We start from the raw sequence: 144,179 nt of genomic DNA, 5'->3' as shown, positions 1-144,179 counted from the left end.
CACTTCTTTCATTTTGATATCATCATAATCCTAAAGCTATCTCCATCACCAACTTTATCGCTATTTCCATCACCATCACTATGTTTAGCTCTCCTCTATCTTTAATTCTATCTCTATCCCTGTCAAAATCTATATCCTTATTTCTATCTTTACTTTGTCTCTATGTTCATCCACTATCTCCATTCCTCTCTCTGTTCATCCCTATTAAATACCTACAGTTACAGTTATACAGTATGAATCTCTAACTCTGATCTATCGCAATCACTATCCCTATCTCTATCTCTACCTCCACCTCTTAATCTATCTCTATTCCAAACCCCAACTCTATCTCTCTAACTCTACCTCTATCCTATCTCTATCTCTGTCTCTATCTGTACCTTTATGCGCATCTATATCTATATCACTGTGCCTCATTATCTCTACCTCTATCTTGAACTATACCTCTATTACTATCTCCATCTGTAATCTATCTCTGTCTCTATCTCTTTGTCTATCTGTAGCTCTATATTTCTATCACTAACTTCAAATCCCTCTCCCTCTTGTATTTTATGCTTGCACCCATTTACAGGTATGCTCACTATCTCTGTCTCTGTGTGTTTCTGCTGCTACATCTCTGCTTCATTTCACTTCTCTCATATTGATCGTCATAGTTATTCAGCTATTTCAATCTTTATCTTTTTTGCCATCGCTATGTTCTTCTCTATATATCTCTCTCAATCTATGTGAAAATCTATATCCTTATTTATATCATTACTTTATCTCTATATGTCTACCAGCACCTCTAGCCCTATGCCTAGCCCTATTAATAATCTACCATTACAGTTATACAGTACGTAGCTGTATAACTGTAAGGCTGTGTCTCACTCTTAATTTATCCTTATTTCTATCTCTATCTTTATCTCTGTGTCTATCTCTATCTCTCTGTGTCTATCTGTACCTGCATCTGTATCTCTATACCTATCTCTATCTGTATCTCAGTTCCTATCTTTTTCTCTATCTCCATCTCTGGCTATCTGTAGCTCTATATTTCTATGGCTAACTTCAAATCTCTCTGCTTCATGTTTCTATGACTAACTTCAAATCTCTCTGCCTCATGTATTGTATGCTTGCCCCAGTTTGTATGAATCCCTGCTGTCCCAATTTGTCTCTGAGGGTTTCTACTGCGGCATCTCTATTCCTTTTCACTTGTTTCACAACGATGGTCATAGTTCTACTGCTATCTCAATCTCTATCCTTATCGCTATCTCTCTCAGCATTGCTATGTTCCTTTCCTTTCTATCTCTATTCTAACACTGCCAAAATCTATATCTTATACAGTATGTATCTCTGTAACTGTAAGGCTATGTCTAACTCTAATCTATCTCTATCTCCATCTTCATCTCCATCACCATCTCCATCTTCATCACCATCACTATCTCTTTCTCCATCTCTATCTATAGCTCTACATCTATCTCTGTTTATCTCTCTCTATGTCAATCTCTTATTCTATCCCTATCTGTATCTCTATCTTCATCTCTATCTCTATGCTTATTGCTAAGTCTATATCAGTATTGATCTCTAACTCTATATCTATATCTATAGGTATGTCTTTGACAATCTGTATCTCTGTTAAATTCTATATTCTTATCTTGATACTGATGTTTGTTCCCATATCTCCATCTCTGCCTTGATTCCCCACTATACCTATCCCGATACAATAGCCATGTCTATTTATTTGTGTAACTCTGTCTATTTCTATCTCTATCTCTTTATCCATCTCTCTCGATGTCTATCTCTACTTCTATCTCTATCACTATCTGTATCTCTATTTCTAAGCTTATCGCTATCTCTGTCACTATCATTATCTCTCCCTATATCTATCTCTCACCCTACTTCTATCTGTCTCTCTATGTCTATCTCCATATCAATCTCTATCTCTATGTCTACCTCTACCTCTATATCTATCTCAATCTCTACCTCTACCCCTATCTCTGTCTGTATCTCTATGTTCATCACTAGCTCTATTTCGGTCTCAATCCGTATCTCTATCTCCAACCCCATCTCTATACCTCTGACTATCTCTATCTCTATCCCTTTCTCTGTACCTATACCTATCTCTATCTCTATCCCTTTCTCTGTACCTATACCTATCTCTATCTCCATCTCCACTTCTATTTGCATGTCCCTCTCTATCTCTAACTCTGTATCTATATCTGTATCTTTGACAATCTGTATCTCTGTCAAAATCTACGTTCTTATCTCGATACTGACATTTATCCCTATATCTCCATCTCTACTGCGATTCCCCTTTATACCTACCCTGATACAATAACCATGTCAACTTATCTGTATAACTCTATCTCTCTCTAGCTCTTATCTTTCTCTATCTATGTCTATCTCTACTTCTATCTCTATAACAATCTGTATCTCTATTTCTATGCTTATCACAATCTCTATCACTATCTCTCCCTAACTCTAACTCTCACTCTAGTTCTATCTGTCTCTCTCTGTCTATCTCTATATCTATCTCAATCTCTATCTCTCCCCTACCTCTGTGTTTACCTTTTTCTCTATCTCTGTCTCTATGCTTATTGTTATCTCTGTTTTGGTCTCAATCCCTGTCTCTATCTCTAACCCTATCTCTATACCTACCTCTATCTCTATCTAAATATCAATATTTATATGTCACAGCCATTGTCTCTATCAAAACCCATATCCTGTCTCGATATTTACTTTCATCTCTACATCTGTATGTCTACCCTTATTCCTTTCTATGCCTTTCCCTACACGGTACCTATGTCTATTTGCTGTGTCACTGTGTCTATCCCTATCTCTCCCTCTTTTTCTATCTCTATCTCTATTTCTATCCATAACTCTATATATCACTATCTCTATCTATATCACTACCCTTGTCTCTGTCTCTGTCTCTCTCTCTATCACAATGTATAACCTTATTTGTATCTTTAGTGCTAATTCTATATCACTACCACTATCTCCATTCCTCTCTATGGCCATTCCTATATTGTATCTATGTTTTTTTTTGTCTGTTTAACAGTAAGTCTATCTCAATTTATTTATCTATCTCTATCTCTATCTCCATGTCTATTTCTATATCTATATTTATCTATCTTTACCTCTATCACTATCTCTAGCTTTTTTACCTATCTGTACGCTATCCTTATCTCCATCTCCATCACTATCTCTATATCTATTTCTATATCCGTCTCTGTCTCTACCTCTATGTCTATTTGTAAATATATATTTCTATCACTGACTACATCTCTCTCAAGTGTTGTATGCTTGTACAAATTTATACCTATGCTCTCTGTTTGTCTCTGTGTGTTTCTCCTGCTACATTTCTATTTCATTTCCCTTCTTTCGTAACTGTAATTGTCATATTTCTACAGCTATCTCTGTCTTTATCATTATCTCTATATCTATCTCTATCTTTATATATATCTCTATCTATATTTCTATATCTGCATCTACCTTTATTTTAATATCTGCATCTATCTCGATCATTATATCTGCATCTATCACTACCTCTATCCCTTAAAAGTCCATATCCTTATTTCTATCCTTACTTTTATCTCTTTATCTCTCCCAGTAATGCACTATTCCTCTGTATGCCTATCCCTATTAAGTACCTACAGTTCCAGTTATACAATATGTATCCGTGTAACTGTAAGGCTATCTCTAACTTAATCTATCCTTATCTCCATCTCTGTCTCTATCTGTATTTCTATCTCATTACCATCTCTATGTTTAAACCTACAGTATCTCTATTTCTATCCGAATCTCTGTCTCTACCACTATCTCAATTCCTCTTTATGCCTATGCCTATACAGTACTGATGTCAATTTAGCTATTTAACTGTAAGTCTATCTCTATCTCTGTCCTCATCTCCGTCTCACTTTCTATCATCTCTATCTTAACCTCAATCTTGGTCTCTAAGTCTCTGTATACCTCTATGTCTATTTCTCTCTCTCTCTCTCTCTCTCTCTCTAGCTCTTTGTCTATGCATATCTCTATATTGATCTCTACTTTTATGTCTATCTGCAATTCTCCATTGCTAAGTACAACTCACTCTCTCTCTCATATTGGACTCTTCCACCAATTTGTAGGTGCATTCGCTATCCCAATTCATCTCTGTTTATTTCCTCTGCTATATCTCTATTTTATTCCACTTCTTTCATATCTATATCGTCATATTTCTACAGGTTTCTCTGCCTCTATCTTTATCACTATCTCTATTGCCATCACTATGTCTAGCCCTTCCCTATCTCTACCTCTACCTCTATCCCTATCTGTAGATCTGTATCTATATCCCTATCCCTGCTAAGATCTATATCATTTTTATCCATACATTTGTCTCTATATCTCCATCAGTATCTCTATTCCTCTCTATACCTATCCTTATTAAGTACCTATAAATACAGTATGTACCTGTATATCTCTAAGACTCTCTCTAAATCTTAATCTATGTACATCTCTACTTCTATCTCTGTCTCTTAATCTATCTCTATCCCAATCCCCTTCCTTATCTCTATTTCTATTTCTATCTCTATTACAATGTATATCCTTATTTATATTTTTACTTTTTTTCCAGCATCTCTACAACTATTTCCATTCCTGTACCTATACAGTACCTATGTCTTTATCTGTTTAACTGTAAGGCTATCTCTATCTCTATCTCTGCCTCTATATATCCGCATCTATCACCAGATCTACTATTACCTATCTGCTTCACTCCCTATATTTCTGTCTATTCATCTCTATCTCTACCTGTATCTCTATTCCTCTTTAAGCCTATCCTTATTAAGTATCTACAGTTACTTAAATCTGTATAACCACAAGGCTATCTCTAATTCTTAATCTATCCCTGTCTCTGTCTCTATTTTTACGTCAATCGCGCTCTATCTCTATTGCTATCTGTATCTATATCACAATGTAAGGTTCATGCTTAGCTCTTAATTAATGCCTATCTCTATTTCTATCTTTATCTCTATCTCTATCTCTAAGTCCATTTCCATTTCCATCTTTGCTGGTATATCTGTCTTTATCTCTATCTCTATCTCTATCTCTATCTCCAATGCTTTCCCTATCTGTATATCTATCTCTATCTTTATCTCCATCTCTGTCTCTGACTTGGTTTCTATCTGTATTTCTATATTTATCTCTATCTCTATCTCAATCTCGGTCTCTATCTTCAACTCTATCTCTCTGTAACATTATATTTCTACAGCTCACAACAACTGCCTCTCTCTCATGTACTGTATGCTTACTATCCCTACCTGTCTCTGATTCTCCTATTTCATTTCACTTCTTTCATATCTATATTATTATATATCTACGGTGTCTGAATCGCTATGTTTATTGTTATCCCTGTTACCAATATGATTAGCTCTTCTCTATAACTGTCTCTATCTCTTTCTCTAAATCTGCATCTGTCTATCTCCAGCAGTATCTCTATTCCTCTCTATACCTGTCCTTAATAAGAACCTACCATTACAGTTATACAGAATAAATCCGTATCATCACAAGGCTATCTCTATCTCTTAATCTATCCCTGTCTCTATCTTTATGTCAATCACTCTTTATCCCTATTGTACCTGTATCTATATCACAATGTTAGTGCTTAATTATACCTTTACTATTATGTCTATATCTCTGCACTACCTATAAGCCTCTCGATGACTATACTTATACCTACCTCTTTATCTGTGAAGCTATCTCCATCTCCGTCTCTTCCTCTGCCTCTAGCTCTATCTCTATTTCTATCTCTACCTCCATCTCTATATCAATCCCTATCTCTATCTCCATCTTTATCTCTAGTCCATATGGCCATTTTTAGCTTTAACTCTACCTGTATCTCCATTGCAATCACCATTACTATTAACTCTTTATTTCTACCAATATATCTGTGCCTTTCTGTGCTTCTCCCTGTACAAATCTTTATTTTTGTGTACCTGCATGTCTATATGTATCTCTATTTAAGAGAATTCTCTTAGAATTCTAAGAGAAATATCATCTCTTTTTCAATCTCAATCACATTGTTTGCCCTTATTAATATATTTCCTAATCTATATCAATCCCACTGTCTATATTCCTCTCTATGCCTATATCTCCCTCTATTTGGAATTATATCTGTAAGTCTATTTTTATCGCTATCTTCATCCTTGTCTATATCCCTGTGTCTATCTCAGTATCTCTCCATATCTCTATTTCTATTTCATTATCTATTGCTTTCTCAGTCTCTATCTCTATCTGTACTGTATCTCTATCTCTATTTCTATTTCTATATACATCTGTATCTATATCTGTATCTCCATCTATATCTCTATCTCGATCTCTGCAATGTTTATCCTTACTAATACCTTTACTATTATTTGTATATCTCTATCACCATCTATATTCCTCTCTAAGCCTGTCCCAATTTTGAAGCATATCTGTAAGTCTATCTCCATCTCTATTTCCGTGTCTATGTCTAACTCTAACTCTACCTATATCTCCATCAAGATATCTCTCTCCTTGGTGTAATGCCTCTCCTTATTGCCATCGCTATTGCCACATCTGTTTATCACCTCTATTCTCTCTCAACCTTTGTATCTAATTCATTCTCTCTGGTTATTTCTATACCTAAATATCTATGTCTGTAACTCATCTTGTCTCTGCCTCTTTGTCTGTAATTCCCAATTTATGACTGTAGTTTTCAAATTATCTTACTACTTTCTGCTGCACTCCCTACTGCTACCAATACTCTATGTCTATACCTACCTCTACATCTACCTCTACCTATCTCTATCTCTATTTCTCTGTCTCTTACTCTATCTCTATCTTTATCTCTTAACCTATCTCTATGTCTATTTCAATCTCTATCTCAATATCTATCTCTATCTTTATACCTATATCTAGCATAATCTCTATCTCTCGCTCTATTTCTATTTCAACCTCTATGTCTATCTCTATCTCTATATCGATCACTACGTACCTCTCTAACGCTATCGCTGTCTGTCTTTGTACTGCATCTGTCTCGAACTCCATCTTTATTATAATCCATATCAAACTTTATCTAAATCTAACACCTTCTTTTCTATCTTCCCCATCTCCATGACCATTCCTATAGCTCTCTTTCAATCTCCATCTCCATGTGTCAATCTCTATCTCTACTTTTTGTCTCTGTTTTCTTTATTATAATCAATCTATCTCTGAGTTAGTGACCATTCCTAACCCTGACGTTGTTTATGCCTGTCTCTCTATTTCTCTAATCTAACCCTCCTGCATGTCTCTTCTTTTTTCTTTCTCTCTGATCTATTTATAGTTATCACTCACTATCCCTGTCTGCTACTGCTTCTCCTGCTGCATCTCTATTTGATTTCTCTTCTTTTATATTTGTATCATCATATATCTTCAGCCATTTCAATCTCTATCTTTTCACTATGTCAATCACCACCTTTCTATTTAGCTCTTCCCTGTCTCAATCTGTATCTCTACCTCTATGTCTATCTCTATACAATATCTGTACCTCTATTGCTGTACCTGTCAAAATCTATATCCTTATTTCTATGTTCACTTTTACCTCTATGTCTCTACCAGTATCTCTATTCCTCTCCATGCCTAACCCCATTAAGTATCTGCAGTTACAGTTATACACTATGGTTTCGTGTAACTGAAAGGATATCTCTAATTCTTAATCTATCTTTATCTGTATCTGTACTATCTCTATCTCTGTATTCACTGCTATCTCTATCTGTATCTGCATCTGTATCGATACCTCAAACTCTACCACTATCTATTTCATAATGTTTATCCTTATATATATCTTTACTATCTACAACTATCTGTATTAATCTCTCTGCCTAGCCCTGTACGTAACTTTTTTTTGGATGCATATCTGTAATTCTATCCCTATCTCTAACCCTATTATGATCTCTATGTCTATCTCCATTGCTATCTGTGTCCTATCTCTGTCCCTATTTTCATGATTTCTTTCATTACTCTATCATCATAACTTTACAGTTATCTCAATTTTCATCCTTATCTTTGGCTATTGCCATCATTATGTTCATCTCTTGTCTCTATCTCTGTTGTGATCTCTAACTCTATCCATATCACCATTGCAATCTATATCTTTATTTTGATCTTTGCTGTTACATCTCTATCTATAGCAATACCCATATCCTGCCCTATGCATACTGTATACCTATTTCTATTTGTATCTATACCTGAAAAACCATATGTCTATCTCTATCTCTTTTATTATTTCTATCCTGATTGCTATCTCTAGCTCTATCTCTACCTATATCCCCAATGCAATCCCCATCATTACTATGAACTCCAAATCTCTACCAATAAATTTGCTCCTCTCTGTGCTTCTCCCTTTACCTATCTCTATTTTTATGTGTACCTGCATGAATATATGTACCTCTATCTCTTTCACAACCTCTATGTCACCCTGTCTCCATCTTCATCTCTATCACTTTCTCTGTATCAGTTTCTATTTGTATCTATCTCCACCTCTATCCCTACCTATATCTCAGTCTCTAATCTATTTCTGTAACTCTATATTTTGATTGCTAACTATAGCTCTGTGTCTCTCCTCTATTGTATACTTGCAATAATTTATAGATAAGCTCACTATCCCTATCTCTATTTGTTTCTTCTGCTACATCTCTATTTCCTGTAACTTCTTTCATATCTATATCGTCATATTTCGACAGCTATTTGAACCTTTATCATTATCTTTCTCGCCATTGCTGTGTTTATCTCTTCTCTATGTCTATCTCTAAACCTGTATTATCTCTATCTCAGTGTCTATCCCTCTGTCTCTATCTCTGTCTCAGTATCTATCTCCACCTTTATACAGTACCTATCTCTATGTCTGTCTCTGTCTCTATCTTTATCATTATCTCTATCACAGTCTCTATCATTTATATCTTTACTATTTCTATATATCTACCACTATTTCTATTCCTCTCTATGTCTATCCCTATACAGTATCTATGCCTATTTAACTGTTTAACTGTAAGTCTTTCTATCTCTTTATCTCTCTCTGTATCTATCTCAATCTCTTTCTTTATGTCTGTCAATGTCAATCTATATCTCTATCTCTATCTATATCTCTAACTCCATCCCTATGTCTATCTGTAACAATATATTTTTATTGCATATGACAACTACTTTTCTGTTATGTTATGCATGCTTGCACCAATTTATAGGTATGCTCACTATCCCTAACTGTCTCTGTTTGTTTCTCCTGCTACATAGCTATTTCATTTCACTTCTTTCATATCTATATTGTCATATATCTGCAGCTATCTCAATCTCTATCTTTAACACTACCTCTATCTCCATCACTATGCTTATGTCTTCTCTTTCTCTATCTCTATATCATTACGTCTGACTGCCACTCTCCTTCTTTCCCATGTACAGCTGCATTAATTTATTGTTATTTATCACTATCCCTGTCTTTATTTGTTTCTCCCGCTACATCTATGTTTAATTTACCATCAAATATTTCATTACTCTGCAGTCATATGTTTGCAACCATCTTAATCTTCATTTTTATCACTGTCTTTGTTGCCATCTCTGTGTTTATCTGCTCTCCCTATCCCTATTTCTATCTCCATTGCAATTTAAATCTTTATTTCTAACCTTCCTATTATCTCTATATCTCTACCAATACTTATATCCCTTTCCATGCATACAGTATACCTACCTTTATTCGTATGTATATCTGTATCTTTATGTCTATCTCAATCTCCATCTGTATCTTTATCTCTATCCTTATCTCTCTAACTCTAACTCTACCTATATCTCCATTGCATTCGCTATTGTAACAACTGACACTATATCTCTACCAATATATCTGCATGTCTCTATGTTTCTGCCTATACCTATCTCTATTTTTCTGTGTACTTGCATGTCTATATGTAACCCTATCTCTATCACGATCTTTATGTGTCTCTATCTCCACCTCCATCTCTATATCTCTGTATTGGTTTCTAACTGTATCTCTCCTCTCTACCTCTGTCTCTACCACTACCTCTATCTCAGTCTCCAAATTTTACTGTAACTCTACACTGTATCTCTATTGCTAAGTAGAGCTCCATGTCTCTCATGTATTGTATGCTAGCATTAATTTATAGTTATGGTCACTATCCCAACCTGTATTTATTTCTCCTGCTACATAGCTATTTCTTGTTACTTCATTCATATCTATATTGTTGTATTTCTACAGGTATTTCAAACTTTATCACTATCTCTGAGACCATCACCATGTTTAGCCCTTCAGTATGTCTGTCTCTAAATTGGAATTATCTATATCTCTCTCTCTGTCAAAATCAGTATCCCTATTTCTATACCTACTTTTATCCCTATTTTTCTACTATCTCTAATTCTTTCTCTGCCTATCTCTATAGAAATAGTATCTATTTCTGTGTATCTTTATAAATGTAAGACTATCTCTGTCTCATTCTCGGTCATGATCTGTACCTGTATCTCTATTTCTATCTTTGTCTTTGTCTCTGTCTCTATGTCTATCTTGGTCTCTGTCCCTATGTCTTTCTTTAACTCTGTCTCCATCTCTATCTCTATCTGTATCTGTATGTGTATCTCTCTCTCTAGCTCCATATCTATCTGTATCTACTCTATATCTGTATGTATATTTCACCTTGATCTATATCTCCAGTGCATTGTTTACCCCAATTAATATTGTTGCTATTATTTCTATATCTCTATCACTGTTTATATTCCTTTCTACGCCTATCCCTATACCTGCCTATATTTTGATGCATATCTGTCAGTCTACCTCTGTCACTATCTCTATCTCTATCTCTCTGTCCAACTCTACCTAGATCTCCATTGTAATCTCAATGGTTACTGTTAACTCCATATCTCTGCCACTATATCTGCTCGTCTCTATGCTTCTCCCTATACTTGCTTCTATTTATCTGCGTACCCGCATGCCTATATGTATCGGTATCTCTATCGCAATATTAATGACTCTTCATCTCCATCCATATCTCTATCTCTATCATGATCTCTATCTCTATCTCTCTGTCTTTCTCTATCTTTATCTCCATTTTCAACTCCATTTCCATCCATCTCTATCATGGCCTCTATGTGTATCCCTATTTCTACCTCTATTTCTGTCAAAATGTACATCCCTGTAATGTATATCTTTTCTTTTATTACATATCTCTGGCACTATCTCTTTTCCTCTCTATGTATATTCCTGTTCCTATGTTTAGTTACCTGTAAGTCTATCTCTGTCACTATCACTTTATCTGTCTAAATCTCTAACACTAAATGTATCTCAAACTCCATTGCAATCTCTATCCTTATTTCTACACTTACTATTATCTTTATATCTCTATCACCATGTGTATCCCTCCCTTTGCTTTTCCATATACCTCTTTCTATTTGTATGTATGCCTATAGATTTATTTCTATCTATATCTATTGCGATCTATCTATCTGTAACTATATCAGTATTTGTATATCTGTATCTCTATTTGAATCTCTATATCTATATCTTTCTCATTTTCTATTTCTGTCAAGACCTATATGTTTATTCATGTCCTCACCTTTATGTCCACATCTCCAGCACTATCTCTAAACCTCTCTATGGCTAGCCCTATATCCCTGTCTATTTACCTGTATACCTGAAGGTCTATCGCTATCATCATCTCCATATCTGTCTCTATCTCTAGCTCTGTATTTAGCACTAACACTATCTCTATTGATAGCCCTCCCTCTGTCTGTCTCCCTCTTTATCATGACCTCTATATCTGTCACCACCTCCCTCTACCACCATTTGTCAATCTGTACCTCTACTGTTTGTTTTTGTCTTTGACCTCATAATCAATATTTCTGTCTCTATCTCTGACTATATAACTATTCTTAACCTGACTTTGTTTATGCTTATTTCTATCTCTGTGACTCCAACTCTCCAACATGTCTCCTCCTTTTTGTCTCCCTGATCTATCCTTGCAGCAGTGTATAGGTATCGATCACTATCCATACCTATTGTCATTTCTCTCACTACATCTCTATTTCATATTTAATCACTTCATCTATATTTAATTTCAGTCTCGGTCTTATCACTGTCTGTATTCATATCTCGACATCAATCTCTATCACAATTTTTATCTATGGATCCATCTGTATCTCTATCACCATTTCTGTGCATATTCCTACACATTTCTCTCTCTATATCTCTATATAGTTGTCAGTTTCCTTCTGTGCCCAACTTTTAATTCCATATCTACTTCGGTGTACCTTTAATTATATGTATATATACCATTATTTCTATATCTCTACCACTGTCTACACTTACATTCCTTCCTGTGCTTACCCTTATAGCTATCTCTGTTTGTATATATACCTGTAAATCGGCTTTATGCGTATGTGTATCTGTATCTGTACCTCTATGTCTGTGTTTATCTCTATCTCTATCCCTATCTCACCTATATCACTCCATCTCTGTCTCTGACTCTATCCTTATTTATTGCTCTATTCCTATCCCTGTTTATATCTGTATCTGTAACTGTATCTGTACCTCTATCTCTATCTGTATCCATACTTCTGTGTCCTTCTGTATCTCTATCTCTGCCCCGTCTCTGTTTCTTTTTCTTTCTTCATCTTTGACTCCTTGTCTGTTTCTGTCTTTATTTCTATCTGTCGCTATCCCTATCTGTAGGTTTCTCTACTGACACCTCTATTGTAAACTCGATCTTCTACCAACATGTCTATCTCTGTCTCCGTCTAGATCACTGTCTCTATCTGTTTTTGAAAACAGACATTGGAGTGCATGACTCTCTTTATATGTTTTTATCTCTTTTTACTGCTTCATCTTTCTCTGTGTCAGTTTTTATATCCATAGATATCTGTAGTTGTTGCTATATATATCAATCTTTCCCTTCTTCTTCTGTACTGGTCATCTCTATCAATAATACTTTCTATCTCTGTCCCCATTTCTCAGTCTCTCTATGTTGCTTCTACTTACTTACTATCTTGGTGTACTTTGCTTTCTGCATCACCACCTTTATGATTTTATCACTACATTTATCTATATCCCTCTCTCTCCCTGACATGCCTCTGCTGCCAGACCTATCTAGGATATTGGTTAAATCTATCTCTAAGTGTATCCTCAACTGCACCTCTATTTCTGTATCCATCTCTGTTTCTTTCTCTATCTCTATCTCTGGTCTCTGCCTTACTATGTTTGAGTATGCCTCCATCCCTATTACTATCTCCTCCTGCATTGCTATCTTTATCTCTATATCTATCTTAATATATTGTCCTTTATGCTTATCACCATCTTTGTTTTTATGACCATCTCAATGTCGCTGCCTGCTTTATCATAATTGATACGTTTATCCCTACTTCTGCGATGTTGCTGTGTTGTTCCTGGCTGTCGACCTGTGTCCCTCTCACCCCTTTTCTTCATTTATCCACTTCTAGCTTTGTCTCTATCTCTTTCTCTCTCTATCTTGATCATTATCTTTATTCTTACCCCATCCCTATTGCTTTTATTATCTCTTTCTCTGCCAATCACTATATGTAACTCTACCAGTGCATATATATCTGTGCCTGTTTATCTATCTCTAGGTCGATCTCTTCTTTGGTCTCTATCTGTATCTTGATCTTTAGTATCTCTTTCTCTCTATGTCTATCTATTTCCATCACTATCTTTATTCTTATCTCAATCCCTATCACGTTCTCTATCTCTATATCCAACTCTACCTGTGTACTTATATTTTTATTGTGTCTGTATCTCTATCTCTAGGCTGATCTCATCCTCTTCTTTGGTCTCCATCCCTATCTAGATCTCTATCTCTACTTCTTTTTTCACTTCAGTCTATATCTTTCTCTATATGGCCTTTTCTGCACTATCATTCTTTCTCTCTCTCTCTCTCTCTCTCTCTCTATCTCAATAGGTTCAATAGGTGCATCTAATGTCAGAGAAATGTATACAATATACCTCCAGAAATTCTTTTTCTTTGCAGACATCTGTACCCTATCTTACCTATCTCTGACTCGTTCTTGTAATGTGTGAATATCTCTCTCACTCTCATGCCATTTTTATTATATTGATCTCCAGCTCCAGCTCTATATTTTTCTTTATCTCTGATTTGGACCTTGTTCCTTCCCTTATCTCTACCACTATTGTAATCCCTATCACTATCATTACTTCTGTCTGTCTTGAATCCTGTCTCTGCCTATCTCTATCTCAAACTCTCTCCACTATTATCTCTATTGTGTCCACATGTCAACATTTCTATTGATATTTCTATCTCTTTATTAATCCCTATTTCCACATTTCATTCCATACCTATCCTCATTTCCCTTTGGCTCTATCCCTGTCACTACCCTTCCTACATTTGTCTCTGTACACTCTGTTCTTCTATTTTAATCTTTATCTCTCCTTTTAATCCTATCTCTAAGCCTACGGCTTTCTCTAAAACGTTCTTTGTATCTCTCTCTCTTTCTGTGTCGTTCAACTTTTCCCAGTGTGCACTTTTAGTACCGTTCCTATCTTTGTTTGTGTGTGTGCTTATCCCTATATCTGTCTGTCTGCTTCATTCCCTATTTATATCTGTATTTCCATCTATCTCTATATCCATGTATCTGTTACCCTAGCTCCAAATGATTTGCTATTTCTGTCTCAATGTCCATCAACATCTCTATCTCTACCTTCTTTTCTATCATTTTCTCTTTCACTGTATCTCAATTTTAATATCTATATTCTCTCTCTTATTAGCCATGTCTCCCTCTCAGTCTTATACTTTATAACGATCTTCATTTCACATGCTAAACATGGTTATATATATCTAGCTATATCTCTGTCTCATCTCTACTTTTATCCCTGTATCAATTTTTATCTCTACCTCTACCTTTGCTCTGCCTCTGCCATTACTTCCATCTTTATCTGCATCCATATCATTACCATTATACCCCATTTCTATCTCTAACCATCATATCTATCTCCATCTAAATTCTCTACGTCTATCCTCAGTGTTCATCTCTATCTAATTCTATCTCTATTTCTTTCTCTCTATCTCTGCTTTAAATTCTATTCCTGTCTTATCTCAATCGCTATCTGTAATTTCTATCTCTATTTCCATCTGTCACTGCGTGCATGCTTATCATGATCATTATCACCACCTCAATCTTAATATCTTAATCCATGTTGCTATCGTTCTATGTTTCATTCTATTATTTCCTTTCTTAAGGTCCATTTCCCTCTTCCTGTCTACGCCTATAGAACTATCCTTATCCCTGACATTCTGATGATCCATCTGTATTGCTCTCGCTGTCTTCCTCACTGACTCTTGCATTCATTTTCTCTCTAATTCTGCACTTGCCTCTGTTGCTAACTTTCTATATATCTTTATAACTGTATCCCTGACTTTATCGCTGTCTCTATATCTATTTAAATTCTCTATGACTACCTCTACCTCTACTTCTGCCTCTAACCCTATCTCTATCAGGATCTTCATATCGATCTCCATCTCCTTCTCTATCTCCACCTCTGTCTCTGTCTCTGACTCTGTCTATATCTCTATCTCTATTTATACCTCTATTTCTACCTCCATCATCATCTCCCAACCTTTATCTTTATTGATCTCTTCCTCCCAATCAATCTATTTCCCTATTGTCATCTATAAAAGTCTTTGTAACCCTGAGGAGTATTCTTAACTCCTCTTTTGCTTTCTGGCTCTCCACCTCTCTATCCATTCCCACTATGTCAACCACTTTCTCTGTATCCATCTCTATCTATCTTTAGCTATCTATATCAAATCTATCCTGTCTTCATTCGTCTTTAACCTAACACCATCTCAACCACTATCGCTATTTTTGTCTTCTCTATTGTTTTCTTTAGTACAATGACATTCTCCCCTGTTCTCTGTGAATTTTCTCTCTCATCTGACTCACTCTCTGTTCCATCTCTCGGCCAATCTACTCTGTGATAAATCTATATCCGTATCTATCTACAAACAAGAGAAAATCTGCAGATGCTGGAAATCTGAGAAACACAGACAAAAATGCTGGAGGAACTCAGCAGGCCAGGCAGCATTTATGGAAAAAAGTACAGTAGACGTTTCAGCCCGAAACATTGATCATAATTTTTTCCATAGATGCTGCCTGGCCCGCTGAGTTCCTCCAGCATTTTGTGTCCCTATCTATCTATATCCCTATTTCTATTGCTATGACTATTGCTGTCCTTATCTCTATCAGTATTCCTACATTTATCCAACTCGATTAACTTTATGGCAAATTCTGTCTCTCACTCGCAGTATCTCACTCTCCCTGTAAATATGTATTAGTGATTCCATGGCTTTATGTACATCTCTGTATCTCTATCCCTATCTGCAGCACCATCTATTTCTGTTTGTCTGTATCTTTATCTATCACAAACTCTATCAATCTCTAAATTCCTAATGCCCCCTCTATTTATATCTCCAAAGCTATCTCTACCACTATCCATATATAACTATATATCCAAATCTTTAACTAAATCTGTATCCTCATCTTTGGTTGCACATTGGTATCTTTCTCTCCATTCCATTCTCTGACTGAACTTAGTCACAATCTCTTGACATAAGCAACTCCGTGGTTTCTAGCTATTTTTTCTTTTTTCTAGCAGCTTTATCTTTTTCTAAATTTGTCCCTATGTCTATCTCCATCTCTAACTCTGTCTATGTATATCTACATCTCTACCTCTATTGCTATCACTATCTCTCATCTCTATCTCTTATCTCTATCTCTCTCTATCTTTGCCTGTCTCTACCTCTATATCTCCATCAGTTATAAATATGTCCATGGTATCCAGCTATCTCATTAGATCTTTAGATACGGTACAGCTTTAACTTCCTCTATATCTGTCCCTACGTCTAACTCCATTCTTCAGCCTCTCTATCTCAGCATCCATCTGTCTCTCTTCATCGCCATCACCAATTATCTCTATGTCCAACTATCTCCCTACCTGTATCTATATCTCTATAACTTTCTATATCTCAATATCTGTCTTTGTCTCTACCTGTCTGTATTTCTATCTATATCTGTATCTGTATCTCTCTCAATCTAAATAGATATCTCTCTCTACCTCTATCTATACCTCTATCTTGACCTCTGTCTTTCTATTTCTATCTCTAAATCTGTCTCTGTCTATATAGCTATCACTATCTCTGTTTCTATCTCTACCTCTATCACTCTCTCTCTCTAATCCTATATCTCTGTGTAATTCTGCCTTTTCCTCTAATTCAATCCCAATCTCTACCTCTACCACTACATCTATTTATATTCTATCTCTACCTCTATGTCCCATCTCTATCCCTATCTCTTGTGTTTATCTGTATCTCTACCTGTATCTTTTTCTGTATTTCTAGCTCTGTCTATATATCACTCACCATCTCTATCTTGTCTAATTCTCTCTGTCTCTGTTTCCATCTCTATCTCTCTAATTCTATATATTTGTAATTCTCTCTCTATCTCTACGAGTATCTCTGTCTCAATCACAATCTCCAGCTCTATCTCTATCTCTATATCTCTAATTTATTATTTCTTTGTAATTCTATCACAATCTCTCTCTACCTCTAGCTTTATCTTCATATGTATCACTTTCTCCATCTTTATCCCTGTCTCTATCTCTTTCAGTATCTCTTTCCCAATCACAGTCTCTATCACAATCTCTACTTCTATGTCTATCTCTATCACTATCCACATCCCTGTAACTCTATTTTTTCATAATTCTATCTTTAACTATCTCTTTCTCTATCTCATCTATCTTCTTTCTCTTTACCTATCTCTGATTATCCTGACATCTATCTCTTTAATTTAATGTCCTTGTCTTTTTCTATTGGCATCTCTATCTCTCTTTTAATCTATTTCTTTCGCTGCCTCCCTCTCTAGTTCTATCTCTATCTCTATCTCTGTCTCTATCTCTCTCACTATCTTTACCCATACATCTATCTATATTGCTATTTTTAACTCAACCTCCATCTCTCACTGAATCTATCTTAATCTATATTGCTTTATCTATCTCTATGTCTATCTCTATCTCTCATGTTCGCTATCACTATCTGTATCTCTAGCTTTCTCTCTTACTGTACATCTTTCTATATCTATCTGTCTCAATCTCTCATTTCCATCTCTATCTCTATTTATAGAGCTATATCTAAGTCTGTCTCTACATCTATATCTCTCTGATCTCTGTATCTATCTCTATGTCAAACACTATATCTGTCACTACTTCCATCTTTCTATTTCCATCCTTATCTATGTCTCTGTCTATATCACTATCACTATGTCGATTGCTTTTTCTATGTTTATCTCTAACACTATCTGGATGTCTTTAATTTTATATCTTCATAATTCTATTCTTCTCTAATTCTAACCCTATCTCTAAACGTCTCTGCAATTCCATACCTCTGTCTCTACCTCTAGAATACGTTTATCTGTACTCTATCTCTACCTCTGCATCCACTTCTCTGTCTCATCCCTATCATTATCAGTTTCTATCTCTAATTCTATAACTTTTCATTATTCTACCTCTACCTATATCTCTTTTGCAAAATCTATTTCATTCTCCATCTCTCTCTCTAATTCTATGTCTATCACTATCTCTTACTTTATGTCTATCAAAATTTCCTCAGTATCTATACTTCTACTTCTATCTCTATCTCCATCTATATCTCTACGTATATCTGTATCGCTGTCTCGCTCTTTCACCGTATCTGCCTTTATCTCTACCTCTATCTCTCTCTATTACTATTTCTATGTCTATCTCTATCACAATCTCCATCCCTGTAAATCTATATCTCTTTTTAATTCTTCTCTAACTCACTCTTTCTCTGATTTATTCTCAAGCTCTATCTCTACATTTCTATCTCCATCTCTATCTCTATCTCTGCTTTTGATTTCACCTCTACCTCTAAGCTTTCTAATTCTCTCTCGCTATTTCTATCTCTATCTCTCTCAATGTCTGTCCCTGTCTCTGTCTCTATTCATACATCTAACTATCTCTATCTTAACCCTCTCTCTCTCTGTCTCTAACTCTGTCTCTATCTCTATCAGTACTCTGTCTCTATATCTCTATATCTATTTCCATCCATCTCTATCTCTGCTTCTGCCCCCTCTATATATATATATCTGTACTCTATCTCTTTCTTATCTCTGTCTCTAACTCGACCTCTATATCTTCATCTCTGTATATCACTCTCTCTATTTCTGCCTGCATCTGTATCTATATCTGCATGTATATCACAATTTCTTTCTCCATCTTTATCTCCTTCCCTATCTCTATTGCTATCTCTGTCCTTTTCACTATCTCTCCCTCTATCTCCATTGCTATCTCTCTCTATTACTATTTCTGTGTCTATCCCTATCACTATCTCTATCCTTCTAATTCTATATCTCTTTGTAATTCAATCACTAACTCTGCATGTACATTGCTATGCCTTTTTCCTTCTCCATCGCTATCTCCTTTTCTATCTCTATTTCAATCCCTATCTCTATCATTATCTCTTCCCCTATCTCTACCTCCATCTCGATCTCTTATCTATCTCTCTCTATCTTCCACATTCTTTCTCTCTCTATTTCTACATCTACCTCTATCTCTAATTCTTTGGCAATTTCTATATTCTCTTATTCTAGATCTTTATCTATCTCCATTTCTGTCTTATTCTCTGTGTTTCTTTCTCCATCTTAATTTCTATGTGTCTCTATCCATCACTGTCTCAAATTCTATCTGTCTTTCTCCAGTTCCATCACTATACCTATCTCTCTCTTTCATTCTATGTCTACCTCTATCTCTATCTCTGTCTTTATCTCTTTTGTCTCTATCTATCTCAATGTCTTTCTCTATCACTAGCTCTACTCTATCTCTATCACTATCTCTACCAATATCTCTACCACTATCTGTATCTATTAGATATCTACAAAGGTATTTAATTTGCATATGTCTATCTCTATTATTGTCTCTGTCTCTATCTATATCATGATCTGTATCTCTAGCTCTCTTTCTCTGTCTATCTTTATCTCTATCTCCTGCTCTCTTTCTCTCTCCATCTCTCTGGTTCTTTCTCTATCTCTATCTTATTCTCTGTTTCTGTCTTCATCTTTCTCTTTATCTCTATGTCTGTCTCTTACTTCATTATCTCGAATTCTCTTACTATATTTTTATTGTGATCCCCATCCCTCTATTTTGATCTTTCTTTGATTCTATACCAATCTCTATCTCTACCTTTATATCTCCCTCTACCTCTACCTGTATCTTTAACCTCTATCTCTATTCTGTGAATGTCTCTATCTCTGTATCTATCCGTAGGTATCTCTATCTTTATCTCAATCTCTATCACTTTCCTTGTCACTTTATAGCTGTCCCCTGTTTTCTGTCTGTTGGCTCTCTCTTCCCATTTCTGTTTTATTCTCTCTCTCTTGAGCTCGTTCAAGCTATCTCACTCTGAAACTATTTCAGTATCTGTCTGTGCCACTATGCTAATTCCTTCTCCTTCTCTCTCTCCCTCTCTCCCTCCTTGCCCTAATCTCCTGTATATCTTAATTGTGTATCTATGGATATACATATATCTCTGTACCTCTATCCCTATTGCCATCCCCATCTATATCTGTCTGTCTACATCCCTATTTCAATCGCTACCTCTCTTTGAATCACTATCTCATGCTCTATCACTATCTCCATCCATATTTCCATCACTATTCATATCTCAAACTGTATCCTTACTTATCTCTATCAGGATCAAGATCAGCTGTAATTCATTTCTGTCTCTCTACCCGACATTCTGTCTAGATCTGTGTTACAATCTCTATATATAAATATCTCTATAGCATTTAGATATCTCAATAGATATTGAGCTATTTTCAGCTTTATCTCTTTACATCTGTCCATATGTCTAGATGCATCCTTCAGCCTCTCTGCCTTTGCATCCATTGTTCTCTTCTTTGCCATCACCAATTATTGCTACCTCTAAGTAACTGCGTCACTATCTATCTCTTTCTCTATCTGTATATCTCTATTGTTTTTCTATATCCCTTGTGTCTCTATATAAATCACTATCTCTCTCTCTCTATATATCTCTATCTCTCTGTCTCTAGCTCTGTTGTTATCTCTTTTCTACCTCTAACTAACTAATTTCATATTCCTATCTCTATTTCTATTGCTACATCTATTTCCATCTCTATCTCTATTTCTCCCTGTCTATCTCTAACTCTGTTTCTGTATCATTGATTCTATCTCCCTGTTTCTACCTCTGTATCTATCTCTATCTCTAACTCCATCTATATAGCTATATTTGTCTCTGACTGTCTCTATATCTATACCTGTATTTGTCATTCTGTCTCTAGCTCTATCTCTTTAATTCTCCCTGTCTTTCCCTCTAATTCTACCTCTCTCTATTTCTCTGTCTCAATCTCTCTTAATTTTATTCCTATGTCTCTCTTTTTATATATCTATACCCATCTCTGTATGACTCAATTTCTAGATCTCGATCTCTCATATCTACCTCTACCTGGAAATCTTTCTATCTCTAATCTCTAACTCTTCCTGCATCTCTCATCACTATTTCTATCTGTCTCTATTTCTATCTTTATCTCTGTATCTATTGCTGTCTCTATCTCTATTTCTATCTCCATCTCTTAGTTTGTTTTTCTTTATCTCTATCTGTCTCTTTTTACCTCCTTTCTGAATCTTTATCACCATCTCTGTATTTGTCTCTATCTCTATTTCTATATCTATCACTGCCTCTATCTCTATTTCTATTTCTGTCTCTATCTCTGTCTGTCTTTATCGCTATCTCCATGTCTATCTCTTACTAATTTTATCTCTACATCCATCTCTATCTGAATCTCTCATTTCCATCTCTATCTATATCTCAATCTATCTCTATTTATCTGTATCACTATCTCTTTCTGTTTTATTCTCTGCATCTATATTATTATCTCCGTCTAGCTCTCCCTCCCATTATCCCTACCTCTACCTTCTCTACCTTTATCTCTTTCTCATCCCTATTTCTATGTATACCTCTATCTCGATCTCTACCTCTACCTCTTTCTCCTCTTCAATCGCTATCTCTATCGATATGCATCAGAGTCTGAATCTAAATCTCACTTTGTTTCTATCCTTTCAGTATCACTGCCAAAGTCAACATGATCCTTTATCTGTCACTTTCTGTACCTGTATCTCTACTTGTATCTTCTTCTCTGCTGCTTTGCTATTGCTATCTCCCTCTCTATCTCTAATATATTTATCTGCAACTTTAGTTCTTCTGTCTGTCTCTGTCATCTTCTTTATCATTGTTGAATTTTCTATCCATCTATAAATATATTCTTAACCCTAGCTCTCTGTCAATATCTTCCTCCCTCCCTATGTAGCTTTTTTTTTTTTAGCTCTTTCTCATCCCTTTTCCCTATCTCCATCTCTTTCTCTATCTCCATTTCTATCTATTTTGCCTTATAGATGTTTTTATTTGTCCCAATCTCTAACTCCATCTCATCCCCTATCTCCACTTCTATCATGCTTTCCATGCGTATCACAATACATCTACCCCCTGCTGTCTATTTGCTCTGCCCTCTCCCTGTCTCTCCCGCTGCCGTCTCCCTCTCTTTACCCTCCCCTCTTTCAATCATCCCATATAAATCTATGTCATTATCTATCTCTATTCCTATCTCTATCACTATCTCTATCTCTGTTATTTGTCGAATTTGAACTCTACATCTGTCAATAAAGATATTCCTGATTCGGGCTCTCTATCGATCTGTCCATCGTGCTCTCACTATCTGCCCTCTCTCAGCTATTATCTCTATCTCTCCTACTCTGTCTTCATTTCTATGTATTTTATTTCTTTAACCCCCTTTACATTGGTCTCAATCAAAGTTTTTCTCCACCTCTATCTCTAGTTTCAATACCTTGATATCTCTCTACTGCCTTCCTTGTCAAAATACAAATGTTTATATCTGCCCCCGGTTCTCTGCCTGTTTGCCCTCTCTTCCTTGCTCTGTCTTATTCTCTGTCTCTCTCTTTCCCTCATTGAATCTATCCTTCTATAAATCTATCTTGGTATCTATTTTTGTCTCTATCACCACCATGATCACTCTCTCAGACCCTATCTGTAGCTCTTTTCATATTTTTATCAGTATCTCTCAACACTATTGCTAATTCTCTCTCTCTCTCTCTCTCTCTCTCTCTCTTTTTCTCCCAATCTCTGGGTACATTTGCATTTTCCTTTCCATGGATACACATATATTTCTTAATCTCTATCCCTATTCCCATCCTCAATTACATCTGTTTGTCTAAGGCCCTATCTCAATCCTTATCTTTGCTTAAATCTCTTTCTCATGCTCTGTTCCTATCTCTGTCCATACCTCCATCACTATCCATACCTCAACCTCTACCCTTATCCTTATCTTTATCAGCATTAACATCTTCTGTTGTATTTCAGTCTATGTCTGTATCCCTTTCTCCGTCTACAACTGTGCCACTATTTCTATACTTAAACATCTCTATAGTATCCAGCTGGCTCATTAGATCTTTAGCTATTTTCAAGTTTTATCTTTTCCTATGTCTATTACTACATCTAGCTCTATCCTTCAGCCTCTCTGCCTTTCATTCGTCTGTCTGTCTTCATCGCCATCACCAAATATCTCTATCTTTATCTCTATCTCTATCATTATATGTACATCTATCACTGTCACTATATCTATCACAATCTATCTCCCTACTTCTATTTCTATCTCTATCTCTATTGCTATCATTATCCCCATCACTATTTCTATATCTTTGTCACTATCTCGATCTCTCTGATTCTGTCTCTATCTCTATTTCCATCTCTCTCTCTAATTCTATCTCTCTCTATTCTGCTCTGCCTCAATCTCACTCCAATTTTGACTCTATCTCTATCTTTGACTCTAATTCTATCTCTAGTTATATAGATATATCTATTTCTGTCTGTCACTATATACCCATATCTCGATCTCTCATCTGTACCTCCACCTCAATCTCTAATTCAATTTCTACCTCTATCTCTACCTGCATATATCATCTCTACCTTATCTCCATCTCTATCTTTATCTCTTTCTCCATCTCTATCTTGCTTTGTATCTCCGTTTCCATCTCTATCTCTATTTATCTGTATCACTATCTTATCTCCATCAACATCACTATCTCTTTCTGCTTCTCTCTCTGCATCTATATCGTTATCTCTCTTTCTCTGTCCATCACTATTCCCTTTTTTACCTCCATCCCTGTGTTATTTTCCAGCTCTACCTTTATCTCAATTTCCCTCATTCTATCTCTCGCTCTCTCTATTCATTTTCCTGTATCTAGCTCTCTCTAATTCTATCCCTATCTCTGTCATTCTATTTCTATCAATATTTCTATCAGTATCTCATCTCTATCCCTACCTATATGTAATTCAACATTCCTAGCCTTATCTCTATCTCTGTTATCTCTGTCCATTTCTAATTCTATCACTGGCAATACCTTTCACATTTTATCTCTATCTCCATCTACATCTCCATCTAACTATCTATATTTTTCACTCTTTCTCTATTTCTATCTATATTGCTCCTGTATCTGTTTCACTTCCTGTGTCTATATTGCTTTCTCAGTCTCTAGCTCTATCGTTCTCTCTGTTTCTTTCTGTTTCACTCTATCTCTGTCTGTTTGTCTGTCTGTCTGTCTGCCTGTCCGTCTCCCTTCCCCTTCCCCCTCTCTCTCCTTCTATCCCTATCTCTATTTCTATCTACCTCTCCATTTCTGTGTCCACCTCTATCTCTATCTCCATCTTTTTCCACTTCAGCCTCCATCCTTCTCAGTATGCATCCGTGTATGAATCCAACTCTAACTCTGTGCTTTGTTTCTATCCTTTCATATCTATCAATTCCCCAAGACTCTCTATCACTTTTCTGCATCTGTATCTCTGTCTCCTTCTCTGCTGCTTTGCTATTGTTATCTCCTTCTCTGTGTCTAACATTTTTGTCTGCAACTCTGTTGTTGTCTCTGTATCTATCTCTATTTCCCCTTCTACCTATGGCTAACATTTTCTTTTTCATTTTTGATGTTTCTATCCATCTATAAATGTATTCTTAAGCCTAGTTCTCTGTCAATGTCTCCCTCCCTCCTGTGCCAAGTAGCTTTTTAGTTCATTCTCTTCCCTTTTCACCACCTCCACCTCTCTCTCTGTTTCCATTTCTATCTATCTTTTTTGCTTATCGTTGTCTACATTTGTTGCCACCTCATTCTCTATTTCTATGTTGATCTCTATTGGTTTCTTTATCACAATATATTTGTCTCCTGCTGTCTGTATTTGCATTGTCCTCCCCCTTACCTTTCCCTTCCCCGTGCTCTTTCTATCTCAATCTCTCTCTCCCTCTCTCTCTCTTTCTCTTTCTCCATCTCTCTCTCCCTTTTTCAATCTACCCTTATACAAATTTCTATCTCAGTTCTATCACGGGATCTATCTCTATTCCTATCTCGATCACTATCATTACCTCTATAATATACTTTTTCACATTTGAAATATCCACCTGTCAACAAAGATATTCCTAAATCTGACTCTCTGTTGGTCTGTCCCTTCTGAGGTTGCTAACTGCTCTCTTGCAGCCATGACCTCTATTTATAACTCTTTCTCCGTCTCAATTCCAAACTATTTTGTTTCTTTATCTCTGTGTTTCTTTGAATCCATTGATATTCTTCTCTACCTTTCTCACTGTTTTCAAGTTTTCAATATCTCTCTACCACTTTCCTGTCCCCTGTTGTTTCTCTTTTTGCCCTTTCTTTACCGCTCGGTCTTACTCTTTCTCTTGTTCAACTTATCCTTCTGTAAATCTATATTAATCTATCTCAGTATCTACCTGTGACCCTATCTTCATCACTGGGCAGTTTTCTAACCCCTATCTGTAGCACTTTTCATATTTTATTTGTATCTATCAACACTACCACTAATTTTCTCTCACTCTCTTTCTCCCAATCTCTGGGCACATCTGTATTTGCTTTACTATGGATGAACATATATCCCTTTATCTATATCCCTATCCCTATCACCATCTGTATTTATCTGCCTACATCCCTATCTCAGTCCCTATCTCTACTTAAATCTCAATCTCACCCTCTATCCCTCCCTCTTTCCATATGTCTGTCACTATGCATATCTCAAACCCCATCCTTATAATTATCTCCATCGGTATCAAAATCATCAGCTGTACTTCATATCTCTCTCTATCCCTTTCTCTATCCAGATCTGTGTCACTATTTCTAAACATAAATATCTCTATGGTATCTAGATATCTCATTATATCTTTTGCCTTATTGTTTTCTAAAACTTTCCCTATGTCTAGCTGCATTCTGCAACCTCTCTGTGTTTGCAACCATCTATCTCTCATTTTCGCCATCACCAGTGATTGCTTCCTCTATCTATCTCATGCTCCCCATCTCTAACTCTATCTCTATCTCTATTTCTCTGTCTCCATCTCCATCTCTATTGCTCCCTATCTATGTTGCCATCGTATCTTAATCACCATCTTTATCAACGTTGCTATCTCTAGCTGTATCTCTCTCTGCATCTATATCGCTATCTCTACCTTTAACGCTATCGCCCTTTTGTCTCTATCTTTATGTTATTTTCCATCTCTACCTTTATCTCTCTCTCTAATTCTATCTCTCGCTCCCTCTATTCCTATATCTCTAACTCTCTCTAATTCCATTTCTATTCTATTTCTATTGCTATATGTATCAGTATCTCATCTCTATCTCTATGTAATCTAACATCCCATCTCTATCTAGGTCTCTCTCTAATGCTATCCTGAGCTCTATCTCATTTTATCTTTATCTTTTTCTGCATATCTAGCTAACTATCTCTATCACTAACTGTTTCTCTATCTCTTCCTATATTGGTAACTGTACCTGTATCACTCTCTGCATCTCTATTGCTATCTCAGCCTCTGCTTCTGGCTCTATCGCTTGCCCCAACCCCCCCCCCCTCTCTCTATGCTTATCTCTATCTATCTATCCCTTTTTTTCCAGTTCGGTTTCTATCCCTTTCGCTGTGCATCTGTGTATGAATCTAACTCTGACTCTGTGCTTTGTTTCTGTCCTTTCGGTATCTCAAAGTCCCCATGGCTCTCTACCAATCATTTTCTGCATCTGCATATCTATCACCTTCTCTGATGCTTCACAGTTGCTACACCTCCCTCTTTCTCTAACATTTTTATCTGCAACTATCATTGTCTCCGTGTCTATCTCCATCTCTTCTTCCATCTGACTCCAATGTTTATGTTATCAATTTGGAAGTTTCCATCCTTCTAAAAATATATTCTTAACTCTAGCTCTCTGTCGATATCTTCCCCCCTCCTTCACTTCTTTTTAGTTCTTTCTCATCCCTTTCGCTACTTACATTTCTATCTGTTTTCCCTTATCATTGTCTACATTTGTCATCGCATTCTCTATCCTTATTTCTATGTTGCTGTCTATTGGTTTCATTATCAGAATGTATTTATCCCCTGCTGTATCTGTATTTGCAACGTTCCCCCGTTTCTCCCTCCCTATCTCTTTATCTCTCTCTCTCTGTTTCTCTTCCTCATTCAATCTACCCTTATATGATTTTCTATCTCTATTCCTATCTCTATCACTATCACTACCTCTCATATTCTTTATCACATTTGAAATACCCATCTGTCTATAAAGATATTTCTAACTTACTCTTGTCGATCAGTCCATCCCTAGCTCACTAACTGCTGTCTTGCAGCAATTACCTCTACTTATAACTCTTTTTTTGTCTTCATTTCTAACTATTTTATTTCTTTATTTCTGTTTATTTGTCTCCATTAAAGCCCTTCTCTACCTTTATTACTGTTTTCAAGATTTTGACATCTCTCTGCCACTATCCTTGTCACAATACATCTGTCCCCTGTTGTCTGTCTGTTTGCTGTTTCTTCCCCATGCTGTCTTATGCTCTCTCTGTCTCTCCGTCTCTGTCTGTCTGTGTCTTTTTCATTCTCTGTCTCGCTTGTTCAATCCAGCCTTCTGTAAATCTATTTTGATATCTATCTCTGAATTTATCTTCATTGCTCGGTACTTTCCCAACACGTATCTGTAGAACTTTACATATTTTTTTTCGTATCTCTCAACACTATTGCTAATTTCCCCGCTTTCTCTTTTCTCCAGTCTCTGGACACATCTATGTTTGCTTTACCTTGGATGTACATATATCCCTTTATCTCTATCTCTATTTCTATCTTATTGTCCATCTCTATCTCTCTAATTCTTTTCCTCTATTTCTATCTTTATCTCTACCACTCTCTAATTCTATCCATCTGTCATCTGATCTCTATCACTTCCTCTGTCTCTATATCTCTGTTGCTATATTTACCAGTATCTCATCTCTGACTCTACCTATCTCTATCTATTTCCATCCCTATCACTGCCTCTATCCACCTCCCTATCTCTATGTCTACCTCTTTCTCCAGTTTGGTCTCTAACCCTACCGATATGCATATGTGTATGAATCTAATTCTGAATCTGTTCTCTGTTTCTATCCTTTCAGTACCTCTGTCAAAGTCCCCTTGATACTCTATCACGTTCTGCATCTGTATCTGCATCTCTGTTTCCTCCTCTCATGCTTCATTATTGCTATCTCCCTAGCTAGCTCTAACCCTCTCTCTCTTTTTCTCTGTCTCTGTCTCTCTCACTTGCATAACCCAGCCTTCTGTAAATCGATCTCAGCATCTGTCTCTGAGCCTACCTTCTTTGCTGCCCCATCTGTAGAATTTTTCATGTTTTTAATCAGTATCTCTCAACACCATCGCTAATTCTCTCTCTTGTTCTCTCTCTCTCTCTCTCTCTGTCTTTCTCTCTCCCAATCTCTGAGCATGCTTTTCGATGGATATACATTTATCATTTTATCTCTATCCCATCCCTATCTTATCTATCTGCCTAAATCCGTATATCATTCCCTATAAATATCCCTGTTCAATATATGTCACATGCTGTATTGCTATCTCTGTACCTTTCTCCATCACCATCCATATCTCAGTCCTTACCCTTATCTTTATCTCTATCACCATCAATATCATCAGCTGTATTTTGTATATCCCTATTACTTTCTGTAGCTAGATCTTTGTGACTATCTCTATACATAATTATCTCAATGGTATCTCATCACATCTTTAGCTATTTGACAGGTTTATCATTTTCTATGTCTTTCCCGTCTAGGTCCGTTCTCTAGTCTCTCTGTCTCTGCATCCATCTCTCTGTCTTCTGCACGATCACCAGTTATCAGTACTTCTAAATATCTATCTCACTATCTCTATATCTATTTCAATCTCTATGTCTATGTCTATCTCTATCTCTACCCCTATTGCTGTCACTATCTCTATCCATATATTTATTGCCATCTCTACATCTGTTGCTATCTATCTCTCTCTATTTCTATATCTCTCACAAACGATATCACTATCTTTATCTCTATTTCTCCCAGTACTTCTGTATTTGCTTTTCCATACATATCCACATATCTGTATATCTCTATAGCTATTTCCATCCCCATTTATAGCCGTCTACCCAAATCCCTGTCCCTGCATAAATCTCTATCTTATGCTCTGTCCCTATCTCCATACAATTCTCCGTCACTATCCACATCTCAGGTCATCTGTATTTTGTCTGTCTCTATCTCTTTCTCTGTCAAGATAGATGCCGCTATCTCTGAATATGTATCTAAGTATCTCTGTGGTATCTAGCTGTCTCAATAGACCTTTAGCTATCTTATAGCTTTATCATTTTCTATTTCTGTCTCGATGTCTGACTGCATCACTCAGCCTCATTCCCCGCATCCAACTGTCTCACTACATCACCATCACCAATTATTGCTGCCTCTAACTACTGATTTCTCTATCTGTATCTGTATATCTATGTCTATCATTATCTCTATGTTTATCTCTATTTCTAAACCTATCTCTTTCTGTATATCTATCACTATCTCTCTTTATTTCTGTATCCATCTGTCTCTATTGCCATCGCTACTCCATCTCTATTTCTGTTTCAATCTCTACACTCTAAATCTATCTCTATCTCAATCATGCTTTCAGTCTCTCTCAAATTCTGTCCCTATCTCTGTATCTATTCTTGTCTATACCTATCCCTGTACCTATCTCTGTTTGTATGTATATCTGTATCGCTATCTCCCTCTCTATCTTTACCTCTTTCATCTATCCCTTAAATTCTATCTCTTTGTTTATATCTATATTGCTATCTGTTTATTTGACTCTGTCTGCTTCTAGCTCTTTCACTATCTCTATCTTGATCAATTTCTACATAACTATCTCTTTCGCTGTCTGTTTGTAATTTTATTTCTATCTGCATTTCTATCGCTATGTCTTACTCTATTGCTATCTTTATCTCTATCTCTATTTGTATGTCTACATGTAAGTCTACCTCTATCGCTATCTCTGTCTGTATTTTTATCTCTACCTCTATCTCCTTTGTGTTTTTCTCTGTCTCTATTGGTATCTGTCTGTCTATCACAATGTCCAATTCTATCTCTATCCCGATCTATCTCTATTGATATCACTATATCCATCTCTGAATGTCTCTGTCTCTCTCTATATAACTCTGATATCTTTCTCTAGCTTTCTACCTCTATTTCCAACTATTATATTTTCTGTCCCTATTCATCTCTCTCTCCCTATCTCTTTAATTCTATCCCTCGGTCTATATCTACCTCTATCTCTGTCTCTATCACTATCTCCATCTCTATTGCTATGTCTATCTCTATTTCTATTGCCATCTCCATTTATCTCTAGCACCAACTATCTATATCACTATCCTATCTCAATCTCTATATCTATCTATATCGGTATCTCTACCTGTTTCTCGCTTTACATCTATATCATTTATATTTTTCTCTGTCTCTGTCTATCTCTATACTTTCTCTATCTCTATGCCTATTGCTATCTTCCTCTCTAACTCTATCACTATATCGCTATGTTTAAATATCGGTATCTCAATCTCTAACTCTGTCTCTATCTCCATGATTCTGTCTATATTTGTCTCAAATTCTATTTCTCTATATAACTCTCTCTCACATTATCTCTATATCTATCTCTGTCTCTATCTCTATGGCTATCTCTACACGTATGTCTCTTTATTTCCTTCCCTGTCTCTGTTCCCATTCCTATCTCTCTTTCATTCTATCTCTCTCTGTATCTATCTGTATTTCTCTCACTATATCTTACTCTATGTTCACTTGTAAGTCTATCTCTATCGCTATCTTTATCTGTTTACCTCCTATCTTTACCTCAATCTCCATCTCTAACTCTATATCATATCCTCTGTCTCTATCACTGCATCTATCTCTATCTCTATATCACTCTATCTCTACTGATATCACTATATCCATCTCTGACTGTCTCTATCCCTCTGTCTATCTCTAATATCTCTCTCTATCTTCCTACCTCTATCTCAAATTCCACCTTGCTCTCTGTCTCTATTGGTATCTGTCTATCTCTTTAATTCTATCCATCTATCTATATCTCTATCTCTATCTCCATCTTCACCTCTATCTCTATCGCTATCCTATCTCAATCTATATCTCCATATATATGTAAGTATCTCTTATTGTTTCTCTATTTGCAACTATATCGCTATATCTTTCTCTGTCTTTGTCTCTCTATACTTTTATCTCTCTCTATCTCTAACTCTATTGCTATCTCTATCTCTAACTCTGTGTCTATCCCTCTCTCTATGGCTATCTCTTCCTATATCTACTCTGTTTCTATCTCTATCTGTTGCCGCTTCTCTATCTAATTTGATATTTCTATCCCTATCTCTTTCTTTGTCTCTATCTATATCTGTGTCTCTATCTATATCTTTATCTCTATTTCTTTCTCCATCTGCACCTATTGCGCTCTCTATCTCCATACATATCTCTGTCCATAACTTCATTTCTATCTGGACCTCTCTCTATCTCTATCTATATCTCTATCTTTGTTTCAATCTTTCGTATTTCAATCTTTACTATTACTTCTATATCTCTACCAATATCTATATTCCTTTTTATGTCTACCCCATATCTATCTCTATTTGTATGCATAGTCTATCACTATATACCTATTGTTAACTATCTCTCCAATTCTATCTCTCTGTCTAATTGTGTGTCTTTGTCTATCTCTGCTTCTCTCACTATTTCTTGCAAATTCTAATTTTCTCTCTCTCTTTCTATATATATCTTTATCTAGTTCTACCTTCTACTATTTCTATCTGTTTTATTACATCTGTAACTGTACTTCTATCTCTTTCTTTATGTCCATCTCTGCCAACTTTGGTCTGTATCAGTATTTCTATGTATCTGTGTCTGAATATAACTCTCACCCTGTGCTTTGTTTCTATCCTTTCAGCATCTCTATCAACCTGACCCTAACTCTCTGTTGAGCACTCCCTCCCGCACATGATATCTGGCTCTTTGGCTCCTTCTCCTGCCTTATCTTGATGTTCATCTCTTTTTCTGTCTCCGTTTCTAACTATCTTTGTTTCTTATTGTTGTTTTCATTTGTCTCCCTCTCATCCTCTACCTCTATTGCAATGTTACCCTCTATCGGATTCTTTATCATAATATATCTATCCCCTGCTCTCTATTTGTACTGTTCCCCTCACTCTCTCTCCCTCTTTCTCTTTCAATCTACCTTTATATACACCTATTTCACTATCTATCTATGTTGCTATTACTATCTCTATTCAATTCTTTAACACAATTGAATTCTCCATCTGCCTATAAATGTGTTCTTAACTCTGACTCTGTTGCGCTCTCACTATTGGCTCCCTATCTCAGCTTTTATTTCTATCTCTATTTCTTTTTCTGTCTCCATTTCTAATTATTTTATTTCTTTTTCACTGCTTTTTTTTGTCTCCATTTACATCCTTCTTGAAATTTTCCTACATTTTTATGATTTCTATGTCTCTCCACCACTTTCCATATCAGAATATATCTGTCTCCTGCACTCTGTCTATTTGCTCTTTCACCTCCCCATCTTACTCTCTGACTCTTTCGTTCCCTCATTCAATCTAACTTACTATCAATTTATAATGGCGTCTATCTCTGTCCCTTTCCCTGTGTCCAATACTTTATCACTTTCTCAGCACCTATCTGTAGCACATTTCATGCCTTTATCTGTATTTTCACGTTATTGTTTGCTCTTTCCCCCAATCTCCAGCTACATCTGTATCTGTGCTTTCATGGATACACATATATACATATATCGCTGTACCTCTATCCCTATCCCCATCTGCATTTATATCTATCTGTCTAAATCTCTATCTATCGAAATCTCTATCTCACTTTCTATCCCTATCTTGATCCATATCGCAATCTTATCTTTAAATTTGTCAGTATCAATATCTTCAGCTGTATTTTGATTCCCTGTCTCCACTTTCATCGCTATCTCCGTATACAAATATCTCTATGATATCTTGGTGTCTCATTAGATATTTAGCTATTTTACAGCTTTATTGTTTTCAATGACTGTCACTATGTCTAGCTCCATCTTTCAGCCCCATTTCCATCTTTGGATTTGTCTCTCTTTCTTCATCACCATTTTCAATTATCTCCACATCTATTTTCCTATCTTTATCTCTATGTCTATGTCTATCTGTCTCTATCTTGATCCCCTTCTCCACGTACCTGGTTCTGTATTCATCTTGATCTCAGTCTGCATCTTTCTCTGCAATCTCTCTTTCCATCTCTTACTCTGACCCTGTCTACATCTGTATTAATAACTCCATCTGTATCTACATTTCTAACTCTACCTCAATATCTTTACTTCTATATTTTATCACTATCTTTGTTTCTGAGTTCATCTCTATATATGTGGATCTATCTGCATCTCTTCTTGTTCAGAATCAAACCCTCTATCTATATTTCTGCTTATAATGCTATTTTGTCCCTGACTGTCGATTTTCTTGCCTTCCCTCCCTCACTCATCTCTCTCCATTTCCTCCATGACTATCTCTGTCTCCATTCTCTATCAATATTTATATTTTTACTCTGTCTTTATCTCTGTCTACAGCTCTATGTCTACTTCCATAAATATCTCTATATCTGTCTGCAACATATCATTTAGTGTATAACAATAGAATCCTCTATCTTTGACTCTGTCTACCTGACAGAGCGCTGTCCTTCCTCTTCCCTCTTTTACCCCTCTCCTCCACCCCACTCACTCTCTCTCTACAGTTAATATCACACCATGTAGCTTTCCTCCTGAACACTTTCCTTTATTTCAGTTGCTACCTTCATCTACATTACATCATGCCGTGCTGTCCCTGTAGCTCTGCTCCCCTTCACTGCTTTTGCTCTTATCCATGGTCGCCTTACCTCTTATGATTTATCTCTATCTATGTCTCCATTTCATCTCTCCATATCTCTACCTTTGTCTCTCTAGTCCTATCTCTATCTCTCCCTCTATTTCTACCTCTCCCTCTACCTCTGTCACTATCTCTGTCTCTATCTGTAGCTCTATCTCTCTTTAACTCTATCGCCATCTAACTCTACCTCTACCTCTATCTACTTCTATCTCTATCTCTACCTCTGTCTGTCGCTCTATTTCTCTCTATCTCTATCTCTATTGCTATCTCTATCGCTATTTCTATCTCCAGCTCTATCTCTATGTCTATTGATAGATTTCAGTGTTCTATATCAGTATCCAAGGTTAGTCTCAACAATGTATCTCTTTTTCACTCTATTTCTACCTCTCTATCTCTGCCCATATGTATCTCGACCTTCATTTGCATCTCTACCTCGACCTCATCTCTGTTTTTGCATTTCTATCTCTATCATACCCTATCTCTTCCTCCCTGTCTCTATGACTTCGTTTTTATACCTTTGTCTTTCTGAATATTTTTATTTCACCATATCCATGTTTGTCTCTGTCTCAGCCTCCATATGAGTACCCCTCTTGGTCTTTCGTCTTGCCCTATCTTTTTATCTGTCTACTTCTGCCTTCACATCTCTGACTATGTCACCGTTTTTCTCTATCAATATCTGCCTGGTTCTTTTTATCTGTAGTTCAATTTCTGTCAATCTCTATCTGCACCACTATGAATAAATAAGTCTAGATCCTTTCTCAATGGATTGCTAAAGAAATACAAATAAATGGTATATTCATTGTTATCTCTATATCCTTCTCTATCTCCATCTCTATTGACATCTCCAACTCAATCTCTACCTCTGTCTCCATCTCTGTCTGTATCTGCCTGTATGGAGAGATTTCTGTCTCTATTGTTGTCCCACCTACATATCTACCTGTATCACAACTTGCTTTTGACATTTCAAGTTTTGCATATCAATATCTAAGCTCTACCTTTGTACTCTGTTGCTCTGTCTCTCCTGTCTATATCTCTTCCTATCTACACCTCGAAGTCTATCACATGTCTATCTTTGTTCAGTGCTTTCTCCATCTTTAGATGTACCCTGTTTACTATCTTTAACTCTGCATCTATCTCAGTGGCAATGTTTCATTAGCTCGATCTCTAGTAAGGAGTCTTCTTTCATTCACTTCTCCATCTCTGCCTCCACCACAATACATGCTTCATTCTCTAGGCTTATTTCTACCCCAGCTTGTCTAGGTGTTAACCAATCTGTTTCTGAATCTACTTATATCTTTGTCAAACTCTTTCTACATTTCTATAGCTCTTGCTGAATATGTCCATTTCACTTAAACCATCTTGTCTCATTCCGTTCTTCTATATCAATCTTCAATTCCATCCCTATCCCCTTCCCTATTTACTTTTGATGTGCCACTGTGTCCAGCTCCATGTTTATCTTCCACTGATCACGATCACTATCACTAAATTTAGCTCTGCCTTTATTGTTTTATTTATCGCTACTTTTTGTATCTTTATCTTTATATGTAGTATATCACTTACTATCTGAATGTTTTTTTCTTTAACGGTATCTCTTTCTATATCTTTATTTTAACTACCTGCCTCTACCTCTATCTCCCTCTACAGGTATCGTTGTCTAGATCAATATCTCCATCTCCATTCCTAATTCAATCTATGTTTATCTATTTCCTTCTATCTTTCTCGTCTCTTCACTCTTTCTTCATCTCTGTACCTACCTTTATTTCTCTATCCAAATATCTTCAGTTGGCTGTCTCCATTTGGACCTGACCATATCTATCTCTTTGTATCAATTCCCATGTCTATCTCAGTCTCTATACATATCACTGCCTCTATGTCTAGCCCGATCTCAATATCTATCTCTTTCCCTGTCTCCACTTTTGCTTCTATTTCCCATCCCTGTCACACTTTCTATGTCTATTCTATATCCAACTTCATCTCCTTATCAGTCTCTGTATCTCCTCCATTTTCCATGTATATTGACTTTGTTTCTTACTATTTCTCCTTCTCTATCGCTGGGTCATACCTTACTCTAACTCCACTTCTCTATATATATTTTACTTTAGTTGCACCCAACCAACATCACTTTCATATCTCTGTCTCTATATATCTTCTGTTAACTGCATCTCTGCATCAATTTCATTATCCTTGCCTATTTCTGTCTCTGTCAATATTGAATTTTTTGTCCATTTGTTTCACTTGTAACTATTTTTCTTCTTGCCTCTGTTTCTCACTCTGTCTATACTTAAATGCCCAATTTCTGATGTATCTATACCAATGTCTAGACCTCCCTACATACTAATCCACATTTCTACCTCATCTTCTTCCCTCTCTTTATCAATTTCTGGTTCCATCCTGTCATATAATTCCCCCACCCGCTACCTAGATTTTCCTGTCTGACCCATCCTGTACATTTATCCCCGTGTCCCAACTCAATATTCATTCTTCTGTGCACATCTACCTCAATATCAGTCTCTTATTAACTATCGTTAGGATTAGACATCAATCTTTCAAATTTATCTATATTTCTACCTCCACTACCTGTACCTCTCTCTGCCTCTATCACTACCTCTGTCTCTACAGTATCTCCATCACTATCTCTTTGCATATCTCTATGTGTATCTTTATTTCTCTATCCCTATCTCTATTTCTATCTCTATGCGTATCTCTATATCTCTATTCCTATCTCTATTTCTATCTCTATCTCTGCCTCAGTCTCTATCTCTATAACTATCTCTATATTTAAATCTATTTCCATCTCTATATCTCTATCTCTTTCTCAATACCTATCTCTAACTCTACCTCTACCTTCTACCTCTCTCTATCCCTATCTCTACCCACCTTTATCTCCCTAACTAATCTTATCTGTATATTTCTAGTCCACTTGTACATTTATTACAATCTTCATGTCAACCTATATGCCCATTTCTAGTTAAACCATGAGAGTTCTCTATCTATATCTGAATTATACCTACATCTCTATCCTTTTCTCATTTTCTGGCTATAGCCCATTAACTACCCCTATCTTCTCTGTGCCCCCACTTGTTTCTATGTCTCTCACTCCCCAACCTTTTCACCCTATCTGCTTCATTCTCAGATTCTGTCTGAATAGCTCAGTTTCTCTGTGTCCGCTTGTATTTGTGTCTCTCTACCTGAATATCAATGTCCATGTCTATGTTATTGACTTCCCTATGTACTTACCCAGCTATTCCCATTTCTAACCTGTGTCTATCTATCTTTCCGTCTCTGTCTGTCTATCTATGAATCTATCTATCTTCATCCTTACATCTATAATCACTACATATATTCACCATCACTCTACATATGTGCCCGTAGGAATTCTATATTTTTATCTTATATCTCTTTGTCTGTGCCTCAATATCCGTGCAACTTATGCAGTTTTACATTTGCATTGAAATATGATTAATACATTTCCCTAATCTCCATTTAATCTATTTGATTAGCCTTATTCCTTCAAATCTATCCATATAATTTCAGTGTCATATGCACACTCCTTATTGCACTCACATCCTTTCTCACATTTCCTTGTCGATCTGCTATTTCATCTATATACGTATTACTCATTATTTCTTTCAGTTTGTAAACTATCTTCATTGGTACATCTACACTTATCTCTGTAAACCTTTCACTTATATTCCTTCCATATCATAGAACATTGAGAAGTACAAAACAGAAGCCTGCGGCACACCACTAGTCCCAGGCTTCTAGTCAGTGGGGTAACCACCTACTACCACTCTGCCTCCTCCTGCAAAGCCAATGTCTAATCTAATTTACTACCTCATTTTGAATGCCAAGGGACTGAACCTTTTGACTAAGTTCCGATGTGGGATCTTGTCAAATGCCATGTAGACGACATCCACTGCCTTGCCATCATGCACTTTCATTGTAACTTCCTCAAAAAGCTGTATAAGATTGGCCAGACATGACCTACCATGCATGAAGCAGAGATATTTAATCAAATACCTATATATCCAGTCCCTTAGAATACCTTTCACTAACTGTCCTACAACTGATGTCAGACTAATTGGCTGATAATTTTCCAATTTATGTTTAGAGCCTTACTTAAACTGAGGAATAACATTGGCTATCCTGCAATCCTCTGATACCCCCCCCGTCACTAAGGATGATTTAAATATCTCTTTTGGGGTCCTGGCATTTTCTGCACTTGTGGCCAGTGGGGCTCAAGGAGAGACCTTATCAAGCCCTGGGGGTTTATTCACCCTGATTTGCCTCAGGATAGCAAACATCCCCTCCTCAGTAATCTGGTCAATGCTGCTTTGCCTCACTTCTATAAACACTGTGTCCATCTCTTGAATATTAGTATCCATCATCTTCGTTTATTGGAACTCCACCTCTCTCTGTCTCTATTCCCCGTCTTATTTTTATCTTTAGTTTCCCGCTTGTTATAATCTACCAAACTCATATTTCCATCTCCTGACCTACACATATATAAACACTTCTTCTATATCTCTTTTATTATCACTATATGTTCCTTGATTCTAATGTAACATATTTATATCTCTGTTTATGTTTATTTATCTTCTCTCAGTATGAAACACTATTGTATCTCATCTTACTCTTTCCTTCAGTTCTCGACCTCCAGCTCTTTTCTTGTCCATCAAATACACTCAGCTTCATGAACTGCACCTCTACCTAGGCCCATGTCTTCATTGCTATTGCAGGTTTGATTTTTGCTTGCGTCTCTGCTGACGCGTCTATGCAGCAATCCCTCTAACTGTTGATCTAACCCTTTATCCCCGTCCATATATACTTTTGTTCAAATCTAAATGTGCCTCTGCTTCAATCTTTCTATGTCCAGCCATCTCCAACGTTCTCCCATCAAGCTATTCCCAACATTCAATTTCTGTGTTTATGTGTATAAACTCTGATCTTTATTTCCTTTTGTCTCTATAACATTAATATACCTTTATTTGCTTTGTTTCTCTTTTCTTGCTGTGTGCAACCATGTCAGTAACTCTGTTTCTCCATCTATCCCTTGTATCTGTTTATGATATGTTTGATACGGCTGGAAGATCCAGATACGGAGAACAAAATTCACACAACGCTCCAGGTAATATTTCAACCAGACCCTTTAAAACCTAGAGTAATATCGCACAGGAACAGGATATTTGGCTCACAGTGTCCATGATGCCAAATTAATGAATCCCATGTTGTTGCACAAAGTCTATATCCCTTCATGTGCACCCTATTTATGTACCTACCAGTTTAAATGACACATGTGCTTCTATCACATCTATTGGTACCATATTACAGTCAATATATGCACATTTCCTTGAACGTCTTTAAAGGAAATTTTCCCCCTTAACTAGTATCTACTACCCAGAAGACCATAAAACCAAAAGATATAGGAGCAGAATTTGGCCATTTGCCCCATCGAGTCTGCTGCACCATTATATCATGGCTGATCCATTTCCCTTTCATCCGCAATCTCCTGCCTTCTCCCCATATCCCTTCATACTCTACTAATCATTAATCTATCAACCTTTGCTTTAAATATACCCAATGACTTGGCCTCTACAGCTGCCTCTGGGAAAGAGAATTCCACAGATTCACCACTCTCTGTCTAAGGAAATTTCTACTCATCTCAGTTCTAAAAGGACATCCTTTCATTCTGAGGCTGCATCCACTGGTCTTCGACTCCCCATCCATATGAAACATCCTCGCCACATCCACTTTATTGTTGCCTTTATGTCAATATGTACAAAAATTTCTGGCTGGTCACCCTCCCCTTTCAGAATTTTGTGGACCCGAACCGAGGCATTCCTGACCCTGATATCTGGGAGGCAATATGCAATCCAGGTGTCTCTATCACGTCTCTATTTCTCTAACTATAGAATATAGTATCTCCTATCACTACGGCATTCCTCTTCACCTCTCTTCTGAGCCCCAGCCCCAGACGAGGTGCCACAGACCTGGTCGTTGCAGCTACTTCCTGGTAGGTAGTTCCCGTAAACATGATTCAAAATGGTATTGTTGAGGAGAACAACCACAGGGATACTGTGCACTGGCTGCCCATTTCCTTTCCTTCTCCTGACAGTCACCCAGTTACCCGCCTTCTGCAATCTAGGGGTGACTACCTCCCTGTAGCTCCTGTTTTTGCCGCCTACCCCATCTCTTCCTCTCATAGTTTTATGTATTTCTTAGCGGTCCCCCCAGAGCAATATATATAATCCAGAGAAAACAATCCACGTTCGCTTAACTTCTCCTTAGTACTAATAATCTCGGATCCGGGCAAGATTTGATGGACTACTACAGCTCCTTCCCCAAAACTTCCACATCATTCCCGCAATGCCTTGAGCAGAACTGCAAAAAGTAACAACAGTTTATATTTATAGCTTGTTCTTAAATACCTCAACTGGCAATTGTAAGAAGATTCACGTTTGCAAGGTAAAGACAGGAGCTAATTTATATGCAGTTTATCCCGTCAGACAGAAAGCAGACAATGAACAAACTATCTGTGACAGCAGCAATCAGTGCTTCTGAGGGATAAGTGTTGACCAAATCACCATCTCTCTATCTTATAGTCTCGACTAGTTTCTTACCTAGAAGGAAAATTGGCCCTCCAGTTAGAACCTTAGCCAAAGTGTAGTAGTTCCATCAAACTGCATAGATGCTGAATTAACATTTCAAGGCAGCAGACACCACCCAACATAACAAAAGAGATTTTAAAAAGAGACTGAAAATGCTTTAAATATAATCAGAAACAGTAACAATTGCAGATGTTCCAGTGAAGGGTTTTTGGCATCTGAAACGCCGACTTCTTCTCTTTCTCTTCAAATGTCAGCGTTTCCAAAATGTTCTGTTTACATTTCAGATTTCCAGCGTCTGATATTGTATTTGATGGGTTTCGAAGCAAATTTGCTAGATACAGGGAAAAGGCCCGAGTAGTGTGTTCGTGTGTGTGTGTGAAAAGAGGGTTGGAATGGGGTTGGCACAGTAGTTAATGCTGCTGCCTCACATGTGTCAGAGCCTGTATTATCATATCCCACATTTTACTGGAATGAAACATGTCCTTAAAATATTTTATTTGTCTAATAGAAGATCAGGGACAAAATATTTTATACTGTTCTTAAATCTATAGAATCATCTTCTGTGGACCTCTTCGTGTGTATTCTAATTTAATTTCCATTTATATGCGCACTCTGTATTTTGATTAGTGCAAAATATGACACCTTGTACTTATCGCAACAAAGAAGACTTCTATTCGGCCCTTTGGCTCCCTGTCAGCTCCTAGGGATGAGTCACAGTTCATCCACCTGGTATCCCTTTATTTCCCAAGGAAGAAGGCTCTATGGTCTTCATTAACCATCAATCACCCATTTACGCTAATTCCACTTTAATCTCCTATGAAACTCCCCCTCCCACAGATTCCACCACTCACCTGCACACCAGGGTCAAATTAGAGTGGAAATTAACCCAGAAACTCGAAAGTATTTTGAACGTAGGAAGAGGTCGAAGCAGCCTACTCAGCCACAGGCCAAAGCCCCACACATGCAGATCGCCAGCTCCAGATGCCGAGATCGAAGTCGGGCTCCCAGTGTTGCACGGCAGCTGCTTTATATGCAGTATATTCGACATCTGAGATTAATCAAACTTGATGCAAGTAGCCAAAATGCGTTATTACGTGCTGCCCAAATCGAGCCCAATTTTCTTTATGCGATGGATCTTGTGAATTTCTAACCCGTTTAATGTTGCAAGGTAGATCGTAAGAAATCATTCCCAAAACAATGGTCTAAAGCCAGAGATTACAGTTTCATGGCAAAACAAGATATTGTCAGAAAGTCATACAGGATTGAAATAGACATGGATTCAGAACATTTGGCTCACGGTGTTGGTGATAGATAGATAGATAGATAGACAGATAGATAGACATACTTTATTGATCTCAAGGGAAATTGGGTTTCGTTACAGCTGCACCAACCAAGAACGAATCCCAATGGACGTCATTCTCACTCCGTACTCACATCTTTTCAGAGAACCTGACGTTTCTATGTACCCGCGGGCTCGTGTGATAATATTTGGAGTGTCTCCGCCTACAGTTCCGATTGCACTTAGTATATGGGCAATGAAATTCGTCTTCAGATTGCTTCTAAATATTCTACAAGTAGCCTTGAAACGATACACTTTGGTTTTGGTCGCCTGTGGTATGAGGAAATATTCCACACTATCCTATCGCACCTGGCTTGATCCACTCTAATGAGCCGAACTAGCCTGTCCTTTATCCCCTCATACATGAAAACCCCGAACACACCCAATATCCCGGTGAATCTACAGTTCACCCTCTCGAATTCTCATGTTGTTTGGGTATTCCGCTGCAAAAGCAAATGAACCCGGGTTTCGTTATTTGAAGAGATGCCGGTTTGTAATAGAGCTACGACAGGCTAAAGCATTGTGCTCGTTGGATTGGTCTGGGCAGGACGTCCATCAAATGTTGGGCGGTGTGTAAAATTAGCGGTCCATACAGTAGAGCCTTCGGCTGCTGGAGTATATTCTCCAGAAGCCACGTGAAACGACTCGTTAGATAACATGGGCAGTCCGCGTTGCAGATTAACAATGTCAATTTTTTTTCCAGAAAAATTTCAGGGTAATTGAGCAATGTTCTCATCAGTAAATGCAGTGAATTCGGATTATTCCCACATTTTCATTATATTTACCCAAAAATTTCAGGCCGATACGTAGAATTAACCGGAAGTGGGTTTTTTAAGATTACAATCGAATCATTGCGCACCTTGTGGGTGAGACAAGTGTAACTGTTTCGAGGCCATCTCTTCCGCGCATCTATCCACAGTAATGCTGACATTATTTCTGTATCTATTATCGTGCCAAAGATTCCAAGGCATCGATGTTTACGAGTGCTTTTGGAACGTGAGGATGTACACTGAATCGCCACTTTATAAGGCACAGAAGTAGAATCCGCTGTGGTTTTCTGCTGCTGTAGCACATCCACTTCAATGTTTGACGTGTTTTACATTCAGAGATGATCTTCTGCACACTACTGTTGCAATTCGTTGTTATATGAGCTACAGTCGCATTTCTGTCAGCTTGTACCAACCTGGCTAATCTCCCCTGACCGCTCTCATTAACAAGGCGTTGTTTCTGTTTTCTGCAACATGCTCTGTAATCTCTAGAGCAGATGTTCCCAATCCTTTTAATGCAATGGACCCGACCATTAACCGGAGGGTCTGTGGATCATAGGCTGGGAACCCCTATTCCGGAGACTGCTGTGCGTGAAGGTCCCATGAGATCAGCGGTTTCTGAGATACTCAAGTCATCCCGTCTGGCACCAACAATTATTCCACAGTCAAAATCACTTAGACCACATTTCTTCCTATTCTGATGTTTGGTCGGAACCTTTTGACAATGTTTGTATGCTCTTATGCATTGCCTTGCTGCCACACGATTGGCTGCTTAGATATTAGCATTAACGAGCTGGTGTACAGGTGTACCTAATAAAGTGGCTACTAAGTATGTGTTATCCTCACACGGCAAAAGACTCCCCTCTCCCTTGATACAGTTAACCTCTGTAACCTTTCATTAGGTCCAAGGCTGCGGCATGTGTGATTCTCCCTGTCAAATTGTCAGCTCTTCTCGTAAAATATAATCAATAAAACAACTTGAATTGAAACAATTTCCCGCGTGTTTTTATTTTTACGATGATTGCAGTGGATAGGCCTTGCTGATGAAGTTGTTTACGACAATGATTCAAAGGTAAACGAGAGAACGTGAGAAATGTTCAGCTGTTCAGGCAACAACCCTGGAGAGAGACTCAGGAGTGGTTGATTGGTGTCCAAAATTCACGGGTGACACAGTCGCGCAGCGGTTAGCGCTACGCTATTACATCTCGGCGGGTCGGAGTTCGGATTTCAGTTCCGAGGTCATCTGTAAGAAGGTTTGAATATTCATCTCTGCACGCGTGTGTTTCCTGCAGGTGCGGCGGTTTCCTCCCATAGTCCAAAGAGTGGGCTACTTGGTTATTGTAACTTGCCCAGTGATTAGGCTAGGGTTAAATCGTTGGGTTGCTGGGCCGGGAGGGCCTGTTTCACGCTGTATCAGTAAATCCGGAAATAAGTCAATAATATACAAGTAACTGATTGAGCAAGGAAGGAAGTAACTGAATAAATAAATAGCTAGATAGATAAGTAAACAAACAAACAAACAAACAAACACAAATGATGCTGCACGCAATCGGCATGTCAGACAATACCAGAAGGGAGAAACAGAATTAAACAGTCCAAGTCTAAAATTAACATAGAGAAAAACTAATACGCTCATCAGGCCATGGGGCACCACGATACCGTATAGGTTAGCGCGACGCTGTTAGAGCTCGGGCCGTCCAACATTCCAAAAACAATAGAAGTTTAATTGGTCATTGTAAAATTTCCTGTGATCAGGTTAGGACATTAGGTGGGTCGCTGGACAGTCAGGCTCAGTGGCCCTGTTCCACGCTGTATCTCTAAACAAATTACTGTAGTACAAGTAAATAAAGGTCATGCCATGTGGGAAAAGAAACAGGGTTAACGTTTAACAGCTAAAATTTCAAATTGAAGTGTATAATTCATGGTAGCATATGAGAGAAAGTGGATGAAGGGAGAATCAATTACAGGGAATATGAGTAGGGAGACGAGATTGCTGTGTGGACTGACTTGGGCTCGATAGCTTCAATGGCATTCTTGTGCAATATGTCTAAAGAAAAAATGCATTAACAGCTATATTTACTGATGCTTCTAGCTGTCCACATTCACGAGGAATGCCCCGCGAGCCGCAGACACCATTGGGCAAAAGAGGATATTTATCAGGATGCTGTCTGGTTTAGAGGGCATGTGCTATTAGGAGAGGCTGGATAAACTTGAGTTTTCTCTGTTGTCGGAGGCTGATGGGAGAACTGATAGAGGTTTACAAGATTATTAGAGTCATAGACTGAGTGGCTGTGTGCCAGGGTGGAAATGTCAAATACTAGAGGGCATATATTGAAGGTGAGAGGGGATATGTTCGAGGGGTATGTGAGGGGTAAGTTTGTTACTCATTGAGTCATGGATGCCTGGAATGCGCTGTTTGGTATGGTGATCGGGGCAAATATGTTAGAGGCTTTAAAGAGACGTTTCGATAGGCACATGGATGTAAGGAAAATGGAGGGATATAAACATAGTGTAGGACGGAGAGTTTAGTGTTTGGGTGTTTCTGATTTGCTTTTTAGATGGTCTGCACAACATTATGGGCCGAACGGCCTATTCCTTTGCTGCACTCTCTATGTTCTATGCTCTATAAGGCGTTTTATGTTTAAGAAAAATCCGTAACAACTCATTTATTGTTCTCTGAAAATTGCACAGAAACAGCGTGGGTAACACAACTTCACGCAATATGTCATCAGTTCCAACCGGCCTCTTAAAGTGAAACCCAACTCAATGTGTGAATTATGTAAGTTTCTACCAATTGCGTTACGCTACCCTGCATCAGGATTGAGACTGCAGAGTGTGTTTTCGATGCAGAGAACGCACAGAATGCTGCGGGTAGGAAGTCGAGATGATTCAAAGTAAATTTTATTATCAATATATGAAATAGCTGTCCATATTGAACCCTGAGATTTATTTTTCTGTGTGCATACCGACCAAATCTATAGGATAGTAACTATTACAAGATCAATAAAAGATCAACCAGAGTGCAGAAGAGAACAAACTGTGCAAATGCAAGTACAAATAAATAGCAATAAATAACGATAACATGTGATAATGAGATAAAGAGTCTATAAAGTTAGATTGCTGGTAGTAAGAAAATTTCATTGATAAGGCAAGTGAGTGTAATTATCCCCTTTTATTCACGAAGTTGATGGTTGAGGGGTAGTAACAGTTACTGGTTCTGATCCAGGGTTATAACCAGCATTGTTCTAAGGTTTTTTGCCCTCCCTCATTTCCTTTCTTATTCTCAACTCTGACTGGTGCAAAGCAATGAGACCAGATGACCCATACACTGAGTTTCCTCCAATTCCACCTGCAAGCCTGCCACTTACAGAATAAATAGCTACTTGTCTGAGAATGGTCTCAGGTTTAGCATGTCATTAGCTGAAAACTGCATCCGCATTCCATTGCTCTGATTATATTATCCCAGAGCAGGAAATCAATTTGAAACAGTTCACAAAATGGAGGATGCCAGGGCACGCTCACAAAATCACCACCTATAATTTACAGTCACTGACTGTTATTCTTTCTGTCCAACACAATGTTGGCGCCGGAGTGTGTGGGGTCGCTGCAGGCTGACAAATAAACTTGAATTTTCAATCTTTAAAATTATGAGAGGCATAGATAGGGTAGGCAGACAAAGCCTTTTCCACAGGGTAGAAATATTAAGCACAAGGGGACACCTTTAGAGTTGTTGGTGGTGGGGTGCATAGCGAAGCACAGCCCTTTATGCAGGGAGTGGTAGGTGCCTGAAATTGTTACCGGGGTAGTAGTGGAAGCGGGTAGTGTAATAGAATTTAAGAGGATTTAGATAGACACATGAATCTTAAAGTAATGGGGTGATATGGATGATATACAGGGTGATAGGTAGTTCAATTTGGCATCAAGATCGGCTGCTTCATGGGAGAGACTGAGACTCTGGTCAAGGGAACAAAGAGGTACTTTCCAGGTTTAGACAGCTAGGTTCAAGTTAATGGTTTCAGGAGTACATGGGATGCAAGAGTACACAAGGTAAATTGAAAGGCAAAAAAGACATAAGATTGTCACGGGGGGTGGGGGGCGTTGATGGCGGACCCAGATGCAAGACACAGACACTGAAGTACAAGGAACAGGACTTGACTAGAGTAGCAACATGACAGGTTACAGACAAGGAACAGGGTCAAGAACGCAGACTTGGTCTAGGACATGGACAAGACAGGGAACCCGGACTAGGAACTACGCACGAGAAGCCTGAGCTTGGGCTCCGAGCCAGAGACTGGACAAGGACCCAGAACCTGGGCGTTGCCTCGGGCTCGAACCCCAGAACCAGGCAAGGACATGACATGACTACAGGACAGGACATGGCTGGGGTCTTCAGTCTTGAGGCTTGAAGCTGGGGTCTTGAGTCTTGAGGCTTGACGGTGGGTTCTTGGGTCTTGCGGCTGCAGGCATGGGTCTTGGGTCTTGCGGCTGCAGGCAGGGGTCTTGGGTCTTGGAATGCGGAAGCCGATAACTCGAAGGCTGGAGCTCGGAGACAGACTGGGAACTGTACATCATCATAGAGCTGGGACTTATCCTTCGCAAAGACGGGACTCGTCTTTAACTCAACACCAACATGAGACAGGACAGTACGTAGACAAAGAGGCGGAACTCATCCATAGACAAGCCGGGACTCAACTTTATCTCTACACCAAGGTGGGACAGGTCCACCTGTTGGGTAACGGCAGAACGGCCGGACTTACCCAACAGAGGCAAAGACAAGGCAGGACAGGACCCCCTGCAGGCCAACGGAAGAACGGCCTGACTTACCCCACGGAGGCGAGGACAAGACAAGACAGATCCCTCCGCAGGGCAACGGCAGAACAGCCTGACTTACCCCGCGGAGGCGAGGACAAGACAAGACAGATCCCCCCGCAGGGCAACGGCAGAACAGCCTGATATCCCACGGAGGCGAAGACAAGACAAGACAGGAACCCCCGCAGAGCAACGGCAAAACGGCCTGACTATCCCATGGAGGCAAGGACAAGACAAGACAGATCCCCCCGCAGGACAACGTCAGAACGGCCTGACTTACCCTACGGAGGCGAGGCCAAGAAGAGACAAACACCAAAGAACGACAGACAGTTCCATCTCTGCTTCGGGGTTGCTCTGAGTCGCAGTTACAGCCAGCAACCTCAGCTGGCTACGGAAACAGCCGGATCCCTACCTAGCTCGGACTGGCTAATGGCCACTCAGCTGGCCCGGGAAATGGCCGAATCCATACCGCAAAGACAGCTCCGATTACTGACAGCAAGATTCCATGAGGCGATGGTTCACTAACACGGCCTAAAGATGGCAAGTGGCCACTATAGCCTTCCACCAGCAGGTTGCTCCCAGGGAATCTTGACAAGACAAACCAGCAGCCCACACTCAACTCCAAGGCTACTTATATTCTAAGCCCCAAGATGAGAATCAGGTGCCTATGATTAACTCAACCAAAACAAGGGACAGCTGGAAGACGCGGAGTCCGGAGTCAATGGTCTGGACCATGAACCGGAATACGGTCTTCATGGACCGGACCATGGCAGAGAAGGTAGTGGAAAATGAAGAAGCAATATTCTCTCACAGAACATGGTGGATATGTGGAAAAGAAGAAGTGGTATAACAGGTAAAATTGCAAACTCTGAGCTGTTTTTCTGTGATTCTGCTTCTCTGAGATTATTTCTCTCTGATATTCTGCATCTCAGAGGTTCTACTTTACCGTGCTTCTGATTTTCTCTGAATCTGCATTACTGAGATTCTGCTCTTTTGAGATTTTGCTTCTTTGATCTTTAGCTTCTCTGTGATCCGGCTTCACCGAGATTCACCTTCTATGCGATTCTGCTTCTCTGAGGTTCTTCCCTGTTGTGAATCTGCTCCTCTGAGATGATGCTTCTCTGTGATTCTGATCTCTGAGATTCCGCTTCTCTGATATTCTGCTTTTCTGTGTTCCAGCTTCTCCCTGATTCGGCTCTCAGACAACTGCCCAATCCTGTTCCCATGTTTTATGGCCTTATGGTCACATATATTCTACCAGGATATGTGTTAGGGACTGTGCACCAAATAGGTCAATCCGGGTGTTCCAAAACCAGGAAACCACTGGTGCACCGGGAGTTCCACACCCTGCAGAGTCCAGGACGTCAACATTAATAACAGGCGACCCTGTCTTTTTGAACAGAAGGGAATCGGTATGTTACCAGCCACTCTGATAATGCACCAGAACCTACAGTTACCATTGCAGACATAAGAGCTGACGTCAGGGAAATGAATCAGCGGAAAACACCTGGCCCATGGCTATGCCCTTACATCCCCTGCAGATCGACTGGCAGGGATATTTAGGAGATTTTAACCTCTCCCTGCTTCAGACTAAGTTTCACATTTGTTTTAGAAAGACCACTACCATCGCTGTATCGAAGGTGGTCGTAGAACGCAGTAACTTCAGCCTCTCCGAGAACCTCGACCAACTGCAACTCGCCTACCGCTGAAGCAGGTCCACGACAGAGGCCATCGCTCTGACGGTTCGTTCACTTCTGGTCAACAAAGTTACCTATGACAGTCTCGTAACGACATTGCTGCATATTGACTATAGCTCCGCCTTCAGTACCATAACTTCAAGTAAACTCATCACCAAAAGAAGGCCTGAGTCTCAACAACACCTTTTGCGGCTGAATTTTTGACTTCCTTACCAACAGACCGCAATCAGTAAGGATAGTCAGCGACATCACCTCTGCACTTACCTTTAATAATAGTGTCCCTCAGTTGTGCGCTCTCAGCTCCTTACTCTACGCTCTATATACTCCCTATATCCTGCTTGGCCAGATCCTGTTCTAACTCCATCTACAGCTTTGCAGATGATACTACTACTGCGGCCCATCGACTCCGTGCCGTACATCGACCTTCACCCAGAGCAGAGCATTACGTGCTGCTCCCATCCATGTACCTATCGAAATTTCTCTTCACTGTTGAAATACAACCTGCATCCCCCACAGTACGCTAGCAGCTCGTTGCATCCTCTCATCATCCTCTGAGTGTAGTTCCCATCAGATTCTCCTTGAACAAATCACCTTTCATGCTTAGCCCATGACTGGCCTTTCTAGTCACACCCAACCACAGTGCAAAATATCTGCTTGTGTTTACCCTATCTATACCCCTTATGATGTTGTTTCAAATCTCTCCTCATTCTCCTATGTTTCATGGGATAAAGTCCTGACCTATCCAACCGGCCCCTATAACTCAGGTGCTCAAGTCTGGAAGCATCCTTGTAATTTTTTTCTTCTCACTTAAAATCTTATTAACCTCTTTCCTGTAGGTAAGTGACCAGAGATGCACACAATACTGTAAATTAGGCCTCTCCAGCGTATGCAACTTCAATATAATATCCAAACTCTTGTACTCAATACTCGAGTTATGAAGGCAAATGTGCAATAGCTCTCTTTATGACCATATCTACCTGTAACTCCACTTTCGAGGAATTATTGGTCTGCATTTTCATATCGCTCTGTTTTACCGTACTCAGTGCCCTGCCTCTCATCGTGTATGCCCTACCCTGGTTTGCCCTCCCAAAGCGCGACACTTCTCACTTGTCTGTATTAAATTCCATCTGCTATTTTCAGCCCACTTTTTCAAACTTGGTTCAGATCCCGTTGCAAGTTTTGACAGCCTTCCTTGCTAACTCCACTACACCCAATTTTGGTAGCATCCACAAATTTGCTGATCCAGTATACTACAGTATCACCCAGATTGTTGATAGAGATGACAATATAACAACACTCTTTCCATCAATGTCAGCAAGACAAAGAGAAGGCCATGGACTTTAGAAGGCCATGCGGCGTGTATATGCTCCTATTTACATCAATAGCGGTGAAGACGAAAGAGGGCTGTGAGCTTTACGTTCCTAGGAGTGAATATCATCAATGGCCTGTCTTGATGCGACCTCGCCCAAGGAAGATCAGCAACGCCTCTACTTCTTCAGGAGACTAAATAAACTTTGAATCTTCTTTTTGATTCTCTTTAATTTACGTATATCGACGCAACAAAGGAAGTATCCTACCCAGATGCATCTCAGCTTGGTATGGCAATTTCTCTGCCTGTGACCGCAAGAAGCTGCAGGAAGTTGTGGACACAGCTCAGCACATAACGTAAACTAGGCTTCTCTCCATGGACTACCTACATTCCTAACTCCCCATGTAACGCAGTCAACATAATCAACCATTCCGCCCACTGTGAACATTCTCTCTTCTTCTCCGATATGTCAGAAAATCCAATAAACTGCAAACACTTACCACAGGATCAAAGCCTGCTCCTATCGCACTGTTATAAAACATCTGAACTCTTATCTAATACGATGAGATGGACAATGCGCCCCCTGATGTGTTACCTGCAGTGAACTTTCTCTATACCTGTTGATTTCGCACTTTGCTGTTTTACATTTACTACTGTCAATGCACTGTTGTAATGAATCGATGAACGGTATGTAAGTCGTTTTACGGTGCACCGATACATATGACTATAAAATAAATCAACCAAGAATGCGGAATGACATGATTCAAATCTTTTAAGGGCCATGGTAGGTGAGATGTTAAGACGTTGTCTCTAGTGGTAGAAATGCAACGTGTACATAACTCTCTGACTCAATGGAATATTGAACGCAATTCTGGTCGCCGCATTATAGGAAGGAAGCAAAGGCATGAACGGAAGAATTCACAAAAAAGATTTACAGGAGGCAGTCCTGCGATGAAGGACCATGGTTAAAAGATAGATTAAGGAGACCGGAACTTTCGTTTCTGGAGATGTCCGACAGGAGATTTGATGGAAGTTCTTAAAGCGAGGAGTGACGCGATAGGATTGGTGGAGAACACTTGGGCGAAGGAGGTACCTCGGCATCCATCAGGTTTAGAAAAAGCTATTATCCCTCAGCCAATAATGCTCTTAAATCAGAGGGGATACCTTCCACTTAACTTCACGTATCCCATCACTGAATTGTTCCCACAGCATATGGACTCACTTTCAAGGATCTTCATCTCAAGTTCCCGATATTACTTTATCTATCTATCTATCTATCTATCTATCTATCTATCTATCTATCTATCTATCTATCTATCTATCTATCTATCTATCTATCTATCTATCTATCTATCTATCTATCTATCTATCTATCTATCTATCATTTTATATTTGTCTATTTATTTATTCATGTATCTATTTAGTTATCTATCTATCTACTTATTCATTCTTCTTCTTGTTTTGTAGTTATAAAATGTTTGCATAATGGTTCTTTGTCGTCCTGTTATGGCTGTCTTTCTTTGATTCTATCGTATTTCTTAGTATTTACTTGTTGTATGTGGTGAGCTGTACAGCATGGATTTTGATAATGTATTTTGTTTGAATATTTAATGGTCAGTGGGAGGATAAAGAAACAGTGCTTTTGAAGCAGGTGTACGACTTGGAGTTAATTTATTTTCATGAACCACAGTTTACGGTGACTAGTTCATATCAGGGTACAACACGCTTCCTGTTGCGTCCAAAATGTCCCGGTTATTGGCTGAAGAGTCTGACTTGTCTGGGTATAACACCCGCAGTTAATGATCTCAGGAAACACTGTTTCCGTTAATGACTCCCATGCGTCCTTGTCGAAGATTTTTCATGGTAACTTACTGGCGGTCAGTCCCACAATTATTTATATTTACCCTTTTCGATGCATTTGGTGATGAGGCGTGCAGCAGAGTGCTTAGATAAAAATCTGAATGACAATTTTTGGAAACCTCCTCCTCTCTGTTTTTTCATCTTCCTCCGTTCAGCACGTTACTGTGTCGCTGATTTCTGGGAAAGAAACACGTAGCTGATATTGCTGGAGGTAAGAGACCGAATACTGGGCACACCGCTCGTTTAAAATTATCAGCCTTCCCCTTCCGCGTTGCCAGCGGGACGGCTCAGTGAGGGAGAAATTGAAAGAGAGAAGAGAAAAGAAGGGGAAAGGAGTGAGAGAGGGAGAGGGGGAGGGGGAGAGGGAGAAGGGGAGGGAGCGGGAGGGAGAGAGAAGGCGAGGAAGAGCGAAAAAACATAAAGGCAATGTTTGGTTGCATTCTCCTTCCTCCCGTATGTCCTTGTGTCACTGAGCGAGGGAAAGGGAAGGTAAGAGAAAGAATAGAGAAAGAGAAATTCCGGGGGGGGGGGGGGGAGTGGGTGGAGAGAGAGAGAAAAAAATGTTCAGTGCATACGTATAATATCGTATTTTTTATTATTATTGCCAGTATGTATGTGCCAGCGTTTCCCTGTGTTTGCACGTCAGTGCTTTCCCATATGTAAACGTGTGGCAGAATGTGTTTGCCCCTGACTCTGGCTGCATGTGAGCGAGTGTATGCATTTGACCATGTTTGCTTGCGCTAGTGCGATTACGTCCACGTTGGGCTGTGCAAATGCAGCTGTGCAAATGGTAAATGTGTGTGAAAGTGCGGTTAAGCACGTGTGTGTGCAAGTGGCTGTATGTACACGCGCCTGTTTAGGTCTGTGTGTGGGGTGTCTGTGATTCTGTGTATTCGCTTTTATGTGAGGCTTTCTGTTCGCTTTCCACTCCCCACCCCGCTTTGTCTGTCCGTCTGTGTGTCTTTCATTCTCTGTCTGTGTCTGTCTCTTCTCTCTCTCCGTCACGCACTCTCTCACATACTCTCTGTCTGTCTGCCTGTCTGCCTTTAACTCTCTCTTTCAATCTCCCTCTTTCTCTCTCTCTCTCTTTCTCTCTCCCCCCTCTCTCTCTCTCTCTTTCTCTCTCCCCCCCTCTCTCTCTCTCTTTCTCTCCCCCCCTCTCTCTCTCTCTCACACACACACACACACACACACACACACACACACACACTGACACTCTGTCTGTCTTTCTCTGTTGCGCGCGTGAACAAATGCCTTTTATGTAAGGTATGGGTGACATCTCCACCCTATCTCTCGCAGGTTTGTTACCTCTCAGTGACTCAGTGACTCACAATCGAACGACAACGGTGCAGACGAGGACAATACTATTCTGACAGCTGCGAGCGAGGATGAAGAGTCATTAAGATGTCCCTTAGCTGTTTTACATGGCCATGTAAGTTTCTCTATTTCCTTCGACGCCCTAACACAATAAATCTGTCACCCACGGCCTAATAAACTTCGCCGTCACGTAAAATAATATATACCATTTGAAAGGCGATCAAAAACACAGTGTATGTTACCTTAGAATAGCCGGGCACAGGAGTAGGCCTTCGCTTCGCGGTGATTGCGGCGACCTTGATGTCAATCAGAACTAATCATAGCTGCCCACACACTGTATAAATATAGAAAATAATCGATTTGGTATTAATAGGATATTTATCCAGGAGCTGACTGAAAAACGAAATAAACAAACAAATGAACAAACCAAGTAAGTAAACAGACCGCTAACTACACAGGAACAATTGGGTAAATAATGAAATTCGAATGAGTGAGTAAGAAAAGAAAAAGAGCTTGTTGTTTACTCGGCGTAAAAGAGAGGCGAAACCGCGCAGGCGCATGACGTCAGCCAGCAGAGCGCGAAAGGTTTCAAAAGAAGACCGCTATATCCAGCTGGAAGCGGAGTGAGAGGCGGCAGAGTGATAGGGCTTTGGCTCAACGGGCTTAGGAGGTAACTGGAAGAGGCGAGGTAGGTTTACCTGTGTTAATTGCGGGAAGGAAGTAGTATGAGTGTGAGGCCATTTTTCTGTTCTCGGTGTCAGGTGTGGGAGGGCCTGGAGTCTCCCAGCCTCCCGGACGGCCATATCTGCTCCAGGTGTGTCGAGCTGCATCTCCTAAGGGACCGAGTTAGGGAACTGGAGATACAGCTCGATGACCTTCGTTTGGTCAGGCAGAGCGAGGAGGTGATAGAAAGGAGTTATAGGCAGGTGGTCACACCGGGGCCGCGGGAGACAGACAAGTGGGTCACAGTCAGGAAGTGGACGGGGAAGAGTCAGGTACTAGAGAGTACCCCTGTGGCTGTACCCCTTGAAAATAAGTACTCCTGTTTGAGTACTGTTGGAGGGGGGCAGCCTACCTGGGAGGAGCGACAGTGGCCGTGCCTCTGTCACAGAGTATGGCCCTGTGGCTCAAAAGGGTAGGAAAGGAAGAGGATGGCAGCAGTGATAGGGGACTTAATAGTTAGGGGGTCAGACAGGCGATTCTGTGGACGCAGGAAAGAAACTCGGATGATAGTTTGCCTTCCAGGTGCCAGGGTCCGGGATGTTTCAGATCGTGTCAAGATATACTGCAGTGGGAGGGAGAACCGCCAGAGGTCGTGGCACATATTTGTACCAATGACGTAGGTAGGAAAAGGGAAGAGGTTCTGAAAAAAGACTACAGGGAGTTAGGAAGGAAGTTGAGAAACAGGACCTCAAAGGTAGTAATCTCGAGATTACTGCCTGTGCCACATGACAGTGAGTATAGGAATAGAATATGGTGGAGGATAAATGCGTGGCTGAGGGATTGGAGCAGGGGGCAGGGATTCCGATTTCTGGATCATTGGGAACTCTTTTGGGGCAGGTGTGACCTGTACAAAAAGGCTGAGATGCACTTAAATCTCAGGGGGACCAATATCCTGGCGGGAGGGTTTGATAAGGCTAGTGGGGAGAGTTTAAACTGGATTATGGGGGGGGGGGGGGTGGGAACCGAACTGAATGGAGACTGGGGAAGAGGAGGTTGTCTCACAAATAAAGAAAGCTTGTAGAGAATAGGCAGATGATACAGAAGGGACGCTCTCAGACTGAAGGTTTGAGATATGTCTATTTTAACGCAAGGAGTGTTGTGAACAAAGCGGATGAGCTTAGAGCGTGGATCAGTACTTGGAGAAATGATGTGGTGGCCATTACAGAGACTTAGATGGCACAGGGACAGGAATGGTTACTTCAGGTGCTGGGTTTTAGATGTTTCAGAAAGGACAGGGAGGGAGGCAAAAGAGCTGGAGGCGTGGCACTGTTGATCAGAGATAGTGTCATGGCTGCAGGAAAGGTGGACGCCATGGAGGAATTGTCTACGGAGTCTCTGTGGGTGGAGGTTAGGAGCAAGAAGGGGTCAATAACTTTACTGGGTGATTTTTATAGGCCACCCAATAGTAACAGGGGTATCAAGGAGCAGATAGGAAAACAAATCCTGGAAAGGTGTAATAATAACAGAGTTGTCGTGATGGGAGATTTTAGTTTCCCAAATATCGATTGGCATCTCCCTAGAGCAAGTGTTTCAGATGGGGTGGCGTTTGCTCGGTATGTTCAGGAAAGTTTCTTGACACAATATGTAGATAAGCCTACAAGAGGAGAGGCTGTACTTGATTTGGTATTGGGAAATGAACCTGGTCAGGTGTCAGGTCTCCCAGTGGGAGAGCATTTTGGAGATAGTGATCATAATTCTATCTACTTTACAATAGCATTAGAGGGAGATAGGAACAGACAAGTTAGAAAAGCGTTTAATTGGAGTAAGGGGAATTATAAGGCTGTCAGGCAGTAAATTGGAGGGTTAATTTGGAAACAGATGCTCTCAGGGAAAAGTACGGAAGAAATGTGGCAAATGTTCAGGGGATATTTGTGTGGAAGTCTGCATAGGTACGATCCAATGAGACAGGGAAGTTATGGTAGGGTACAGGAACCGTGGTGTACAAAGGCTGTAATAAATCTAGTCAAGAAGAAAAGAATAGCTTACAAAAAGTTCAAAGAGAAGGGTGATGTTAGAGATCTAGAAGATTAGAAGGCTAACAGGAAGGAGCTTAAGAAGGAAATTAGGAGAAACAGAAGGGGCCATGAGAAGGCCTTGGCCGGCAGGATTAAGAAAAACCCCAAGGCCTTCTACAAGTATGTGAAGAGCAAGAGGATAAGACGTGAAAGAACAGGACCTATCACGTTTGACAGTGGAGAGAGTATATATGGAACCGGAGGAAATAACAGAGGTACTTAATGAATATGTTACTTCAGTATTCACGATGGAAAAGGATCTTGCTGATTGTAGTGGTGACTTGCAGCAGACTGAAAAGCTTGAGCATGTAGATGTTAAGAAAGAGGATATGCTGGAGCTTTTGGAAAGCATCAAGTTGGATAAGTCGCCGGGATCGGATGAGATGTACCCCAGGCTACAGTGGGAGGCAAGGAAGGAAATTGCTGAGCCTCTGGCGATGATCTTTGCATCACCAATGGGGACGGGAGAGGTTCTGGAGGATTGGAGGGTTGTGGATGTTGTTTCTTTATTCAAGAAAGGGAGTAGAAATAGCCCAGGAAATTATAGACCAGTGATTCTTACCTCAGTAATTGGTAAGTTGTTGGAGAAGATCCTGAGAGGCAGGATTTATGAATATTTGGAGAGGTATAATATGATTAGGAGTAGTCAGCATGGCTTTGTCAAGGGCAGATCATGGCTTACGATCCTGATTGAATTTCTTGAGGATGTGACTAAACACATTGATGAAGGAAGAGCAGTTGATGTAGTGTATATGGATTTCAGCAAGGCATTTGATAAGGTACCTCATGCAAGGCTTATTGTCAAAATAAGGAGTCATGGGATCCAAGGTGACATTGCTTTGTGGATCCGGAACTGGCTTGCCCACAGAAGGCAAAGAAAGGTTGTAGACGGGTCATATTCTGCATGAAGGTCGGTGACCAGTGGAGTGCATCAGGGATTTGTTCTGGGACCCTTACGCTTCGTGATTTTTATAAATGACCTGGATGAGGAAGTGGAGGGATGGGTTAATAAGTTTATTGATGACAGAAAGGTTGGAGGTGTGGATAGTGTAGAGGGCTGTCAGAATTTACAGCGTGTCATTGATAGGGTGCAAATCTGGGCTGAGAAGTGGCAGATGGAATTCAAGCCAGATAAGTGTGAAGTGGTTCATTTTGGTAGGTTATATATGCTGGCAGAATATAGTATTAATGGTAAGACTGTTGGCAGTGTGAGGGATCAGAGGGATGTTGGGGTCCGAGTCCATAGCACACTCAAAGCATCTACACAGGTTGACTCTGTAGTTAAGAAGGCATACGGTATATTGGCCTTCATCAATCGTGGAATTGAATTTAGGAGCTGAGAGGTAATAGTCAAGCTATATAGGACCCTGGTCAGACCACACTTTGAGTACTGTGCTCAGTTCTGGTCACCTCACTACAGAAAGGATGTGGAAGCCATAGAAAGGTTGCAGAGGAGATTTACAAGGATGTTGCCTGGATTGGCGCGCATGGTTTATGAGAATAGGCTGAGTGAACTCGGCCTTTTCTCGTTGGAGCGACAGAGGCTGAGAGGTGACCTGACAGAGGCATATAAGATAATGAGAGGCATTGATCGTGTGGATAGTCAAAGGCTTTTTCCCTCGGGCTGAAATGGCTAACACGAGAGCACACAGTTTTAAGGTGCTTGGAAATAGGTACATAGGAGATGTCAGGGTTAAGTTTTTTACGCAGAGAGTGATGAATACGTGGAATGGGCTGCCGGCGACGGTGGTGGAGGCGGATACAGCTGAGTCTTTTAAGAGACTCCTGAATAGGTACATGGAGCTATATATATAATAATGTATACATGTATGGCGGACGAGTAGAAGCTATTCGTAAAGCAGTGGGTGTCTTCAGGCTCTTGTATATCATTTCCTGATAGTAGTAATAAGAAGGGGACTTATCCTGGGAGACAGTGGACTTAAATAATGTACGTCTCCTTCTCGAGGCATCGCTCTTTTGAAAATGTGCTCGATGCCAGGGAAGTCTTACCCCATAAGATTGTCTGATGACTGATAACATTGCCTCCGGCAACTCAGCAAGATTCCTGAGACTGGACGGTCCATGTCTACCACCTCCATCAACCAGAGGGGCAAGAGTGGAGAAAGTATAGGCAGAACATCTGGATGTCGGTCTGCCAGCTACGCACAATCTTATCATGGAACTATAACATTGCTCTTTCACTATGAGCAGGGTTATCATCCAGCAACTCCCTCCCTAACAGCAAAGCTTCTTTCTCCTCAAGGACTGTTCTCCGCATAGCCTCAGAATGGAAGGGGATTCCTTAGAACAGAGATGAGGAATTTCTTTAGCTAGTGCGTGGCGAATCTGTGGAGTTCATTGCCACAAACGGCTGTGGAGGCCAAGTAGTTTTATTTAAAACGGAGGGTGGATAGTTTTTTGATTATTAATGGCGTCAAAGATAACAGGGAGAAGGCGGGAGAATTGGGTTGAGAGGAATAATAAATCAGCCATGGTGGAATGGCCGAGTGGAATCAATGGGTCGAATGGCTTAATTCTGCTCCCATGCCTTAGAGTCTTATGCAGCGGTTACAGGCGGTAGCTCAAGCCACTCTTTCAAGGGCAATTTAGGGCGGGTGGGCAATTAAGTGCCAGTTTATCCTGTGAAATCCACATACTTTGAATGAATAGAATAAACGCATCATACAGAATCAATATATTTTTCTTCCTCTGCCCCTCACATTGGCCCTTGCCATAATATAATTTATCTCTCTGCCTCTTCACATTGTCCCCATGTTTCCACTTATGTCCACTTCACGTTACGCCATCACCTACCACGAATACGGGCACCTTTGAGTCAGCACATTCCGTGTCCCAGCACATTGTCCCAGCCCTCAAATGCCGCCCCGGATTCCTTACGAAATAAAGCAGCTTGGAACATCCCTGGTTTTATTTTTGCTCTACATTTGCTATCTGAGCGTTTGCACAATCCTCTGTTTCTTTTTTCACCTGTAGTAAACCGGGAAACTTGACTGTACTTCTCTCTCCACCTTGCATGTTGGGTTATTTCACTCTTTCTTTTGTGCTTCTGTCCGTAGCCACACGATGGCGAAGCACGTAACAGAACCTTCGTCGCACGCAGGTCCGATTCTGACCTCCCTTGTGACACGTGGCCTGTTTTGTCTCACCGTTTCAGTCGAAGCTGGCTGTTGGATTATTACTAAACCCAGCAAGACGTTATATCTGATCTTTGTGATCATATCCTAAGCTGAACACGGGAGCCGTATGGTTCAACCTTCAAACATTTAGCGGTGATTTCCCGACAAGCCCGGGAAGAGACTTTTCTCTTTCTAAACAATATCTGATCATACAGGAACTTGATTCAACGAACTTCATCTGTGCCCAAGCGTTAATGATCATAAAACATAGGACTAGAATTAGGGCATTCGGCTTATCGAGTGTGATGCTCTATTCCATTGTAGCAGATTTATTACACCTTGGAATCCCATACACCTGTCTTCTCTTAGTAATGCTTGGCGCCCTTACTAATCAACAACATAAATCTCCGCTTTAAATATCCCCAATGATTTGGCCTTCCACAGCCGTCTGTGATTAACCACTCTAATCTCTGTTCTAAATGAATGTCTTTGCGTTCTGATGCTTTGCTCTAGTCCCAGACTCTTCTATTCGAAGAAACACCCCTTCTACGTCCATTCAATCTAGGCCTTTCAATATGCCTTAGGTTTCAGTGAGATTCCCCCCTCATTATTCTAAATTCCAGCGAAAGCAGTCCCAAAGCCATCAAACCTTTCTCATACGTTAAACATTTCAGTCGCGGGTTTATTCTGGTGAACCCGTCTGGACCCTATCTAAATCCAGCACAGCCGTTTGTTTAGGTAAGCGGCCCAATATATTCCAAGTGAGATTTGTCTAATGACTTATGAAGACTCAGCGTTATATCTTTAATATTAGATTCTCGTCCTCACGAAATTAATGCTAACATTGCATTTGTCTTATACTGTGCGAGGACCCATTTACTATCAGAGACATGTATACGGTATACATCCTGCAGTCGTTTTTCTTTGCAGACGTCCACGAAAAACGGAAGAGCGCCCAAAGACTGACTGGCAGTTAATACGTTAGAACACAAAGCCCCCCACCCACGCACAAGCAGCAGCTTCCCCACCCCCAACCCCACACACTTCCACAAAAACATCATCAGCACCCTCCACCCGCCAAACATACAATCGCAATGTCCCCAATAAAGACCATGATATGCAGTACAACAAAAACTAATTACCCGACAATTTGGCATGCCACAGGCCCCCTCTCTCTCCTTCTCTCTCTCTCTCTCCCGAATAAAGTAAAAATAAAATCAGGTATCCCCTTTCACAGTGAGAGGGGAGACATAACAAAACAACTCGCTGACTTACGGGGTCCCTGTGAACCTCCGATTTCTAAATTCTCTCCCTCTTTTGATAATATTCTTCTACCGAAGTGCAGACCATCCACAAGCTTCACCACTCTATTCTGCAGAGGCATTTTCAGTTCCTGAAAATGGGCCCACACACAATGCTTCAGAGCTGTTGCTTTGATGCAAGAAAATAAATGTTGTTCCTACACACGTGGGCCTTTTCCCCTATAATTAGAAACATGTTTCTATTATTTCAGAAAACATCCCCCTTGCTGATATGTAAAATAATTTCGGCCGAAACTCCGGACGAAATAAGCTTTCGCTATGATCTGAAATTTTCCCCTTTGAGGGTACTGGTTGCAACCTGAGAAAGCCAAACAGACATGAGAAACAGGAATTCATCGAGTCATAACGATACGTTTAAGAGGAAAGGCCCCTCGGCACAGCCTGTCCATGGCGACAAGATGCCTACGTGAGCTTGTCCCATTTTCCAGGGTTTGGAGTACATCGTTCTAGACTTTTCCTATGCACTTGTCTGTCCAAATGATTTTAACCGTCTTAATTGTGTGACCCTCGGCTACATCCTCTGGCAGGACTTTCCATACCTTTCTATCAGTCGCCCTTTAATCTTTGCATTACACGGAGTAAAGCCCTAGTCTGTCCAGACTCCAATAAACTCAACATCCAGTTCCTGGCAACACTCTCGTAACTTTCTCTTCATTCTTTTCAGTTTAACCACATATGAGCGTGCTAAATGCGTTTTCTTCACCATCTTGCCTAACAGTGATACCGCTTTGAAGATACTTCTAAGCTCTCTGTTTCCTGACGCTCCTTAGTCTCCCAAGTGCTACGATGGGTTGCCTGTTTTAGAATGCATCACCTGACATTTATCCGTATTGAAGTAGGTTTACCACCCCTCGGACATGATTATTTATTGATTATTTAGAGATACAGAGCCTTAACAGGCCCTTTTGACCCAACCAGACAAGCCGCTTAGCAACCCACCGATTTTGATTAGTCAATGCATGAAGAGTTACGGGGAGAAGCAGGGAGGGAAATGGATCAATTATGATGAAATGCAGCTGAGAGGGAAAAGAATCCGGCATGATGAAATGGCGGAGAAGACTCGATGGTCCAAATGGCCGAATCTGCTCCTATATCTTACGGCTTTACGGTCGTAACCCTAGCTTAATCACAGGACAATTTACAGTGACTAAGCTACCATTAGCTTCTTCGTTGGACCTAGCGAGGTAGCCCATGCGCATACAGGAAGATCATACACGGTAGGTCGCCGGAAATTGAACTCCGAACTCCGATGGCCTGAGCTGTAATCACGTCCCGCCATCCATGCGCTGCTGTGGCACTCTACAATAACCTACGATTACCTTCTTGAAGACGAACCGAGAGGTTTACTTCTCCTTCCTTTCGTTCCATACATAATTTCTAATACACTGTGCAAATAACCTGAAGGAAGGCGGGTTGTGTAACTTATGCAGGCAGGCACTAACTCGTAACTGTTTCTATTTAAATTATAGAACACAATTAGAAAGATGCCGAGAAGTGTGTATGGAACCGGAGGAGATAGCAGAGGTACTTAATGAATACTTTGCTTAAGTATTCACTACAGAAAATGATCTTGGCGGTTGTAGGGATGGACTACAGCGGACTGAAAATCTTGAGCATATGGATATTAAGAAGGAGGTTGGGCTGGAACTTTTGGAAAGCATCAAGTTCGATGAGTCACCGGGACCGGACGAGATGTACCCCAGGCTACTATGGGAGGCGAGGGAGGAGATTGCTGAGCCTCTGATGATGATATTTGCATCATCAATGGGGACGCGAGAGGTTCTGGAGGATTGGAGGGCTGCGGATGTTGTTCTTTTATTCAAGAAACGGAGTAGAGATAGCCCAGGAAATCATAGACCAGTGAGTCTTACTTCATTGGTTGGTAAATTGATGGAGAAGATCCTGATAGGCAGGATTTATGAACATTTCCAAAGGCATAATTTGATTAGGGATAGTCAGCATGGCTTTGTCAAAGGCAGGTCGTGCTTACGAGCCTGATTCAATTTTTTGAGGATGTGACTAAACACATTGATGAAGGTACAGCAGTAGATGTAGTGTATATGGATTTCAGCAAGACATTTGATAAGGTACCCCATGCGGGCGAATTGAGAAAGTAAGGAGGCATGGGATCCAAGGGGACATTGCTTTCAGGATCCAGAATTGGCTTGCCCACTGAAGGCAAAGAGTGGTTGTAGATGGGTCATATTCTGCATGGAGGTCGGTGACCAGTGGTGTGCCTCAGTGATCTGTTCTGGGACTCCTTTTCTTCGTAATTTTTACAAATGACCGGATGAGGAAGCGGAGGGATGAGTTAGTAAATTTGCTGATGACACAAAGGTTGGGGGTGTTGTGGATAGTATGGAGCTGTCAGAGGTTACAGCAGGGCATCGATAGGATGCAAAACTGGGCTGTGAAGTGGCAGATGGAGTTCAACCCAGATAAGTGTGAGGTGGTTCATTTTGGTAGGTCAAATATTTGGCAGTATGGAGGATCAGAGGTATCTTTTGGTCCGAGTGTCATAGGACGATCAAAGCAGCTATGCAGGTTGACTCTGTGGTTAAGAAGGCATACGGTGCATTGGCCTTTATCAATCGTGGGATTGAGTTTAGGAGCCGAGAGGTAATTTTGCAGATATATAGGATCCTGGTCAGTCCCCACTTGGAGTACTGTGCTCAGTTCTGGTCCCCTCACTACAGGAAGAATGTGGAAACTATAGAAAGGGTGCAGAGGAGATTTACAAGGATGTTGTCTGGATTGGAGAGCTTGCCTTATGAGAATAGGTTGAGTGAACTTGGCCTTTTCTCCTTGGTGCGATGGAGGATGAGAGGTGACCTGACAGAGGTGTATAAGTTGGTGAGAGGCATTGATTGTGTGGACAGTAAGAGGCTTTTTCCCTAGGGCTGAAATTACTAACACGAGAGGGCACAGTTTAAAGGTGCTTGGAAGTAGGTACAGAGGAGGTGTCAGGGGGAAGATTGTTACGCAGAGAGTGATGAGTGCGTGGAATGGGCTGCCGGCGACAGTGGAGGTCGATACAGTAGGGTCTTTTAAGAGACTCCTGGATAGGTACATGGAGCTTTGAAAAATAGAGGGCTATGGGTAACCCTAGGTAAATTCTAAAACAAGTACATGTAAAATAAGGGCCTGTATTGAGCTGTAGGGTTTCTGTGTTCTATGTTCGGTGAACCCGGTAAGACTACCTTCTTTAGAACATAGAATAGAAAAGATTACAGCATAAGAAAAGACTATTGGACCCACGATGTCTTTTCTACAATGTTGTGCTGTAATACCTCCATTCCCTGCCTCTTCAAACTGCTATCCAAACTTATCCGATTCCGCTAATTCCCCCGACAACGCATTCCAGGCGCTCATAGCTCTCCGAAAATTGCCATTTTTAAAAAAGTTAAAGATCAATGTTTTTAATTTTTAAATTTTCATTGGAAACCTCCTTTAAAGGATCCTCCCTCCTTAAAACGATTCCTTCGCTTACTTGACATTTCCTCTCTGGGGAAAATAAAGCTGGTGTTTCCTAATTGAAGACAATCCGGAAGAGAGACCCAAAATACAATTCTGTCGACAAAAATGTCGAAACAATGATGCCTTTCTTGTTGCAGCAAGGTAAAATTACCGTCCGCAAGCAAATACCGGAGCCTCAAAAATCCCTTATTACTAAGTACGAGGCCATTTAGTCTGACAAATGCAATCATTTCAATTTAATTAATTTTCCTTTCTTCACCTTGCCTCCTCTGCTCCCTGGAGGAAATTAATAGTAGCTAGTTTACGGACCAGCACTTCTTTCGGATGTGCAAGATAATCAGTATAATGGGGGACTTTAACCGAGGGAACTTTCCAAAAATGCGCAGGCAGTGATCCAAGTCGTCAATAAATTCAGGCCCTGCAGCCCTTCTGCAATAGTGTTGCCTGCAGCACCAGGATTATCCTTCACTCTCTTCTGGAAGTGGGTCGATTAAAGTATCAAGTGATTTAACTACGATTCGTGCACAGCAGACACAGTGAAGGTTATGTACATTTTAACGTGATTCACGGCAGTTGGAAATGAGTCCTAGAAATCGTGCTGCAACCACGTGAGAAAGAGTTGCTTCAAGTGAACATCTCACAGCTCGAGGGAGCGGCTTTGATCCCAGCCTCCCACGCGTTTGAGTGTAGCAACAACCCCACTACTGTGTACCTTCCATATTCCCCCCATTCCCGTCACGGTCAAGTGTCTACCTAAAGAGGCTCTTAAGGTGCAACAAACTGCCTTCTCCCACAACTAGCCCTGGTGACCCATTCCAGACGCCCACCATACTTTACACTTTCCCCCCTCTCCAACCTTAAAATCACGTTTTTTGGTATTTCACATTTCTACCCTCTGGAAAAGATTCTATCTATCCCTCTCAGGTCTTCCATCAGCCTTTGCTGTTTTGTAGAGAACGGTTCAAGTTTTTCCGACGTTTCCTTAGAGCTCGCACGTTTCAATTTATGCAGCGTTCTGATAAGCCTCTTCCCTACCCCTTTCCACAGTTTCCATACCTGCTCCACATTTGGACCATGTCGCTGGCGCCAAGCCCTCAATATCGATACAACTTCAGCATTTTCCCTTAGGAAGTTCATACTTTTTAATAACACAGCCACTTACTGTTCTAAACAATGAGTGGAATACCGGCCGTTATATCCCATTCATCACAGTTAACCCTCCCTGACTGAACGATTTCTCATGAAATAACACATTTCCTGGATTTGAAGGTCTGAAAATGTTAACAGTACTCTAGGCGTGGTCCAATTCGCCCAGTCCAGAGACGGCTCTCGATCAAAAATGCCGCCTCACCCTCTGTGTTCCTCCGGCGCGTTTTTTCCCTTCTATGTTCAACCCTTCGATCTTATTCCTAGCACAGTTGCAGTGAGACACTCCTATCAGTACACTCAAATCCCCTTGAACCCAGAGTCCAACATACCTATTACCGAATGGATCTCTGGACCAGCTGTCTGCGTCTTATGCACAAGAACCGCTTTCCAGAGTGTTTTTCTAATGCAATCATTCCCCATTCCAAAGTCAGCAGGCTGACTTACCACCCAGGCGATGCGTTGTTTCTCGCTGCTCCCATCAGGTAGATGGTACAAGTTCCTCAGGATTCGTACCGGCAGGTTGAAGAACCGTTAATATCCCTAACCATCAGGCACTTGAACAAAAGGAGATAACTACACTCATCTGCCCATTCATTGAAGTGTTACCAAAATCAATGATCTCACTTTCAAGATTCTTTATCTTGTTACCTCATGTTCTCGTTATTTGTTGCTATTTATTTATATTTGTACATGCACAGCTTGTTGTCTTTTGCACCTCAGACAAAATTTCGACACCCAAATTTATCTTCAAGCTCTCTCTCTGAACAGTGCTGCGATTCTCTTCACAAATTTACTCCTCGCTTGTTTCGTGTTGACCTCTTATTTTGGTTGCCATATATGAGCTTCCATTCCTCATGATTAATATATATATAATAGCAGTCTGTGACCACAGCAGTGATGCTTCTGGTGTTTGGTAACCTGCGAATGGTCCCGTTTTCCCGGCTAGGTTTTATTCAACTCCTTTTCCCGTACGAATACATAATTTTCAACACCTTATCATTTGCCCAATCCCCCCAACATTGTGCTCTAATTGTTCCAGATTCCAGTATCTGTTGCCAGTTTTGTCTTCAGTACGCTTTAGCATCCTTCATGCACAACAATATACTCTTGGAAGAATATGATCCATCTTCACTTCTTTTCTTTTATCTGATGACTTAATATTTTGTGAAACACCTGGTCACACGAATTCTGGAATCTACGTAGAAAACCATTTTTTCTTTCCTATTTCACAGCTGTGCTCAACACTTCCTCTTACAGGTCTTCTTTAAATATGAGAAACACGATTAACAATCCACACTTTCACTCGGTAGCCACTTTATCAGGTACACACGTACGCCTGCTGGATAATCCAATTATTTAATCAGCCAATCACGTGGCAGCAACACAATGCATAAAAGCATGCAGATATGATCAAGAGGTTCGGATGTTATTGAGACCAAGTATCAGAATGGGGAAGAAATGTGACCGAGGTAACTTGGACTGTAGAACAGTTGTTTGTTCTAGACCGAGTGGTTTAAGTGTCTCAGAAACTGCAGAACTCCACGGATTTTCACGGACGACCCTCTATAAAGTTTACAAATAATGGTGCGGAAACCAAATAAGCAAAGAACATCCACTGAGTGCCAGAGTTTTCCGGGAAAAAAATCCTTGTTAATCAGAGGTCAGTGGAAAACGGCTAGACTGGTTCAAGCGGACTAAAAAGCGACAGCAAATTAGATAACTAGGCGTTACAACGGTGGTTTTCAGAAGAGCAAATCTGAACTCAGAACACTTCGAATCTTGACGTAGATGGGCTACAGCAGCAGAGGAGTACAAATGTTCATAATAACATGGCCAGGGAGCGTATAGACATTGTTACAAGCACAGCAAACGTTGATAATTTTACTGAGAGCCTGAAGACCACACCCGGGTACCTAATAAAGTGGCCTCTGAGAGTATATTCCGCAGTAGTCTGCCCACGTAATAACAATACATCACAGGAACGGCCCCGTGTGGTCTCCGATGTCGGTGCCGAACAGGATGCCAATTGAACCTAAATGTCTGTACATGATCCATGCCGTGCTATATCTGTATAATCATGTGCCTGTCAGAAAGCCTCCTCTTAAATACCAAGATTGTATCAGCTTTTACCATCAAACATGACAGCCTGTTAAATGAAACTTTTACATCTTAATTTCTCTTAACCTGCTCCCTCCATAAACTGATGTGCTGTAGTACAGTGGCATGCAAAAGTTTGGGCACACCTGGTCAAAATTTCTGTTACTTTAAATAGCTGAACGAGTAAGAGGAACTGGTTTCCAAAAAGCATAAATTTGAAGATGACATATTTCTCCAATATTTTAAGCAAGATTACTTTTTCATTTCCATCTTTTACAATTCCCAAATAATAATAAAGGAAAAGGGCCCGAAGCAAAAGTTTGGGCACACTGCATGATCAGTACTTAGTAACACCCACTCTGGTAAGTATCACAGCTTGTAAACGCTTTCTGTAGCCAGCTAAACGTCCTTCAATTCTTGCTTGGGGGATTTTCGCCCATTCTTTCTTGCAAAAGGCTTCCAGTTCTGTGAGATTCTTGGGACATCTTGCACGCACTGTTCTTTTGAGGTCTATCCAGAGATTTTAGATGATTTTTAGGCCGGGGGATTGTGAGGACCATGGCAAAACCTTACCTTGCGCCTCTTGAGGTAGTCCATTATGGATTTTGAGGTGTGTTTAGGATCATTATCTTGTTGTAGAAGCCATCCTCTTTTCACCTTCAGCTTTTTTACAGACAGTGTGATGCTTGTTTCCAGAATTTGCAGGTATTTAATTGATTTCATTCTTCCCTCTACCAGTGAGATGTTCCCCGTGCAACTCCTGCAACACAAGCCCAAAGCAAGATCGATCTACCCCTTACTTAACAGTTGGAGAGGTGTTATTCATGAAATTCTGCACCCTGTTTTCTCCAAACATAACTTTGCTCATTGCGGCCAAAAAGTTATATTTTAAATTCATCAGTCCACAGGACTTGTTTCCAAAATGAATCAGGCTTGTTTAGATGTTCCTTTCCAAACTTCGGACGCTGAAGTTTGTGGTGAGGACGCAAGAAATGTTTTATTCTGATGACTCTTCCATGAAGGTCATATTTGTGCTGGTGTCGCTGCACAGCAGAACACTGCACCACCACTCCAGAGTCTGCTAAATCTTCCTGAAGGTCTTTTGCAGTCAAACGGGGGTTTCGATTTTCCTTTCTAGCAATCCTACGAGCAGTTCTCTCGGAAAGTTTTCTTGGTCTTACAGATCTCAACTTGACCTCCACCATTCCTGTTAACTGCCATTTCTTAATTACATTACGAACTGAGGAAACGGCTACATGAAAACGCTTTGTTCTCTTCTTACAGCCTTCTGCTGCTTTGTGGGCATCATTTATTTTAATTTTCAGAGCGCTAGGCAGCTGCTTAGAGGAGCCCATGGCTGCTGATTGTTGGGACAAGATTTGAGGAGTTAGGGTACTTATAAAGCTTTGAAATTTGCATCACCTGGTCTTTCCTAATGATGACTGTGAACAAGCCATAGCTCTATCAAGCTATTTAAGGCCTGAGACCTTGGTAAAGATTATCTGAGAGCTCAAATCTCTTGGGGTGTCCAAACTTTTGCATGGTGCTCCTTTCCTTTTTTTCACTCTAAAATTGTACATAACAAAAATAATACACTATTCTTGCTTAAAATGTTGAAAAGAATGTTTCATCTTTAACTTTATGATTTCAGGAGATTACTTCATCTTCTGCTCACTTAACTATTCACGGTAACAGAAATTTTGACCAGGGGTGCCCAAACTTTTGCACGCTTCTGTATTTGAAATCTGTAACCAGGCAAAATGATCTCAACTCTCTACCCTATCATAACACTTCCGAAAAATATTAGTAAACAGAACGGCTCTGGTGATTACATGACCAGTACCTTTATTGTATGTTTATGCATAATTAATAAAGAAATACTTGAGTAGTTGTGAGAGGAGGGTACTTCAATCAGGTCCACTGCCCGAGTACAAAAGGCAACAGCAGGTCGCTACAGCGGAAAAGAGTTTTGACCAGCGGCCAATTCGAACTTCAGAAGTTTTGAGAGGAAGGGATTTCAATGAGATCAATAGCATGTCGCTAGAGCGAAAAGGAATTTTGATCAGCGAGCAATCGGCGTTTGGGATTAATTAGCAAGATCAAAGTAAAGCAAGCCAGGGGAAAGCGCAGTGGCCTTCGTCTTAGTGGAAAGAGTCAGTGTGGTGACCTTGAGGCTTTAGTTCTTCGAAGCTTCAGAGAAGCGAATCTTCGGTCAGAGAAAGCAAAAGAGAAGCTCAAGGTTACGGTTAGTTTCATTCTCTTCTTTATGTCTGCTCAGCTAGGGCAGTTGGATGACAGGCAGGATAGTGAAATGCTCTTCTTGCGGGATGTGAGAAGACAGGGAGACCTCAAGTGTCCCTGATGAGTACAACTGCGAGAAGTGTATCTAGCTGCAGCTTCTGAAAAACCGCATCGACGTGTTGGAAATGGAACTGGCAGAACTCCGCATCATTTGGGAGGCTGAAGGGTGATGGATAGGATATGTAGTGAGGTACTTACACCCAAGGTGCAGGACACAGGAAATTGAGTGACAGTCAGGAACAGGAAAGGGGTTAAGGAGCCAGTGCAGACTACTCCTGTGGCTATCCCGCCTTAGCAACAGGTATACCACTTTGGATATTGTCGGGTATGACGTAACAGAAGAAAGTCACAGTGGTCAGGTCACTGGCACTGAGTCTGCCTCTGGGACACAGAAGGGAAGCGGGGAGAATAAGCATGCGGTAGTGATACGGGGATTCGTTAGTTAGGGGAACAGAAGGATGTTCAGTGGGCGAGAACGAAATTCACTCATGGTATGTTTCGTCCCGTTGCCAGGTTTCGGGATATCTCAGATCGAGCCACCAGCATTCTTAAATGGGAGGGAAACAGCCAAAAGTCGTGGTCTATGTACGTACCGATGACATGGATAGGACGAGTGATGTGGTTCTGCATAGGAAGTTCAGGGAGTTAGGTGTTATGTTACAGGGCAGGACCTCCAGGGTTGTGATCTTAGGATTTCTACCTGTGCCCCGTGCCAGTGAGGCCAGAATTACGAAGATAATACCGTTTATACCGTGGCTAACGTGTTGGTGTAGAAGTGGGCGGGGGGGGGGGGGGGCATAGGAGTTTTGGATCATTGGGCTCTCTTCCAGGGAATATGGGACCTGTAAAGAAGCGACGGTTCACACCTGAAATGAATGGGGATTAATATCCTAGCGGGAAGGTTTGCTAATGCTGCACGGTGAGGGTAAACTGGAGATGAAGGGGGATGGGAACCAGGGTAGCAGAACAGTTAGTGGAGAGGTTGTAGAGGCAGATGCTAGTAAGATCCCACTCAAAGTTAATAATCAGAAGGTTGAGCATGGCGGGACTAGTGTCCTGAGTGGCGTATATTTCAGTGCAAGAGGTATCAGAGGAAAGTCAGCAGATAGAGCTGAATATAACGTAGCTGATTTGCAAGCAGAGCCAATGTGTAGTGAGGACAGACTTCTGTTAGGGCAAAATTGAAATCAACAGAGTGAGCTACAACGTAAAAGGTGGACAAAATCAAAGAAGGCGAAGACAGGACTGAAGATGTTATGTTTGAATCTGTGCAGTATACAGAATAAGGTAGATAAACTTGAAACGCAGTTGCAGATTGGCAGGTATGATGTTGTAGGCATCACTGAATCATGGCTGAAGGAAGATTATATCTGGGACCTTAATGTCCAAAGATACACAATGTTTTGGAAAAACAGGCAGGAAGGCAAAGCTGGTAAAAAATAAAATCAAATAATGAGAAAGCTGACATAAGTTCGGAAGGTTTTGAATCATTGTGGATAGAGTTAAGGAGCTACAAGGATAAAATGACTTTCATGTGAATTGTATTCGGATCCCAAACAGTAGTAAGGGTGTGATCTACAAATTACAACGGGAGATAGAAAATGCCTGCCAACCAGGGCAATATTACAATAGTCATGGGGGATTTTAATATGCAGGTAGATTGGTAAAATCAGGTTGGTTCTGGATTCCAGAGAGCAGGATTTCTGCCTACGAGATGGCTTTTAAGAGTACTCGTGATTGAACCCACAAAGCGATAGCTATTCTCGACTGGGTAGTGTGCAATGAAGCAGAATTGATTAGTGAGCTTAAGGTAAAAGAACCCGTAGGGGAAAGTGATCATATTATGGTCGCGGTCAGCCTGAACTTTGAGAAGGAGAAGCTAAAGTCAGATGTATCAGTATTACAGTGCAGTAAAGGGAACTCCAGAGAGGAGTTGGCCAGCAATAATTGGAAACGAACATTGGTAGTGATGACAGTAGAGTAGCAATGGCTGGAATTTCTGGAAGGGAATTCGGAGGACCCATCCTGAAGAGGAAGATGTAGTTTAAAGGAAATATGACATAACCATGGCTCACAAGAGAAGTCAAAGCCGACATCAAAGCCAAAAGGAGGACATGAAATGGAACAAAAATCAGTAGTAAGCTAGAGGATTAGGAACTGTAAAAACTAACAGAAGTCAACTAAAAATGTCATTAAGTAGGAAAGATGGAATACGAATATATAAGTCAGTCAATAATATGAAAGATATACCAACAATTCTTCAGATATGTGAAAGAGAGGCGAGAGTGGATATCAGACAGCTGCACGACGATACTGGAAAGGTAGCAACGGAGGACAACGAAATGGTGTACAGAGTGAATAAGTATTCTGCTTAAAATTTCACTGTAGAAGACACTAGAAGTGTGGTTGCAGTTTCATGTATCAGGGAGCATAAAGTGTGTGAAGTTACCGAAACTACAGAGAAGGCTCTTGGAAACTCAAAGGTCCGAAGGTAGATAGCGCACCTAGACCGGGTGATGTACACCACAGCGCTCTGAAAGAGGGGACTAAAGAGATTATGGAGGCAATGATCTTTCAAGAAATCTAAGATTCTGGAATGGTTCCGAAAGACTGGAGAATTGGAAATGTAATTCCACTTTTCAAGAAGGGAGAGAGGCAAAAGAAAGGAAATTATAGGCCGGTAATTCTGACCGCTGTGGTTGTAAAGATGTTGGAGACGATTATAGCGATGAGGTCTCAGGGTACCCGGATGCCCATGATAAAATAGGCCATATTGGCATGGTTTCTTCAAGGGAAAATCCTGCGTGACAAGCAGTGGCTGATTGGCAGAAGGCAAAGAGTGGGACAAAGTTACCCTTTTCTGATTGGCAGCTGGTGAGTAGTGGTATTCAACAGGAGTCTGTGTTGGGACAGATTCTCGTTACGATATATGCCAATGAATTGGATGATGGAATCGATGGCTTTGTTGCAAAGTTTGGAGATAATATGAAGATAGGTGGAGGAGTAGCAGTTTTGAGGAAGTAGAGGGGGTACAAATGGCCTTAGATCAGGACAATGGGCAAATAAAAGACAGATGGAATACAGTGTAGGGAAGTGTATGGTCATGCACTTTGGTTGAAGAAATGAAAAAGCTCTTCAATTTATAAATGGTGAGAATATACAAAAAAACTGAGGTGAAAAAGGTCTTGCAAGTCCTTGTGCAGGATTTCCGTAAGGTTAATTTGAAGTTTGAGTCTGCGGTGAGGAAGGCAAATGCAACGTTAGCATTCATTTCAAGAAGACTCTAATATAAAAGCATGGATGTAATGTTGAGACTTTGGAAAGAACTGATGAAGCCTCTCTTGGAGTATTGAGAGCATTTTGGGCCCCTTTTATTAGAAGGAATGTGCTGAAGCTGGAGAAGGTTCAAAGGAGGTTCCGAAAATTATTCCAGGATTGAATGGCCTGTCAAACGATGAGCGTCTGATTGTTGTGGGCCTGGATTCACTGGAATTCAGAAGAAAGAGCAGTGACCAAATTAAAACATATCGAATGGTGGACAAGGAGAGATGTTTCCTAAGGAGAGAATGTTTCCTAAGGCGGGAGAGTCATAGCCTCAGGATAGAGTGGCGTCCTTTTAGAATGGAGATGACAAGGAAAGCCTTGAGCAGAGAGTCGGGAATCCATGGAAGCCAATTCTTTATGGTTTCTTAAGGCAGAGGTTGATAGTTTCTTGATGGTCAGGGTGTGAAGGGATACGCGGAGAAGGCAGGAGATTGGAGCTGAGAGAAAAATTGATGAAATGGCGGAGCTGACTCGATAGGCCAAATAGTCTAATTCTGCTGCTGTATCTTATGTTCTTTTGACCATAATTCAAATTGCTCCTAATGAGAGTGACGGGATTTGAAAGTGTGTTTCGGGGTCATAATATGTATCCCCTCGAGGACATTCTGAACAGCATGACGACTACTCAGGTTAACTTTCTGAAATGCACACTGCCATGTACTTTTCCTTGGATATCTCTCTCTCCTTCACTATTTGCTGGCGCACGCCCGCGCACATGAGTGCATACAAACACACACAGACCCACAAACACGTACAGTGCATATACACACGAACACTGAAGCATAAAGATACGCACACATACACAAAATCATACATTGTCCAACACAGAAGTATGTAGGCAAACACACAAATGCTGGAGGAACTCAGCAGGCCATGCAGCATCGGTGGAAAAGAGACCAGTCGACGTTTCGGGCCGAGACGCTTAAGCAGGACTGGAGAAAAGAAAAATGAGTAGATGTAAAAGGTGGGGGGAAGGAGAGAGAGAGAAACTCAAGGTGATAGGTGAAACCTGGAGGGGGAGGGGTGAAGTAAAGAGCTGGGGAATTAATTGATGAAAGAAATAAGGGGGTGGAGAGCGGGGAATCAAATAGGAGAGGACAGAAGGACATGGAAGGAAGGTGGGGGGGGGGGTGTGGGGGTTGGGAAGAAGAGCACCCGAGGGAGGCAATGGATAGGTAAGGAGATAAGGTAAGAGAGGGAAAAGCGGATGGGAACTGGTGGAGGAAAGAGAGTGGGAGCCGTTATCGGAAGTTCGAAAATCGATGATTATTTTAACAGGTTGGAGGCTACACAGACGGAATATAAGGCGTTGTTCCTCCCTCATGAATGTAGCCTCATCGCGTTAGTAGAGGCCATGGATGGACATATCGGAACGGGAATGGGAAGTGGAATTAAAATCGGTGACCACTGGAAGGCTGTCCGCCGGAAAAAGCGGGAACCAGGGCATGACTTTTTATTATGCTCTATAATTGTTGCTGAATTTTTTTTTCTCTATTTAAGTAATAAATTATTTTACTTGTAGCTTTAAATAAATGTAAATGTTTTTAGCAATTATTTGCTATTTCCAGTTGTTTTCACTGTGAATCAGAAATCAAATATCTATATAGGTTCTATGTAATGGCCGGAAAGGTAGTGAGCCATGGGGCTGAGGTCTACGAACCGAGGGGGCACAGATCCAAAAATGCTTTGGAACTCAGAAAAAGGATAGCGTTAGCTTTCACTGTGTATTTGTTTAAAGCATAAATTTACATATGGGGAAACTAATAGCAAGTGGTAAGGAAATGTTGTATTACTAATAGGTTATGTACTACGGGGATTTCTACAGTGAAGGACACGTGCTGTCAAATGAGCCGGAGCATGAGAATGTAGGTGTAGAGAAGTGAGAAAATGGGTGCTGATGATAAGCATTGAAAGAAATTTCGTGATACCCGTGCAAATCTCAAGAAGGAGTAGGTAGTGACTGGTATATTTACATGTCATGCAACTCAGGAGACTTACATCTGTGCAGAACAAACTTTCCATTGTTCATCAAGGGTTCTAATTGTTGCAGAGGGACCTCGCTTCCTATGCGTCGACTTCTGTAATTGGGGAAGAGTTTTAAATACAGGCAGGCGCTGCTTTGTATCTTCGCGTTGAGTGTGATATAATGTTACTCTCTTTGAGAAACAGGTTCATTTGGACATTTGTGAGGCCACAGTAAAGTAGCAGTTAGCACGACGCTGTTAGAGCTCGGGGCGTCCCGGAGTTTGGAGTTCAATTCAGGAGCCATCTGCAAAGAGCTTGTACATTCTCCCTGCGACAGCGCGTGAAGAAGAAGAAGAGCAAGAACAAGAACTTGTTGTTGTTGTTCTTGGACGTGGCTTGGACAGGACGAGAGACTCCTGGACAGGAAGAGGGAACCCTAACACAGGACGAGGGAACCCCAGCACCGGGCTGGGCGTGGTACTCCTGGGCTGGACGAGGCAAATGGACAGAACGAGAACACGAAGCCTTGACTAGGTCGAGGGAGACAGGAAAGCAGAGACTTGGTCTTGGGAGACAGGAACGCAGAACACAGCCTTCGTCTAGAGAGGACAGGAACGCAGAGCCGGGACCCATCCTTGGGAGCAGGACTTGGGGTAGGGTCTCTATACAGATTCAGAACCCCTCCTAGGGAGCAGGACGTAGGGTCGGGACACGTACAGAGAACACAGAGAGACAGTTCTCAACACAAGGTAGCGGCAAACTGCCGGACCTACCTAGCGAAGGCATGGACATAGAGACAGTTGAAAACAACGATAGACAGTTCCTTATCTAGGCATAGCAAGGCTCCGGACTTGCTCCGGTGGTTGAACTTGACAGCGGTGCAGGCAAAGGTCGCAGGCAAGGGGTACAGGCGAGGCAAGGCTCCAGGGGCGGCAAGGCGAGGCAAGGCTCCAGGAGGAAGGGGCAGAGAAGGGATTCAGACAGGGGGCTTGGACAGGAACAATCCAGCAAATGAAGCTGAACCAAGGAGCTATTTATGTAGCCAACCCAAAATGTGAATCGGCTGCCTCAATTAGAGAACCCACCAGAAAAAGGGAAAACCAGAAAACCTGAAATAAGGAGCGATTTAACTCCCTGCAACGTTTGAAATATATGTTTAACAAAAGGATCATTCACAGTTCAAAGTTCCGGATTTCACGGACCGGACCATGACAGAAGAAGAAGTAGAAGAAGAAGAAGAAGTAGAGTAGAAAAATTGAGACGTGGGAGGAAGCACAACATCCCGGGGAAGAATACAACATTTTGACGACAGTTTCGAAGGTGGTAGTAGGGGTTAGAGGAGGCGGGGGGCGGTGTTCTTAAACGAGATCGTACAGACAATTAACGGTCGACAAAGTAATGGCGACGTAAGGGTCCTATTTAAAGTATAAACGTATTTCTCCGACTCTGAAGATAACTGCCATCGCCAGCGGACAGACTTTAATCCACCGAATTGCAGTATGTAAATAGGTTAGATTCCTAGATTCCTCAAGTAAATATCAATACAAATCTGACACGAAGAATTGGTTATTTATTGGATATTTCTGAATTTATTCGCTTGTTTTTATTGTTTGCTGAATTTGTCTTTTTTCCTGCACATTGGGTGTTTGACGGTCTTCTTTTTCCATTGGGGTTCTTTGTTCTGTGCTGCCTGTAAGGAGACAAATCTCCAGGTTGAAAACAATATACATACATTGAAAATAAATGTACTTTGAACTTTGAACTGTGAATGACCCTTTTGCTTAACATATATTTCAAACGTTGCAGGGAGTTAAATGCTTGGTGGCTACCAGCTTAAATATTAGAAACATAGAAACATAAAAAACCTACAGCACAATACAGGCCCTTCGGCCCACAATGCTGCGCAGAACATGTACTTAGAAATTACCTAGGGTTACCCATAGTCCTCTATTTTTCTAAGCTCCATCTACCTATCGAGGAGTCTCTTAAAAGACCCTATCGTATCTGCCTCCACCACCATCGCCGGCAATCCATTCGACACACTCACCACTCTCTGCGTAAAAAAACATACCCTTTACATCTCCTTTGTACCTGCTTCCAAGCACTTTAAAACTGTGCCCTCTCGTGTTAGCCATTTTACCCCTGGGAAAAAGCTTCTGACTATCCCTACGATCAATGCCTCAAACCATCTTATAGACATCTATCAGGTCACATCTCATCCTCCGTCGCTCCAAAGAGAAAAGGCCGAGTTCACTCAACCTATTTTCATAAGGCATGCTCCCGAATCCAGGCAACATCCTTGTAAATCTCTTCTGCTTCCTTTCTATTGTTTCCACATTCTTCCTGAAGTGAGGCGACCAGAACTGAGCACAGTACTCCAAATGGATCTGACCAGGGCTCTGTATAGCTGCAACATTACCTCTCGGCTCCTAAACTCAGTCCCCCGGTTGATGAAGGCCAATGCACCGTATGTCTTCTTAACCACAGAGTCAACCTGCGCAGCTGATCTGAGTGTCTTATGGACTCGGACCCAAAAAACCCCTTTGATCCCGCACACTGTCGAGAGTCTTATTTGTCTGTGTTGAACTCCATCTGTCACTTCTCAGCCCAGTTTTGCATCCTATTGATGTCCCGCTGTAACCTCTGACAGCTCTCCACACTATCCACAACACTCCCAACCTTTGTGTTATCAGCAAATTTACTAACCAATCCCTCCACTTACTCATCCAGGTCATTTATAAAAATCACGAAGAGAAGGGGTCCCAGAACAAATCTCTGAGGCACAGCACTGTTCACCGACCTCTATGCAGAATATGACCCGTCTACAACCACTCATTGCCTTTTTGCAATGTCCCCTTGGATCCCATGCCTGCTTACTTTCTCAATAAGCCTCGCATGGGGTACCTTATCAAATGCTTTACTGAAATCCATATACACTACATCTACTGCTCTACCTTCATCAATGTGTTTAGTCACATCCTCAAAAAATTCAATCAGGCTCGTAAGGCACGGCCTGCCATTGACAAAACAATGCTGACTATTCCGAAGTATATTATGCCTCTTCAGATGTTCATAAATCCTGCCTCTCAGGATCTTTTCCGTCAACTTACCTGGGCTATCTCTACTCCCTTTCTTGAATAAGGAATCAACATCCGCAACCCATTCAGTACAGGATTTTCGCTGTCTCTTTCTTTCACCTCACTCTCCGATGTTGCTAATCTGCATACACAGTTCTTAAGTTGTCGTTCACCCGGGTAATTCGTTATGATAGTATTCCAGTGTGAAACTACAGGTATGTCTTTCCGCTAATGCGGTAAGGTTAATTTGGAGTAGACTGTTTCAATCATCTTACGGGGTAGCCTCGGGGTAAGATTCCATCTGCTTGTTAGAGATAAGAAAACTGCTGGAGTTGCAGGTTTGGTATCATCCGGTCGGTTCAAGTTCCACTTCTCCCTCTTGTGCTCAGGAAGTCACAGAATCTACAACGGCATCTTACACTCTATTGGAGCGGAAGCCTGATTGTATGTAAGTGCGATTTTGGGACCCGTGGCTGCTTTTCACCTTGCGATAGCGAACACATCTGGGTAACTTAAATTTGTGACGGGAAAAGCTAGAACGGGGACGTGCCTGATGTGAAATGCTTCACGCGCTGTGTTTTGATGTTTATTGGACTGCTTTTTTCTCCTATTAGATCTTGAAATAAAAAGGCAAATGTACAGCATGATTCCCAGTTTGTGGTTAAGCTTATTGTGCCTCGTCTATAAATATTCCGGCAGAATTCATGGGTAATGTGATGTGTTGATTAAAACGCCTGCTTGTTGCTTAAGGGGACTTGCAACACGGTAACGAAATTGAAAATCGGCCTGGTTTAAAATTTACAAGCGTTGTCTAACGATCGATTATGATTCGACCCCATCAGGGAATTTCTGCGCATGAGGTTGATCTGAATAACGCAGATTCACAGAATTGACTGAATTGTACACCGTAGACTGAACATGAAGAGGACCTACTTCCTTCTGATTTTCTGTAAGCGAATTTATAATATTTCGGTTGTCGGTTTAACATTGCACTTAGCTTCGGGCGCTTAATCAGACTGAACAGATTTATCATTTGTACTTCCTTATACCGGGTTAATTACCTCCGTCCTCTGAAGGTCTGAAACTTAATTCGGATATTCTGGTACAAAATAGAACATTAATAATTTATTTTTAATGAAAGCCTATTGTAAATCAGAACTGGTGGGTAATGTTCTAATCGGGATTAATTTGTTAAAGTTAGAGTTGATTCCTACGAAATATTTCGGTCTTGAATTCCTTATGATGTCTATTACTTAATTACGTCGAGAAAAGGAATTGAATTTGGCAGATTTTGTAATTTTGAGGAATATTTGTCAGCAGTGGCCTAGCTGTTCCCGCATCAAGTTTTCATAACCCGAGGTCAATTTTATGATGTGTGATTTCGAGAGTGAAACCCGAAACTTGATCAAGGCACGCGTTCTGCTGACGATCTGATAAAGTGGATACCGGAAGGGAAAGACAAGCACGCAGAGATATTAAAAAAAGCAACAATTAGAGAAGGGCGGAGAAAGGTAGAGCTAGGGAAACAAAGTAAGGGAATAGTGGAATAGTCGATAGGGGAGATGGCGGAAGGTGGTGGAGAGAGAGAGAGAAATGATAGACATGATAGACAGATTGTTGGATGGATACATAGATGGATAGAGTTATAAATAGTTATATAAATATTACTGAGATAAACAAACAAATAAATAAATGAATGAATGAATGGGATGACAAGAATGAGAACAGGATATGGCCACGATGATGGCGAGACTTAATGACAGATGTCGCCTTCCTGTAAAGTCTCCTCCTGTAGATATCCTTGGTGGAGGAATCTGAACTGGCGGAGTCCACTTCTTTACCATCTTTCTCGACCTTTTCTACTACTATGAACAATCTGCGTACACTCGCAGCTATCTGCTCTGCTAACTTTACCAAAACTGATGCCTTTAGATCTCATCGTTTCTTCTCCAGCTTATTTCCAACACGTCACCTTACATCTAGACTCATAGTCGCATAGAGAACTACAGCACAAAAACAGGTCCTTTATCCAAACATGTCCGTGTCGTAATATTATTCTGCATAGGCCCATCGACCTGCACCTGATCCATAACCCTCCATACCTCAAACATCCTTGAAGTTATCCATATTTCTCTTAAATGTTATAGAGTCAGAGGCCGTCTGGATTGGACACCTTTTCTGCGTTAAATCCATTCTACCACTATTTTCTACAGCCTCCTGTGGGAGTGCAAATTTTAGGTTGCTGGGGCCTAGGAAGAATTAACTCTTTGCTAACCATTGGTAAGTTACCATAAGTTATAGGAGCCGAATGAGGCCATTTGGCCCATCGAGTCTCTTCCGCCATGCAATCATAGCTGATCCTTACCCACCCCCCCCGCCCCTTTGCCCCACTCCCCGGCCTTCTCCACGTATCTTTTGATGTCGTAGTCAATCATAAATAGATCAATTTCCGCCTTAAATATACCTAACAACCTACCTCCACAGTTGCCTGTGGTAATAAATTCCACAAATTCACCACCCCTGGTAAAGACATGTCTCCGTATTTCTATTTTAAATGGACGCCCCTTTATCCTGATGCTGTAACTTTTTGTCCTAGACTCCCCCACCATGGTAAACATCCTTTCCACATCTACTCTGTATAGGTCATCCCAGGAATCAATCTGGTGAACCTTCTTTGTACTCCCTCTATTGCAAGAATGTCTTTCCTCAGATTAAGGGATCAAAACTGCACACAATACTCCAGGTGTGGTTTCACCAAGGCCTTGTACAAGTGCAGTAGTACCTCCCTGCTTCTGTACTCGAATCCTCTTGCTATGAATGCTCGCATACCATTTGCCTTTTTCACCGCCTGCTGTACCTGCATGCCCACTTTCAATGACTGGTGTACATGACACCCAGGTCTCGTTGTACTTCCCCTTTTCCTAATCGGCCACCATTAAGAGAATAATCTGTTTTCCTGTTCTTGCCACCAAAGTGGATAAACTCACATTTATCCACATTAAGTTGCATCTGCCATAAATTTGCCCGCTCACCTAACCTATCCAGGTCACCCTGCATCCTCTTAGCATCCTCCTCACAGTTAACACTGCCACCCAGCTTCGTGTCATCCGCAAACTTGGAGATGCTGCATTTAATTCCCTCGTCTAAGTCATTAATATATATTGTAAACAACTGGAGTCCCAGCACTGAGCCTTGCGGTACCCCACTAGTCACTGCCTGCCATTCTGAAAGGGTACCGTTTATTCCCACTCTTTGCTTCCTGTCTGCCAACCAATTCTCTATCCACATCAATACCGTACCCCCAATACCGTGTGCTTTAAGTTTGCACACTAATCTCCTGTGTGGGACCTTGTCAAAAGCCTTTAGAAAATCCAAAATATACCACATCCACTGGTTCTCCCTTATCCACTCTACTAGTTGCATCCTCAAAACATTCTATGAGATTCGTCAGACATGATTTTCCTTTCAGAAATCCATGCTGACTTTGTCCGATGATTTCACCGCTTTCCAAATGTGCTGTTATCACGTCTTTGATAACTGACTCTAGCATTTTCCCCACCACCGATGTCAGGCTTACGGGTCTATAATTGCCCGGTTTCTCTCTCCCTCCTTTTTTAAAAAGCGGGGTTACATTAGCCACCCTCCAATCCTCAGGAACTAATCAAGAATCTAAAGAGTTTTGAAAAATTATCACTAATGCATCCACTATCTCTTGGGCTACTTCCTTAAGCACTCTGGGATGCAGACCATCTGGCCCTGGGGATTTATCTGCCTTCAATCCCTTCAATTTACCTAACACCACTTCCCTACTAACATGTACTTCCCTCAGTTCCTCCATCTCACTAGACCCTCGGTCCCCTACTATTTCCCGAAGATTATTTATGTCCTCCTTAGTGAAGACGGAACCAAAGTAGTTATTCAATTGGTCTGCCATGTCCTTGTTCCCCATGATCAATTCATCTGTTTCTGACTGTAAGGGTCCTACATTTGTCTTATCCAATCTTTTTCTTTTCACATATCTATAAATGCTTTTACAGTCAGTGTTTATGTTCCCTGCCAGCTTTCTCTCATCATCTTTTTTCCCTTTCCTAATTAAGCCCTTTGTCCTCCTCTGCTGGACTCTGAGTTTCTCCCAGTCCTCAGGTGTGCCGCTCTTTCTGGCTAATTTGTATGTTTCTTCTTTGGAATTGATACTATCCCTAATTCCCCTTGTCAGACACGGGTGCACAACCTTCCCAGGTTTATTCTTTTGCCAAACTGGGATGAACAATTGTAGTTCATCCATGTGATCTTTAAATGCTTGCCATTGCATATCCACCGTCAACCCTTTAAGTATCACTTGCCAGTCTATCTTAGCTAATTTACGTCTCATACCTTCAAAATTACCCTTCTTTAAGTTCAGAACCTTTGTTATTGAATTACTTGTATCACTCTCCATCTTAATGAAGAATTCAACCATATTATGGTCACTCTTACCCAAGGGGCCTCGCACGACAAGATTGCTAATTAACCCTTCCCCATTGTTCAATACCCAGTCTAGAATGGCCTGCTCTCTAGTTCGTTCCTCGACATGTTGGTTCAGAAAACCATCCCGCATACATTCCAAGAAATCCTCTGCCTCAGCACCCTTACCGATTGGGTTCACCCAATCTATTTGTAGATTGAAGTCACCCACTATAACTGCTGTTCCTTTATTGCACGCATTTCTAATTTCCTGTTTAACGCCATCCCCAACTACTACTGTTAGGTGGCCTGTACACAACTCCCACCAGCGTTTTCAGCCCCTTAGTGTCATGCAGCTCTCCCCATATCGATTCCACATCCTCCCGGCTAATGCCCTTTCTTTCTATTGTGTTAATCTCCTCTCTAACCAGCAATGCCACCCACCTCCTTTTCTTTCATGTCTATCCCTCCTGAATATTGAATATCCCTGAATGTTGAGCTCCCATCCTTGGTCACCCTGGAGCCATGTCTCTGTGATCCCAACTATATCATATGCATTAATAACTATCTGCACATTCAATTCATCCACCTTGTTACGAATGCTCCTTGCATTGACACACAAAGCTTTCAGGCTTGCTTTTACAACACTCTTAGTCCTCATACAATTATGTTGAAAAGTGGCCCATTTTTGATTTTTGCCCTGGATCTGCCGACCTGCCACTTTTACTTTTCACCTTGCTACTTTTTGCTTCTACCCTCATTGTACACCCCTCTGTCTCTATGCACTTGTTCCCATCCCCCGCCACATTAGTTTAAATCCTGCTGAACAACAGTAGCAAACGCTCCCCCTAGGACATTGGTTCCTGTCCAGCCCAGGTGCAGACCATCCTCTTTGTACCGGTCCCACCTCCTCCAGAACTGGTTCCAATGCCCCAGAAATTTGAATCTCTCCTCCTTGCTCCATTTTTCAAGCCGCACATTGATCTGAAATATCCTCCTATTTCTACTCTGACTAGCATGTGGCACTAGTAGTAATCTCGAGATTATTACCTTTGTGGTCCTACTTTTTAGTTTATCTCTTAACTCCCTAAATTCACCTTATAGGACCTCATCCCGGTTTTTACCTATATCGTTGGTACATATGTGCACCACGACCACTGGCTGTTCACCTTCCCACTCCAGAATGTCCTGCAGCCGCTCAGAGACATCCTTGACCCTTGCACCAGGGAGGCAACTTACCCTCCTGGAGTCTCGTTTGCTGCCGCAGAAACGCCTATCTATCCCCCTTGCAATCGAATCCCCTATCACTACAGCTCTCTCACTCCTTTTCAAACCCTCCTGTGCCGCAGAGCCTCCCATGGTGCCATGAATTCGGCTGCTGCTGCCTTCCCCTGATGAGACATCTCCCCCAACAGTATCCAAAACAATACATCTGTTTAGGAGGGAGACCATCTCGTCCAGGTGACTTATCTACCTTCCGAACTTTCACTTACCAAGAACCTTCTCTGTAGTTATAGTAGTTTTACACTCTTCACGTCCCTTAACACCTGGAACTTTCACCACACTGCTAGTGTATTCTTCAGTGAAGAATGAAGTTAAATACTTATTCACCTCGTACGGCGTTTCTTTGTTCCCCGTTATTACAGCATTGTTCTGCAGCGGTCCGATATTCACTCTTACCTCTCTTTTACAATTTACGTACCTGAAGAAACTTTAGTTATATCTTTAATAATATTGTGTAGCTTACTTTCGTATTCCATCTTTCCCTTCAGAATAACTTTTTAGTTGTCTTCTGTTGGATCTTACAAGCTTTCCAATCCTCTAAATTACCGCAAATTTTTGCTCTATTATATGCCCTCCTCTTAGATTTTTTGTTGGCTTTGACTTCTCTTGTTAGCCACAGTTGTGCCAGCTTTCCTTTAGAATACTTCTTCCTCTTTCCGTTGTTCTATCTGGTGTCTTCCGAATTGCTGCCAGAAATTCCAGCCATTGCTACTCTGTCGTCATCGTCGCCGGTGATCGTTTCCTATCAATCCAGACCAAATCCTCTCTCATGCCTCTGTAATTCCTTTTACTCCACTATAATGATGATACATCTGAATTCAGTCTCTCTTTCTCAAATTTCAGCGTAAATTCCATCATATTATATCACTTTCCCCGAAGGCGTTCTTTATTACCTTAAACTCTCCAATCAATTCTAGCCGATCCCCTAGTTAGCTCAATCACGAGCTGCAGTAAAATACCATTTCGTAGGTACTGTAGATATTCCTCCTCCTGGAATCGTGAACCAACCTAATTTTCTCAATCTACCTGCATATTGAAATCTCCCATGACCATTGTAATATTGCCCTTCTGGGATGCATTCTCTAACACACGTTGTAATTTGTAGACCACATCCCTAGTATTGTTTTGGTACAGCTCCCATCAAGATAGTTTTACCCTGGCTATTTCAATACTCTATCCATAATGATTCAACACCTTCCGAACTATGTCACCTATGTCATCTCTCTTTAATGATTCGATATGAATTTTTTACCAACAGAGTAAGGACGTCCCTTTGCTGTCTGCCAGTCCTTTCGATACAATGTGTATCTTTGGACTTCACACTCCCAGCTATAATCTTCTTAACCATTCAGTGATATCTACAACATTATACCTGCCAACCACCAACTCTGCTGCAAGTTCATCTACTTTTTTTAACGTATATTGCGCCCATTCAAATACAACCCCTTCAGTCCTGTATTCACCCTTTTAAATTTTGTCCGCCTTTTACGCTACAACTCATCCTGTTGATTACAATTTTGGCCTAACAGAAGTCTCTCCTCATTACACATTGCCTCTGGTTGTAAATCAGCTACCCTGTTTTCAGCACTGTCACCTACCTTTCTTACGATACCTCTTGCACTGATATATACGCAGCTCAGGACACCAGTCACACCATGCTCAAACTTTTCATTCCGTACCATGTCTGAGTTCTTACCAACATCTGTCTCCACAACCTCTCCACCAACTGGTCTACCACTCTGGTTCTCATCCCCCTGCATCTCAGGTTTAAACGCACAGTGAAGCATTAACAAAGCTTTCTGCTAGGACATTAGTACCCCTCCAGTTCAGGTGCAAACCGAACCTTCTATACAGGTCCACCTTCCCTCGAAGAGAGCCCAATGATCCAGAAAATTGTATGGCCTCACTCCCATACATTTTTAACTGTATAAGCTGCCGAATTCTGGCCTCTCTGGCACGCGGCACAGGGAGCAAACCTAAGATCACAACTTTGAACGTCTTGTCCATTAGCCTAGCATCCAACTTCTTTTGCCGAAACTCGTTACTTATCATATCAATGTCATTTGCACCTATGTGGACCACGACCTCTGGCTGTTCACACTCTCACTTTACAATTCTGAGGGCTCGATCCAAGATATCCCGGACCCTGGCACCCGCAATAGGAATCTCGTTTTCGCTTTCAGAACCTCTTGTCCGGTTCCCTAACTAACTAATTCCTGATTCACCACAGCACGCCTTTTCTTCCCCCTTGTATTCTGAGTCACGGAGCTCATACAACAGCTGTTGCCCAGGTGCTTCATCAGTCACAGCTCATATGAAATCTAGGCTAGAGTTTGCCAGAAGGCATGTAAACATACTCTGAAATCAGCTGAAATCATGCTGTGGGGATGCTTCATTGCAGCAGGCCCTTTAAGGCTTGTGAAGGTAGAGGGTAATATGAATGCAGCAAAATATAAGGAAATCCTGGAGGAAAATCTGATGCAGTCTGCAAGAGAACTACGACTTGGGAGATTTGTTTTTCAGCAGACTATGACCCCAAGCATAAAATCAAAGTTACACAGGAATATTTAAAAACAGCAAAGTTAATGTCTTGGAGTGGCCAAGTCAGAGTCCAATTGAGAATTTGTGGCTGGACTTGTAAATGTCTGGTCTTTCACGATCCCCATGCAATCTGACAGTGCCTGAGCAGTTTTGTCAGGAAGAATGGGAATAATTGTTGTGTCCATATGTGAAAAGCTGACAACACATTCTAAAGGCTGTAATTTCTGCCAAAGGTGCATCTACTAAATGCTGACTTGAAGGCGGGTGAATACTTATGCAGTCAATTATTTTGTGTTTTATGTTTGTAGTTAATTTAGATCACTTTGTAGAAATCTGTTTTCACTTTGACACGAAGTAGTCTCCTTTCGTTGATCAATGTCAAAGAAGAGCCAGACTAAATCCACTGTCATTCAATGTTGTAAAGCAATAAAACATGAAAACTTCCAAGGCGTTGAATACTTTTTATGGACACTATATATTCTAGGTTACATAGGTGTACTAGTGGGGAATAGACGACTCTTCAATAGGTAACCAGTACGGTTTTCAGGTTCTCAGTGTAATAACAACGTTCGTTGTACTTGCACGAATGGCGATACAATCCCTGGCCACTTTATTAGGTGAAGTCTGTGCATAATAAAGAGGCCACTGAGAGTATTTTCGTGGTCCTCTGCTGCTGTAGCACATCCACGTCCAGCTTCGACGTGCTTTGAGTTCAGAAATGTTCTTCTGCAAATCACCGTTGCAACGCCTAGTTATTTGAGTTACAGTCACATTTTTTTGTTCGCTGAAACACGCCCAGCTTCTCATTAGCAACACACATCAAAGTTGCTGGTGAACGCAGCAGGCCAGGCAGCATCTCTGGGAAGAGGTACAGTCGACGTTTCAGGCCGAGACCCTTCGTCAGGACTTCGTCGGGTCTCGGCCCGAAACGTCAACTGTACCTCTTCCCAGAGATGCTGCCTGGCCTGCTGCGTTCACCAGCAACTTTGATGTGTGTTGCTTGAATTTCCAGCATCTGCAGAATTCCTCGTGTTTGTTGCCTCTCATTAACACGGAGTTTTCGCCCGCAAATCTGCCGCTCACAGGACGCTCTTGTCTGTTAGCTGATTGTTTTCCACACCACTCTATAGAGACTGTTGTGCATGAAAATCCCAGGAGAGCAGCAATTTCTGAGATATTCAAACTATTCGGTCTACCACCAACAATCATTCCACAGTCAAAGTTACCAGGGTCACATTTCTTTCCCATTCTGATATTTGGTCTGAATAGCATTTTGAATCTCTTGACAAAGCTCTCCAGGCTTCTAATGCCCGGACTGGCAGCTGGTCAAAGCTTTATTACGCTGTCGTGTCCCCTCTTGCCTTTTATCCTCGGACAGTGGACATGATTGAGGTTCCCTCCTCTCCAAGCTTCAGATTGTCCGGATTGGCCACGAGACAAAGCTTGATTTCTCGGTCAGTTCCTCCAACTCCTTTGTGCGTTTCTCCAATATTCCAATATGTGCAATATTTTGTACCTCGATTTAGATAATTACATAATAAAATTACGGTCGTCCTTAGAATGGTGGCCATTCTTGAGTCCCACAATTTCCCCCAGTAGATTTTGACCGACCTGCTGAGTTCTTCCAGCAGCCTATTTCTTTTGCTCTAGATTTCAGAATATGTGCACACTGGTGTCACCATTTGTATCAACAGCATCCTTCGAGGTAGAACAATGTTATTCAGTCTCAGTAATAGCAATACAGCTCGAATTCACTTAGTTCAAGAACAATCATAATGTCAACCATGCGGCTGAAGCTCGATGCCAAGGAAGAAATGATACTGTACATAACAATAAAATTTTTCTACACAGTTTAGCGTGGTGTTACCGATGATAAATGTACTACAAGATCTTTTGTTTTCTTTTTCAGTGCAAAATGCTCTCTCGATGGCTCCACACGGTATGATGTAAATTTAATAATTTTTTTACTTATGATATTAACTGTTCGTGATTGCATTCGAGTTCAGATTGATGATCCACTGTTGGTATTTCACCATCTTCCCATGAAAATAGTATCTGTCTTCTACAAATTGAGGTGGTAGGGAAACGTGTTTCTTGGAGAATTGAACGTATTCGAGTCATAAAGTCCCATACCTTATAGACACGGAAAGAAGACCTGCCACCCGATCCCTACCGACTGGGCGGTATGGTAGCGTAGTGGTTAACACAACGCTTTCATTACAGGCGACCCAGGTTCAATTCTGCCTCTGCCTGTATGGAATTTCTACGTCCTCCCTGTGGTTTCCTCCCACAGTCCAAAGACGTTCCAGTTGGTATGTTAATTGGTCATTGTAAATTGTCCCATGATTAGGCTGGCATTAAATCAGTGGGGGCGGCGTGGCTCGAAGGGCTGAAAGGGCCCATTGTGTACTGTATAGTAAATAAATAAATTCTCATTTGCCCGGGTTTGACCCATATCCCTTTGGGGATTTAACCTCGCCTTTCCCTGTCCAAGTGCATTTGCAATGTTGATAATATACCTGCCTCATCCACTTCTAGCAGTACATTCTAGGAGCGAGTAAGTTTCTCGCGACATTCCCATTACATCTGTCCCCTTTAGTTCCTGATTTCCCAATTTGTGTTCCACACGATCTTACAGCCCTCAATAAAATCGCCCTTCCTCCTCCAATGAATAAAGTTGCACCCTGAGTAACTTCTGCCTGTAACCCAGGCCCTTGTCAGTACGCTGCAGCAAGGACGCAATCATAGACCAAGTACTGTGCTCACTGTGATACTTATTGAATAGCAAGACAACAAAGTCGGCGTCAAAGTTCAGGCGGAGATCAAAAAGTCCAGAGAAATTCAAAAATCAGAATCGGGAAACAGGCAGAGCCGATTTCAGACGGACAGAGTTCAGATACGAATGCTGGAAAGGCTCGGGAAAGGTCACTGACACAATCTGGCAACAAATAGGTGAAAACACAGGACTAAAGTAATCTGAGCAATAAACAGAGAGGCAGACGACAGATGGAGCGCAATGAGACACAAGTGGCAGAAAAACAGGTAATAATGGGAAACAGGTGAGAGGCCGAGTAATCAGTGATACAGGGGCCCGAGTAGAGCAGGACTAGGGACAGGAACACACGGGGCAAGAAAACAAAGAAGAGCACATGACACTAGAAAACCACAGAATGACGGTTGGGGGGAAACCACACAAAAAGACAGATTTCAACTGGATGTACTGACAGTAAACCCCCCTCCCCTTTACGGACACCTGTTAGCGTCACGGCAGGAGGAACTGGGTGCTGGCGATGAATGTCCCTGTTGAGAGTGGGGTCCAGGATGTTACAGGCGGGTATCCAGCACTTCTTCTCAGGACCATAGCCCTCCCAGACAAGAAGGTACAGGAGGGCACGACCCTGGTGACGAACGCCCCACAGTCGACGCACCGTGAAGGCCTCTGACCCGTCGACGAGCCGTGGGGGAGGGGGGATGTTGGTGACAGGGCACAGGGGATCGCTCATGATAGGGTTGATGCGGGCCACATGGATTGTGGGATAAATGCGGCGGAGAGTGGAGGGGAGCTTGAGACGGACGGCAGCAGGGCTGTTGACTTTACCCATAGGAAAAGGGCCGATAAAGCGGGGGGGGGGGGCGAGTTTGCGGGAATCTACCTTGAGGGCAGGTCTCGGGTTGAAGGTCACACACGCTGTTCCTGTCGGTATCGTAGGGCCGTGGAGCGATTGCAGTCAACTTGATACATGATCCTAGCTGAGGCATGGAGAGGACACAAAGAGTGCACTTGCACGTCCGATAACAACAGCGGATGAATGCCTCGGCAGATGGAACGCAAATCTCCTCTTCCTGGGCAAGGAAATAGTGGAGGTTGGTAGTCAAGGCAGCATTCGAAGGGCGACAGATCGTTGGATGAGGACGGATGAGAGTTTATGGCGTAATCGGCCCAGGGTAACTGTTGACTCCACGCGGAGGGGTTCTGGGAGACCAGACATCGCAATACTGTCTCAGGCTGTTGGTTGGCCCTCTCGGTCTGGCCATTGGCCTGTGGGTGGAATCCTGAAGATAGCCTCACAGAGGCACCCAGAAGATTGCATAATGCCCTCCAGAAGTTGGATGTGAATTGAGAACCCCTGTCTGACATAACATCTACAGGTAAACCGTGTAATTTTAAAACATGCTGTATTAGTAATTTGGCTGTTTCTTTGACAGAGGGTAGTTTAGGTAAAGAAATGAAGTGTACAGACTTGGAGAAGCGATCAACTGCTGTGAGAATGGTGGTGTTCCCATCTGATTGGGGAAGACCGGTCACTAAGTCTAGGGCAATGTGGGAGCAGGATCTCTTGGGGGTAGACAGGGGTTGTAACAGACCAGCGGGTGACCGGTCAGAATTCTTGCCTTGAGTACAGACTGAGCAGGCTGAGACGTAGTTGCGGATGTCATCTCCCATGGAGAGCCACCAGAACCGCCGACTGATGAAGGCCTGAGTACGCCTGGTTCCAGTGTGATAGGAAAACCGGGAAGAGTGACCCCACTGCAGTACCTGTGAGCGGACAGAGCTGGGAACATAAACACGGTTAGTGGGGTATTGACTAGGGGCTGCCTCGCTTGGTTGAGCCGCATGCACAATGGATTCAATGTCCCATTGCTCTGCACCGACGAGACAGTAACGAGGGAGGATGATATTGGGTACCTCAGGGGTCTCAGAGGAGAGAAATATTCTGGAGAGGCCATCAGGTTTTCCATTCTTGGAACTGGGGCGGAAAGACAGAGTAAAATTGAGTCTTTAGGAAAACGGAGACCAACGAGCTTGACGGGAGTTAAGACGCTTGGCCATACGGATATAGTCCAGGTTCTTGTGATCCGTCCAGACCAAGAATAGCACCTCCAGCCAATGCCTCCACTCCTCCAGAGCTAGCTTCACAGCCAGCAGCTCCCAGTTTCCGACAGCGTAATTCCGCTCCGTGGGAGTGAGGCGGTGAGAGAAGAAGGCGCAGGGGTGTACCTTCTCATCCTTGGCCGAGCGCTGAGAGAGAACAGCTTCTATGCCAATGTCAGACGCATCAAACTCCACGATGAGCTGCCGGTCGGTGTCGGGTTGAATCAGGATGGGGGTAGAGTTGAAACCTTGCTTCAGGTCAGAGAATGCTTTCCCATCAGCAGGGACCAGGAGAATCTGACAGCCGATGAGGTAAGAGCAGTGAGTGATGCAGCCAGTGTACTGTGATTTCTGATGAAGCGGCGATAGAAGTTAGCGAAGCCCAAGAAGCGTTGCAACTCCCGACGAGTCGCGGTTTGGGGCCATTCGACCACCGCCTTGACCTTCTGTTGGTCCATCAGAATGGAACCGCGTGAAATTACACACCCCAGGAAGGAGACTGCATTGCGATGAAACTCACATTTCTCAGCCTTCGCGGATGCGGACAAGATGGTAGGCGTTACGGAGATCAAGCTTGGCGAAAACTGAGGCTCCTTGCAGAGGTTCAAATGCCGAGGTCATGAGAGGAAGTGGATAGCGTTTCTTAACAGTGACTTCATTCAAGCCCCGGTAATCAGTGCATAGACGCAAAGAGCCGTCCTTCTTTCCAACAGAGAAAACACCGGCATCAGCAGGGATGCTGGATGATGCCTGCAGCCAGAGACACTTGAATGCACTTACTCATGGCTTCTGTTTCAGGTACGGACAAGGAATACAAGCGGCCCTTTAGGGGAGATGTGCCAGGCAAGAGCTCAATGGCGCAATTATATGGACGATGAGGCGGCCCGGGAATTGCTGAGCACAGCCTTGAGGTCCATGTATTCAGGAGGGATGGCAGAAAAGTCCGGAAATCCGTGGCTCGATCAGTCGGAACTGTTGTTGATTGTAATTCAAAATAAGGTTGCACTAGGGAAGAAAAGACTGGCAAGTATCGGGCTCAACTGAGTACTCTTCTGGAGGAGGCAGACGGGGCTATTGGACGGGAAGAGTAAGCGAGAACGCATAGGGCGAAGCGGAAGATTCAGTCGCGGAATGTTGGTGGGCGCTCCGGAACAGCTGTAGTGACTGAGTCTAGGCCCCAAGATTCGTTAACATCGGCAGTAAGTGACTCCACTGCCTTGAACACGGACTCCAGCTGGTTCTGGTGTCTCCCCAGCATCACTCCCTGTTGTTCCAGGGTAGCACTCAGATGACCAGGGTGTGCTGGATCCATTCTGGGCAGATCGTACTGTCAGGGCGCTGAAGCAGGGACCCAATCGCAGGACTAAGTACTGTGCGCACTGTGATATTTATTGAGCAGCAAATCCAGAGAGGCAACAAAGTCGGTGTCAAAGTTCAGGCGGAGATTAAAAAAATCCAAAAAGATGCATAAATCAGAATCCGGAGATAGGCAGAGTCGATATTTAGACGGACGGAGTTCAGATACGAATGCTGGAAAGGCTCAGGCAAACTCATCTGGCAACAAATAGGCGAAAACACAGGATTAAAATACACTGAGCAATAAACAGAGAGGCAGATGATAGGTGGAGCCCAAAGAGACACAAGTGGCAGCAAAACAGGTAATAATGGTAAAGAAATGAGAGGCGGAGTAATCAGTGTCACACGGGCCGGAGTAGAGCAGGAGCGGGGACAGGAACACATGGGTCATGAAAACAAACAAGTGCACATGGCAATACAAAACCAGAGAATGACAGCTAGGGAGAAACCACATAAAAAGACAGAGTTCAACTAGAGGTACTGACAGCCCTGGAGTCCTGGCAACATCCTTGTAACTCTTTCTATGCCCTCTTTTCAACTTAATGCTAGCTTTCCTAAATGAGGGTACTAAAGCTGAACACAATTTGAGAAATTGCACCTCACTACCGTCGTATGCAACTGCAAGTTAATAACGCAATTTCAATACTCAATCGCATTTATTCGCATTTCAGTGAATGCTAGTTAATGGCATTCAAGAGGCTTTTAGTTTGGCACTTAGACATGCAGGCAATGATGGGTTGGACAGAGTGATATGTTTAGTTTAATTTGGCGGAGATATCCTGAGCTGAAGAACCTGTCCCTGTGCTGTGTTTTACTATGATCTCTATTCTTTGTTTGCAGACCACAAGGTAACTTTACGTTTGGAAATTCAACCAAGAGCTGCGTTTACTGGTGAACGGGTTGTCCTGAAGTGTTTATGGTCCGATCTAAATCCAGACCCTTCTGTACCCTACCGGTGGTATAAAAATAACCAGTTCTGGAAACTTACGTATCATAATACTTACGTCATCAACTCAGCGAAACTTTCGGACGCAGCAAGATACCGCTGTGAGTTTAACTCTCATCAGTGGAAATGGGTTTCACAGGACGAAAACGTTGTTGTTACAGGTTGGTCTCAAGTTTGATCTTGTTCTTTTATGCACCATTAACAATCATAGAGCCAAGGAGTTATGCAGACCACTCGGCCCAACCAGCCTATGACCAACAAGATAGAAATCCAATTTGCGAGTAATCTTGAGTCCCTTACTTGAGGAAATAAATCAGGGCCCTGTATGCTCAGAAGGTTCACAGAGCCTAGGCCTAAAGGTCCAATTACATAGCTCCTTAAAACTGAGCATGCAAGTAGATAGCGTAGATAGCATAGAAGGAGTGTGACATGTTTGCCTTCTTTGGAGGTAACATTGAGCAAAATCTCCATCAGCGCAGGTGCACCACCAGACCAGACTGTGTGTTTAGCCCCCTGATCTACTCGCTTAATACTTTTGACTGTGAGACTAAGCACAGCTGCAATGTCATATTGAAGTTTTCTGACGACACGACAGTCTTTGGCCGAATCAAAGGTAGTGACTAATCAGCAGAGAGGAGCGCGATTGAGAATCTATTTGAGCGGTGTCTCAACAACAACCTCTTACTCAATGTCAGCAAGATCAAGGAGCTGATTATTGACTTCAGGAGGAGGAAGCCGGAGGTCCATGAGCCAGTTCTCATCAGGGAATCGGAGGTGCAATGCGTTAGCAACTTTAAATTCCTCGGTGTTATCATCTGAGGATGGTACCAGTGTTCAGAATGCAAGTGTTATTCCGAAGAACGAACAGCGGCGCCTTTACTTTCTTAGAAGTTTATGAAGATTTGCCATGTCATTTAAAACTTTGACAACAATACAGTACATATTTCTATAAACTTGTTTTTACATAACGAGTACCCGCTAACAGTATTTTGACGAGTTGCATCATGGCCTAGCATGGAAACATGAATGCCCTTGAACCTGAAAAGCCTACAAAAAGTAGTGCATACAGCCTGTCCATCATGGGTTAAACTTTCCCCAAAGCGCTGTTACAGGAAAGCATCATCAATCATTAAGGACCCTACTATCTACGCTCTGCTCTCTTCTTGCAGCTGCAATCAGGAAGAAGGTACAGCAATTATCGAATCAACACCATCTGGTTCTGGAACAGTTATTATCTCCTCTACCATCAGGCTCTTGAACCAGAGTGGAGAATTTCAGTCTACTTCACTCGCCCATCACTGAACTGTTCCCACATACTATTGATGACTTTCAGTGATACTTCAACTCATAGTCTTGATATTTATTGCTTACTCATTATGTAAAAACAAGTTTATAGAAATATGTATTGTTGTCTTTTTCTTTCTTTCTGGAGCGCGGAGACTAAAAAGCGACCTGAAAGATGTTAACTATTTATCAGAGGCATAAATAGAGCGGATAGTCAGAGTCTTTATCTCTAGGGTCGTCGGTATGTCGCATCTGGAATTTTCCAGTTGGCGGACAATTTCCTTCCACGCTGCTCTGACGTATTGCGAAATCGTGTACGTGGCAAGATGTAGCAGTGGTTTGCCATTGCCTTCTGCCCGGTGAATTTTTATTTGAGACATCACCAGCTCTTAAACCAGCACAGATGGAGAGCATGCAAGGGAGCCGGCCGGATTCGAACTCGGGACCTCTCGCCCTGAAGTTCAGCGCTGATGCCGTAAAGCCACTTGTCAAATGCTTGAGGGCATGAATTAAAGATGGTAAACGGTGAGTCTAAATAAAATGGGAACGGAACATGTTTTGTCTTACTGGTGGGTCCCTGGCATGGAAACAAGAGTGGAGGAGGTGGCAACGAATACGAAGGTAGGTTTAACGAAACTATTAGATAGGCACATAAATATACAGTCTAAAGGGATGTGGATCATGGTAAGGCAGATGAGATTTAGTTTAACTGGGAACTAAGTTCGGCATAGACGCTACGGGCCGAAGGGTTGGTGCCTGCGTTATACTGGTCTATGTTCTCCGCACTTTTCTCCGCACCTACACTATGTTCTCTGTTCGTATGTTCGTAACGACACATTTTTCTCCGCACCTACTCATATACCAGCCGCTAAATATTTGCCAGAAACTTAGATTTTACTTTAGTTCTGCTCTGCCTCTGTTGTGTACTAATACAGCGTTTAATAAACATTATCTTGCAATACCCTCCTCACCACTAGGCGGTAAAATCGCCCTTGAAGTCGACCGGTCTTCAGTTTTCGAGGGAGAAACTCTGCAGCTGACTTGCCGGTGCAAAAACCCACGTAGGAGATACCAAGTCAAATTTGCCAAAAATTGGATCCTGTTTCATTCCTTGACGGGGGTGAATAAGATTACGGTGCACAGAATGAAAGTCAATGGCTTTCAGGATAGTGGATATTATCGTTGCATTATTGACAGCAAACATTCCAATGCAGTGGACGTGGTTGTTCATGGTATGTATGTATTTGTGAGAAGGGTCCTGTGGAGACTGTGGGGCGGGGGTGGGGGTGGGTGGGGGAGGTGGTTGCTTGTTGTGCATTTCTTTCCGTTCAAGTATCTATACATAAACCATTTACATCCGTGTCACGACCTCGGGTCGATGGTAGAGTATTCTGCGGTTTCTGACTTTTTTCGCAGTTTTTTTGTATGTTCTTAGTTTTATTACTTATAATTATCTGAAAACTTCGGAGTTTTTCAGGTTATTGTTAACCATTGTCCTTGATGATTTCCAATTAATTTTCCGAGACTGAGCAGCTCTCCAATTAAGTATCCTTGGACTTTGATCTTTTATTAGAATAGTTAATTGTTAGCTTCTTATTAGTCTGGGTAACACACACGAAATTCTGGAGGAACTCAGCAAGTCAGGCAGCATCTATGGAAAAAAGTACACTCGACGTTTCAGTTCGATACTGTTTTGTATATGTTAATTGAATTTTCAGCATCTCTTGCTTGCCTATTCGTCTGGGGTTTCCTGAGCTCCGCACAGATCCTTTTGTGTTCTGGGCCGTATCCAAAGGGCAGTGTTATTCCCTCGTTGGCATGGTCGCCCTGATCCTTGCCTAGTGAAGTTCTGACCTAGTTATTCTGAGTTATCCAAGACCATGCCACTTCTACTGTTCTGTTCTGTCTCTCTTGTTAACGAAAATTATTAGTTTTGTTTAACCATTCCGAGTCTGTATGATCCTGTGCTCGCGGCCGAAGATACAGCATGACACATCGTGCTTTTCTCTGGGTGGGAACTATTCGCTGAAGGTCAAGTTTGACCTAGGGTGGGTTGAATGATCAATGTGTGAATGGTGACAGTCATTCGGCACCAAGCATCCAGGAGCTATTTATTACGATGAATAGACTTGACCCAATCCGTCGACTGCTCATTTCCTTCCATAAATGCTGTCTCAGCTAATGAGTTCCTCGAGCTACTTTATGTGTTGCAGCCATTTAATCGAAACCTATTGTGATTCAGTTTTACCCTCCCCCAGATTCCCGTTACCTTTCCCGAGTAAGCACTGGCTAGCGGACAAAGGACGAGATAACGTGCGATGCTGCTGGTCTTGACGACAATGGCTGGTTTAGAATTATACTTAGATTGTTTGCACTGTAGCCCAGCTAGTCGACCCAGTGCCTGATGGCGACGATGACCCTATACCATCCTGTTGTGGAGCTGTATGTGTGGAGATTGAGCGACCGCTCTATGAGTGCGTTTGATTTCCTCCGATTGCTACGCTCTCTTCCCGCACTCCACGAGGATTACACTTTATTTTGGCTGAATTGTCACTGCTATATTGATTATTTGTGCATTGGCCGGGAGGTGGTTTGGGGAGTGGTAAAAAAGTATGTGACTGGTGGTGTAGTGGCATCCACACCGGACTTCTAGGCGAGTGGTTCTGGATTTGAATCCGGCCATCTCCTGCCCGCCTTCCATCCGTGCTGAGTTGAGTGTCGAGTTAGCCTCGTATAAACAAAAACACAACAGATAAAAAGGCTAAGGAAACGACAAGTTTGCCGCCCGATGCTCCACAAGGTACGGAAAGGAACAACAACAAATAAGAATGTAGCCATTCAAAGAGGATTGGGATTAATGATTAATGGATGATTGATAGATTCGCCTAGCCGAAGGGCCGTATTTCTCTGCCACTCTAATTCCCGCTGAAATTTCTCCCCAACTAATTAACTATTAAACTATTACCATTTCTTCTAATTAACAATTGATTTATTACCTTCATAAGTACCGAGTTACAATGCAAGACTTTGTTTTGCATGTCTACCATACAGATTAGTTCGCTACGTACGTATATCGAGGTACTACAAAGGGAAAAGCCGCAACAGAAAGCAGAATGAAGTGAGATACAGTATAGGAGAATGTTCAGTGCAGTCAGACAGTGGATTAATGGCCATGCCAAGATACTTTGTGTGGTCAGGGGTCCATATATTCGTAGAAGAGATCCGATCAAGAAACTTATAACAACGGCATAGAGGCTGTCTTTGAGCATTATCGTGTCTGTTACTTATTACAGTTTGCGTTAGTAAGCATGCTGCGTCAATGTATTTTATATCTTCACAGAACTGTTTTCCAAACCGGTGCTGAGGATCGAACAAGCTCCCGAAATATTGGAGGGGGAACGATTAACACTGGATTGCTTTGTCCGAACGATCAATTCTAACTTCCCTCTGCAATACGCTTTCTACAAAGACATCGAGACACTGAATGCTATTTCAGAACATCGTGAAATGCACTTCGGAACCGTGACGCCAGAAAACTCAGGAACTTACTTTTGCGAAGCATCTTCGGTGGTGCTGGATGTGCGAAAGAGGAGCGACAAGGTTTCCGTTTCTGTAAGAGGTAAGTTTTGCAGCCAAACCGTGTATAAACAGTGACACCAACATTGTTTGTGCCGTGGGGCATGAAGTATGTTATTTATGGTTTCAGTACGATTTCAACCAACTGGAAAAGCGGACCAAGTAATGGCAAATGGAACTGAACTGAGACAATTGGGAACCGATGCATTCTGGGGTTGCTTACCAGAGCAAGATTTAGGCAGTGAATGGCAGGGTTCCTTGGCAGTGTTTTGAATAGGCAGTCCTACAGATCCAATCCATTGGTCAATAAAAGTGGGGATATAAGTTGAAAAACTTGTGAAAAAGGCGTACGACATGCTCGGCCGAGGCACCATGCAGAGGAATGTGGCCGCATGAGCCAATCAATCGGATTACGGATTATCATCATTTTTTACCGCCGCCGTTTGATTCCAATATAAATTTTGAAGCGGTTGTTGGTCCCTTCCGTCAATATTTAGTTTACTGAGAATTTGAAATAATTTTTCATGTTACACTTTGTCGAATGCTTTAGTGAAATCAATAAAACATAAAAATACATCATTTTGATATTCAATTGGCCTTTCTGAAAGCATCCGTAATGCGGAAATTGCGTTCATAGTTCCTCTATCCTCAATAAACCAATATTGCAGTTTAGAACCCATATCGCAGCGTCAATGATATCTCGCACATTTAGATCTGTTAGCTCTTTCACAGTGTCCACATATTTTCTTCTTTGTTTTCTTCTTCCGCTTTTTTTCTGGCATACGGCCTTGTAGTATAAATTATTGTATTTCTCCCTTTCTGATTACATGGCCCAGGAATTTAAGTTTTCTCTCATTTAATGTTCTCATTAAAGATTAACCCATACTGGCAGATGGAGTTTAATACAGACAAGTGTCAGGTATTGCACTTTGGAAGGACAAACCAAGGTAGAACATACAGGGTTAATGGTAAGGCACTGAAGAGTGCCGTAGAACAGAGGGATCTGGGAATACAGATACAAAATTCTCTAAAAGTGGCGTCACAGGTAGATAGGGTCGTAAAGAGAGCTTTTGGTACATTGGCCTTTCTTAATCGAAATATTGAGTATAAGAGCTGGAATGTTATGATGAGGTTGTATAAGGCATTGGTGAGGCCGAATCTGGAGTATTGTGTTCAGTTTTGGTCACCAAATTACAGGAAGGATATTAATAAGGTTGAACGAGTGCAGAGAAGTTTTACAAGGATGTCCCCGGGACTTAAGAAACTCAGTTACAGAGAAATGTTGAATAGGTTAGGACTTTATTCCCTGGAGCGTAGAAGAATGAGGGGAGATTTGATAGAGGTATATAAAATTATGATGGGTATAGACAGAGTGAATGCAAGCAGGCTTTTTCCACTGAGGCAAGGGGAGAAAAAAATAGAGGACATGGGCTAAGGGTGAGGGGGGAAAAGTTTAAAGGGAACATTGGCGGGGGGGGGGGCTTCTTCACACAGAGAGTGGTGGGAGTATGGAATGAGCTGCCAGACGAGGTGGTAAATGCGGGTTCTTTTTTTAACATTTAAGAATAAATTGGACAGATACATGGATGGGAGGTGTATGGAGGGATATGGTCAGGGTGTAGGTCAGTGGGACTAGGCAGAAAATAGTTCGGCACAGCCAAGAAGGGCAAAAGGCCTTTTTCTGTGCTGTAGTTTTTCTATGGTTTCTATGGTTCTAGAAGTTTCTGGTCTTAACTTGTTTTTATGTCGACTCAGAACAATTCTCAAGAAAACCTTTATTATGTGACTCATAAGGCTGATTGTTCTATAATTTTCACAGTCAATATTTCCAGGAATTTTTGGCAGAGTTATAATACTGATTTCAAGAGATCGTCAGGCAATACACCAGACTCATATATGCCATTAAACATTTCAAAAAGAATATCTATGCCGAGATCTTCTTGGGCTTGTATCAATTCCACTGAAATTTCATCAGGTCCAGTGGCTTTACTATGTTTCATGTTTTTTCATTGCTTTAGTTCTTTCTTCTTGGGTAATAGGTGGACCACAATTACGGTGTTTAATATCTGGGGGTTCCCCTCTGTTACCTTCAAAAAACTGTTCTATATACTGAATTCACCTCTCACATACTTTATCTCGATCTGTTAGTATGGATCCGTCTGCTGACCTTATGCATCCTGTAGAGGAGGTGTTCTTAATTCCAGTAATTTCCTTAATTTTCTTGTGCATTTCTTTGCTGTTGTTAATATGGCCTTCGACTTCATTGCATTTTTGATTCAGCCATTCTTCCTTTGCAATATTTCACAATTGTCTGGTCTGTCTGTCTAGCTCTCTGTATTGCACTTCATTATTCTTCACTAACCTTCTTTGTTCCACCAGATCAAGAATTTCTTGGGTTATCCACCCCTTGTTGGATTTCTTGTCCTGGGATTATCTCCTCTGCTGGTGGATGTGTAGCATATTTAAATCTGTCCCAAATAGGTGTTTCGTTTTCGTTGAGGTGTTCTTCTACAGCTGTTTTCAATTGTTGCTTAAGTATGCTATCACTTTTAAGTTCTCCCAACATATATTTCTTACTCTTTTTTGCACGTTTCATTTTCTTTAATTTTGTTTTGATGGTAGCTATTGCTGGATGGTAATCTGAACCACAGTCTGCTCCTGGGAAGACTTCAGAATTTCTGATATTATTTCTGAAGCGTTCATTGATGGTAATGATCTCTATTTGATTCCTTGTTCTATCTCCAGGCTAATCCAAGTACACAATCTACGTGGATGATTTTTATGGAAAGTATTGGTGATCACTTGGTTGTTGCTGACACACCAATCAGTAAACCTTTCTCTATTTTCATTTTTCTCCCCTAACCCAAAAGGTCTTATAATGTTATAGAAACATAGAAACATAGAAAATAGGTGCAGGAGTAGGCCATTCGGCCCTTCGAGCCTGCACCGCCACTTATTATGATCATGGCTGATCATCCAACTGAACCCTGCCCCAGCCTTCCCTCCATACCCTCTGATCCCCGTAGCCACAAGGGCCATATCTAACTCCCTCTTAAATATAGCCAATGAACTGGTCTCAACTGTTTCCTGTGGCAGAGAATTCCACAGATTCACCACTCTCTGTGTGAAGAAGTTTTTCCTAATCTCGGTCCTAAAAGGCTTCCCCTTTATCCTCAAACTGTGACTCCTCGTTCTGGACTTCCCCAACATCGGGAACAATCTTCCTGCATCTAGCCTGTCCAATCCCTTTAGGATTTTATACGTTTCAATCAGATCTCCCCTCAATCTTCTAAATTCCACCGAGTACAAGCCCAGTTCATCCAGTCTTTCTTCATATGAAAGTCCTGCCATCCCAGGAATCAATCTGGTGAACCTTCTTTGTACTCCCTCTATGGCAAGGATGTCGTTCCTCGGATTAGGGGACCAAAACTGCACACAATACTCCAGGTGTGGTCTCACCAAGGCTTTGTACAACTGCAGTAGTACCTCCCTGCTCCTGTGCTCGAATCCTCTCGCTATAAATGCCAGCATACCATTCGCCTTTTTCACCGCCTGCTGTACCTGCATGCCCACTTTCAATGACTGGTGTATAATGACACCCAGGACTCGTTGCACCTCCCCTTTTCCTAATCGGCCACCATTCAGATAATAATCTGTTTTCCTATTTTTGCCACCAAAGTGGATAACTTCACATTTATCCACATTAAATTGCATCTGCCATGAATTTGCCCAATCACCCAACCTATCCAAGTCACTCTGCATCCTTTTTGCATCCTCCTCACAGCTAACACTGCCACCCAGCTTCGTGTCGTCCGCAAACTTGGAGATGCTGCATTTAATTCCCTCATCCAACTCATTAATATATATTGTAAACAACTGGGGTCCCAGCACTGAGCCTTGCGGTACCCCACTAGTCACTGCCTGCCATTCTGAAAAGGTCCCGTTTATTCCCACTCTTTGCTTCCTGTCTGCTAAACAATTCTCTATCCACATCAATACCTTACCCCCAATACCGTGTGCTTTAAATTTGCACACTAATCTCCTGTGTGGGACCTTGTCAAAAGCTTTCTGAAAATCCAAATATACCACATCCACTGGTTCTCCCCTATCGACTCTACTGGTTACATCCTCAAAAAATTCTATGAGATTCGTCAGACATGATTTTCCTTTCACAAATCCATGCTGACTTTGTCCGATCATTTCACCGCTTTCCAAATGTGCTGTAATCACATCTTTGATAACTGACTCCAACAGTTTCCCCACCACCGACGTTAGGCTAACCGGTCTATAATTCCCCGGTTTCTCTCTCCCTTCTTTTTTAAAAAGTGGGGTTACATTAGCCACCCTCCAATCCTCAGGAACTAGTCCAGAATCTAACGAGTTTTGAAAAATTATCACTAATGCATCCACTATTTCTTGGGCTACTTCCTTAAGCACTCTGGGATGCAGACCATCTGGCCCTGGGGATTTATCTGCCTTCAATACCTTCAATTTACCTAACACCACTTCCCTACTAACATGTATTTCGCTCAGTTCCTCCATCTCACTGGACCCTCTGTCCCCTACTATTTCTGGAAGATTATTTATGTCCTCCTTAGTGAAGACAGAACCAAAGTAATTATTCAATTGGTCTGCCATGCCCTTGCTCCCCATAATCAATTCATCTGTTTCTGTCTGTAGGGGACCTACATTTGTCTTTACCAGTCTTTTCCTTTTTACATATCTATAAAAGCTTTTACAGTCAGTTTTATGTTCCCTGGCAGTTTTCTCTCATAATCTTTTTTCCCCTTCCTAATTAAGCCCTTTGTCCTCTTCTGCTGAACTCTGAATTTCTCCCAGTCCTCAGGTGAGCCACTTTTTCTGGCTAATTTGTATACTTCTTCTTTAGAATTGATACTATCGCTAATTTCTCTTGTCAGCCACGGGTGCACTACCTTCCTTGATTTATTCTTTTGCCAAACTGGGATGAACAATTGTTGTAGTTCATCCATGCAATCTTTAAATGCTTGCCATTGCATATCCACCGTCAATCCTTTAAGTGTCATTTGCCAGTCTATTTTAGCTAATTCACGTCTCAACCTTCAAAGTTACCCCTCTTTAAGTTCAGGACTTTGTTTCTGAATTAACTATGTCATTCTCCATCTTAATGAAGAATTCCACCATATTATGGTCACTCTTACCCAAGGGGCCTCTCACGACAAGATTGCTAATTAACCCTTCCTCATTGCTCAAAACCCAGTCCAGAATAGCCTACTCTCCAGTTGGTTCCTCGACATGTTGGTTCAAAAAACCATTCCGCATACATTCCAAGAAATCCTCTTCCTCAGCACCTTTACCAATTTGGTTCACCCAATCTACATGTAGATTGAAGTCACCCATTATAACTGCTGTTCCTTTATTGCACACATTTCTAATTTCCTGTTTAATACCATCTCCGATCGCACTACTACTGTTAGGTGGCCTGTACACAACTCCCACCAGCGTTTTCTGCCCCTTAGTGTTACGCAGCTCTACCCATATCGTTTCCACATCTTCCCGGCTTATGTCCTTCCTTTTTATTGCGTTAATCTCTTCTTTAACCAGCAACGCCACCCCACCTCCTTTTATTTCATGTCTATCCCTCCTGAATATTGAATATCCCTGAACGTTGAGCTCCCATCCTTGGTCACCCTGGAGCCATGTCTCTGTGATCCCAACTATATCATAATCATTAATAACAATCTGCACTTTCAATTCATCCACCTTGTTACGAATGCTCCTTGCATTGACACACAAAGCCTTTAGGCGCTCTTTTACAACTCTCTTAGCCCTTATACAATTATGTTGAAAAGTGGCCCTTTTTAATGCTTGCCCTGGATTTGCCTGCCTGCCACTTTTACTTTTCTCCTTACTACTTTTTGCTTCTACCCTCATTTTACACCCCTCTGTCTCTCTGCACTCGTTCCCATTCCCCTGTTGTGAACTAACCTCCTCTCGCCTAGCCTCTTTAATTTGATTCCCACCCCCCAACCATTCTAGTTTAAAGTCACCTCAGTAGCCCTCGCTAATCTCCCTGCCAGGATATTGGTCCCCCTAGGATTCAAGTGTAACCCGTCCTTTTTGCACAGGTCACGCCTGCGCCAAAAGAGGTCCCAATGATCCAAAAACTTGAATCCCTGCTCCCTGCTCCAATCCCTCAGCCACGCATTTATCCTCCACCTCATCGCATTCCTACTCTCACTGTCGCGTTGCACAGGCAGTAATCCCGAGATTACTACCTTTGCGGTTCTTTTTCTCAACTCCCTTCCTAGCTCCCTATATTCTCCTTTCAGGACCTCATCCCTTTTCCTAACTATGTCATTGGTACCTATATGTACCACGACCTCTGGCTCCTCACCCTCCTACTTCAGGATATCTTGAACACGATCAGAAATATCCCGGACCCTGGCACCAGGGAGGCAAACTACCATCCGGGTCTCTGGACTGCGTCCACAGAATCGCCTATCTGACCCCTTACTATCGAGTCCCCTATCACAACTGCCCTCCTCTTCCTTGCCCTACCCTTCTGAGCTACAGGGCCAGACTCTGTGCCGGAGGCACGGCCACTGTCGCTTCCCCCGGTAAGCTGTCCCCCCCAACAGTACTCAAACAGTAGTACCTATTGTTAAAGGGGCACAGCCACCGGGGTACTCTCTATTACCTGACTCCTCCCCTTCCCCCTCCTAACCGTGACAAACTTGCCTGCCTCCCGTGGCCCCGGTGTGACCACCTGCCTGCAACTCCTCTCTATCAACTCCTCACTCTCCCTGACCAGACGAAGGTAATCGAGCTGCAGCTCCAGTTCCGTAACGCGGTCCCTTAGGAGCTGCATCTCGATGCACTTGGTGCAGATGTAGACGTCCGGGAGGCTTGGAGACTCCAGGGCCTCCCACATCCGACACCGAGAACAGCAAACTGCCCTCACACTCATACTGCCCCTCTCCTCAAATAACAACAGATAATGAATGCCAAACCTTCCTCGCCTCGCCCGTTTCCGCCTAAGCCCGTTGAGCCGAAGCCCTTAAGCCTTCACTCTGTTCCCGGCTCACTCCGCAGCCCGCAAACAACGTTGCCCCCTCTATGAGGCTCTGTTCCTTTTAAATCTGCCGCGCTGCACTGCCCGACGTCACACGCCTGCGCAGTCCCGCCTCTCTGAACGCCGTTGGAGGAAAAAAAAACGAAAATTTCAAAAATGTCTTTCTCGGCACTCCCGCTCCGACTCTCAGACTCTCAGACTTCCTTCTTCGAATCAACCCTTTCCTGTCCAACTTTCGAGTTAAAATCTCCCATGACTAGTTTTATATCCTGAGATTTACATTGCTTATAAGTACTGTCGAGATCTTCATAAAACTTGTTTGTATCCTCTTCATCCGCATCATTTGCTGGCGCATAGGCTTCGATTATGCTAATGTTAAAAGGGTTACCCCTTAATTTAACTAAAAACAGCCGGTCCGATATCGCTCAATATGCGACAAGGCATTTTGGAACTTGTTTGCTCCAAATAATTCCAACTCCATACGTATGCTGTTAACCCTTAGAATACATTATCAGAGAACTTTTCATCGTGAATTTGCCACTGTCGGTCCATCTAATTTCTGACAGACCTAAGATATCAACTTCCAACCTCTTAATTTCATTTAATGTGTTGTACAACTATCCTTTCTGGTAAAGTGTACGGATGTACCATGTTGCTACGCTAAGCCTTTCCCTATTGCTCACAGTCTCTAGGTGACGGTCTGGTGCCACCTGCAGCACATGACTACCCCTACCGAGCGAGGTGTTGGCATTCTAATGGCACGGATTGCAGCTTATTTGGCTAAGTCGCCCCTACTTTGTTGGTTATTTATGCAAGATATCCATACAGATCAGTTCGCTACATCGGTCTATCGAGGCAGTACAAAGGGGAAAACCATAACAGAAAGCAGAATGAACTAACAAATAATAGAATATACTTTGCAGGCAGAAAATATATTAACGACCATGCTCAGGTAGCTTGTGAGATCAAGAGTCCATATTACTGTAGAAGAAGTCCGACCAAGATTCTTCTCATAGCGCCTCAGAAGCTGCCTTTGAGCTCGTTCGTGTCTGTTACTAATTGTCCTTTGTGCTAGTGAGCATGCTCCGTCAATGTACTCTATATCTTCACAGAACTCTTTTCCAAACCGTTGCTGAGGATCGATCATGCTCTCGAATTTTTAGAGGGAGAACTACTAACACTGGATTGCTTTGTCGAAACGATACTTTACGATGTTCCTCTGCATTACACGTTCCACAAAGACTTCAGGGTTCTGAATGCCAATTCAGAGTTCCATGAGATGTACATAGGAGCCCTGAGGCTGGAAAACTCGGGAAGCTACTTTTGCGAAGCAAGTTCGCAGCAGCTGGATGTGAGAAAGACGAGTGAAGAGGTATTCATTTCAGTAAGAGGTACGTTTTTAAGCCAAAACGTTTATAAACCTCGCAAGCGATGACACCGAATGTGGAGATGCTGTGGGCCATGAAGTATTTATGGTTTCAGTAGGATATAAATCAACTGGTAAAGCAGAAATAATGGCAGATGGAAATGACTGAGACAAGTAGGAAGTGATGTACTCTGGGTATGTCTCCCAGGGCAAGACATGCAGTGAATGACGGGGTCCCTTGGTAGTATATTGAACATGCAGATCTACAGGTCGAAGTCCATATCTCAACGAAGGTGGCGATATAGGTTTTTCAAGCTAGTGACGACGGAATACGGCATTCCCGGCTCAGGCACTGAGCGTTGGAGCTGGGACGCCATGTTACACGATGTTTCTGAGATCGCATATGTCGCATTGTGTGCACAGCTGGTCGCCATTTCATGTGAAGTGCTTTACGTTGGAGAGCAGATTCACACCGATATTAACGGGTATTGCAGGTGCGGTGATAGGGCTTGAGAAGTTGAGATACATTGGAGAGGCCAAGGTTTTCTTTCATCGTTGCGAAGGAGGCTCAGAGGGGGCAAAATGGAAGAATATAAAATTGTTGGAGGCATAATCTGGGTAGATAGCCAAGTGCCGCTTTCCCGCTATCGCGCCTAAAGAAAGGTGGGCAGTAGACGCTTAAGAAGAGATGCATAAGGCTGAAAGGGAATCCGAATGGCATTGCTTTTTTTTTGAAGCACAATAGATTTACTATTTGGAATGTCCTGTCAGAGTAAATGGCGGAGGACAGTAACGGCGTATAAGAATCATTTTAATGGCAATTGAACGAGCGTGGCGGATACAAGAAGGATATGTAATTAGTGCGTTTGGAATAAGTAAGCCTGCATTCTAAAGGCATAGTCCCGTTATAACGAAGAGCCTGTTTGTATCTAGGCCCACAATAAAATATTTCACAAACTTTCTTTTATTTTAATACACAGGAAGAGATGGATCCTGAGTCGCACGTTGAGTTGCCCGAATGTATTACTTCGTGAATCAATACAGTGAATAAACTGTTTGAATATTGTGTTTTTTTTTCTAAAACCATCTAAGTTAGCATTGAAAGGTATATTCACACGAAGAGCAAATGGTAAGGAGCATTTATTCCACAGCGTTAAAACAGGTCTGCTAAAACTATCTTCATCAGGGAGCAAACAGATACCCTAATCTCCATGTGGGTCCATTGGGATAAGTGCCGTGTTTGAAAGGAAGTATTGAAGGAGTTCAAAGGTGCAATGGTTCAATTTTATGTCAGAGGGTGTATAGAGGATACAACCTGAATTATTTTTTTTCCTCTCAACGAAGACATCCACGAAATAGAAGAAAAGTGTAAAGAATAAACGACAGGAAGTCTTTAGAGGTCCAAAGCCCTCCTAACCCCCTCCCACGCACAAGCAGCAGTAAAAGCATCAACCTTCCCTTCCTCGCCAGCTGCCTCAACAAAAAAGCATCGCCCCACCACCCACCCTGCAATGAATAGTGAAGCCCCCCTCAGGGATCATGATCTAAAATCAATCAAACACCACAGTTTATCCGACAGTTCGATATGCCACGGGCTCTCTCTCTCATTAACACACGCGAGACAGGAATCGCTCCTGCCACAGTTAGAGGAAGCTCAACAGCTCATGGTTTCGATGTTATCGTCCGCAGCGTGGTGTATTTCGACAGCAGCCTGTACTGCTGTCTCGATGTTCCGGTTTCCCAGGACACGTTATTCGGCGGCAGCGGCATGGAATCGGTTCGCCCAAGGGCCGCAGAACCGCACGCCAATGGTGCCCTTCTTCCAGTCCGCTCCTGGAAATATTGATAACGCAGCCGCTCGGCGAGCTCCAAGAGCAGGGACCGACCGCCGTGAAGGGTCGCAGTTGTAGATCACGGACTCCTACAGGATCCTAGCCACCTTGAAAAGGAAAGAAGAGAGTAATTACGTATTTGGGATAATAATAATGATCATGTTTACTATCCAGAGAATAATAATTATCGAGCAAATCCGGAAAAATGAAGCAATTATCACTATTGAAGAAAACTTAAACCAATGGAAGACATGACCGTCCATGGAGGACATCCCTACGATCTGAGCAGACTGGATGTCGACAAAGAAGCGTCGAAAATCTGGCTCAGAGTTGCAGACCTCTTCCCAGAAACAGAAGGATTCATTGTGGCAATCGAGCACCTGGTAGCTAACACAGAAATATCAAAAATACATAATAAAAAACTAACAAATTGAAGGCGATAAATGTAGAAAGTGCCAGCTAAAATCAGAAACAATCCAACACATTACAGAATCCTGTAGCAGTTTAACTCAATCTGATTACCTACACTGGCACAATCAAATGTAAACATCATTCACCAAAATTCTGTTTTAAAATGCAAACTCATAAAAGAAATCATATCCTACTATAAATAAAAGCCTGATGCAGTTTTAGAGTCAGAATCCCACAAATTATATTACGAACGATCCGTTATTATAGATAGGGTAATCGATAATAACCGTCCCGATATAATAGTACAGGATAAACAAGTAAAAACACCTTAGTTAACAGATGTAGCCATTCCAAACACAAATAACGTATAGAAATCAAAAAGAGAAAACACCATAAAAAACACTGTATTAAAAGAGGATATTGAAAGACTTTGTTCTGATAGTAATATCTACCACCGGTATCATCCCAAAGGCACTACACAATAGCATTACACAATTAGGGCTACACAGCGGTATCTATGTAAATCTTCAGAAAGAATGATACAGGAGCTTTACGTCCCACACCATCTGTTTCAGGAATAGTTACAACCTTTCAACCTTCTGAACTACCGTATGTAACGTCACTCAAACAACTCTGAACTGGACTCATTTTCAAGGACTCTATAACTCATGCTTTTATTTATTTATTTATTTATTTATTTGCATCGTTTGTCTTCTATGCGTCTGTCTTTGTGTGCATTTTGATTATGTTGTATTTTTTCTGTTCTTCTGTGAATGCCTGCAAGAAAATGAACCTCGGCAGAATATGGTGACATACATGTAATTTGTGTCACAATGGGGGCGCTGGGAGTGGACCGAAATGCAAGACACAGAAACACTATGTGGGGTAAACTCAACTGAGTTTATTGCTCGTTGAAAGGAGGACAAACCAGAAGCAGGAATAGCGTACTGACATGGACTCGGGCCTTAGACTAGGCTGGGACTAAGGGTCTGGGCTAGCACCCGGAATCACGGACCGCCGGGGCCAGGACTTGAGACTTGGGGCTCGAGGCTGAGGTCTTGGCTCTTGAGGGTCGAGGCTGGGGTCTTGGCTCTCGAGGCTCGCAGTATCTTCGGTGATTTTGTTAACGCTCTCGCCCCGAATGGCTGAAAGCCGGAGACTATAAACTGCCGGTTCAGCCCAGAGTGAATTGCCTCCAATCACCAAGCCCGAGGGACACAGGAAAACAGGGAACCAAAGGGAAACAGGGAGTCGACGGTCCGGATCGTAACATACACAAAGTAAATCTAAAGGGACCCCTATCCGGACCATGACAATTTGATAATAAATTTCTTTTGAACTTCGATTTGTAACAGCCTTTAATCTGATCAATGACATTTGACGTGAAGTACTTATTCAGTTCTTGGTTTGTAGACAATTATTCATTGATCTTATATTATGCACTTACAGAGCTCTTCTCCAAACCAATACTAGAGGCGGATTATGAAGCTGAAATATTTGAAGGAGACTCATTAATGCTCACCTGCTTTGTCCAAATGAACAGTTCCAATGCACTTCTTCAATACACATTTTACAAAGACGACGAAGCACTGGAGGGAGCTTCAGATATCAACCAAATATGGATGGAAACGGTGTCATTGCAAGACTCTGGTACATACTACTGCGAAGCAAATACACTGACCCAGGCTGTGGTGAAGAGCAGCAATGAAGTGTTTATTTCAGTAAACCGTAAGTACACTTATCTATGACAAACTTATTTTAAGATTTCTCTTCCATTTCTGTCACTTCGAGTACTAGAGTGTATAGATTTAATGTAATGATATGACGCAGGTGTTATTTTATGCAGAGATTGTGGGGGACTGGAACGGTGTCAGCGGTAGAAGTAAATTAAATCGTGACATTAGAGCATTTAGATAGGTACATGAATAAGTAGGCCGTGGAATAATACGGGACATACGTTGTTGTGGTAGTTAATGGATTAAACCTATGCCACTCAGTTAGCTGCTCCCATATGGGAAGATTTCAGATACTGTACCAGCAGGGTTATCAGTAAAACGAGTTGAATAGGCTGCACACACTCCGGGTGTCCATTTCTGTACTCTCCCTCAATATCGAACACACCATGTGTAGTTCCATTACGTTAGTAATTTAGCATCATGCCTGGTACACAAATGGTGTGTCGAGCGATCTGTTCATGTATTGCTCTATTTTTAAACAAAGAAGCGTAACGTCCTAATGTGGACAAATAAGTTGTCCGCATTCTGGCGTCATGCATCTTTGCTTAAAAATTACAGTATTTGTTTAAAGGCAGATTAAAAGTAGCAATTGCACTTGGATCCACTATTTTCTCTCGGCATCCCCTTCCAGATATCGACCACTCAAAAAACTGTCTTTCAGATGATCGTTAGAACTCTTTATTCTCAACTAACTACATAAGACCAGAAGACCATAAGACAAAGGAGCAGAAGTCGGCCATTCAGCCCATCGAGTCTGCTCCGCCATTTTATCATGAGCTGATCCATTCTCCCATTTAGTCCCACTCCCCCGCCTTCTCACCATAACCTTTGATGCCCTGGCTACTCAGATACCTATCAATCTCTGCCTTAAATGCACCCAATCACTTGGCCTCCACTGCCGCCCATGGCAAAAAATTCCATAGATTCACCACCCTCTCGCTAAAAAAATTCTTCGCATCTCTGTTCTGAAGGGGAGCCCTTCAATCCTTAAGTCATGCCCTCTCGTACCAGGCTCCCCCATCATGGAAAACAACTTTGTCACATCCACTCTGTCCATGCCTTTCAACTTCCGAAATATTTCTATGAGGTCCCCCTCATTCTTCTAAACTCCAAGGAATACAGTCCAAGAGCGGACAAACGTTCCTCATATGCTAACACTCTCATTACCCGAATCATTCTAGTGAATCTTCTGTACCCTCTCCAACGTCAGCACATCCTTTCTTAAATAAGGAGCCCGAAACTGCCCACAGTACTCCAAGTGAGGTCTCACCAGTGCCTTGTAGAGCCTTAACATCACATCCCTGCTCCTATACTCTATTCCTCTAGAAATAAATGCAAACATTGCGTTCGCCTTCTTCACCACCGACTCAAGCTGGAGGTTAACCTTAAGGGTATCCTGCACGAGGACTCCCAAGCCCCTTTGCATCTCAGAACTTTGAATTCTTTCCCGATTTAAATAATAGTCTGCCCTTTCATTTCTTCTGCCAAAGTGCATAACCATACGCATTCCAACATTGTATTTCATTTGCCACTTCTTCCAATCTATCCAAGTCTCTCTGCAGACTCTCTGTTTCCTCAGCACTACCGGCCCCTCCACCTATCTTTGTATCATCAGCAAACTTTGCCACAAAGGTATCTATTCCATAATCTAAATCGTTTATGTACAACGTAAAAAGAAGCGGCCCCAACACGGACCCCTGTGGAACACCACTGGTAACGGGCAGACAACCAGAATAGGATCCCCTAATTCCCACTCACTGTTTCCTGCCAATCAGCCAACCCCCTATCCACGTATGTAGTTTTCCCATAATTCAATGGGCTCTAATCTTGTTAAGCAGCCCTATGTGTGGCACCTTGTCAAAGGCCTTCTGAAAATCCAAATATACCACATCCACTGCATCTCCCTTGTCTAGTCTACTTGTAATTTCCTCAAAAAATTGTAATAGATTTGTCAGGCAGGATTTTCCTTTAAGGAAACCATGCTGAGTTCTGCCTATTTTGTCATATGCCTCCAGGTACTCCGTAACCTCATCCTTGACAATCGACTCCATCAACTTCCCAACCGCCGATGTCAAGCTAACAGGTCTATAATTTCCTTTTTGCTTCCTTGACCCCTTCTTAAATAGCGGAGTGACATTTGCAATCTTCCAGTCCTGCAGAACCATGCCAGAATCTATCGACTTTTGAAAGATCATTGCTAATGCCTCCGCAATCTCCACAGCTACTTCCTTCAGAACACGAGGGTGCATTCCATCTGGTCTGGGAGATTTATCTACCTTTAGACTATTCAGCTTCCTGAGTACTTTCTCAGTCGTAATTGTGACTACGCACACTTCTCTTCCCTGCTACCCTTGAGTGTCCGGTATCCTGCTGTCTTCCTCAGTGAAGACTGATGCAAAATACCGGTTCAGTTCCTCCGCTATCTCCTTATCTCCCATTACAATTTCTCCAGCATGATTTTCTATCGGTCCTATACCTACTGTCACCCGTCTTTTACCCTTTATATACTTGAAAAAAGTTTTTAGTATCCTCTTTGATATTATTTCCTAGCTTCCTTTCATAGTTCATGTCTTCCCTCTTAAAGACTTTCTTAGTTTCCTTTTGTAAGCTTTTAAAAACTTTCCAATCCTCTGTCTTCCCACTAATTTTTGCTTCCATGTATGCCCTCTCCTTTGCTTTAACTTTGGCTTTGACTTCTCTTGTCAGCCACGGTTGCATCCTTTTTCCATTCGAAAATTTCATCTTTTCTGGAATATATCTGTCTTGCACCTTCTTCACTTCTCGCATAAACTCCTGCCACTGCTACTCTGCCGTCCTTCTCGCCAGAGTCCCTTTCCAGTCAACTTTGGCCAGTTTCTCTCTCATGCCACTGTAATTTCCTTTACTCCACTGAAATACCAACACATTTGTTTTTGGCTGCTATTTTTCAAATTTCACAGTGAACTCAATCATGTTATGATCGCTACCTCCTAGGGGTTCCTTCACCTCAATCTCTCTAATCACCTCCGATTCATTACGTCTGCCTACCTGCCTATTCCTCCGATACACCGTGTATCCTTGGACGTTCAGCTCCCAGAGACATGCATCCTTTAGCCACGTCTCAGTGGTGGCCACAATATCATACCTGCCAATCTGTAGCTGTACGACAAGATTATCCACCTTATTCCTTATGCCGCGTGCATTTAAGTATAGCACCTTAAGACTAGGATTTAGTACTTTTTGCTTTGATTGCACTGCAACTTTATTGCACTGTAACTCATCCCAATGGCTGCAAATTTGCCCCAACACCTGCCTGTCTTTCCTGACATCTTTACTGCTCACTATATTAGATTTATTTCTGTTCTCCCCTTCCTCGCTCTATCATTCCGGTTCCCATCCCGCTGCCAAATTAGGTTAAACCCTCCTTAACAGCTCTTTTAAACCTTCTCGCCAGGATATTGGTCCCCTTCAGGTTCAGGTGCAACCCGTCCATTTTGAACAGGTAATACTTCCCCCAGAAGAGATCCCAATGATCCAAGAATCTGAAACCCTGCCCCCTGCACCATCTCTCAGCCACGCATTCATCTGCCTCATCCTACTCTTCCTGCCCTCACTGGCACATGGCACAGGTAGCAATCCCGAGAGTACTACCCTGGAGGTCCTGCTTCTCAGCTTCCTTCCTAAATCCCGGAAATCTCTCTTCAGGACCTCCTCCCTTCTCCTATCTATGTCATTGGTACCAACATGTACCAAGACAACTGGCTGCTCGCCCTCTCCCTTCAGAATATTCTAGACCCGATCCGAGACATTCCGTACCCTGGCATCTGGGAGGCAACACACCATGTGGGTATCTCTATGAGGCTCACAGAATCTCCTGTCTGTTCCCCTGACTATGGAATCCCCTATGACTATCACATTCCTCTTCTCCCTCCTTCCCTCCTGCACAACAGCACCAGGCTCGGTGCCAGAGACCCGGCCACTGTGGGCGTCTCCTGTCAGGTCATCCGCCTCAACAGCATCCAGAACAAGATACTTGTTGCTGAGGGGGACTGCCACAGGGACAACCAACTCTGCGATCTCTTACTTTTTCTAAACCACCCACCCCACACGAGAAAATACTCTGTTTATCTACTGTGTTTATTCCTCTCATAATCTTTTGCACGTTCGCCATGGAATCCTTTAGTCTCCTTCCGTCTAGGGAAAACAATTGCAGCTTTTCCAATCGCTCTGCTTAAACAAAGTCTCTTAATCCAGGTAACGGTCAGGCGAACCTCATATGCACTATTTCCAGCGCAAACCCACACTACCTCTGGTGTGGAACACGCAGTACCCCAAGCGTGTTCTAATCTGTCTTTTGTAAAATTACATCATAATGCCCCATTTCTTATATCCTAAGAAGTGAATCACGCTATGTATTTCCTTTAGATTTGTATCAACCACGTTGTCATTTTCAGATATCCACAGACTGTGGGATTAATTTATTCAATTTCATTACTCTTTAGATGAATACGTCTGTCCCCAGTTATTGTTAATGTTTCAGCATTCCGCTTTTGATAAAATAGACCATTTTATCTTTTGGTATGTTCCCGCTTGCTCGAAAGTAATTAGTGAAAATTACACTGCAATTGTAAGTATTTTTCTGAAACATTTCCTCCACAGAACGAAAGCTGGTCAGGCCAATATTTTTCCAACATTTCACAATGCACCGAATATGAAACCACTCAGATCATGTGCGAGGCATCATATGAATATTAAGAAAGAACAACTCGGTTCTATGTCTGTTTAAAATAGATGATATTAAATTTAGCTGAAGTTATTTCGTCCCGCTCATTTTGAATTGTGATGCAATGTCAAAGGAAAAATATTGCAGACATTCAGCCTTTCTCTGCCCTTCATAATTTTGTACACTCAACAAGGTCACCGCTCAAACCCATTCATTTCAAGAAAAAAACTCTCGCCTGCCCAACATCTCGGCTCCAAATCAGTGCAGTGCAGTATCTGGCCACGTTGAGTAGGCGGCGTTTCCAGTTGATTGCATTCGTTATTGAGGCCACAAAAGTACATAACAGGGTTAAAAAAAAACTGAATTCAGTGCGCAAATATCTTGGATGTAGAAGAAATTGGCTTCGATCAGGCGGTTGGCAGGTTTCGCAGTTGAGATAAGTTTCGGACGAATAGGAAAGCGAATGTTTCAAGTTCTGTCAAACTAGAGGCATAGCACGTTGATGCCACCAAACATAAATAAGGTGATTTCTCACTTGTAGTTTGATTTGATCTTATAGCGCTTAAAAGAAAGTCCTTTAGCCATTGCAGAGCGCACAGCCTTCTAGTAGAATGTATTAAGTTCGATTTCCCACTTCTCTCCCCTGTAATCTATTCAATATCAGCAGCTCCTCAGTTGTGTCCTGTTCTGCAGCTGCTACGCATTTACGCCGGGGTGACCTACAGAAGAAACTGTCTTCCGGCATGTCATTGGGATGTGGGGAAAAAGCAGCGTTCTGTACAAACACACTTGGTCACATGAAAGTAAATCGGATAGTTTCCAGACAATCACCACCGACGGACGGGTTCACAGCCGGGTCTCATAGCTGCGCGGCGGCAGTAATGCTCTGTCTAAGATGTAATACATTTTACCTCGAGAACACTCAGTTACAGAACACTACAGCAAGTACGTGGGTGAGGCGGGAGATAACTCTTTGAAGTCTGAGCTGAGCGCATGATGTTGCACAAAACATGGGAGAATGTAACTTTTTTGTAATGGAAGTATTTATTTAAAAACAGAATTTTATAAATCTTTATAAAATGAAAGAAAAGCCTTTCAATGCTGGATACATTTTCGTGACCTGGTTTGAGCCCTCTCCAATGCCAGCAATCCTTTCTTTGATAAGGGGCCCAAACCTGCTCAAAATACTGCAGTGGATTATTGGGACTAGGCCAGACAGGATCTTGACTGGTATGGACGTGTTGCCGCAGAGCACCCGCTTCCGTGATCTATTAGTCTATGACTCAGTAATTCTAACAGAGTTTAAAACTAAATTTATTTAAGAGAGAATGTTGGTTGGATGGACGGACAGTTAATGTTAATTCTTGACTGGATGCCAAACACTCTAAACATTTTACATCGATAGGAAGTTCAACATGTTCCTAAATCAGGGTATTTCTCCAAGTCACGAAAAATCGGTTTCCTTTTTGGAACTACGGATGTCTGTCCAAATCAGAAGATCTTAAATATGTGATAACTATTTCAAGTCCATATTTTCTTCCTCTTTACAGAGAGTTTCTCAAAACCGACATTGAGGGCAGAATCCGAGACACAATTATTTGAAGGGCAGATTTTAAAACTTGTGTGTCAAGTTGAAGTATTTCGGCCGGTTACGCTGGCTTTCGCATTTTACAAAGATGGAGCGGCTCTCAATTACTTCTATGATGAGAATTTTTACGTTTCGAGGGTATCTTGGCTAGACGATTCGGGCATTTATCAATGTCAAGTGACTGCTCTGCGAGGCGTAGTGAAGATGATGAGTGATCAGCTTTCCATCTCAGTCCGAGGCACGTAAAACTCCTCCCGATTGCTTACTGGTTTTGACAACCGTGGCAAATGTTCTCGAAGAATGCTTCATTCTAGACGGGCATTTGTATGGACGTCAATTGACAAAGGGGTGGGGGTTGAGTTGTTTGAAGGAAAAGTTCTCAAGCAATATGCATTTAATTATCGCTTTCCTACACAATGTGATAATAACCTTAAGGATAGGAAGCGTACTGTAAATTGATTTTAAGTTAATATCTCCAGCGATGTATGCTTAAAGAACAAACCATTCGCCCCGTGGTGCCCATTCCGACTCTCAGAAAAATACCATCAAAGAATTCCCCTAATTTCCCAATGAAATAATGCGACATAATTTGGCAAGGAATTGCAGAGGGAAGTGGCTAAGAGAAGTGCTACTGATGCATTGAGAGAAATCATACCGGGGAAGTCATACACAGTAAACGGGCGACCCGATGGATATGTATAGATACTGTAGATGTTTATCATGAGGGGAATGGATACAGTGGATTGTCAAAGTCTCATTGGTAGGGTTGGGGAGGTCTCTATTAGGATGATATGTTTATATTGGAAGTCGAACCATATAAAGGAGAGCTGAGAGGTCGTTTTATCATACAGAAAGTCGTGGGTGCATGGAATGTGCTGTCAGCGAAATTGGGAGAGTTGTTAGTGGGATCGTAGGGGAGGAAGAGAGAGAGAGAGAGAGAGAGAGAGAGAGCTACCCACTGCATGGTACAATTGCAACAGGGATTTCCACACTCGTGCATTTACCTTATACAGGAGAGAGTAATATTTTGTTCGCAGCGTCAGATGCAGACTGCTATTCTTACCAACCCTGCCAATGCGACTCTGACAGTCCACTGTATCCATTCTCCTCATGATAAACATCCATCTATAAACATCCATCAGGTCACCATTCAGCATCGTTCGATCCAGAGGAAAAGAAGCCGCACCCTTTCCGGTATTTCCTTATAACTCAAGACACCCAGCCTCAGTAACAAACTCGTGAAGCTTTTCTGCACTTTTTCCAGCATACTAGGATGCTACCTGTAGCTGGGCGACTGTAATTTCAAACATTACTCAAACTGAAGAATCACCAACATCTCGTACAGCAGTAAAGTGACGTCCCATCTCCTTGTATTAACTATTCTGTACAATCGTCATGATTTAACTCTGTGACGGATCTTTCTGATATTATGCAAATACGCGCGCGCACACACACACACACACACACACACACACACACGTGATTGACTTTCCACTTGTACCGTTCTTTCTCTCTTTCTCCCTCTGTCGTTCTCCATTGAACTACAAGATCATAAGACATAGGAGCAAGACTTATGTCATTCGGCCATTCGTGTCTGCTCCGGCATTTTATCATGGCTGATTTATTGTCCTTCTGAATTTCACTCCCCTGCCTTCTCCCCGTCACTGTTGACGCCCTTAATAATCAAAAGCCTATCAAGTAAAGTAAAGGCATCCGTTAGACTTGCGAGACCATGGATCTGCGCCTAGAAAGTCTTCACTCTCCAGGGCACAGGCCTGGGCAAGGTTGTATGGAAGACCAGCAGTTGCCCGTGCTGCATGTCTCCCCTCTCCATGACACCAATGTTGGACAAGGGAAGGGCATTAGGACCCATACAGCTTGGCACCAGTGTCGTCGCAGAGCAATGTGTGATTAAGTGCCTTGCTCAAGGACACAACAGTTCGCCTCGGCTAGGGCTCGAACTCAAGACCTTCAGGTTGCTAGTCCAATGCCTTAACCACTTGGCCACGTGCCCACAAATGCCTATCAACCCTGCTTTAAATGTACCCAATGTCGTGGCTTCCACAGTCCTATGTGGCAATAAATTACACAGACTGACCACTATTGTCTCAGTTCGAGAGGGACTTTCTTCTTTCGAAGGCTTTGGCTACTAGTCCTACACGACCCCGCTATAGGGCACATCCTCTCTCTTCTCCTCTCTCTATGCCTTTCATTATTCGATTGATAAAGAATCTTAGGTTCAAGAAGTTCATGCCAGCTAAGCCCCGCCCTTGCACGTCTCCATCCAAGTGCTTCTTAAATGATACTGTTGTATCTGCCTGTTCCGCATAGTTGTCACCCTTTGTGTGAAGAAGTTCCTCTTAAGTCCCATTTGAATCTTTTCCCTCACGCACCAAATTAATGCATCCTGGTTTTGGACTGCCATACCCTAGGGAAAAATTTTCTCCGTCTACCTTATCCATATATCCTGCAATTCTAAACATTTCCGTAAGGTCTTCTCTCAATCTCAGACTTTTTAAAGAAGGGAGTACTAGCCTGGCCCGAGCTCATCTGTAACTCAGGCACTCAAATCCTGGAAACATCATCGTATATCATTCGATCACTTCTTTCCAATGGAAGGGCGACCAGATCTTTACACAGTGCTCCAAACATGTTTAAGAGTTAGGTTTTGCTATATACCCTGGAAGTGTATGACTATCATTAACAATGCATACGTTAATACTAAATCATTAGGCGTGATCTTAATTTCCTCAGTTTTTATTGTCAAAGCGTGATCCATCAACTGGTCAGTCCTGTTGCTATTTATTCTCGAAGATTGTTGATTAGAATTAGAGTGAAACCCACAAAAAAGCAGGAAAGGAACTTTTTCTTGTATTAGTTTAAAGGTGTTAGCGAATTTGGCCAACTCAAGGAAAGAAGGAAGGGGTCGTGTTTCATCATATAACATTAACTGCGAACTTGAAAGGACGTAAGATATTAGAAATGAAATGCTGCTGGTGCAACGACGGCGGCGGATGTGGTACCGATAGCTGATGCTGGACTTGCTGAAAGTACTTGGAGGTTGATGGGGATATGTAGGATAGATTTTTCAACCCAGGCATTGGCCTAAAGCATACGGTATCAGTTCGATAGCTCTAGAAAATAGCTGGTATTTAGTTGAATAAATGTGATGAAATTTCAGTATACACGATTGTATTAATGGCGCCTGATTTGTATCTTTGTTATTGACCAAGTTAAGAGTGAAAATTCTTTCCTTATTATCGACCGTACTTCTCCATTTAAACAACGGAAATTCTCTAAAGCGTCTAATTTCAGGCTGAGTGTATACATCTACGTGTAATTTTCCTGCACACCAACTCATCAATTCTAGTGAAGCGCATCAAATGTGTCACATAATATGCATAGGTAGGAAAAGTTTGCTAACACCATTTCATGGAGTTTCCTTTCCGAAGTACAGTACACTTTGTCCAAGATGTCGATGCTTACCTCATTTTCAGATCTAAATCCGGGATTATCCACCAAGCACGAAGGATTCTGGAACCTATATCCAGCTTCCTTTGACCAATTAGATCGCTAGTACGAACAGCCACTTACAGAATAAAATAATTGAAGAATACGTCGAGACTTTGGAGCAATACATCTTCCCCGAGCATAGGACAAAACGGACTAATGCAATTAGAGTTACAATGGCCAGTGTCCTACAGTTCCCTGCATGTGTAACGATCTCTTTAAAGTTGCTATTGTATCCTCTTCCAGTACCTCGCCCATCAACTCGTTGCAGGTAGCCAGCACTCCTTATACAAAACTTGTTCATTAAGTCTCCACTAAATTGACCTTCTCTCACCTTAATCAAACCGAACATCCATAACTGTCTGAAGAAAATATTTCTAAGTCCTAACAATACAACCTGTAATGAAACCTTACTTCCTTCCATATCCAATTGTTTTCCACACTTGTACGTTTGTTTACTGTGTTTCAACATCGATCAACATATCTATGAGTTCTTCCGCATGTACCAAACTTTCCAGGTTTTTTTTGCCAGTGTCGGTATTAGTCAGTACCAATGGCGGCGATGGCGTTTACTACCCCTACCCGTTGAAATGCGTGCAGAATAGATGACAGAAAAAACTCGCGCGCTAACCTGAGTACTCAATTCTTTAAGAAGCTCCGATTCATCTCATATAACTATCAGACATTTTAATGTCGACAGAGTCACAATGATTTTATATGCTTTTCTTCTTAGGAATTCCTGTGTCCAAGCCAGTACTTACAATGAGTCCGACCAAAGAGCTGATGGAAGGAGGCACGGCGCTCCTAAACTGCACTGTGACCAATGGCTCTAAACCTATTACTTATATTTTCCTCAAAGATGGGGAGAAGGAATTATACCGAGAGGAATCGAACCAGACTGAAATTCCATACGAAATTGTTAATGTAAACAAAATCTTGGAAGGAAATTATAGCTGTGTTGTTGAAAACGCCGCGTCGGAACTCCGCCTTTACAGTGACTTCATTAAGATTACAGTAACCGGTGAGTTATCGTGGGTGTTTCTATGGTGGAATCAACTAGGGCACCAGATTATCCAAGGATTTGTTCCGTTATTAAATTCGGGTTTGACCAAGAACTCCAGGAGTGTTTAGAGCTCTGGTGTTTATAGGGTGGTGAGCGATTAAATGGTTATGGCATCTGAATGTGCGCTCACGGACTTTAATAATTGCAGGGGCTCGAGTCAGAGCCTGGATTAGGTCAACGAGTGAGGACATGGCAAGAAGACTATAGGAGGAATTCAGATCTATGGAGAATAAAACAAGAAATACTTGTAAGCAATACGCTACAGTAGAGACCTGTAGCGCACATGACGAAGACCATACGACGGTAACAGAAGTACGGCAACCTGCTCCGTCATTCCATGATGGTTGATATATTTTCTCCTCTCAATCCCATTTTCCTGCCTTTCCCCCGTAACCTTTGATACCGTTACCATTCAAAAGCCTATCAACCAGCACTTTTAATAATCCCAATGATCTAGCTTCCGTAGCCATCTGTAGCAATTAATTCAGCAACCTTGGCCTAAATAAATTCCTATTATCTGTGTTCTAAAGGGATATCCTTGCATTCCCAGTCTGTGCCTTCTGGTCGCAGACTCTCCCATTGGACACTTCCCCTCCACGTTCACTCTTATCGAATCATTCCAATATTTGGCAGGTTTCAATGACATTTGCCATGAGTTAATGGAAGAAATCGGTACACGCCTCAACGGGGAGAAGATGTAATCCCGATAAAGGTAGCGCTAAAGAATAGGATTGAACCCTGTTGTGTTTTGCTCCGAGGCAGCGGGTTTCCCCGCTGCGCATTCCGTTAAGGCTTTCACGGAAGGTGTCTCTGTGTTTGATGACATTTCACTATTTTCATTACAGTGCAAAGTCCCGCAACCAGAATTAGTCTTTCAACTCTTTCCTGTCTTCTCGTCACTGCCCTGATTGGATTGTACTTCCTCAGGCGTCGGAGCAAGAACCAGAGTAAGTGATGATCTAATGTCGCAAATAGGTGTCTGACAGAGGGAAACTTATCAAATTACCTGAATTCAACATTGAGATACGGAGGCTGGAGCATATCCAGTCAGATGATTAGAGGGTACATTGGCAAATTGGTGCAACGAAAGACGTGACGCGCATTTCGTCCATATAGATGAATTTATTAACAATGCACCGAGATAATTTAAGGGTCAACCAATGCACAGAGGGCAGAATAAGATGCTATAGTTATAGAAAAGTGTACCGCAGAAAGGCAGTAAAGTTTAAGGCCGTAACATGTCAGACTGTGGCGTCAAAACTTCATCTTATCAGACTCGGGGCTGTTTAATAGTCTTCTATTAGGGTAGAAGCTGCCTTTGAGACTGGTGTTATGTTAGCGGAGAAGAGAGAATGCTCCTCAGACATGCTTTGCACATCCTTTCAATTGTCCAGGTAGTCAGGAGCCTCAGTTCAGAAAGCCAAAAAGATGAAGAAATAACAGGGCAGTTAAACGGACGGGCAGCCTCACTTCACTGGACTGAACACAAACTCTCTGCAAAGTGATTATCAAATTTACGTTTGGTTTCTCCACCGTAGATGAAGCCACACCGTTGCCAGCAAATTTAATTCACCTGCCTGTAAGAAGTACAAGCGAATCGTCCTTTCTCCTTGAACTTGCGTTTTGGTCCCTGAATGGCAGAGAGGAAGAGATGGAAGGACAGGTGTTTGAACACCTGAGGTTTCAAGGGAACGTGTCTTAAGAAAAGGAGAGTTGGTGAGAATGGAAATGTGAACCAAGGAAACAGGAAGGGAACTGTCCTAGCAAATGCTGAAAAGGGAAGGGAAAGGAAGCAGCTGGGAGCTCTCACTCACTCATTGACCAGTTGATCTGGTTCCAATCTAATCTTATAGTCTCTGCAGTCTCAACCTAAGTGAGATACCACACTACTCCCCATCAAACCCCGCCACACTCCCTATAATCCATATTGTAATGTAGAATGACGTGAGTGACTATGCAGGTAAGTAAACAAATATCGAGGATGCTATCACTCTAAAAACAAACATCAATAAAATACGGGAGATACTCAGCAGGCCAGGCAGTATCTATGGAAAGGGAACAGACATAATGTAAAACGTCTTTTGTAAGGTAAAGAAAAGTCATAACCGTAGCTTTCACATGCTTTCTGTAATGAGTTTGCTTAAGTGAAAATCCTGCCTGATGTTCCTGTTAGAACTCTTTGAGAAGATTACAAGTAGGATTGACCAGATGTAACATTTTAGTAGCCTAAGCCTTGTTATCATAGAAATGTGTCTGCTGGTAAAAATGGGTTAAATGAGAGGAAACTTAAATTTCCTGGGCAATGTCATCAGAAAGGGAGAAATAGAATGCCTTACATTACAAGACCGTATGCCTGGGAAACGCGGAAGAGGAAGGCAAAGAAGAAAATATATGGACACTGTGAAAGAGCTAACAGATCTAAATATGCGAAGTATCATTGACGCTGCGAGGGATCGTTCGATGTGGAGAGCCATTATCTCCCAAACGTGTAACGTTCAGGGCACATGAAGAAGAAGAAGAGACAAGTAGGATAGATAAAGGGGATGCATTGGACGTTGTGTATCTGGACCTTCAGAAGGCCTTAGACAAGATGCCTCACATGAGTTAAGAGCCCGTGATATTACAGGAAAATTCCTATCATGGTTAGAGCATTGGCTGATTGGAAGAAGACAGTGAGTGGGAATAAAAGGATCCTGGTCTGGTTGGCTGCCAGTGACTAGTGGTGTTCCGCAGAGGTCGGTGTTGGGACTATTCCTTTTTATGCTGTATGTAAATGATTGAGATGATGAAATAGATGGCTTTGTTGCCAAGCTTGCAGATGATACGAAGATTGGTGGAGGGGCAGGTAGTATTGAGGAAACAGGTAGGATACAGAAGGACTTAAACAGATTAGAAGAATGGGTAAGAAAGTGGCAAATAAAATATAATGCTGGGAAATACGTGGTCATGCTCTTTGGCAGTAGAAATAAATATGCAGACTATTTTCTAAACAGGGAAAAATCCAAAAATCTGAGATGCCTAGGGACTTGGGAGTCATTGTTCAGAACACCGTAAAGGTTAACTTGCAGGTTGATTCAGTGGTGAAGAAGGCAAATAGAATGTTAGCATTCATTTCAAGAGTTCTAGAATACAAGAACAGGGATGTGATGCTGAGGTTTTATAAGACACTGGTGCGACTTCACCTTGAGTATTGTCTACAGTTTTGGGCTCCTCATCTTAGAAGAGATGTGCTGGCATTGGAGAGAGTCTAGAAGAGGTTCACAAGGATGATTTCAGGAATGAAACGGCTATCATACGAGGAACGTTTGATGGCTCTGCGTCTGTAATTGCTAGAATTTAGAAGGATGAGGGGGGATCTCATTGAAACCTTTCGCATGTTGAAAGGCCTAGACAGAGTAGATGTGGAAAGGATGTTTCCCATGGTGGGAGAGTCTAGGACAAGCAGGCACTACCTCAGGATAAAGGGGCGCCCATTCAAAACAGAGATGCGGAGACATTTCTTTAGCTAGAGGGTGGTGAAATTGTGGAATATATTGCCACGTGCAGCTGTGGAGGTCAGCTTGTAGGGTGTATTTAAAGCAGAAATTGATAGGTTTTTGATTGGACATGGCACCAAAGGTTACGGGGAGATGGCCTTTAAATGGGGTTGAGGAGGAGTAAAAAAAGGTTAGCCACGATTAACTGGCGGAGCAGACTCGATGGTCATGTGGCCTAATTCTACTCCTATGTCTTAAGGTATTATAGTCTTAAAACTGCTCACAATATTCCAAGGGAGGCTTCTGTTTTGCCATTGAACATACTTAAGGATTTATATTAAAACATGATTATTGTCAGCCAATATAGCTTGAAGAATTATCAGCAACCCAAACCAACTTATAGAATTCAAACAACGTAAGCTAGATATTGTGCTAAACTCTGTCTCTTTTATAGTCTGTACAGGTGAACCCGCAAGTGCTTCGCAAAGTCAGCGGTGAGTCAGAAAAAAAAACTTAATATTACAATGTCATAGCTATAATAACGATGATACTGTGTCGACCTGAATGGACGGAAGCAAAGCAGGGACACGTAATGTGGTATTTTCAGCACATGTACTGAACGTTCCTAATTTTATGGAATGATAATAACGGTCAGGATTCAAGATTGTTTAATGTCATCTCCATCAGTCAAGTGTAAAGCAGAAGGAAGTAATTGTTCAGATCCGATCATAAGGGGAAATAAACATCAATACAACAGTACAATAATAAGAAGAAACAAATTACATATAAATACATAAGACAGCTTATATGAATAGATTGATTTTATGTCTATGAAGTGACACTAGACACCTTTAAGTGTACATAAGACACTTAAAGGTAATGATAAAGTAGCGGCGGGGTGAGTGTGGAGGGGCGGAGTAGTCGATGAAGGTACAGTGCTGATCAGCCTTGCGGTTTGGGGAAAGTTTCTGTTTTTGGGTCTAGTGGTCCTGGCGTGGATGCTACGTATCTTCCTTTCCGATCTGAGTATTCTCAGTATTATTCGCTTTATTATTATTATTAGTTTAGTTTTTGTATTTGCGCAGTTCGTCAGACTGTGTGTGTATGTATTCTCTGCATTGATTCTATTGGTTTCTTTTATTCTACTGTGACTGCCTGCAAGCAAGTGAATCTTAGATAGTAGTTGGTAACATTTACGTAAATTTACTTTGAACCTCGTTGCATCAGTCGTTAATATTTGAGTGTGCCTTTCCTTGCAGGATGAATGCGGGGAATGGATCTCAGCCAAATAATGACGAAACAACCTCAAATAACTTGGAGTATGCCGTGGTGGGGATTGCTCGGGATTCTGGTGAGCAGGCGTTCTCTGATAAAACACCAAATTTTACCCGGTGATATTTTCGACTCCCCCGTCAGAAGGGTTAGCTTGAAAAGTCGGCACATCACTTGGTGCTCGTGTTCGTACCCTGAGCTAGCGTCCGATTTCCGGCTCCGTCTGTGCTGAGCTAACCCGTTTTCCCCGTGATCACATGGTTTTTAATCATTTGCTCCCATTTCTTTGCCCATCCCAATGATGTGAAGAGGAGCTGACTGATTATCCTTAGTATACGGCAATATGGTTCGTTCGTTATGTGAAGTGTCATAAGACGTGTCCGATCATGGTCTTTCTATGACAATACTGTTCCTGGCAAATTTTCCTAAAGAAGTGGTTAGCCGTTGCCTTCTTCTGTGCAGTGTCTTCACAAGTCGAGCGACCTCAGATATAATCAAACTTCCTCAGAGTTTGTCTGCTTTGAGTTAGTGGTGGCATAACAAGGACGTGATATGCACCAGCTCATAATATTATCATCTACCACCTACTCCCACGGCTTCAGGGCACTCTGATCAGGGCTGCTGGTGATGATGGGTTGGGGAGGGAGGTAGCTAAGCCAGAGCTACATATTGCCCAAGATGACTTGCAGGCTAGCGGTGGGAAGGAGCTCCTTTTGGTGGAGACGTATTATCACCCCGCCACACAGGATATGCTAAGTATGGTACTACCTCGCATTCCTTTGAACTCCGGTGAAATGAAGGTACAGCCTACTTTTGATACTGATTGGGTAAAACATCGTTCCAGGAAAGAACACGGTAAACTTACAGATGAATGCTCCAAAATCTTGAACTGTTGGCTAATGAGACCGACTTCAATCTCTCTGCCCTTTCATGGACGCGAACAGCTTTATGAAAGTTTCTCTGGGCTTAGTTCCTCCAATGACTTAAGCATCGGATTCTCTTCACCTGAAATCCATCCTCTTGGACAACAATTCAGTTAATTCGTCTCGGAATTCCAGTATAGCAGAAGAAGCTGACTACGTTTTGATAGTTCCACGAAGTTTCTTCTGTCTTTATATTTAGTCAAATACGCAATGGTTAAGCTTTCTTTCTGTTACATATTAATCCTTATAAAGGTCAGAAAAAGTATTCTTTTTCTTTCCATTTAGATTTCATTGAGTTGTCTGCTGGCGTTGTTTATTCGGAATGCATCATAAAGGAACAAAGCGACTATGGTAAGTTATGACATGTTTTATACTGCCAGCAGAGTGTGGGAATAATATATGCAGCACGATGCAGACCCAAGCTGTTAACTCACATTACATGCTGGCAAAGACTGAACCCAAGAGCGGACGAAAGACAGATTCCTACGTGGAAACGCCGACCAGGGTTTAATCATAAGAGTTTCACCAATACCACGGTGGCGCCGCAGGGCGTCCACCCCGAGACGAGATATTCCGAAAGCTGACACCCAGTGATAAGCTTTAATCCGGAGTCCACTTAAATAATCAGAGGAAGCGGAAAACCCGTGGCGTCAAAACAAACTTAATATTAAACTGAAAGCACAACTGTTTAACGGCTCTCGTTGAGACAACTATTAACAAAATCAGGTGACCTAGAAACCTCAGAGTCCAAGGCTCTTCGGCTCCTCGCACGGGACCAAAGGCATCATGACAGTCAGCATTGTACAAGACATGCGATCATAGAAAGACAGAAACATAGAAAACGTACAGCACAATACAGGCCCTTAGGCTCAGGATGCTGTGCCGAACATGTACTTACTTTAGAAATTACCTAGAGTTACCCGTAGCCCTCTATTTTTCTAAGTTCCATGTCGCTATCCAGGAGTCTCTTAAAAGACCCTATCGTATCTGCCTCCACCACCGTCGCCGGCAGCCTATTCCAGGCATTCACCACTCTCTGCGTAAAAAAAAAAGTACCCCTGACATCTCCTCTGTACCTACTTCCAAGCTCCTTAAAACTGTGTCCTCTTGCGTTCGCCATTTCATCCCTGGGGAAAAGCATCTGACTATCCACACGATCAATGCCTCTCACAATCTTATACACATCTATCAGGTCACCTCTGTTCCTCCGTCGCTTCAAGGAGAAAAGACCGAGCTCACTCAACATATTCTCATAAGGCATGCTTCCCAATCGAGGCAACATCCTTGTAAATCTCCTCTGCACCCTTTCTATAGTTTCCACATCCTTCCTGTAGTGAGGTGGACAGAACCGAGCACAGTACGCCGTGGGGTTTAATCCCCTACACTGCCAAGAGTCTTACCATTAATACTAAGTTCTGTCATCATATTTGACCTACCAAAATGAACCACCTCACACTTATCTGGGTTGAACTCCACCTGCCATTTCTCAGCCCAGTTTTCTAACCTATCAATGTCCCGCTGTAACGTCTGACAGCCCTCCACACTATCCACAACAACCCCAACCTCTGTGTCATCAGTAAATTTATTAACCGACCCCTTCACTTCCTCATTCAGGTTATTTATAAAAATCACGAACAGAACGGGTCCCAGGACAGATCCCTGAGGCACACTGGTCGTCATTGACCTCCATGCAGAATATGACCGCTCTACAGCCACTCTTTGCCTTTTGTGGGCAGCCATTTCTGTATCCACAAAGCAAGGTCCCCATAGATCCTATTCTTACTTACTTTCTCAATAGGCCTTGCATGAGGTACCTTGGCAAGTGCCTTGCCGAAATCCATATACGCTGCATCTACAGCTCTACCTTCATCAACCTGCATAGTCACATCTTCAAAAAATTCAATCAGGCTCGTAAGGCACGACCTGCTTTTGACAAAGCCATGCTGACTATCTCTAATCATATTATGCCTCTCCAAATGTTCATAAATCCTGCCTCCAAGATCTTTTCCATCAGGTTATGTAAGACTCACCTGTCTATAATTTCCTGGGATATCTCTACTCTCTTTCTTGAGTAAGGGAACAACATCTGCAACCCTTCAATCCTCCAGAACCTCTCCCGTCCCCACTGATGATACAAAGATCATTGGCAGAGGCACAGCAGTCTCCTCCCTCGGCTCCCACAGTAGCCTTGGGTATATCTCGTCCTGTCCCAGAGACTTATCCGACTTAATTCTTTCCAAAAGCTTCAACACATCCTCTTTCTTAATGTCTGTATGCTCAAGGTTTTCAATCCGCTGTAAGTCATCCGTACAATCGCCGAAGCCCTTTTCCGTAGTGAATACTGAAGCAATGTATTCATTAAGTATCTCTGCTATCACCTCCAGTTCCATACACACTTTTCCACTGCCACACTTGATTGGTCCTATTCTCTCATGTCTTATCCTCTTGCTCTGCACATACTTGTACAATGTCTTGGGGTTCACTTTAATGATGCTCGCCAAGGCCCTCTCATGTTCCCTTCTGGCTCTCCTAATTTCATTCTTAAGCTCCTTCCTGCTAGCCTTATAACCTTCTAGATCTCTATCATTGCCTAGTTTTTTGAAACTTTCGTTAGCTTTTCTTTTCTTCTTGACTAGATTTTCAACAGCCTTTGTACTCCACGGTTCCTGTACCCTACTATCATTTCCTGTCTCATTGGAACGTACCTATACAGAGCTCCATTCAAATATCCCCTGAACATTTGCCACATTTCTCACGTACATTTCCGTGAAAACATCTTCTCCCAGTTTATGCTTCCAAGTTCCTGCTTGATAGCTTCATATTTCCCCTGACGCCAGTTAAACGCTTTCCTAACTTCTCTGTTTCTATCCCTTTCCAATGCTATCGTAAAAAATATAGAATTGTTATCACTATCTCCAAAATGCTCTATCACTGAGAAACCTGAAACCGAACAAGGTTCCTTTCTCAATGCCAGATGAAGTACAGCCTCTCCTCTTGTACGTTTTTCTACATATTGTGTCAGGAAACCTTCCTGAACACACCTAACAAATTCCATCGCGTCTAATCCCCTTGCTCCAGCGAGATGCCAATCAATATTTGGGAAATTTAAATCTCCCACCACGACAACCCTGTTATTATTACACCTTTCCAGAATCTGTCTCTCTATCTGCTCCTCGATGTCCATGTTACTACTAGGTGGTCAACAAAAAACATCCAGTAGAGTTATTGACCCCTCCTTCTTTTTATCTCCACCCACAGAGACTCAGTAGATAATCCCTCCGTGACCTCTTCCTTTTCTGCAGCCGTGAAACTATCTCTGATCAGCAGTGCAACGCTCCCACCTCTTTGCCTCCTTCCCTGTCCTCTCTTAGCCATGTCTGCCCCTCAGACATCCAAGTCTCTGTAATGACCACAACATCCCAGCTCCATGTACTGATCCACACTCTAAGTTAATCCGCTTTGTCCTTGCATTAAAATAGACACATCTCAAACCATCGGTCTGAACGTATCCCTTCTCTATTACCTGGCTATCCTCCCTCTCGCACTGTTTCCAAGCTTTCTCTATTTGTGAACCAACCGCCACTTCCTCCGTCCTTTTAGGTCGGTTCCCAACCCCCAGAAATTCTAATTTAAACTCTCCCCAATAGCCTTAGCAAAGCTCCATGCCGGTATATTAGTCCCCCTCGGATTCAAGTGCAACCCGTCCTTTTTGTACAGGTAACAACTGCCCCAAAAGAGGCCCCGGTGATCCAGAAATCTGAATCCCTGCCGCCTGCTCCAATCCCTCAGCCACACATTTATCCTCCACCTCACTCTATTCCTATACTCAGTGTTGCGTGGCACAGGCAGCAATTCCGAGATTTCTACATTTGAGGCCCGTTTCTCAACTTCCTTCCTAACTGCTTGTAGTCTGTTTTAAGGACCTCCTCCCCTTTCCTACCTGCGTCGTTGGTACCAATATGTACCACGACCTTTAGCTGTTCACTTCAGGATATCGTGGACGCGATCAGAAACATCCCGGACCCTAGCACCTGCGAGGCAAACTACCATTCATGTTTCTTTCCTGCGTCTATAGAATCGCCTGTCTGACCCCCTAACTATAGAGTCCCCTATTAATGCTGCCTTTTCCTTTCCCTACCCTTCCGAGCCACAGGGTCAGACTCTGTGCCAGAGGCACCACCACTATTCCTTTTCACAGGTAGGCCATCCCCCCGGGGGAGCGTTAGGGGGCTGGAGTCATAGGGTCATGTGACACAGGAAAAATAAAGTTTACCCACATGATCATGCTGACCATCATCTGCGCCTAACTCTATTTATCCGCATTTGAATCATGGCCTTATCCATCTTGCTTCCAATGACTTTTTCGATGTTATGCGAATCAATGCATCCAAACCTCCACAGGCCGCAAGTTCCAGATTCCTATCTCCATAAGGGTTACGCTCACAGATCTCGTTTTTGTAGATGACATAGTCCTGCTCTCTGACCAGATGGAGGAAGCACAGCAGCTACTGAAAAAAGTTGAAATTGAGTGCAATAAAGTTGGACTTCACCTAAACACTAAAAAGACAGAGTACATGGCGTTTAACTGCAACGAATGTACTCTCAGGACCGTAAAGAATGATACCATTAAGAAAGTATTTGACTTCAGGTACCTCGGGTCAAGAATGATGAGTTCGGAGGAGGACATAAAGATACGGAACGTGCTGGCGTGGAGGGCTATGGACGACATGAAGGAAATCTGGAAGTCGAACCTGATCAGAGCGCTTAAAAAGAGGATCTTCATAGCAGTCATAGAGCCCATTCTCACGTACGGATGCGAGAAGTGGACACTCACCAAGACGATGCGAAAGTCTCTAGATGGTTGCTATACACGAATGCTCCGCATGGCTCTTGACGTGAGTTGGCAACAGCATATGACGAACGTCGAGCTCTATAACGACCTACCGATGCTCACCACTGAAATTGAGGCGAGAAGACTGCAACTAGCGGGGCACTGTCTACGCCACCCCGAGCTATCTGCTAGCCTAGTCATCATATGCGAGCCCAAACATGGGAGGATGAACCCTGGGATTCCTCCCAAACTATGGTCGACACGCTCCTAGAACACAGCGGTGCGGCTAACGCAGATGAACTGAACACACTGATGAAGGAGAGGGAGAAGTGGAGATTCAGTCATCGTGCCCGACGCCGGCCCCCTAGGCCTGAGTCGACGTAGTAGTAGTAGTAGTAACAAGGGTTAATGGAAATCTCCTTATATCCCCTCCAGTTTTTTTTATTTATATAGAAAGTCCGGGCGGTACAGGCCCTTTTGACCCAATGAGCTTCACCGCACTGCAGCCCACCTTACTCCTAGCGTTATCACAGTACAATTTAAAACAACCATTTTACCTGCTAGCATGTATGCATCTCGTACAGGTCCTTCACTGTCACGTAGCGCTCTGGCGTTCTCGAAAAAATCTGCTTTGCATGAAAAGAATGTAACCTCCATGTCTAAGCTTCTTAAATTTCCTTTCTCACGATAGTTAGATTTCAATGATCCTCATATAGGATGAAACAGGGCACAAGGCTAGAGTAGCGATTAGCGCTATGCCATTGCTGGTCGGGGATTTCCGAATTTCGGAGTTCAATCCCGGAGCCGTCTATAGGGAGATCGTGCGTTCTTCATGTGTATCGCGTGACTTTCCTCTGGGTGCTCTGATTTGCTTCAGTTCGTAAGTTACTTAGTCATTGTAAATTATCCTATGAAATTTGGCAAGGGTTCGTTTTGTTGGAGTGGCCTTTTCCGCCCTCGAAATGAATCAAAGTTTAAAAAGTTCGAAGTAAATTGTATTATCAGAGCACATACATGTCATCACATACAGCCCTGCGATTCTTTTACCTGCAGGCATACTTAGCAAATCTATAGAACAGTAACTGTAAACAGGATCAATGGAAAACAAACAGCAAATGCTGATATAAGTAAATAACAATAAATAACTGGCATGAAATAACAAGATTAAGAGTCCTTATGTGAAACCATCGTTTGTAGGAATACTAGAAATAGAATGTCGTTATCTCCTTTTAATCAAGAGCCTGATGGTTGAGGGGTAGTAACTATTCTTGAAACCGATGGTGTGAGTCCTGAAGTACCTTCTACTTTATGGCAGCAACGAGAAAAGAACATGGTCTAGGTGATGAGCATCTTTGATGGTAAATGCCGCTTTTCTGCAGCAAAGTTTCATGTAGATGTACTCGATGGTCGGGACGGCTTTATCCGTGATGTACTGGGTTACGTAAATAAGTAAACATGTTTACGTTTGATGGTGAATGCTAATAAATCAACATGACTTTCTGAAGGTTTTTGTTTCCTTTACAGCTAACACAAGAGAAGTTTCAAGAGAGAAAAGAGTAAGTAATGTGTATAATTATGATGTGCTCGTTGTGGTTAGATCTTGGTCAGCAAAATAGATGGCTCGTCCAGCAGTTTTAGGGTTCATATTTGCCCAGAGTAATGGGGCTGTGAACTATTCCAGGTAAAGCACTTACAATAAAAACAGCTAAGGGATCTCGTCATTTTCACTAGCCGTTCCTAATAACGTTTGTAAATTTGTGAATCACTGTTTTAGAATGCTATAGACAATGTGGTGAAATCAGTAAATGTTATTGCTGAGGCGTTTCATCATTTGCAGTCATGTAAATTGAAGAACCGCAATGGATAGCCATGTTAAATTAGTGGACCACGTGGTTATAGTTGCGTTCTCATCCGTGTGATCTCATCTGCAAGAAGTTGCGTATCAGTCAAATACATCTGGACGTATTGTTACATTAAATAAAACTAGTTCCAGCATTTTCTGCAAATGGCTGAGCATATTCACGGTGATGTTGCTTTGACTGGACGCATCAGAGAGAGAGAGAGAGTGGATAAGCTGGGGCTGATTTTACTGGAGAGACGGAACCTAAAGGGCGATCTTATAGAGATTTGTAAATCCATGAGGACATAATATTTCACCCTGGGCTGGAGAGTCCGCAAATGGCCATGGATTTAAGATGTGAGGAGGACTATGAAAAGAAGCTTCGGGAAAAGTTTCACAAATGAAGGTTGGTCGGTATTCGGACGGTACTCGCGGAGGAGGTGGTAGAGGCGGGTACATTTACGACATTTAAAATGAATGATGGAGAGAAAGGTTTAGAGGAGTATTGGCCACACACAGATACATTGTGCAATCATAGATAGGCATCTTGTTCGGCATGGAGGTGTTCGGCAAAACGGCCCGTTTGGCTCTTCCGAATTTCTGTGAATGTAAATGCAGAAAATGCTCAACAGATCAGGCAGGATTAGGCGAACTTAAAAATGCTTTTTTATATAAATCTGAGGATTATTGCCGGTATTTAGATAGTTATTTTTTGGAAAGCTTGTGATTTAACGCAATTGTTCACCTGTGACTTTCAACCCTGAAAATCCACGTTTTATTAGGGCACGCTTTAATCAGTTGTGCGCCAGCAACAGTCCAATCTCACATGTGTACTCTAATTCCAGAATAACGTGGTGAGCCCCAGCGATTACAGCGTCGTGTATGCCGCAGTGAATCACATGAAAATGGGTGCCGGTTTGGAAAGGTCTGACACAGATGAACCAGATAGCAGTGAAACAAACTTCTATGAAAACTTTGCAAGAAAGTAAAACGACACGGACAACTTCAACTGAAATTCTGCGTGCAAAACAGTTGGACTTTGAAGGGGATATTATTTTTACTTTTCATTTTCAGTGTTAAGCCAATGTATTCCAAGAGTAACACACACAAATACTGGAGGAAACTAGCAGGGGTCAGAAGTGAGTGCAATTGTTATTACTAGGGAGAAGGTATTTTGGAATTCAAAGGTCTGAAAATGGAAAGTCACCTAAACCATATGGTCTAAACATTAGGGCTCTGAAAGAGGTGGCTGTGGAGACTGTGGAGGCAATGGTAATGATCTCTCAAGAATCAGTAGATTCTGATATGTTTCTAGAGGACTGAAAAATTGTGAAGGTCAATCCATTCTTCAAGAAGGGAGGAAATTATAGGCTAGTTTGCGTGATCTCAATGGTGGGGGAAATGTTGGAGATGATTGTTAAGCATGAAGTATCAGGGTACTTAGAGACACATGATAAAGTAAGCCGAAGTCAGCATGGTTTCCTTAAGGGAAAATCCAGGCTGGCAAATCTGTTGGAAGTCTTCGAGGAAATAACAAGTAGGATAGACATGTGGAATATGTGGAATTCGTTGCCACTGGCGGCTGTGGAGATCAGGTCATTGGGTATATTTAAGGCAGAGGTTGACAGGTTGAATGCTATAATTGCACTCCTCCATTTTACGGACTTATGGCCTTATGGTCAGGCAGCATCATTGAAGAGGAATACAGTGATGAAGGTTCTCTGCCCGAATAATCGATTGCGTATTTCTGCATAGATGCTACGGGACCTGCTGAATTTCTTCAGCATTTTGTCTGTTGCTCTGGATTTTAGCGTCAGCAAAGTCTTCTGTGTTGATGCATTCCGAAAGTTGTATTTTTATTGGTTGGTACGTGTTCTTCAGCATTAAACATTTATATTATGTCATTTTGCAGTCCTGGTAGGTAACAAAATGCCGACGGGTCCAACATGTTACTTTGATTTGGTAATTTTTCATGTTTGACACTATCACCTGCACAACAAATGTTTTTTTAGTTAGCTGGCGAATGTTGCAAGTTGCGTTGTTCAAATTTTACAAGCACCATCCAGTCGCTCAATAAAATTAAACTCCAATATATATTTAAGCGCCCTGAATGCTAGGCTGTAGGTTGGACGTGTTGAAAAATCAGTTCTATTAAACTTGATTTTTCTTCTATCCCATCTCCGAATTTGCCTACCATTATCAAAAATCAAGGTAGTTTACAATTGAATCTGGAGTTAAAATTGAACACCCTCTTACCTTTAGGACCATGGCTTTTGTTTCACTCTGTCAACAAAGAAGGAACAGAAATTATATTGAAACCTTTCGAAGTCCAGCCATTTTCGAATTAGAGTTTATAATCACATTTAGAAATACATGTATGGAGATGTACAATGAAAAACTTACTTGCAACAAAATCACAGGCAAAAAAAGGAAATTAGAGACGGGAAATGAACAAGAAGAAAAAGCACAGATACAGCTCATTTCACAATGAAAATCATTAGAACAAATGTTATTTTTTGCAAAGCGGTGGTCAAAGTGGCCATGATGCTATTTTACTGAGTGGTGATTAGGATTATTCAGTTTAGTTTAAGAATCTAGTGCTTGAATGGAAGCAAGCTTTAGACCAAGTGGAGCCATTTGACATTACATTTAATGGTTTATTAATGTTTTGGGAAAGTCGGCCAATTCTGGTTACGTGATTACTGGCTAAGACATCTTACTTATTTCTTGCACCCAATATAATTCAGCCCATCGGGAAAACGCTGCAAAACATATATTTCCCACCACATATTTCTGCTGAATGCGTCGTAGATTATACGACCAGTACCGAACACAATACTTCAATTTAAGATGTATCAGCGTTTATGACGGTGAAGCAGGAAGTCCCTGCTTTCACAACTATCTTCAGAAAATCCAGGATTGCTTCAAACATGTACACCTCTTCGTCTTTGAATGACTGATGCACACATGCATCCAGGTCTATTTGCTCCTGTACACCTTTGAGAATGGTACACGTTATCGTATGCATAGCTTTAAGTTTAAAGGAGAAAGATTATGTATAATGTGCAGCTTATTTATAATTCCCCTTTAACAAAGAGAATATCAGGCACAACCAGTTTGGTGTTGGAAGCAAACCCAGTGGTGGAGTTTACGAAGCATTTTGACAGTCACCTGAACGTGCAAGTAATTGAAGAATATGGATCGTATGCAGACACGTGGGTTTAGTTTATTTTGAAGATGAAATCGTATAGCGCAGCATCCGGGCTCTTTGGTCCACGAAGTTGTGCTAAATTATTTAAACTAGCAATTAAATAGCCAACTAAGCGAATACTTTCTGCCTCCGCAAAGTCCATGACCCTATAAGGCCATAAAGCCATAAGACTGAGGAACAGTTACAAGAACATTCGACCTATCGAGTCTGTTCGCCCATTCCATCATGCCTCATTTATTATCTCTCTCAAACCCATTCTCCTGGGTTCTCCCCATAGACTTCGACGCCCTTTCTAATAAAAAGAGCTTTAAGTATACCTAATGGTGTACCCCTCACAGCCGTCTATGGCAATGCATTCTTCTGGCAAAAGAAATTGCGCCTCATCTCTTTTCTAAGGTGACATCCTTCTATCCCGAGTATGACGATATCCTGAGGTATTCATTATGGACTGTGCCTTCAAAAAGAGAGAAAGAACGTGCAGCTGTACAGCACAAACAGCTGGTTACAGTGAGAGAGAGAGAGAGAGAGAGAGAGAAAGGGGCGAAGACTGCTCACAGGTTGTTTGGGATTTCTGCAAGGACACTGCCAGCTTCTGAGTTCCTACAGAGAGAGAGAGAGAGAGAGAGAGAGAGAGAGAGAGAGCGAGAGCGAGAGAGAGAGAGAGAGAGCGAGCGAGAGAGAGAGAGAGAGAGAGCGAGAGAGAGAGAGAGAGCGAGAGAGAGAGAGAGAGAGAGAGGAGCTACTTGATGGACAGCTGGTGTTCAGCACAACAGTACTTAAACCAGCGTAGTTCCTTGTTTCACAGGACACGCAGACGCACTAAAGTGTGGTGAATTTACCACTATCCTTTTCAGGTGCCCACGAGTGTGGGACTGAGGATCGATTGAGAGGAATCGATCTGTGATTATTAGTGCGTGAAAGAGAGACCCTGTGGAGTCTATCAGTGTGTCTAACCCTAGCTTGGGTTGGTAGATTATCACCTGAAGAAGGCGCTCTTAAGTTGGTCAAGTATTGCTAACTTGGAAGTTTTGGAGGACAACGGGAAGAAGCGACAGCATCAGCTTACATAGACAACCTCAACAGCTCTCTCTCTCTCTCTCTCTCTCTCTCCACCATTACTCAACTCAATAACACCAACTGAACTGACTTCATTTACTCATCATCGCAAGACTGTATCCATTTACCCCATAAGCTTAAGCCTGAAGAAGCTTGGCTTTTATATTTCCACGCTCATATATGGATGAATTTTGCTAAACTGTTTGATTTATCTAATCTTTATACTACTATATTGCATAGTTACTAATAAAATAGCTTTAGTTAACAGCAAACTCAAGGTGTTTTTCCATTTCTGCTGGTTCTTGAACCGATTACGGGGTACGTAACACGAGGCTGTGGCCTTGAGTCCTAGACTATGCAATATTGTAAATATAATCTCCATCCCACTCCATCTAGGCCTTTCAATATTCAATAGGTTTCGATGAGATTCCTGCTCCTCCTTACCCCAGCACTTATATTTTCCCAGAAACCATGGACTCGTTTTCAAGGATTCTTCATCCCATGTTCTCGATATTTATTACTGATTTAGCTGTTATTACTATTTCCCTTTTTTTTGAATTTGCAGAGTTTGTGTCTCTTGTACGTTGGCTGTTTGTCATTCATTGCTTCCTTTCATTGATTTTATTGCATTTCATTGTATTTACTGTGAATGTCCTCAAGAAAATTAATCTCATGGTTGCCTATGGTAACCTCTATGTAGTTCGGTAATAAATTTACTTTGAACTCTGAAACTTTCACTCTTCGAAACTTTCGATCCGTCGACCCGCTGAAGTCTTCCCGAAGTTTATATGTCACTCCGGTTTCCAGCATCTGCATTCTCTTTTGCGACTGCTCTGCAGCATTTCCACAGAGTTCGAAAACGATACTCATTCAACAGATACATAGAAACATAGAAAATACGTGCAGGAGTAGGCCATTCGGCCCTTCGAGCCTGCACCGCCATTTATTATGATCATGGCTGATCACCCAACTCAGAACCCTGCACCAGCCTTCCCTCCATACCCCCTGATCCCCGTAGCCACAAGAGCCATATCTAACTCCCTCTTAAATATAGCCAATGAACTGGCCTCAACTGTTTCCTGTGGCAGAGAATTCCACAGATTCACCACTCTCTGTCTGAAGACGTTTTTCCTAATCTCAGTCCTAAAAGGCTTCCCCCTTATCCTCAAACTGTGACCCCTCGTTCTGGACTTCCCCAACATCGGGAACAATCTTCCTGCATCTAGCCTGTCCAATACCTTTAGGATTTTATACGTTTCAATCAGATCCCCCCTCAATCTTCTAAATTCCAACGAGTACAAGCCCAGTTCATCCAGTCTTTCTTCATATGAAAGTCCTACCATCCCAGGAATCAATCTGGTGAAACTTCTTTGTACTCCCGCTATGGCAAGGATGTCTTTCCTCAGATTAGGGGACCAAAACTGCACACAATACTCCAGGTGTGGTCTCACCAAGGCCTTGTACAACTGCAGTAGTAACTCCCTGCTCCTGTACTCGAATCCTCTCGCTATAAATGCCAGCATACCATTCGCCTTTTTCACCGCCTGCTGTACCTGCATGCCCACTTTCAATGACTGGTGTATAATGACACCCAGGTCTCGTTGCACCCCCCCCCTTTCCTAATCGGCCACCATTCAGATAATAATCTGTTTTCCTATTTTTGCCACCAAAGTGGATAACTTCACATTTATCCACATTAAATTGCATCTGCCATGAATTTGCCCACTCACCCAACCTATCCAAGTCACCCTGCATCCTCTTAGCATCCTCCTCACAGCTAACACTGCCATCCAGCTTCGTGTCATCCGTAAACTTGGAGATGCTGCATTTAATTCCCTCATCCAAGTCATTAATATATATTGTAAACAACTGGGGTCCCAGCACTGAGCCTTGCGGTACCCCACTAGCCACTGCTTGCCATTCTGAAAAGGTCCCGTTTATTCCCACTTTTTGCTTCCTGTCTGCTAACCAATTCTCTATCCACATCAATACCTTACACCCAATACCGTGTGCTTTAAATTTGCACACTAATCTCCTGTGTGGGACCTTGTCAAAAGCCTTCTGAAAATCCAAATATACCACATCCACTGGTTCTCCCCTATCCACTCTACTAGTTACATCCTCAAAAAATTCTATGAGATTCGTCAGACATGATTTTTCCTTTCACAAATCCATGCTGACTTTGTCCGATGATTTCACCGCTTTCCAAATGTGGTGTTATCACATCCTTCATAACTGACTCCAGCAGTTTCCCCACCACCGACGTTAGGCTAACCGGTCTATAATTGCCCGGTTTCTCTCTCCCTTCTTTTTTAAAAAGTGGGGTTACATTAGCCACCTTCCAATCCTCAGGAACTAGTCCAGAATCTAACGAGTTTTGAAAAATTATCACTAATGCATCCACTATTTCTTGGGCTACTTCCTTAAGCACTCTGGGATGCAGACCATCTGGCCCTAGGGATTTAATCCCTTTAATTTACCTAACACCACTTCCCTTCTAACATGTATTTCGCTCAGTTCCTCCATCTCACTGGAAGATTATTTATGTCCTCCTTAGCGAAGACAGAACCAAAGTAATTATTCAATTGGTCTGCCATGTCCTTGCTCCCCGTAATCAATTCACCTGTTTTGTCTGTAGGGGATCTACATTTGTCTTTACCAGTCTTTTCCTTTTTACATATCTATAAAAGCTTTTACAGTCAGTCTACCACTTCTGCTGATAAAACAACTTTATAATTTTTATCGACGGCATCTGTTCTCTCCAGCAATCCCGCGGCCGAATTCCACTATTGCACTAACATGTGTTTTGCGTGCCAGAAATACGCAACTGGATCGCGAGGGTGTCGCGTCCATAATCATCACAATGAGCTCGTTGTACATTCTCTCGGCCTGTGAATACATTCGTTTGTCTATCTGTTCCAGCGGAGGAACTAAAGAAGTTGCCTGACCGAGCGGGGGGTTTCATATTAAGGGACGTTGGATATATGTACGCTGAGCGGCTGAGGATGTGGTAGTTGGTTTTGTGGTTTGCTTTTTCTCAAGCAAATTATGCAGAAGGTAAATATTTAAACTGCAGTGATACCTCTACATAATCATTATGCTATGTCAGTTGAATCCTCGGGGATTAAATGCTCAGTGATGCAAGATTTAACAGATTCTGCCGTCAACCATCGCTACAAAGGGCACTATCACATTGTTTCCTGCGGGTTTCTTGTGTACATGCAGATAATCACTGGACCGTCTCAGACAGATGAGGAAAACGCAGAACCTTGAACAGCAGATAAGAATGTTTTTTACTAGATTACAACACACACTGCGGTCAGAGTAAATCATTGCTTGACCGCTGGGACCTGCTCTCTCCAGGTATCTTACTGCCAACTACCCGTCAAAATCTTATCAGTCGCCAACAGAACAGAATCCACTCGCCGACTCTGGAATTGATACACTTGACGTCGTTTCCTCTTCACTACAGTGCGGCATGAATTCAGACTAATTGGAACGTGCAAGGGAATAGTGCACGGCCTGTGGGCCGTATAGTATATGAGCTGACTGGTCTGGTTGTGACCTCGCGAACTCTCCCCACGTTCCATTAAATAATTCCACCCGGCTGTACGCCTGAGGTTCAGTGGAAAGGAGAGATGAAGGAAATCAAACGAGCGTGCCCCGGTGATTTGAATGAATTGCGCTGTGAAGCTCTGAAAAACTGGCTTAGAGGAGCGAGACTCCCATGTTTCAGTTATGTGTCTTTGCAGCGAAAAGGCATGGGCACGATGGGCCGAGTGGCCTCAGTTTTTTTCTTCAGCAATTCTATGATATAATTTTATGCATCGTTGCAGGGTGGTGAGTGGGAAGGTGAACACGCAGTGGTTGGATTAATCACGTGTTTATATAATTGTGCTATTGAGATGTACAGTATAAAACGTGTGCTTTGGCACCCCCCCCCCCATGCCCATACCAACATTTTTGTCGATCTACAATAATCCCACTTGCTACTGTCACCTGTTGCGCTTTAACTGTTTAAGGATTCTATCCAAATGCCCATTTAAACCCAAGAACTGTGCGTAATTCTGCCAACTCCACAGGCAGCGCACTCCCAATGCCACCAATGCCTCTGCAAAACATAGATGTGAACCCCTTCAATGCCCCCTCTTCATAACTTAATCCAAATGCCCTCTTGTTCTTTTCCCTACCGTAGGAGAATAGCTTTGAATATCTACCAAATCTTTCCCTGTCGTAATACTTTATACTTCCCGCTGGCATTTCTCAGCTTCACTCGCTACAGGAGAAGCAGGCCGAGACGATCCAGCCTCGCCCACCACCAAATTCCCACGGTCCTGGGAGCATCGCAGGGAGTCCCTTCTTCGTTCCATCCAGCGCAATAGCATCCTGAGCAGGCGTTCTACGTGATAACAGCCGACAACCAGAGAATGTGTCGCAATTACGGGAGGTTACGGAAATGGAAAGAGTGCTATCATTGATGGTTTGGCCGGAAAGTCATTGTGATAGTAAATCCAACACAGTACTGGCAAGCCGATTGATTTAGCCAAACCACAGTTTGCTTCGCATGAGCGGAGTAAGAACGGCAATGGGGCAGTATGATTAAGCATTTTTACTGAATCATGTTACTAATAGTACATACTGGGAGCTTACTGTTTAGGAGCTACAAATCCGGCCCGCCGAGACGAAAAAATGCGCACTCAAAAGCTTGCTTCAACAAAGGGAGCCCAGATGGATTCTCTGCCCTATTGAAAGACCGCATGCGTAACGGCCGTTTTCTTGGAATCGATACAATGCAGTTTGTGTTTGCTGGTTGGAGGGCGGAGAAGAGCTGAAGGAGGCAAGATGCTGGAAATACACATAATGTACTGGAGGAGCTCAGCATGTCAGGAGCATCTATGGATGGGAAAAACCTTCATCAGGATTTGATGGATAGAAGTAGCATTACAGCAACTCTGATTAAAATAAGCTACTCAACCGATAAATGTGCAAGCATTCAAGGTTGCCTTCGAGGTACAAGTGCTCACTAGCACGCCACGAAACCAAACGTTTTGACTAGTGTTGTTTTTTTTCTCCTTGCCTTGTGCCATTATCAACGTCATCGTGCCATAATATAACTATTGAACGTAGATCAAAGATAGGAAGAGTTGCAAAAGAGAGACACAACACGGAAGAAAGGCACACGGATTATGTATCCGCAATCAAACACCAGTTAATGTTAATCTTACATGGGCCCCACAGTTTTAATTTTCCTGGCGTTCTCATAAGCTCCCCTCCCACACCGTCATCATCTCCCCAGATCTTATCGCTCAGTTACACGCAAGTACACAGGGCGTAAACGATCTACCAAACCCCAAATCGAGAGTG

At 41.9% G+C, this 144,179-nt stretch overlaps 1 protein-coding gene across 2 annotated transcripts; it reads left to right on the top strand.

The window, feature by feature from the left end:
• Positions 1 to 52,821: 52,821 nt before the first annotated feature.
• On the top strand, positions 52,822 to 136,564 carry LOC134338786 (Fc receptor-like protein 5). Of its 2 annotated transcripts, XM_063034849.1 has the most exons (18): positions 52,822 to 52,948; positions 54,037 to 54,169; positions 79,031 to 79,089; positions 79,484 to 79,590; positions 88,819 to 88,848; positions 93,979 to 94,245; positions 96,346 to 96,600; positions 98,709 to 98,987; positions 107,111 to 107,389; positions 111,057 to 111,335; positions 117,596 to 117,871; positions 121,877 to 122,164; positions 123,052 to 123,153; positions 126,137 to 126,176; positions 126,942 to 127,033; positions 128,163 to 128,228; positions 134,233 to 134,264; positions 135,394 to 136,564. In XM_063034849.1, the coding sequence occupies exons 4-18, from the start codon at positions 79,560 to 79,562 to the stop codon at positions 135,535 to 135,537; spliced, it is 2,460 nt and encodes an 819-aa protein (XP_062890919.1). In that variant the 5' UTR covers positions 52,822 to 52,948; positions 54,037 to 54,169; positions 79,031 to 79,089; positions 79,484 to 79,559; the 3' UTR covers positions 135,538 to 136,564. The 2 variants fall into 2 exon arrangements, with proteins under 2 accessions (XP_062890919.1, XP_062890920.1); XM_063034850.1 differs by lacking the exon at positions 79,031 to 79,089.
• Positions 136,565 to 144,179: the final 7,615 nt, after the last annotated feature.

The sequence above is a fragment of the Mobula hypostoma genome, chromosome 28, assembly GCF_963921235.1.
Source record: "Mobula hypostoma chromosome 28, sMobHyp1.1, whole genome shotgun sequence".
Taxonomy (NCBI): Eukaryota; Metazoa; Chordata; class Chondrichthyes; order Myliobatiformes; family Myliobatidae; genus Mobula; species Mobula hypostoma.
Note: the sequence above shows the minus strand (reverse complement) of the source record. Positions and strands in the feature narration are given on the sequence as shown.

Coding starts and splice junctions, on each gene's coding strand:
- LOC134338786 (XM_063034850.1), top strand. CDS start 79,560: ATGAAGAGGACCTACTTCCTTCTGATTTTCT. Junction 88,849..93,978: donor TCTCTCGATGGCTCCACACG/GTATGATGTAAA, acceptor CTTTGTTTGCAG/ACCACAAGGTAACTTTACGT. Junction 127,034..128,162: donor GGGGATTGCTCGGGATTCTG/GTGAGCAGGCGT, acceptor CTTTCCATTTAG/ATTTCATTGAGTTGTCTGCT.